The sequence below is a fragment of the Antechinus flavipes genome, chromosome 5, assembly GCF_016432865.1.
Source record: "Antechinus flavipes isolate AdamAnt ecotype Samford, QLD, Australia chromosome 5, AdamAnt_v2, whole genome shotgun sequence".
Classification (NCBI taxonomy): domain Eukaryota; kingdom Metazoa; phylum Chordata; class Mammalia; order Dasyuromorphia; family Dasyuridae; genus Antechinus; species Antechinus flavipes.
This window is the reverse complement of record NC_067402.1, coordinates 234,904,032-235,016,702: the sequence shown is the minus strand read 5'-3', so window position 1 is coordinate 235,016,702 and position 112,671 is coordinate 234,904,032. Positions and strand designations below refer to the sequence as shown.

At 34.5% G+C, this 112,671-nt stretch overlaps 1 protein-coding gene across 5 annotated transcripts; it reads left to right on the top strand.

Annotated features, from left to right (window-relative positions):
• The first annotated feature begins 39,023 nt into the window (after positions 1 to 39,023).
• On the top strand, positions 39,024 to 111,891 carry CAPRIN2 (caprin family member 2). Of its 5 annotated transcripts, none has more exons than XM_051962779.1 (19): positions 39,024 to 39,241; positions 40,495 to 40,714; positions 45,471 to 45,533; positions 49,248 to 49,334; positions 52,762 to 53,000; positions 54,496 to 54,578; positions 59,444 to 59,608; positions 68,836 to 68,879; positions 76,376 to 77,014; positions 79,449 to 79,571; positions 80,631 to 80,712; positions 83,984 to 84,039; positions 84,523 to 84,615; positions 98,449 to 98,559; positions 99,707 to 99,878; positions 101,091 to 101,273; positions 103,013 to 103,113; positions 109,759 to 109,825; positions 110,837 to 111,891. In XM_051962779.1, the coding sequence occupies exons 2-19, from the start codon at positions 40,538 to 40,540 to the stop codon at positions 111,403 to 111,405; spliced, it is 3,054 nt and encodes a 1,017-aa protein (XP_051818739.1). In that variant the 5' UTR covers positions 39,024 to 39,241; positions 40,495 to 40,537; the 3' UTR covers positions 111,406 to 111,891. The 5 variants fall into 5 exon arrangements, with proteins under 5 accessions (XP_051818739.1, XP_051818738.1, XP_051818737.1 ...); XM_051962778.1 differs by having other exon boundaries at positions 40,449 to 40,714; positions 101,091 to 101,261; XM_051962777.1 differs by having other exon boundaries at positions 40,449 to 40,714; positions 110,840 to 111,891.
• Positions 111,892 to 112,671: the final 780 nt, after the last annotated feature.

The following is a 112,671-nucleotide window of genomic DNA, read 5'->3' as shown; positions in this document are numbered from 1 at the left end:
CAAAGTGGGACTCTGTTGCTTTAGCATGCTGGATCTTATATCTATAATGGATTTGAAACACTTCTAACAATTTTAGGGCAGAAAAAAGTGCTTATGGTCAGGTTCCTAGAAGGATCTCTGAAAACAGCTGCACAAAACTAAAGTTTTGTGACAGTGCACACTCCATCCTGAAAACAGAACCCTACTTTATTTTTTTTTAATAATAGCTCTTTATTTTCAAAATATGCAGAGATAGTTTTTAACATTCACCCTTGTAAAACCAAATTTTTCTCCCTCCCTTCTCTGACCTTCTCTCCTATACAGCAAGCTACAGGATATAGGATAAGCCAATATATGTTAAATATGTGCAATTCTACATATATTTCCACATTTATCATGCTGCACAAGAAAAATCAGATCAAAAAGGAAAGAAAAAGCAAAAAACAATACAAAAAAGGTGAAAATACAATGTTGTGATTCACATTCATTCCCCAATCTAGAGCCCTACTTTAATAAAGAGGTAAAAGCCAAGTAATAGGCTAGAAAAATGATCAGATAATAAAAAAAGTTTCTGACCATAGAAAGGCACTATGGGAAGACTGAAAGATCAAAACACACACTCAGAAGAAAATAACAAAGTCAAACCACCTACATCCAAAGCCTCTAGGAAAATTAAGAATTGGTCTCAGGCTATGGAAGAGCTCAAATAAGATTTTGAAAATCAAGAGGAAGAGGGAAAAGAATTGAAGAAATAGAAAAAGCTAATGAGGAGAAGAATACTTTAAAGAGCAAAATTGGCCAAATGGGAAAGGAGGTACACAAGCTCACTGAGGAAAATAATTCCTTAAAAATTAGAAATGAAAAGGCCATCCAAACTGGAGAATCGGTTGATAAGTGGCTAAAGGTTATGAACAGATAATTATCAGATGAAGAAATTAAAACCATTTCTAGTCATGAAAAATGCTCTAAATCACTATTGATCAAAAAAAATGAAAATGTTGGAGGGGATGTGGGAACATTGGGACATTAATACATTGTTGGTAGAGTTGTGAACTGATCCAACCATTCTGGAGAGCAATTTGGAACTATGCCCAAAGGGCTATCAAACTGCATACTCTGATCCAGCGATGTCTCTATAGGTCCTGTTTCCCAAAAAGGTTATAAAAAAGAGACAAGGAATTGGAAAGTGAATAGATGTTGATCAGTTGGGGAATGGCTGAAAAAGTTATGGTATGGGAATGTTATGGAATATTATTGTTCTATAAGAAATGATCAGTAAAATGATTTCAGAAAAGCCTAGAAACACTTGCATTAGAATCAAGAGAACATTGTACATAGCAACAAAATTATGGGATGATTAATTTTGATGGGTAGGGCTCTTTTTTCTACAATGAGGTAGTTTAGACCAATTCTAAAAGATATGCAATGGAGAGAACCATCTGCACCTAGAGATAGGATTGTGGAGATTTAATGTGGATCACATGGTATTTTCACCTTTTGTTGTTTGCTTGCTTTTTGCTTTCTCATTTTTTTTCTCTCTTTGATTTGATTTTTCTTGTGCAGCATAATAATTGTGGAAATATATAGAGAAGAATTACACATGGTTAATCTATATTGGATTACTTGCTCTTCTAGAGGAGAAGGTAAAAGGAAGGGAAGGAGAAAAAATTTGAAATATAGGATTTTGAAAGGATGAATGTTGAAAACTTTGTATACATTTTGAAAATAAAAGGCTATTGCTTAAAAAACAAAAAAAAGGAATTAAGCATGTGGAAACTAATGACTTTATGAGAAATTAAGATACAATAAAGCAAAACTAAAATAGAAAAAATGTGAAACATCTCATTGGAAAAACAACTGATCTGGAAAATAGATAGAAGAGGGATAAGTTAAAAATTATTGGTCTACCTGAAAGTTATGATCAAAAAAAAAAAAAAGAGCTGAATATCATCTTTCAGGAAATTATCAAGGAAAACTGTCCTGATATTCTAGAACCAGAGAGTAAAATAGAAATTGAAGGAATTCACCAATCACATCCTGGAAGAGACCCCAAAATTTAAACTCTCAGGAATATTATAGCCAAATTCCAGAACTCCCAGGTCAAGGAGAAAATATTGCTACAATCCAGAAAGAAACAATTCAAATATAGTGGAGTCACAATAAGGATAGCATAAGATTTAGCAACTTCTACATTAAAGGACCAGAGAACTTGAAATATGGTGTTCCCTGAGAGCAATGGAATTAGGATCACAATCAAGAACCACCTTCCCAGCAAACTGAGTATAATCTTCAGGCATTCATGATGAAAAAGATCAGAAGTGAATGAAAAATTTGATTTCCAAATATAGGACTCTGGAGAAGCATAAGTAAACAATCAGGAAAGTGATATCATAAGGGACTTAATAAGGTTTATCTGTTTACATTCCTACATGAGAGGGATGTACATATAGACAGAGGGCACAGATGTCAGTTGAATAGGAAGGGATACTCTTAAGAAAAAAATGTTGAAATTAAGGAGTAACAGAGGAGTGTACTGGTAGAAAGAGAAAGGGAGAAGTGGAGTGGTTCAAATTATTTGCCATAAAAAAAGAAGCAAGAAAAACCTTTTATAGTGGCAGAGAAGAAAGGGGGAGTGAGTGAACTTTACTCTCATCAGATTTGACTCAAAAAGGAAATAACATACATATTCAGCATAAGTATAGAAATCTCTCTTAACTCTGCAGGAAAGTAGGAGGGTAATGGAATATGGAAAGGGGGAGAGAGGGCATATTGGGGGAGGAAGTAGTCATTATCAAAACTTTTAAGGAAGGACAGGGTGAAAGGAGAAAGAAAATAAATGGAGGGAAAATACAATTAGCAATAGTAATTGTAAAAAGAATTTTGAAGCAAGCTTCTCTGATAAGACTTCATTTTTCAAACATAGAGGGAACTAAAACAAATTTATATAAAATAAGAGCCGTGCCCCAAATGATGAATCATCAAAAAATATGGCTTGTGCCCAAAAGGCTATAAATTCATTCATATCCTTTGACCTAACAACATTACTACTAGGCATGAATACTAAAAGAAAAAAAATGGAAAATGATCTATACAAAAAATATTCATAGCAGCTCTCTTCTCAGGGGAAAAAAAAAAGGAAATTGAAGGGATGCACATGAATTGGGGAATGGCTCAATAAACTGGTGTGTATTTGTGATGGAATATTGTTCTATGGAAAATGATGCGCTCAATTCTCTCAGAAAAAAAAAAAAAACACCTAGAAAATCTTTAAGCAAAGTGAAATGTACTATATATAAAACAATAGCAATGTTCTGGATGACCAACTATAAAATGACTTTGCTATCCTGAGAAGTACAAATCATCCATGACTTCCCTGAAGGACTTAAGAAAAAATCCTCTCCATACCCAGAAAAGGAGCTGGTTGTGTCTGACTAGAGATTGAAGCATTCTCTCTCTCAATCTCTCTTTTTTTAAACTTAGTTTTTCCTGAGTGTTTTTATTTTCATTAGGGTGGAAGATCTATATTTTCTTTCACAACTTGATTTTTATGAAAATGTTTTGCATAACTTCACATGTGATTGCTTAATTGTGGGTGGGGATAAGGGAGAGAATCTAGAATTCAAAAATTTTGAAAACAAATGTAAAAAAATTTTGTTTTGAATATAACTGGGGAAATAAAAGGTATTTGGTTATATTTTTTAAATAAATAAATAAAAGATGGGGAAATAAAATGAGAGAGTTTAAGAAAAAATACAAGAAAAAATAAAATAATGTAAAGAAAGTCAACTAAAAACAGAGATCCAGAATCTTATGGAAAAAAATAACTCTTTGAAGACTAGAATTGGGAAAGGGGAGGCCAGCAAAGTTGTGAGGTCAAGAAATAATAAAATATAAAGGATGAAAAAATATAAAAGAATGTGAAACATCTCATAAAAAAACAACACATTTGGAGAACAGATCAAGCAGAGAAAACTATGACTACCCTAGTAGCTACCAAAAACAATTGATATGATAATATAAGAAATAATTAAAGAAAATTGTTCTGAAGAATAAGTGAAGTATTACAAGAAGGGAAAGTAGAAAGGAAAATTATAGTGATCACTGCCTAAAAGAGATTCTATGAGGAAATCCTACAGGAGCATCATACTTAAATTCTGAAAACCCCAGATCAAGGAAAAAAATATGAGCAACAAGAAAAAAAATTCAAATACAATGTAACAACAATTAGAATCATACAATACTTAGCAGCAGCTTTATTAAAAGACTGCAGGTCTTGGAACACTATCATAGAGCAAAAGAACTGGGATTTGCAACTAAAGATATCATTCTTACCAAAATTAAGCATAATGCCGAGTGAAAAACAATTTTCAATGAATTTTCAGACTTTCAGCATTTTGTTGCAAAAAGACCTGACCTTAATAAAAACTGACATAAGATCAAAGAGAAATATAAAGATTAATTTCAAGGATTTTTATAAGGATAAACTGCTTCATATGTAGCTGTGGAAATGTAAGCCAGTATCTAAAATTATCCTTAGTAATTAGGTAGTTTGAAACAAAGATTGATGTAGAAATGAGTATAATGTGATCCTATTTTTGTTTATTTTGTTAAATATTTCTCAATTACATTTTAATCTGGTTTCTGAAGCACTCAGAAGTGTTGCCACATGTTTGATACTTCTGTTTCACATCACAACAAAAATTAGGTCCATCAGTAGATGGAGTAGATGGAGGAGAGTCACTGTGTTTAAGCTTGATGATACTCCAAGTCGAACATATATAGAACAATGATAAACTAAGAGGCAAGCTTGTTTCCTCCCGTTAATGAGTTTTAATGAATCAATAAACATTTATCATTTATCTATTATTTGCCAAGTATTGACCATACAAAGGGTCATAAAACAATTCTTGCACTCAAAGAGCCCACAATGCAATAGGAAAGATAACATGAAAACATATCCACAAGACAAGCCACACATACAGGATAAACAGGAAAACCACAGAGAAAAGGCTCTGGGATTAATAGGGGTTAGAGATAAATATCCTCCCTTTGAAAGAGGAATTTCAGTTGTGACTTCATTAAACAATAATATAATTATATGATGTGATTCTAGAGAGCAAAACCTGTTAGGAAAAGGTAAAAAGCAATGTTATATTAATGAGATGCAAAAGAACTAACAGAAGAATTAGATGAGGGAGGAGGGCTGGTAAAATCTTAGCCACAACAGGAATGAGTTAAAGAAGGAACAATACATACACATACACACACACACACACACGTATCTATATGTATATAGTACCAGTATGAAAGTCCTCTAAATTTATTAAGAAAGAGAAGGGAATAGGATGGGTGAGGGAGTGTTATAGAAGAGTATGTAGGTTAATGGAAGTGGGATAAGATGTATAGATTAATGTATGTAACAAGAATAAAATAAAAAGTGCATAGCAGAGAATGAAAGACAGCCTACAAGAAAACAAAGAAAAAATGGATAGTTCTAAATATAATCTGTAATATTATGTATGCTTTCTTTAAATGAAAACTTATGGTTTCATTTTTTGAATCTTCTCATATTATGCTGTGCGTATGAAAATTTTTATTCTTTTTTCTAGTTTATATTTGTTTTAAATAAATATATACATTAAAAATAAAATTTTAAAAATTGGAAAAACAACACAATTATGTGAAAAACCAAACTATCTCAAACTACATATCTTAACTGTTGCAGAAAAAGCCTTTCACAAAGTATGATGCTCATTTATGCCAAAAACAAAAACAAAAGCTTTACAAACATAAACATAGAGTCACCTTTAATATATATATATATATATATATATATATATATATACACACATATATGTATGTATGTATGCATATATATATGTACATATATATATATATGAGACATAAAAGATCCCTACCCAAAATGACTACTCAGAGATCACTCAAAGTAGAAAGCAGAAAATATATTTATTAAATTCTCATGAAAATGGGCAGTCCCACCACGAGATAAGGGAAAGTGAAAGTGCTTGCAGTAGGAGGACTGAATAATTAGTGAATATACACAGCTTTTATAGATTTTGTTACAATACATCACAAATTGGGGAGCATTAAGAAGCATGGTGCCCCCTAATTGAATATTAGACAATGGTGCCACAATAGATTAGAATGGAATGTTTCAATTTCCCTGGTTCCGAGGGAACCATCCATCAGACCTTCAAGCTTCAGATAATCAAGCAGACAGTGTTTAAACTAATAGACTAAATATCAATAAATGTCACCAACTTAGGTTAAGTAAATATAGGCTTACACATATTGTATTTATGCAGGTTATAAGGAGACACAGAAATAATGAAAATAAAATAAAAAGAATTCACACGTTTCTGTAAGTTCTTAGTCTCTCCATTCCATACATATATAAAATCATTCTCTCTGAAGCCAAAAGCATCTGCGATAAGAACACATTAGAACATTTCCCAGTAAATATAGTAGTGATATAAGATCTCTCCATTATTATTTTATATGGTTCTATCTGTTAACAGCAATAAAATAAGAGAAAGAAATTTAAAGCATGTAGGTGTTAGAATCCTAGTGTTAACTCAATGGAATTAATACAATGCTTATTGGTTCACACATTAGAGCAAATCCTTACAAAGTGTTAAGTCACTAATATTGATAGAAACACCTTTGAGAATTCATACATTGGAGTTCACAAGTATGGCAGATACACAAAACTTTGTAACTTTGTGAATTCACACCTCCCATAATCCTACTCTCAGAGGAGGAGTCAACCTTTGGGTTCACACCTTTAAGAGATCATATATAAGAAGCTCTTAGAGCTTCAGTCAGTCAGTCAGTCAGTGGAAAAGATTGAGAGGGGAGTGTCAGTTGGAGATTGAGAAGCCACGAGTCAGAGTTGAGGCAGAGGCAGAAGCAAAGGACTAGCAGCAAGAGCTCTTGGAATCAAAGAGGGAGAGAGGCCTCTAAGAAAGCTAACTGAGCCCAAGGAAAGAGAGAAGACTTGGAAGGAGAAAATAAATGTTTGGATTTTATCAGCTGGCAGCATTTGAAGTGATTATTACTCTGAACTGTAACTAAGGCTGCCTCCAGAAAACCTTCCCGAGAAACCTGCTCTCCCAGAGAACTATTATATTTTAAAGAAGAACACCACATGTAGGTAAAGAAAAGATAAAACTCCCTATTTGCTGATAATATGATGGTTTACTTGGAAAATCCTGCAGAATATGCAAAGGCACATCTTTAGCAAAATTGCAAGCAACAAAATAAATCCCCCCAAAATCAACATTTCCACATAAGAATGAAAAAATTCAAGAATTAACACTAGAAAGGGAAATCCCATTACAAAAATTAGAAACTGCATAAAAATATTTTATATATTTTTTATATTTATATTTTATATATGTTTTATATTATTATATAGATAATCCTACTCATTTTTGGTAGATGTTCAATGACAGAGTGCTCCTTAAAAAAATAAAGAACAATTTAAATAGTTAGACCATGCCAATGTAATTAAAATGTCATTACTACCAAAGTTCTTTCTTACCCTTTTAATGCTATGCCAATCAGATTACCAAGGGAATAATAGAACTTAATAAATGAAGCAATTCATTTGGAAAAACCAAAAGATCTCAAATATCAAAGGAAATGATGAAAAGAAATAGGAATGAAGGAAGAATAGCACCTCCAGACCTAAAACTATTATAAAGCAATAATCATCAAAACCACTTGTTATTGGTTAAAAATTAAAGATAGGTCAATGAAACAGGCTAGAAAAAGGAAAATCAAAAACAATAGAATTCATTGAATCCAATGTTTATTAAAAATGAAAACACAAATTGCCTACAGAAAAAAACTTTTTTGATTTTGTAAAAATTGCTGCAAAAATGAAAATATTCTGGTAGAAATTAGGCATGGATCAATAGGTTACTTCATATTACATAATGTATTTTTAATAGATACACAATCTTATTATTATAGATCATGCTATTAAAAAAGAATTTAAAGAAAAACAGATCATATATCTCTTATGGATAGGAGCTTAAACATGTGCAATCCTTTTAAACATAACTTCCATATTTGTCATGTTATGCAAGAAAAATACCAAAAGGGGGAAAAAATGAGAAAGAGAAAGGCAAACAAAAAGGGTGAAAATACTATGCTTCAATCAACATTCACTCTCCATTGTTCTCTGAGTATGGATGGCATTTTCCATTCCAAGCCTATTTGAATGTTCTTGGATCATTGAATTGTTGAAAACAACCAAGTTCATCATAGTTGATTATCACATAATCTTGCTGTTACTGTGTACAATGTTCTCTTGGTTCTGTTCACTTCACTCAGCATCAGTTCATGTAAGTCTTTCCAGGCTTATCTGAAATCATTTCTTATCGAACAACAGTATTCCATTACATTCATGTACCATAACTTATTCAGCCATTCCCCAATTTTTGGGCATCCACTCAATTTTCCAATTCCTTGCCACTACAAAAAGGGCAGCTTTTTTGTACATGTGGGTCCTTTTCCCTCCTTTATGATCTCTTTGGGATACAGACCCAGTAGTGGTCCTGCTAGATCAAAGAGTATGCAGTTTTATAGCTCTTTGCAGATAGTTCCAAATTGCTCCAGAATGGTTGGATTAATTCATGACTCCATCAACAATGCATTAATGTCTCAGTTTTCCCACATCCCCTCCAACATTTATCACTATTTTTTCCTATTAACTTAGCCAATCTGAAAGATGTGAAATGATAACTCAGAATTGTCTTAATTTGCATTTCTCTAATCTAAAGTGATTTAGAGAATTTTTTCATATGACTATAGATAGCTTAAGTTTCTTCATCTGAAAATTGTTCACATCCTTTGACCATTTATCAACTGGGGAATTACTTATATTCTCTCATAAATTTCACTCAGTTCTCCATGTTTTAGAAATTAGGCCTTTATTAGACAAACTGGCTATAAAATTTGTTTTCCAGTTTTCTGCTTCTGTTGAGGACTGCAGATAGTGGGGTAAGATATAAGACCCTTCAGCCCAGAGGGAACCTGCTGACAATGTCTGGTTTGGCTCCTCATCTCGCTTTGGTGCCTCTCACTCTTCCTGAGAAATCAAGGAGGGTGTGTTCTAGTTGAAGCAAGGGATACTTACAGTAAGAGAAATTTACATATCAGTAGCAGGGTGCTTATAGTTAGCACTTTTGTAGTGTGCTATGGTAATGTGGTGATGTAATGGTTCTATAGTTGGCATATGCCAGAGGACTGAAAATAAAGGGATTACATCTGGACTGAAAATAAAGGGATTACATCTTTGACCAGCCTCATGGGTCTCCTGCCTTCTTCTAGAGCTAGTCCAGACAGTATATTTTGGCACCCCAGTGTGGGGGCTCTAGAAAGCACACTACATGCTTCTTTTCTAATCTTAGCTGCATTTGTTTTATTTGTACAAAAATCTTTTTAATTTAATATAATCAAAATTATCCATTTTGGATTTTTCTAGTTCTTTAGCCATAAATTCCTGGTAGAGGGTATATTCTTAACCAAACTAGAAATAGAGGCAATTATAAAAGACAAAATGAGGATAATCTTAATTACTTGAAATTGAAAAGCTTTTGCACAGATAAAAGCAACTAGAATGTGAAGGGAAGTAGTCAAATAGGAGAAATAATCTTTGTATTAAATTTTTCTTATAAGGGTTTACTAATTACCATATCCCAATAGTTGTTTTCAAAGGATGTGAACAGTTCTCTAAAGAAGAGACTATATGAAAGACATAATTATAAAAAAGAATGATCCAGATTACTAATTATATGAGAATTGCACACCAAAATAAAAATAAGGTTTCACCTCACAACTTGCAAACTGGCAAAGATGACCAAAAATGCCAATAGTCAATCTTGGGTCATATAGTAATATATTGTTAGTGAAATTGCAAAATAGTTTAGAAGGGATATTGAGGATAGTTATGATACAAAAATCTAAAGATATCAAATAAAAAACTATTCAAATACTATATGCTTTTCAGTTTTACATAGCAATAGATGGCCAAGAAGTCAACAAGAAAGTTTTGTTCCTATAGTTGTTTTGCACTAGCATTGTTGAATTCTTACAACAATAGATTTAAGCAAGAGTGGGTTTTTTCTGTAACTATGAGGACAGTGAATTTTTGGAGTGAAGGAAAAACATGTTTGAAAAATGGAAAAGGAAGGAAAAAGATTCTTTTACTTTAAATGTTGGAGAGGAAGGAAGGAGAGAATCAGCAAAGACTGAAAAGAGTTACTTCTGATTATCTTTCAGTCCTACAGTACCAAGGAACTACATCACCCCTCCCATCTGCTATTGCCAGAGGTATTTTGAGAATATATTCCAAAATAAAGGGACTCACTGTGAGTTTAGAGTTGTGGCTTAGTGGAAATCCTAACAATCTTATAAAGTAAGATAATTCTAGAGTATTCAAGCAAATAGATTGTATAGTGGAGACAAATCTTGCTGCAAGGTTGCCCCAGCAGTTGCTGGCTTTTCCTCTTTTCCTTGTCTTTTTTCAGAATTTTCTTGAGTACCAATTCTTAGTCTCAAGTTTATTATTATAGTCCAATCTCAGCCAGCAGAGGAAACTGATGGAAAAAAGTAAAAGTATTATTTTCTTCAGCTCCAAAGCAGAAACATGAAAATTTGATAGATGAGGAATAGGGCTTGAGACTTGAGTCAGGGAAGAGATGAAATGAATCAAATCTCCAACTTGACCAACATAATAAAATGAATTAGAAATCTTCACAGCTCTTTTCTGAGACTTTTTTTTTTTTTTTTTTTTTTTTTTTTTTGGTGAAGGACTATGATGCAGGACCTGGGTCAAAAGAAACAAAAATATTTTGAATGTGTGAAGCGTTTAGGACTGGATCTGAAATAGCAAATAGCCCAAACACATATTAACCAAAGCAATCACTTTTTAAGAGAGCTAAAACTCCTCACTTAGCAAAGGAAAGACACTATATGCTTATATCAGAATTGGAAATCTATACCCTAGAAGCAGTGAGAAGCCCATACAACTTTATGGGTGGGATAGAGTTGAGTGAATCAATGTCAACAATAGAAATAGGAAGAGAAAGAAATCAGAAAGATGCTGGCATGGCATCACAGAAGAGAGGACTAGAGAAGAGCCTCACTGAAAAATACTAAGGCACAGCACCCTGAGAGAGGAACAAATTCAAGTTTGACTTTTTCTGATATTGAGTCTCATGTGTTATTCAGGTCATCAGAGCTGACTCTAGAAACTGAGCAGTTCTTCATATTCAGAGATAGGTGGTCAGGGTACCTCTCATTTCCAAGATAACACTATAAATTGCCAAAACTTTTTAAGTCTCTGGATTAGATGGAGTTTAGTGAGAGGAGGGTTGTTTGACCTTCTAGCAACTTCAACTTTTTCCTGATATTGACAGCAATATTACTCCAAGGTAACGCTAAAAGCTTGAATAACTATGTAGATTTGCAGGGATTAGGGAACTCACTAAGTAGTACTGTCATTCCATTTTGCCTCTGCTGCTCTGCCTGGTTTCTACCAAATAAGATACCCTTGCCTAGGATTTACTCCTTGGGGGAGGGGAGAAAGGTATACCACTTTAGTGTGAGGAGATTTCACTACTTATACCAATGGCTGCTCAGTGAGTTGTGATAATAGTACCAATGTGGCAAATTTGATTCATAGCAGTGCTTCATGACCAGAAACAATTCTGGGATTTTTCTGTGGCTGAGGTCAGCCAGAGAGTAAGTGCAAAGGATTGTTATTATGCCAAATTTAGGGCATCTTGACATTTCTATCATATTCTTTTCTACTTTTTTCTTTTTCTTCTATCCCATTCTAAGAAGGAGGTCACTATTCAATCAACATTTATTAAATACCCACTATGTGCCAGGCTTTGTCCAAAGAAAGGCAAAAGGTAGTATCTGTTCTTAAAGATCTCACAATCTAATAGGGGAGGCAACCTGTAAACAACTATATACAACTAAAATATATATAAGATAAACTGGAAATAATTGACAGGAATTGTACTAGCATTAAGAGGAATCAGAATAGGCTTCCTGTAGAAGGTAGGATTTTAGCTGGAACTTGAAACCAGGGAAGCTAGGAAGTTGACATTAAAGAAGAAATTATTCCAGGCATGGGCAATGAAACTGTCTAAGGATATAATATTTTGTTTAAGGACATTAATGTCACTAGATCACAGAGTATGTGTATATTTGGGTAATGATATAACATACAAGAAGACTGGAAGGACCCACACTTAACACCACATACCAAGATAAGATCAAAATGGGTCCATGACCTAGGCATAAAGAACGAGATTATAAATAAATTAGAGGAACATAGGATAGTTTATCTCTCAGACTTGTGGAGGAGAAAGAAATTTGTGACCAAAGATGAACTAGAGACCATTACTGATCACAAAATAGAAAATTTTGATTACATCAAATTAAAAAGCCTTTGTACAAACAGAACGAATGCAAACAAGATTAGTAGGGAAGCAACAAACTGGGAAAACATCTTTACAATTAAAGGTTCTGATAAAGGCCTCATTTCCAAAATATATAGAGAACTGACTCAAATTTATAAAAAATCAAGCCATTCTCCCATTGATAAATGGTCAAAGGATATGAAGACAATTTTCAGATGAAGAAATTGAAACTATTACCACTCACATGAAAGAGTGTTCCAAATCACTATTGATCAGAGAAATTCAAATTAAGACAACTCTGAGATATCACTACACCCCTGTCAGATTGGCTAAGATGACAGGAAAAAATAATGATGAATGTTGGAGGGGATGCGGGAAAACGGGGACACTGATGCATTGTTGGTGGAGTTGTGAATGAATCCAGCCATTCTGGAGAGCAATCTGGAATTATGCCCAAAAAGTTATCAAACTGTGCATACCCTTTGATCCAGCAGTGTTTCTATTGGGCTTATACCCCAAAGAGATACTAAAAAAGGGAAAGGGACCTGTATGTGCCAAAATGTTTGTAGCAGCCCTGTTTGTAGTGGCTAGAAACTGGAAAATGAATGGATGCCCATCAATTGGAGAATGGCTGGGTAAATTGTGGTATATGAATGTTATGGAATATTATTGCTCTGTAAGGAATGACCAGCAGGATGAATACAGAGAGGCTTGGAGAGACCTACATGGACTGATGCTAAGTGAGATGAGCAGAACCAGGAGATCATTATACACTTCGACAACGATATTGTATGAGGATGTATTCTGATGGAAGTGGATTTCTCTGACAAAGAGACTTAACTGAGTTTCATTGGATAAATGATGGACAGAAACAGCTACACCCAAAGAAGGAATACTGGGAAATGAATGTGAACTATTTGATTTTTGATTTTCTTCCCGAGTTATTTTTACCTTCTGAATTCAATTCTCCCTGTGCAGCGGGAGAACTGTTCGGTTCTGCAAATATGTATTGTATCTAGGATATACTGCAACATATTTAACATATATAGGACTGCTTGCCATCTTGGGGGGGGGAGAGAAGGGAGGGAGGGGAAAAAACGAAACATAAGTGATTGCAAGGGATAATGTTGTGTAAAAATTATCCTGGCATGGATTCTGTCAATACAAAGTTATTATTAAATAAAATAAAATTTAAAAAAAAAAAAAAAAGAAGACTGGAAAGGTACTTGAGGGGCCAGGTTATCAAATGCTTTGATTGCCAAACAGATCTTATATTTGATTTTGGGGGTAATAGGGAGACACTGAAGTTTGTTAAATAGGTAGGGGAGTGGGATGACATAGTAAGATCTATGCTTTAAGATCACTTTGTTAGCTGATTGGAGAATATAGACTGAAGTGGATAGAGACTCGTGGAAGAAAGACCAACCAGATTACTATTGCAATAATCCATACATGAAGTGATGAAGACCTGCATGAAGAAAAGAAGGAATCTGATAAACGAGTATTTTGTCATTGGAATAGTCCATTCCTACTCCTTTGCTACTTTTCTTTTCATCAACCTCTGACCTTAATCACTATTTTAAAAACTTTTTCCCCCTTTTTAAAGTTCTCTTAGTATGCTGCCTTTTCTTCCTTCCAATCTTTCATTAAGTTCTTCTACATCTTCTCTAATGTATTCCTTTCTCTCCCTTGCCTTTCTTTTCTTTTTCTTCCCCCACTTATTTTGGTGAGGTAGTTGGTGTTAAATGATTTGCCCAGAGCCATATAGTTAGCAAGTGAGGCCAAATTTGAACTCAGGTTCTCCTGATTCCAGGGCTAGTGCTTTATCCATTGTGCTATCTAGATGTCCCTCTTCTTTTCTCAAAATCAATAAAATAGAACAATTCCATACCTGGTTCCTGTGTATGTGTTTTTTAAACTAATTTTGTGACTCTTTGTGGTGGGGATAAAATATATTAACTTAGAATGAACATCTTCATTTTGCTTTAAGCCTCCACTTTGTGACTATTTATTATGAAAACTGTTTATTCTATAATAAGTTAAGTACTTAAGGAGTATTGTTAGTTATTAACATACATGTTCCCTAAATAATTTAAACAACTTCCAATTATATATGTCCTTCAAATCTGGTAAACAACTAGGTATATTCTTTAAAAGTTATAAACACCTCATAATGACATACAGAAGTTCTAAATCTGGCAAACAACTAATAACATTTTCGAAAGATGTTAGGAAACTAAAGCTTTGATATAAAGTTTTTTTTTTTTTTTTACCATAAGCTCAGGTCAAAATTTCTTGGCCAGAATCATAAAAACCTACCAGAGAACTCAACTGTCACTCTTCTGTGTAGTGCCAGAGCTGACTGTATTCCTCAGTACTGAGATCGAAGCACCTCATGTTCACTTGAGAGAAGTATTTATTATCAAAAACTTAGCAGAATGCCATCCCAGAAAGAAACACTGTCTCCAGTTAGGCAAAGAAGAAACTTTGTTGTGAGTACCAATATGAGATATAGCTAATAAAACCTTTAAAAATTAGATTGATATGTTCAATAAATAATCACATGCTCTAAATTAATAAATTTTGATTGTTATATATATAATATATATTATATATTGTTATATAATAATATAATAAAATATAATAATAAATTGATGGTTGTTAATCTTATTAGTGTACTGGCCGCTTTTGCTTTGCTTTGGCAACGGTAAATTTGTTTTATGTGTGCCCCTGCACCAGAAATTTAAAAGGACACCAATGTTTTTCTCCATGACTAGAATATAATATTACATTGTTTGCTTGAGTTTTCTCATCTATAAAATGTGGATAATAATAGCATCTTCCTCTCAGGATTGTTGTGAGAATCAAAAAAGATAATACTTGTAAAAGCATTTAACACAATGATGATATACTCTACCTAGATATACTCTACCTAACATCTGCTGCTTTGCCTGGTTTCAACTTCATGAAACAAGATATCCTCTCCAAGTACTCTGTGGCATTGCCTCTCTCCCAAACATACTTTCCTCTCTCCTTTTCTGTTATCTGTCCACTTAGATAATAACATCCTTGAGGACAAACTGTCTTTCTTTTTATTAGTTGTATCTTCAGCACTTAGCACAGTACTTGGCACACAGTAGGTGCTTAATAAATGTTTATTGGGTTGGATTTGCTTGCCTGGCACTTAGGAATCACTATATGCATTTAGCCAATTTATTGTTATTGTTATTATTGCTTTTGTTGGACTCATAATTATTCAAGTTATAATTTCATTTTTAGGTTTCTCTTGACTCATCATTACATTTCAAATTTCCCTCTGAGCTCTAGTTTTTTCATCAGGCTTTGAGGGGCCTCTGTTTATTGAAAATCCATTTTCCTCCCATGTGTTTATATTTAATTTTGTATATAAGTTATTCTTGATTATGAACCTTCTCTCCTTTTTATATAATTTTTCAAGATTTTCTCTCTACAGTAAAATCAGTCTAGTCTTATGTGATATTTACTATGATTCCCTGGGTATTTGAATTCTTTTTTAATAGGGGAGGGAAGCAGAAGGAAACTCTTTACAATATTTTTTTCTTTGACTAGAAACTCAGGAATTTGACTATGACATTCTGGGTATCCTTTCTATTTTACTTTTTCCATTATTTCTTTTTTTTCTTTTCTGTTATTTATATATTTCCATTCTCTTTTTTCTATTATTTCTTTTATATATAGGGCTGCAGATAGTGGGGAAACTCTGGGTAAGGTATAAGACCCTTCAGCCCAGAAGGAACCTGCTGACAATGTCTGGTTCGGTTCCCCATCTCCCTTTGGTGCCTCTCACCCTTCCTGAGAAGTCAAGGAGGGTGTGACCACCTATGTTCCACTTGAAGCAAGGGATATTTACAGTAAATAGAGGCATTTACGTATCAGTAGCAGGGTGCTTATAGTTAGCACTTGCATAGTGTGCTGTGGTGATGTAATGGTTCTGTGGTTGACATGTACTTAGGGTGCTGTAATGATATAATTATACCAAGATATTTATGGGCTGAGAGGACTTGAAATAAGGACACTCCATCTTTGACCATCCTCGTGAGTCTTGCTTCCTTCATTGCTCCACTAAGATCTTGGTCCTGAGATCCTCCAGAGAGCTAGTCTGGACCATATATTTTGGCACCCCAATTTGTGGGATTTAGAAAACACACTACAGTTTGGCACCTGAACACGGACCTCCAGAAGGATACTACATTTTGGCACCCAATGTGGGGATGATGATAATTATGTAAGCCTCAATTTGTTTCAAAAATAAGTATTTTTGAAATAAATTAAGGCTTATATCATTTTAATTTCATAAATTTTCAAGTTTCATGATTTTATCTGGGTTACACATAGAAGAAACCTGGTTCTCACAGTGCTTGAAAATTCTGATTTTTGAAGAGATCGAAAGAGAAGGATTGAAGGAAATATATATGGACATAGCACATGTTTTTTGTCATTTAATATTTTATTTTCCAACTAAGTACATGTAAAAACAATAAAATTATTTTCAAATTTTGAATTCCAAATTCTCTCCCTCCCCAACATCACCATTGAGAAGGCAAGCAATTTGACATATTCAAATTAACCAACATGTCTTATACCTTACCCAGAGTTCCCCCACTATCTGTGGCTCTCTACATTTTTCTATTATTCTTTCTATTCCAATAAATCTAAGAAGGTTTCTTTGACCATTTCTATTCTAATGGCTAAAACTAGTCAGGAATAGTTTGTTTTCACCTAGGAAAGTCCAATATACTTTCATTACCCTTCCTCAGAGCTACCCAAATTCTCTTCCATTCTGCCACATTGTCATGGATAAAATACATAAAAGTAATCTCACTTCTTTGATGTACACCATTACACTGATGACATAATATTGATAAGGCCAGATTAGACCACAGTAGCAGAGGCTAATGATCAGAGAGTAGTCTATATGAAGGACAAAAAGTAAGAAATTTGATACTAAGAAAATCCACAATTTATCCGACTCAGTTAAATTTTCATGAACATAGGAATCGAGAAAACCTAGAGATTACAATAGTTCAGAATAAGCTATTGACACTTATTTCTCTACAAACTGAGAAGAAAACCCAGAGACTTTCAGTGTTATTCACATTTTCAAGAACCATATTCCCTATCTATATACTCTGATGGCTTACAAATCTCCTAAAAGTTTACTTTTTTCAAGTGGCTTCCTGGTCATGGAAGAAATGAAGCAAGTTATCCTTGCAAGCAAGTCTCTGTGAGTCGATGCAAGGTCCATATTTCTAAGAGATATCTGTCCTTAAATACCAAACTAAATAGAGTTTATCAGGCTTCAAAAGTTAAATAGGATAAGCAACCATTATACTTCTAGAATTCCAAATTCCCAAGTCATAACATGCCTTTGAGAAAACAGTTTCTTGCCTCTGTTGGGCTCTAGATACTACTGAATAGAAATCACTAGGTACTAGGTTATACAATTCCCTTTATCTATTGTTTTCTATTATAGACTGATTGTTGTAAGTTCCTTCCTCTAACAAGATCACTAGAGCATAGAAGGTTCAATAGAATTGCTAATTAAAATGGTACTTTAGAAATCATGTTCACCAGGTAACTAGTATTAGTGACTTTCATAAGTAGGTGTTGATTTTGCTAGAACTTGAAGCTTCCAATCTTGGAATACTGCTTCCTCTGCTAGTCTATTGACTCCTCACTTATTAGTACCTGGATTTCAATAATGAAGAATGCCATTTTGCTTGCTGACCAGTGATTCCATCTGCTGCAAGAGAGGCATACATGACTAGATTTTGGCTGCCACTAATCCAGAGTGACAGAGGAATGAAGGTCCTGCTAAATCTTTCATGTAGGATGAACTCTAACCTGTATGACTGATGTATGAGAGAGAGTTGAGGGATAGGACAAAGAAACTCTTCATCTCTAATAATTTCATGGAGATGACCATGAGTTTGGGCAAGTGATCTGGAGAATCGAGAGCATGGGACTAGACAATCATAGTCTTTCCTTTTTGGTGTGAAGACCTAAGGAAGAATTTCTTCTCATGCCTCCCTTTACATACAATTATTTATGGGGCATGTCAATATACATCATATCTATTATGCTAAACAACCAGGTTAGAACTATTGCAAAAACAACACAGTTAGGAAATGGGTCCAGTGTCAATTTGAGCATCAGGGTAATGATTCTGTATTGTATCATGCATGGAAGCATCTTCCTAAATAAGGACATACTGTCAATTCCTACCTAACTAGGCTACTTATGTCAGTCATATCAGTTACTTAACCCAAATGGTTCTCAACCTGACTAACAAGCAAAATTGCACTTTCCCATCACAGGGCAAGATATTTGCCAAACAATAGATTCATATGCCTAGGACATAGGCACTTGCTTGCCTAGATCAAATGACCAATCTCCTAGAAGTCATGTCTATGAAATATTAATGCCATCTTGGGAAGGGAAGAACTCTCCAGTCCAATGATTCCACAGGAAAATTGTCTGATAATAATGGACCATTTTTAGACATTAATTCTTGGCCTCAAAATCATTGCCTCTTCAAGGGGCTTCATATAATCCTGAAGAAAGAGATTAGGTCCCTTTCAATTAGTAGGTTTTCTTTCATCTGGGGTGATTTGCATAATTTCTTCCCAGAAAGGATTTAGAGGAACAATGTGTGATATTATTAGAAAGCATCTTGTACTTAGTCTCCCACAGATTTTTCCTTTTTTTTTTCTCATTATGGAGACTCCTTGAGATTCGTACCATTATTTTTTCTTTTCCCCTTTTGCGTCTTAATATTGCTCATGCTAGGAAGGCATTCTCTAAATTGAAACTCTAAAATCTTGGAAAATGGCCTCTAAAAGATTGTTAAGACCTTATGACTACAGTTGGTATATGATAGGGCCAATATATAACAAGCTACTGGCATTTTGTTTTAATAACTTATATTTTAACTTAAAATCCAATCAAATACAGCTTTATAATATAAAACTACTTTTGCTATCATATTTCAAATAATGAATTTCACTAAACAGCATAGTTTCTTTCTCTCCACTCTGGCCCTACATAGCCCTGCTGCAGTCAGGAAATGGGAAGGAAAAGAAACTTCTTCACTCTCTCTTCACAATTCTCCCCAGTTTAATTGAATTGCTTTGGAATTTTGAAATGACCAATTGCCAGACTCCCTAACCATTATTCCCAATGGACTTTCCTAAAGCTCCAACTTTGGCCAGAGTTGGAGCCTACAGGAAAGTTTCTTTCTCTCTTTTTTTTTTCCTAACAAATTCTAGCTCACAGAACAAACATGACAAAGATATTCTGCACAAAGACACATACAGACAAAAATCACCATGGAAGAGATCATCTCTTCCCCACTTTCCCATATACAACAGAAATACCCAAGTGCACTTTTTTTTCCCTTTTGTTCTGAAGATTTGAGTTGAACTGCCCTCTCTCAGAGCATCCAATCTCACCCCACTGATCTCCAACAAATGCACAGATGACCCCCCCAGGGTGCTTTGGCAGATCAGGGTCAGAAGGAGTTGCCTACCTTCCTAACCAACCATAGAATGCCCCTATCCTGTGCCGTTAACAGAACCCCTTGATCTGGCCCTCACCCCTTAATCTGGATCACACACAGCTTGATGATCTCAGAGCTCATAAGGATAGTTCAAGGGCACATTAACCAATGTTTTTGGATCACACGTGCATAAGTTACCTGGCTCTCTCTCACCCGGGCTTCATCTTCGAAGACTTGTGTGCCTTCTGTTTGTATCTATGTGTCTGGTCTCCCTAGGCCCATTCTTCACGGAAAGAAAGGCTGAGAGTCTGATCTCAAGGTCAGTCGGAAAACCCAACCTGGTATCTACTTTGAATCAGGGTCCCAGCCATCTCTCTGGGAAGCCAGATCCCGGGCCCAAGCCCCCATAAACTGTATGGGATAGATCGGGTGCAAGACCCCCTTTCCCAATCAATTAATCAGAGACATCATCAGGTCAAAGAGAAACCATTTATTTAATCCCTGCAGAGAGAGGCCCAGACACACCTGGGAGCCATCCCAACTCCCACCACATGTTCCTGGAACCTGGTTAGCTTCCAGCTCGTTGGGGACTTAAAAAGCAAAAGACTCGAGCCTTTTTTATTGGATAGATTAAAAGGACATAACCAATGCTGGCTGCCTCCCACAGGTCATGTCACTTCCTGCAACTTCCTGTATCTCAGGTTCAAAGTTCATTCCTCCAGAGAGCAAATGATCTCCCCATTGGGAGTTCCCATTCTGGGACATGTGACAACACTGAGAAATACTTCATCCAATCAGTCCTGTTCACATTTGAATAACTGAACAAAATAAACAATTGTATATGGAATATTACTGAACCTTAATAAATGATAGAGATTATTTCAGAGGATCTAAAGAAAACTTGTATGAATTGATATGGAGTGAAATGGACAAAACCAATTAAAATTTAAACAGTTACAACAACATTATAAAGATAAACTTAAGAACTCTGATCCATTGAGAGAAATTATTATTTCTTTCTTTTATTAATATCATTAATTAGGCAAAATTAAATAATATCAATATTATTATTAAATCAGGACCAAGGTATTTCCCCCTTTTCTACTTTCTTATCTAGATTAATCAGTGTGAGACTCCAATGTATTTATGAAGTTTAAATCCTCTCTTCCCAACATTTGGTGATGAAAACCTGTTGGAATCTTTACAAACTGCTAACTCATTAGAGTTGATAAATTATTGATCTGATCTAATAAGAAGATATTTTTGGGCCAGAACCTGAAATAAGGTACTAAGTAGAACTAATTAATACAATGCTTGTGTTTACACCTTTACTCATTGGAATTCACAAATATGGGAGATTCACAAAGTAAACTTTTGTAACTTTGTAAATTCACACCTCCCTTGAAGCTCTTAGGGTCAGAGAGATATGGGAGAAACCCATAATCCCTCTCTCTCACATCCCACAATTCCTCTCTCTCGAATAAATAGAGCTTCAAAGGGGCCAGTCAGAAGAGCTTTCAGAGGAAGAAGCTACGAGTCGAGAGTTCAGCTGAAGATTGAGAAGGCTCTCTCAGAGGCAAGACATTCAACTTGGTGCTGGCTCTGGAGGCTGAAGAAAGCAGAGGCAGAAGCAAAGGACAAAGCAGCAAGAGCTCTTGGAACCAAAGAAAGAGAGGGGCCTCTCAACTAACCGGGCTATATTGGAGACAATAAAAGATCTGAACTTTTATCACCTGGCTGCGTTTTGGGGTAATTATTGATCTGAACTGATACTAAGACTGCCTCCAGAAAACCTCCTCTGAGTAACCTGCTCTCTCCCCCAGAGAGAACTATTATATATTATATTTAAAAGAAAATCACCACAAAAACCTACTACTGCCATGAGGATCTTAGCATTCAATACGGCCACTGATCTCTTTTTTATTAATAAATGTGCTAGTCTTATTAATAAAATGATTGCAAAATTATATCTCTAGACATTTTTAAATGCCACAGTTATGTCAGCCCAGACAAGAGACCAGAGCTTTGCACCTAGATTATTTTTTTATGCACCCTAGATTTGTAATAAAAAACTCCCTTTGATTCCCAAGTCCTCTAGTAGGAAAGTTCTTTGTTAGAACTCTGGCTATGACCTTGTTCTCCCTTTTACCAGTAATTAAATTACTCTGGGTAAGTTTATATGTTCATTGTCTATTTAACTAATTTGGATACTACAGCTCTCCAATTTTCACTCTCACCAGCAGAGGAATCAGCAGCAGAATTTAGGAAGGTCAATTTGCAAGCCCCCCTCAAGCCAGACTTAGAGAAGTGGGATATATTGAAGTGTCTACAAGTTGTAGAAAGCCTCTAAGAGGGCTTTAAGAGAAGTCTGGAATGTTTTCTAACGGATGGGGGGAGTGAGAGTTACCATCCAGCAGAGATGTATCCACCTTGATAGAAATTCCAGAATTCATTTTGGGGTGGTGGCCTGGATACCTCAGAACTATTATAAGTACCTGACCTAGAAGCTTCTTACAGGTAGAGTTTAAATACTCTACTTCTTTGAGGGTACCAACTCTTGTAAAAGGTACTAGTCCTGGGATCATGTTTTCCAATTTAGGAACACAGCTTTTATATCTCAACTTTGATTTCTGTATATTTTTGTCTTTCTCTTTAAAATATATCCTGCATTCACTAGACCTTTGTAGTTTAAAAGGGAGTAATTCCTATTTTCAAATTCTCTTTCTGTCTTTTGATGATGAGTTTTGGAGGTGGAATCAGAGAAGAGATTTTTTTTTCTGTGAGCACTAGAAATAAGTTTTTCTTAAGCTGACCTACCAACAGGCCTGGAGATGTAACCTAGAGGGATTGATGAGAGAAAGCTACCTTAGATTTTTGGTAGGCAAGTTACCATCTAAAGTGAAATTAAATAGCTACTTAAAGTCACTTGGCAAAAGGGATTTATTTTCCTTAGTGTTAGAAGAAAGGAAGACAAAAGTAAAAGCCAGTGCGATGAAAGACAGGTGAGTAATGAATGACCTTGAATGTATTTGCATAGGAACACGTAGAGGGAACAGAACTCTTGGGAATCAAATCATTAAAAGCTTGGTAACATCTTAACTGAAAGATGAGGCTAGATAGAGATTGAAAAAAAGTAGGAAAAAAAATGTGGTGAGATAAGAGATGGGACCTTGGTTATTTTAGTAAAATGCAGGGGTCCTCAAATTATGGCCCCGGGGCCAGATGTGGCAGCTGAGGACGTTTATTCCCCTCACCTCTTTATTTAAAGGCCCACATAACAAAGTTTTTGTTTTTACTATAGTCTGGCCCTCCAACAATCTGAGGAACAGTGAACTAGCTCCCTATTTTACAAGTCTGAGGACTCCTGCCTGGGCTAGTGAGAAGTCTTTCAAATACTTACTGCCTGTACTGTTTAGATCCTTTCTTTCCTTTCACAGCCCTAAATTATGACCTGTTCGGGAAGTAAAGGGTAAAAGGGGAATTTAGAAAAATCCTTGGAGAGAGGAGAGATCTATCAGGCCCATCCCCAACCACATGGCAAAAGTTTGACTCTGGTATAAGTAGAGAAAATTAAGATGGAAAATTTTGTAACTTTATTAGAAAGTCAATACAAATAACTATCTAAAGTGGAGAAATTTTATAAGCAAGGTATGGCTAAGTGTGATAATTAAAGTCTCTTCTACAGTATCCCTTTAAAAAAATTTTGCAGAGGATTAGTTGGAGATAGTGTTCCATAGTTTGAAATGCTTGGAATACATAGCCCTTATGTACACAACATATAATATTAAACCACTAAAATTGTAAATTAAGATTCTTCATATTATTATTTGAAAAATAAATCCTAGTGTGATAGAATTTATTCTGTTTTCCTTTTAAGTGAAATTTATTATTATCTACTATTATTTAGTAAGAAGAATTATCCCAGTTATTTGGTTTGTAATATATTAAAATGCCTAATCTGAGATAGACAGGTGAAGCTTTCTCAAGATTTCTATGAGACTAGACCTACGTCATAAGATCCCTATTCCTAGCGGTCTGCAGAACAGGAAGATCAGGTCTTGGGCCCAGGTTGTAGAATCACTGCACATGATCTCTAGCCTTAGAAGTCCCTAAAGGCCAAGACCCTAGGTCAGGGACAGGAAGTGACCTGATCCACGGGAAGCAGACAACATTGGTGACCATTGGTCAATGATGGTTACTTCTTTTTAGTCTATCCTGTGAAAAGACTTGGGTCTTTTGCTATTTAACCAGCTTTATTGCTTCTGACTTATGAGGTCTAGCACATGTTGGGAACTGAGATGTCTCCCGGGTATGCTTGTGCCTCTCCCTGCAGGGACTAAATAAATGCTTTCTCTTTGTACGTAAAGATATCTCTGATTAATTAATTTGGGAAGGGGGTCTAGCAGCTGTCCCACACAGTTTATTTGATAATTCATTGTTTTAGAAAAGTTTGCTCTTTTTAAATTCCTTTGGGTTATGGATTTAATTGTTAAAAGATTGATGTAAATATGTTCCAAAAAACCAGTAGGAGATGAGTAACTGAGATAGTCTGTCAGTATTTTAAGATGTCAGGTTCTGCATTGGGAAATGAGTGTGAACTGTTTGCATTTTTGTTTTTCTTCCCAGGTTATTTTTACCTTCTTAATCCAATTCTTCCTGTACAATAAAAGAATTGTTCGGTTCTGCACACTATATTGTATCTAGAATATACTATAACATATTTAACATGTATAAGACTGCCTGCCATCTTGACAAACCCAAAGCCCCTAACTTCTGGGAAAAGAATTCATTATTTGATAAAAACTGCTGGGATAATTGGAAATTAGTATGGCAGAAATTAGGCATGGACCCACACTTAACACCATATACCAAGATAAGATCAAAATGGGTCTATGACCTAGGCATAAAGAACGAGATTATAAATAAATTAGAGGAACATAGAATAGTTTATTTCTCAGACTTGTGGAGGAGAAAGAAATTTGTGACCAAAGATGAACTAGAGACTATTACTGATCACAAAATAGAAAATTTTGATTACATCAAATTAAAAAGCCTTTGTACAAACAGAACGAATGCAAACAAGATTAGTAGGGAAGCAACAAACTGGGAAAACATCTTTACAATTAAAGGTTCTGATAAAGGCCTCATTTCCAAAATATATAGAGAACTGACTCAAATTTATAAAAAATCAAGCCATTCTCCAATTGATAAATGGTCAAAGGATATGAACAGACAATTTTCAGAGGATGAAATTGAAACTATTACCACTCATATGAAAGAGTGTTCCAAATCACTATTGATCAGAGAAATGCAAATTAAGACAACTCTGAGATACCACTACACACCTGTCAGATTGGCTAAGATGACAGGAAAAAATAATGATGAATGTTGGAGGGGATGCAGGAAAACTGGGACACTAATGCATTGTTGGTGGAGTTGTGAACGAATCCAACCATTCTGGAGAGCAATCTGGAATTATGCCCAAAAAATTATCAAATTGTGCATACCCTTTGATCCAGCAGTGTTTCTATTGGGCTTATATCCCAAAGAAATACTAAAGAAGGGAAAGGGACCTGTATGTGCCAAAATGTTTGTAGCAGCCCTGTTTGTAGTGGCTAGAAACTGGAAAATGAATGGATGCCCATCAATTGGAGAATGGCTGGGTAAATTGTGGTATATGAATGTTATGGAATATTATTGTTCTGTAAGAAATGACCAGCAGGATGAATACAGAGAGGACTGGCGAGACTTACATGAACTGATGCTAAGTGAAATGAGCAGAACCAGGAGATCATTATACACTTCGACAACGATATTGTATGAGGACATATTTTGATGGAAGTGGATTTCTTTGACAAAGAGACCTGAGTTTCAATTGATAAATGACGGACAAAAGCAGCTACACCCAAAGAAAGAACACTGGGAAACGAATGTGGACTATCTGCATTTTTGTTTTTCTTCCCGGGTTATTTATACCTTCTGAATCCAATTCTCCCTATGCAACAAGAGAACTGTTCGGTTCTGCAAACATATATTGTATCTAGGATATACTGCAACATATCCAACATATAAAGGACTGCTTGCCATCTAGGGGAGGGGGTGGAGGGAGGGAGGGAAAAAAAAATCGGAACAGAAACGAGTGTCAATATAAAGTAATTATTAAATAAAAATTAAAAAAAAAAAAAAAAGACTGCCTTCCATCTAAGGGAAGAGGTGGAGGGAGGTAAGGGAAAAGTCGGAACAGAAGTGAGTGCAAGGGATAATGTTGTAAAAAATTACCCATGCATATGTTCTGTCAAAAAAAAAAAGAAAAGATATCAGGTTCAGGCCCTATGTTTAGATGTGTTGGTTTCACTTAACACAGGATAGAAAACCCCATATTGAATATAACACTATGGAAATATTGTATATTAAAAATATTGTTTATTATGACCATTATATAATGTAGGAAATAAAATATCTTACCAAGAACTCCACTGACTCAGTAATAAATGCAGGAAAGATTTATTTTACATACTTGCAAGAATGGGTGCCTAGGTGATTAGACATACTTTTAAAACTCCAAAGGTGACATTTTATTTCCTATCTTGAAGTACAAGTCCCTCCTCTGATTCCCCATTAATTGGATATTGCAGAAATTATGTGACATGAATCTCTACTCCTCATTACATAGCAGGTCCCTAGTCCCAAGGAGTTTACAATCAAGAAAGGGAAGCTAACAGAGGAGGGCTAAGGGCAAAGAACAAAAAAATTCTTTTCAAATCTCAGATCACCACTCCTGATTTACAAAAATCAGTCCCTGCCCCCAAGAAGCTTACATTCTTTTGGGAGAAGATATTTGATTATTCCTTGATATCCTTGTGGGTTTCAGTATTCTAATTTGTTTCATTCCCCAATTTGATTTTTATAACTGTGGAAACCAAAATGCTCATCCATTTTTCACATGTAAATATTTCTTTGTACTGTTCAAATTGAAGTTATTTAATTAACTCCCTCTGTGAAAGCTCTCAAAGGTTTTTCTGCTTAGAAAAAGTGACCATATCTAGACAGCAAAATCCCTTGAGAAAAAAAATCATTCATCTAGAAACTGATTAAGAAATTCTAAAAGCAATAATTTGTAATCCTTAGTTCAGCATACTTTAAGTTAACTTAATGATAATAGATATGAATTTAAACTGTGTAAAACTATGTCTCTTTAAGAATATATCTATACTGACTGAATACATAGGCCAGCTTTTTATCTGAAAAGTCTTAAAGGTAGGTAAAGGAGGCAGGGAATTGAGAACTGATCCAAAACTTTAAAAAAGTAGAGGAAAAGATTATATGGAGTTAAGAATCATTGCTATGTGTATTTTTAAAAAATAGAAATATGGATAATCGGTGTTTTTGTTTGAAATATGAAGAGTACAGAAATCCAAATTATGTCAAGTCCCTGAGGCCCATACTCTGTGGGGCCTTGGTCAGCCTGACCTTGCTATGTCCTATCAGAAATTCCAGTTCCTAAAGTTACATTTCCCCTATAAATCTACTTATGGCATGCCATCTTTGCTGTACTCCTCTGGGTCAGTCCTACATGGCATTCTGCCACTTGATGTCTTTTCCCTCCCCACTTCCCCATATCATGTGGTGCCTCTCAAAACCCCACTATACTTTCCAACCCTACTTCTCTTCCTTATAACTAACTCTTTTAGGGTGCTAAGTCCCTTTCAGCATTTAGCCTGCCAGCTAAGGGCATGCCCCAATTTAATATTGAGTAATTGTGAGTTCCACTGGAGAAGTTGTCTTTGATATGCTTTCCCAACCCTATTTCATATTTTCCATTCCTGATGTTTAATGTACTTCTTCATTTTGTTTGTAATCTCTTCTAAATAAATCTATCTTTTGCCAAAGAGAATGGCCATTGTGGATTCTTCACATGACCATACCCCAACATTTGGTGCCTACCATCATCTGGTGTATACATCAGTCAAATCAACCTGAAACAAGTTATTTTATGTCTATGTTAGTTTATTATTCTGAAAGAGGATAATGGTAGCACCTATGAAAAATAATGCCATTGGACTTTGGAGGAATGAAGTTAAACATCTTTAATTACACAACTGCAGAGGTAGGTATCCTATAGAGTAGGAATACTTGGAATCAATAGTTGTCTTTTTTTAATACCTAAAATGTAAGTCCCTCCCTTGATGCCCCACAGAGATCACAACCTTTCAGGAGTGAGTAATCCACCTATATGGATGTGAATCTCTATCCCTGATTACATCATTACTTCTGCTTGGAAGTCACCTTATTTGGAAGTAGTTCAGTTCTTCCCCTGATTCCCTATTGGCTGAGTACTATACTATCTGAAGAGTCTGATGCTTCCACTTGAGACTGTCTTCTCCTCTGATCACAACATTACATCTTCCTTCACATACCCATCTCTAATGATATTTTATAATGTGTTTTTTATTATTCCAAATCTCTACTTCTAATTACATTTTACAATCTTTGCTAGTCAGAGTTTTGCACCCCAATTACATTTTCCTTTTATTAGTTTTGCTTCTTTACTCCATATCCTAGCTAGGTTTCAATTTTATTTTTCTATTTTAAGTTTCATTTCTCCATATTTCTCTACTTTAATTGCATAATTCTGTAGAAACTAAGCCCCCATCCAATTCTCACTCACTTTCCAGTGACCACATAATTTAAAGTATTTAACAAAGTACCTGATATTGAGCAAGTAATTGTTTTGATTATTTCTGTAATTAGGCATAATTGCTTTGTACTTGATAACTTTATATGGAATTTTAGAAACAATCAGTATATAATACCAATGATGATGAGATGAATGATTTTCCTAAGATAGGAAATGCATTCAGTTGAATTGAGGTCTTCTGATTGAAAGTAGAACTGTAATGTTTCTAAATGTTTTTATATTGTGAAATTTGGGGGGAGGGGTTATTTATGATACTTAAAGAAATCAATTTAGTTTTGATAAATTCCAATTTTAAAGACATTTTTTGCTTTTATTTTTGCTTGAATAAGAGAAAGCTATCTGTCAGATTGGAAATTTCCAACCAAATCATTTTATAAAAGTTTAGTGATTATCTTTTTAACATCAGGATAAATTTTAAGCTGTTTTTAAGAAAGGAAAATACTTTTAGGAAAAAATGCTGAAGTAAAAAAATCTTTTGTGTACCAAAAATAAAAGCATTTTCATATACAATGACAGCTCCTTGTTCCCTCTTTAAACCCATCACTAAAAAAAGAAATAAAAACTATCTAATAAGTATAGTAAAACAACAAATCCATATGTTTTCCATATCCAAAAATGTATGTCTTATTCTGTACCTTGACTCCATGACTTTTTAGTCAGGAGATAGGTAGCATGTTTCATTATTAAACTTCTATAGTTGTTTGGTCATTGAATGTGTGGTGTTTAAAAAGGGATTGTTTTTATTTTTGATATATAATAAATTTAGAATTTTTAAAATCAACTAAAAAAGTACCATATCACTTTCCAAAGATAATGTATTATACTCTTTCCCCAAATTATTGAATTCTGGACCCCGCTTATTGTCCATATATAGTGTCTATCCAAGTTATATGTACAGATGGACCAGCTGTATGGATTATTCATCAAATTCCAAAGAGATTGTGTGTGTGTGTGTGAGAAAGAAAGAGAGAGAGAGAGAGAGAGAGAGAGAGAGAGAGAGAGAGAGAGAGAGAGAGAGAGAGAGAGAATACCTTTTGGCTTTTTATTTTTATTTTATTATGATGATGATGATTATTATTTTGCTGAGGCAATTGGGGTTAAGTGACTTGCCCAGGGTCACACAGCTAGGAAGTGTTAAGTGTTTTGAGATAAGATTTGAACTCAGGTCCTTCTGACTTTAGGGCTGACTTTAGGACTTTAGATAGCTGCTTTATCTACTGTGTCACCTAGCTGCCCAAGAATACCTTTTTGGAGAAAGACAAAGACAGTTTTAAGCTTCCCTCTCCCAATTAAAATTTTTAAATAATTAAGCAATACAATGGTACAATACAATAGTTAATACAATTGTAATCTCTACACTCTTTAGTCAATTATATGATCCCCTATCATAAAATATAACTTATAAAAAGCCTGTCTGTTGGCTTCTCATATCATTATCAATGATCCCCTTGATTTATATGTAAGTTAGCTCATGCATATTTTATTGAGATTGGAAAGCAGGCATAAGTATCAACACTTACTAACATTTTCTGGCTCACTTTTTTTTTTCATTTATTTCATTTCATTTATTCATTTTTTTCATTCATTTCATTATATAAGAAAGGTCCATTCTTTCCCTCAAGAGTTTGGTATGCTCACTTCTTTCAGATATCTCAAAAATCAATCTCTTAAACACTCTCAAAAAATTGTTTTCTCTTTTATGGAATCTTTTCTGTATAGCTGTTTTCATTTTGTTCTGCATTCCTTATGAATAATATTAGGTTTGAAAGCAATGGTTTGACTGTCGTTTATAGAGAAGTTATAGAAGTCTTTATAAATTATTTTTTCTGTTTTTTGGACGGGTGGGTCCTATTCATTGACCTCCTTCTAAGTTTCAACCTTAAATGTCTTTGGGGAGAAATTAGATCTCTCATCAAGATTTCTGTAAATATGTTTTGGTTTTTTTTCCTCTATCTGTTCTTGCTATTTTATGAGGTAATACTTTTCATAATTTCTATCATCTTTGCTTTAGATCTTGAAAATGAGTTCTGTCTTTTACTTCTATCTACTTGTTTAAGATATGAAGTGTTAACTGGCTTAAGATGGTTTCTATGTGGTTTTACCTTCCTTGTAGTATTAACCAGATTTATATTGGTTATATTTTCTTAGGAAATGGTAAAAATCTGTATCCAAGACTGTCTTTTTATTTATTTTCCAATACAATAGAATATGCTCACTCTAAAATCTAAGGATGGAAATTAATTTTTCTGTCCCAAATCATCAATCTATCAGGATTTGTAATAGTTGACAATCTAGGGCACCTTCTTCTTTCTTCTTTTTTCTATTCCTGTCTCTGCTAAGCATGTGTAAATCTGAACTCATTATTAAGTTTAAATTTTCCATTCCCTAAATTTTCCTATTTCTATCAAAGACATCATCATCTTTCCAGGGCCTCAGATTCATAAGACAGCATCATTTTGTACTTTTCACTCTCCTTTACTCTATGTGCTCAATCAGTCACTGTTTCTATTCACAATATTTCTCATATACTACCCCTTCTCTCTTGCTTACTTGACTTATTTTCATTCAACTAAGGACTAGTGGAAAATTGTCTTCCAAATAAAACAATTAAATTAGTGAATGCTTATAAAAACAATCTAAATAAAAGTGTATAGCTAAATTTTTCATTTAGATAGCTAACTGTTTTTTTTTATACAGTCCTATTTGACTTTTCTTCCATGGGTTTGGTTTTTAGGCAAACGGAAGTTAAGTGACTTCCCCAGAGTCATAAAGATAGTATCTGAGGCTGCATTTAAACTTAGGTCCAGTGCTTTAATCTATTGAGCCATCTTACTGCCTCTAAATGGTCAAGTAGATTGGTTTAAAATGAGCGAGCAAAGGATAATAGTTTTTTATTACCTTGTATGCAAAGAAAAAAAGGTGTGAAGATTTAAAAATGATTTTAAATATCTTCATTATTTGTTCAGTAATCTATAGGCTATGCTGACTTGAAGTAGTTACATTAAAAGAATCATGGATAAGCAGCATGTCTTTATTATCAAGTTAGTAATTTGCAAAGCATTTGTACAAATGTTGATTGTAGGCAATAATTTAACACCTTTATTATTATCTTGGAAATTAAAAAAGGCAATGCTTAAATTTCATGAATGAGGTTGAAAATCAGTTTCTAATGTTCAATCAAATTCATAAGTTTTGCATTTCTTTTAGAGTTTTTATCATAATATGCAAAATAACTCTTACTTTTAAAATAATGAATATGGAATGTATTTTTTCTTTAGCATCACAAATAACTTATTCTTTGCCAATTCCCAAAATAATGAGTTCAAGACATCATCTCCACCCCTCATGTGTAATCTAGTAGTTCTACATCCAAGATTGTACCATTGACTAGAGTATAGCTCACAAAATAGTCATATTATTTAAGAATGACATATTAAAGTCACAATAGCTCCAAACCCATCATTATAAGGTAACTACTTTCACTTGTATAGTGTCAGATCACTACATTTTATATATTGCTTTCTTTACAACAGCTTTTTAAAAGAGGTAGTTGTTAGAACCTAGTGTTGACTCACTGGAATTGATAGAAACAATGCTTACACCTTTGAGAATTCACACATTAGCTCACACATTAGTTCACAAGTCAGGAGATATCCAAGTTTACACCTCCAATAATTCTACTCTCTCAGAGGAGGAGTCAACCTTTGGGTTCACACCTTTAAGAGATCATGTATAAGAAGCTCTCAGTCCCAGCGAGAGTCAGTTGGAGGTAGGCAGAAGTTAGAAGAGCTAAAGGACTAGCAACAAGAGCTCTCAGAACCAAGCAAAGCTTACCGGGCTATTTTGGAAGAAACAATAAAGAACTGGCTTTTAACTCCTAGATGCATTTGAGATGATTATTGATCTGAACTGAAACTAAGGCTGCCTCCATAAAACCTCCCCAAGAAACCTGCTCCCAGAGAACAGTTATATTCTACAAAAAAAAAAAGAAGGATACTACAGGTAGTGACATTATTAACTTTATTTTTATTGAAGAGAAAGCAGAGATTCCAAGAAATTAAGTGGTCATAGGCTCAAAATGAGAAGTAATCATTGGAGAGGCATATATGATATAATGAAAAGAATGCTAGTTTTGAAGTCAGGAAGAAAGACCTGGATTCAAATCTTGTCTCAAATACTTATTAGTTGGATGACACATGTATCAGAATAGGAGTACTCCAAATGTTACTGTACTCATGATTATAAATAGGAAAAAAAATAATGCTTTCTAGTCTTACTGGAAACATAAAAGTAAAGGCAAGATGGCTATTTTTCAGGAATTTTATAAGTTGTATTAATATTTTAGGTAGAAGTTAGATTAAATGCCTTGGAGGTTCTTCCCAATTTGAGATGATATTATTATTTTATAATTGGAATGTTTCAAAATTGATCTTTATCTTGAATCCAAATAGAGAGACCCTGAAGCAAGAATGTAAGAAAGACTAGATCTTTACAATTTGATCCTTGGGTATAATTTAGGGAATATCACTAAAGATACTTCCAAGACATATCCCCGATTTATTCATTATAACTTTTAATTTTTTGTCATCTTGGCTTACAGCATAAAACATACCAAATAAAAGTCATCCCATTGAGCATATTAAGAACATTAATAGAAAAAAAATGCACAGTAGCATTGAATCATATAATCATAGAATTGTAAAGCTGGAAGAGACAAAACTTATCTAGTTCAACCCTAATTTTATATTTGAGAAATTTTATATTTTGAGAAGTTATGTAACATTTTTGTATGTGTGTGTTCTTCATTAGTTACACTTGCATGAATATTGATATTGAGATAACAGACAAGCAATTCCCTGGCATAAATCAGCTAGAATTTTACATTTAGTGTCTTGTTGATGTTCTTGTAATAGATTTTCAATTAACAAGGCTAACAACCTGCCCATTTGATTTTATCCATTAAAATTTTTGACCATTGTCCTTCCAAATGAGTCCATTTATCTCTAGAATTTTGAGATATAATTAAGTACCATGAACAACAAATCTCCTAAAGAGATTTCATTATTTGAATTAGCATTATAGATTGAAGATTGAAGCCAGTTATCATATTTTACATAATTATAATTTTGAATAGTTCAAATTTGAATTCATGAGACTACCTCAAGGGATTAACACATATTAAAATCTTTATCCTAATATGACCTACTCACTCAATAGAAGGTATTAAACAAATTCTAACTACTTTAATTCAACTTTCACATCATTATGATTCAGAAGTTATGGTAGATATCTGTTCCATTTTCTACCTCATGGATTGTTCTAATGGCTCCATTGAAGTAATTGTGAAAATAGTGAAATTTGCGAGATCTGGTGAATTGTCAATAGTTACTGAATGGAACTGATTGGATGAAGTTTTCTCAAATTTATGAGATTAGGCCTAAGTCACATGATCCCCATACCCCGTTGATCCTTGGGTTTCAGGAAGTCATATTTTCCCTATTCTCAGACCTTGAACCCTAAAATGGTTCCAATGAATCTAAAGAACCTTGGATGCAGGAAGTTAGTGAAGGTACAGGAAGTGACTTGACCCATAGGAAGCAGACAAGATTGATGACTTTTATTTATCTAAGGAAGAGGTTCAGATCTTTTGCTTTTTAAACCTTGGACAAACCGGAAGCTGGCCAGGTTCAGGAGCATATGGCAGGAGTTGGGATGGCTCCCAAGTGTGTCTGGGGCTCTACCTGCAGGGATTAAATTTGTACCTGAAGATGTCTCTGATTAGTTAATTTGGGAAAAGTGGTTTAGCACTCATCCCACACAATTACTCTTTCCTTAATGGCTACTGGAAAAATTATTTCTGGGACATATGAATAAATTTAGATTCCTAACGGACTCACTTCCAAAATCAACATCCAGAAGAAGGCTGCATGGACAATATAAAATATAATGGCTAGCCATCAGAACCAACCTTGGTTGTTTACTATAGATAATTTCCTTATCTAGTCAATTTCAAAATCACAGAAAGGAGCTTTATGGGTGGTCACAAAATATTCAGGCGGGAAACAATTGAATATATTTTGTCTTTTGTCCAAAATGACATCCTGAAACCTATAATCAATCTTTTAACTTCGAAAGACAGAAAAAATTGTTCTGATTATTTTGGATGCAATTTCAAACATTTCTGGCTGATGAAAAACTTAATGAATCTGAAAAACTGTGTATCCTAATTGAATAATAAAGAAAACTAGACAGAATTGAAGATTGTTCCATGAGAGAGAATTATTATGTGAGGCTTCCTTAAATTTATTTGAAAATTATTTCTTTGCAGAGAAAGATCAATTTTTTGTATTGGAATTTCCTTCTGTGATAAGTTCACTATCAGAATTCCCTCCTCTGTGTAAATCAGGCTGTTGGGTTATTTTTTTCCCCCCCCATCTAAAAGGCAAGTAAACTGTTCCCAAGATTTAGTTGGCTCAGAGAGCTAAGGCTCAATCCACATTTTTAATGATACTGCTTTCCTGATGGCCTGTGACTACATTGTCATGGCTTTCTTATCACCTAAAGGCATAAAAAGTCAAGAATCAGGGATTTTCAGACTTGGAAGATGTTCCAAAATGCTTCATGTCACCAATGAACAACAAGTTTCCTTCTATGCATTCACAATATTTATCCTACTTCAAATTCTTGTCATTTGGTGTCTTCCTGATTGTTTTTCATGCTTCTAGTCTCCTTTTATTTATCCTCCATACCAAAGGTGTCAAACACAAAAAACTTTGGAACTAGATTAAAATTTAAGTGAAAAATATTTAACAAAATAAATAAAAACACAGTTACACACAAATACTTGTTAATTGTGAGGTTTTCTAAGTCAATATGTGGCCAGTAGGAGCCATTTCTACTTGTTTGACATCACAGTTCCATACAAAATCCAAGATAATCTTTCAAGACCCAGGTCTGACTATCTCATTACACTATTTAAAATCCTTTGGTGACAGTTTGTTATTTAAGATTCTTCACAATTTTGGACCTATCTACTTTTTCATGCTTATTTCCTGTTAACCTCCTTTACATATTCCATATTGACGTCAAATAGGCTATTATTTATTCTGCCTGAACAGTCAGAACATGCTAATTCCTGCCTTTGCCAAGCCCTGGCACACTCCTCAAATCAAATATTAACCCCTTAGGGCAGGAACTCATATATACACATTTGCTGTCATGCAAAACATATTTCCATTTTAGTTATGTTGCAAAAGAAAACGCATAACACAGACCAAAAACCCAAGAACACCAAAAATAAAGAAAAAAAATATGCTTTATTTTTCATTCACACTCATAGAGTTATCTCTGGAGGTGGATAACATTTTCCACTATATATCCTTCAGAATTGTCTTGCATCATTGTAATGCTATTTGAATGCTCTCAATTTCTGGTGGTGAAGAGGTTAGTGGCAATAAGAGAGTTGTTAAATATCCCCTCTAGATCATCCACCTGTTTAGAATGAAAGAATTCACTCATTCCCGAATTATTAGTTGTAAAATGAAAGTTTATTGTTGGATAGAAATCAGTTTCTAAAGGACAGACTTTCATAGTAGCAGAGTTCTATTTGGAAATGGAGTTTTGGCATTGAGAATGCTCAGCGAGCAGGGTTCTAACAAAGCGCATAGGCCATCTGCAAAGCCTTTAGTTGAGGGGGACTGTTATATTGGGTAGGCTCATGGTGACTGGGCCAGACCAAGCTTATCAGATCAGGATTCCTCAATTGAATGAGAATTTAGAATTTCTATGGGAGTTGATTTGCTCCTGAATAGTTTTGTTTCTCTTATCCTGAAAAGTTTGGGCTCTGTCTCAACTCCTTGGAGCCTGGGAGATCCTGATCTCTGAGATCAGAAAAGGGGACACAATCTCAGAGTGATAATCTTAAAGGGAACAGTTCTCCTCCCCCTTCAATTGCATTGCTGAGATTAGTTAAGTCATTCATAATTGTTCTCAAACAGCTCTGGGTTACTGTTTTCCTGGTGCTGCTCACTTCCCTTTTGTATAAATTCATGTCTTCTCAGGTTTTTCTGGAAGCATCCTGCTCATCATTCTTACAGCAAATACTATTCCATCATAATCATGTAACACTGTTCAACTATTTTATATGCCATAATGCTATCTCTTATTTTTCACAAATGATCCCTTATTCATAAATTAGTTAAAATATTTCATACCTTTTAAGTTTGCTTATGATATTATCTTTTATATCTAAATCATGCATCAGTTTTGACCATATTTTGGTAGATAGTGTGAGATGTTGACCTATACCTAGTTTCTGCCAAAATGCTTTCCAATTTTCTCAGCAATTTTTGTCAAAAAATGAGTTCTTATTGCAAAAACTTGAATTTGAGGGAGCTCATTTTTTTTTGTCCCCAATGACTGAGACTGTTGAATTAAATTTTGGGGTTAAAATATTGTATTTATACAAGTAGAATATGATACTTGAGAATTGGGCCGCTCTCATTTTTGTGTTTGTTATCAGCAGCATTTCACAGTGCCTTGTACATACTAGACACTTAATGAACGTTTGTTGAGTTGAACTGAATATAATTCAAGAAAAAACTATGGGCTTCTATTTATAGAAATCCTAGCAAATCCAGGCCAGCCTACTGAACAAAAGGAGTCATGTTCATTGTTTCTCTTTTTATGGCCCCTATTTATTGTGCAGTCATGGAAAACAGCACAATGTTCTTTTCTCACATTCTGCAGCATCTGTTTATCTTGTTCTGACTATAAGTGATGATGAAAATGAATAATCCAGGGTTTGACCCTCCATTAATTCATATATGCACTCAGGAATTTGCTACTAAAATTAAACACTAGTGTAACTTATTAAGGCTTCAAAACACATACACACACACACACACGCACACATAAACCTTACAAAAAGGAAAAGGAAGGTTATCAATGGCAAAATATGATATAAAGAATGTTGAATTAAATAACATTCTCTGTATTTTTTGGGAAAGATTTGAAAACTGATCATTATTCTGCTGATTATAGTCTTGAATTTTCTCTTTTTGTCTTTTATCTAAATTATTTCTGCTTAGTTCAGAACTCATAATTAAACTTATTTGTAAAGCATCTAGAAGTTCAAGAGTAACTGCTGACCACAATAACTAAAATTTGCCAGCTGGAATTATTAAATGTAGTTAGCATTTTACTTATAATCCGTTAGAAAATCTTAAAGCACTAGATTTAAGATTTTTTAAAAATGGTACATACTAAATATAATTTCACTTTTTTTGTTGTTTTATCAGGCTGATACTGCTTCCCTCTCCCCCCCCCCACTCTTGCACATTTACCATAGATTTATTTGATTACAGTAATTATCTGTAAATTAATTCACAATAGCCTGAATAAGGACTTTAATGTTGTGGGCCATTAACTTTGAATTGTCATTTTCTTTTCGAAGTTCATGGATCTGAGGACCCATGAATATGTTAATTTCCAAACTTTAAGGTGTATACACTCATGGAAATATATAGTGTTCAAGTAGTTCATACATGGCAGTACAGAGGAAGGAAAAGAGGAATAATGATCATACAGGTTCTAGCACCCACAAAATGGAGTAGGGGAACATCAGGGATCTCTGATGAAGTGAAAGGGAGAGTGTCTGTAAGCAAATTCCCTTCTCTCTCCGGTGCAGATAAACAACTATGCTGCAGTCCTAGATAACTACTTAATAAGCTGAGAAGTTAAATGATCTGGGTCACTTGAAGGTTCAAGTTTTCTTTAGTCCAAAGGGGCTTGTTTAGTATTGGATACAGCGCTTGGTAAATGTTCGATGATGGATGCCAAGGATGGATGTTAAAACTTGGAACAGTCTAAGAGTTCTTCAGGCTATCCAAACCACACCAAATCCCTGCCCTGAAGGACAGAATTTGAAGGCCCAGGCTATCTGTGTATCTTTCTTTACTGTAATGCAGTCATTCCTTGAACGTGCCCCTTTCCAGCAGGATTAACTCTAGATTTTTTTCTTTACCCTTTCCCTCTCTTTGCCAATTTTATTTCTGGGAATAGATAATTTTATCTCTGGGTATAACCCATTGCCTAATAAAAGGTCTCCTACAGGGAGAAGGGTAGGGCATAGGTTCGACGTCCTGAGACCTCCGCAGAGAAACCTGGCCAGTGAAAGGTTGCAAAGAGAGCAGGGATGGTTATCTGACCGCAGGAGAAGGGCGGGGTTTCGGCGGTTGGATCGAGGGGAGGAGCAGCTGAGGACTAGCGAGCTAGCTCTGGGTCGGGGAAATGAAAGAGGGCGGAGACGCTATAAAAGCTGTACAGCTGGGGAGGGCGGGCCTGAGCCTTCGCTTGGGCTTGAGTTGTCTGGAGTCCGTGGCGGCCCTGCCGTCGCTGCCGCGCCCTCCCGCCGCCCAGAGAAAAGAGGGTCGAGAAGGGGAGAGCTAACGCATCTGGCATCTCCCGAGCAGCCTGAGCGGTCTCGGCGTCCATCAGGGGGAAAGCCAGGGAGCCAGAGCTTCAACCTCTGGAGCTGCAGCTGGCTTGGGCAGGGGTGTGGAGGTGAGGGCATCCCTTGGTTGCGGGGGAGGCAGCGGCGTCTGCGGCTTTCACACCTGAGGTGGTGGTGGGGGGTGGTCTGGAGCACAGCGATGCAGGAGTGAGGGAAGGCTTCGTGGCGAGAGCAGGGCAAGGCCTCGTGGCGAGAGCAGGTCAAGAGCAGGATTATTATTTTTTTTAATTTTCCCCTCTCTCCTTTAATGGAAAAACCCTGTGCCACTCTGCGACGGTCTGCTAGGTAGGAACGTTTGGAGTGTTGGAAGGGGGCTGGGGCGTTGCCGGCTCATCCCCCCATCCATGTACCCAAAGCTTGTAGATTCGGGGATCGAGTTGCCTGCTGAGGTCCGAACCTGTCCCTGCCTGGCACTTGACTGGAGCGGGGAGAGGCTTTTCAAAGAATGGGATGGTTAGTGAAGGAAAAATAACTCATCTTTGACTCAACTATTAACAAGGGAAGGAAGGATGGGCAGCTGATGGCTGTTAACTAAAGATGGATCTGTGTTAGCCTGTGAGAGTGAGCTTATTAAAAAGGAAACCGTAATCAGCAACGCTCCTGAGGAGCCTAGTCCCGAGCCTGCCTGCTTAGGTAGACGAGGGCGTAGCATCCCCAGAGCTGGCTACATTCCTGTAAAGGTGCTTTTGCTTCCGTTAATTACGGGAAAATTGAGCCGAAGTGCAAACTGGTAGTCTAGGCTTGGTCCTTTTAATTTTTAAACTTGGATCTTGATTGCTTGAAAGTTGCATGGGAAGCTTTTTCTTTAGAGAATTAAAAGGGCTGACCCTAAGTTTCTGAAAGGGTTGAGTCCTGCGCATCTTGGCATGTGAGATGTTTGTCTGAAAAATATCTCGAGTTTGGCCATTTCAATGGCTGTATTTGTAGTTCTGCCTGCCTCGTTAAAGGGAAAAGCTCAATTTTCTGAAATAGTCGCCAGTGTGGATATTTGTCCTTTTTACGTGAATAATCTCTAGTGTTAGACCTGTCCTTGGCACCAAATATTATGATAAAGACTGATGGAAGGAGATTCAGCTGGGGACAATTCACTTAATTTGAATTTGGGAGAGGGGACAAAGGCAATAATAAAGAATTTGAGAGGGTGGAATTAGATATTTATTTTGTAGTATGAGTTTTTTTTTTAATTCTAAAATTTGTGCTTATCTTTTGTCTGTTTATGCTAATGCTTGTCTCTCTTCCCTCACTCCCTTATTTTAGCTACATCTGTTTCAATGGTGCTGCTTTCTTCGTTCTCTTTATGTAGCCACTTACCTTCAGGCCATTCAGAGGAGAGCAAAGTGGGGAATATGAAATCAGCCAAGCAGCAAATAAATCACAGCCAATGTGGGGAGAGCCTGACTCCCCTAAGTCCCCTGCGATCTGCTCTGAATTCAGTGGTAACTTCTTCCCAGGCCTATGAGACCTACATTGATAATGGACTCATATGTCTCAAACACAAGATTAGGAATATTGAAAAAAAGAAGGTAACTTTTTCAAGTTTGTTAAGTGGGATGTTTCACAACAAAAACATTCATGTTTAACTTGGGGATACCCTTCTAAGAATAGAATCAAGATCTAGTGTGCATGCAAAACAAAGTTGAGATTTATTTATTACCAGTTTAGCTAAAATGTTTATGCTTTATGCTATTAATTACTTTGCATGCTGTTGTCTAAATGCTTAAATATTAGAGCATTCATCTTTTTTATTTTTTACTGAGAAGGGCATTGCTTAGGAGAGAGTACTAATGACTTGAAAACCCCATCCATCCTTTTTTTGCTTGTGTTCTTTCTGCAGTAGTTATTGCAGTATAGCTGCAGCAATGATAGGAAGAATGATACTCTGGAATATTGTTCTAGCAGTACTAGTCTGTAGCTCAGATGTGACACTGATAATGAATCTTTTTTTAGAGATGCTTATCAAAAGTGAAAAAATTAATAATGTCCTGGTATGACTGCAAAGACATTATTATTTCATATATTAAATTTTATTTCTTTAATATAATTTTATTTATTAAATAATTGCTTAATTAAATTATAGAATACCCTTTTGGTATTCTAAATGGAGGTACTTACTATGTGAATTTTATGGCCCTCAGTTTCAAATATTGAAATAAAAAGGTGAAATCAAGTCCTACTGAAAACTTTAGGAGTTGTTTTATGGTAGAAGTGTGTGTATGTATATGTATATGTGTTCGTGCTATTTGAATGGTATTTCTTTGTTGGGTTACTATAGAGCTAGTTTTCTGTGGTCATAGATTTTAGGACTTAGAAAGGTCAGTTACTTGTAGCTTCCTTTTTGCCATAGACTGAACCTGATCTTACTGGTAGTCTTTAGAGAGTTTGAATGTGAATGGGTCAGCACAAATTCATCAGTTTTACTGACAAAGTTTAGGTCATTTTGGTGACAGGTGAGTAGTATGGTTTATGCAAATAATAGACAATGTCTGCTGTGTTTACATAATTTCAACTGTATTTAACTAGATTTGTATTTAATACCATGTTATAGGAATACAATCAAGTGCGTGATAGTGCGTACATAAGCTTATCAGTGAATAACACTAAAGATTTATCATTTCTTTTTGATTCAGTCTGAGTGTTGTTTTCATGTATTGCTTTTCTTGAATTTATCATCAAAGTAAATATTACTCTTGGACTTGGCACATTAAGAAAAGGGACAATTGAAGCAAACAACAAAACTCAATAAAGAACTGAGCTAATATAAGTTAATTGAACTAAAACAAGGACTGGATGCCCTCCATGCTGAAAAGTGGGCTCTTCCAAATCTTGCTTCTAAGTAGCTGACTATAAATTACTCTCAAAAAAAGACTTTTCATTTTTGAGGTAATATATGTGTGGTGGTGTGTGTGTGTGTAACACAAGTGTCCTCATTTCCCATATTTCTAGGTAACACTTTTCTCACTGTCATCCATTTCTTTTTTTCTTCCATTTGATATTAGAGCATGAAATGGAACTTTCTTGCCAAGGTTAATCTCTAGACCTATATTCCTAACATCCTTTTTTCTTTATGATCTTGTTCCATCAATCATCCATTTTTTTTCTTTTTTCTTTTAAAGATTTTTATTTAAAAAAAAAGATTTTATTTTCAAAACATATGCATAGTTTTCAACATTCACCCTTGCAAAATCTTGTGTTCCAGATTTTTTACTCCTTTCCTTCCCTATACCCCTCTCCCTTAGACAGCAAGTAATCCAATAGAAATCGTTCATTTTCTCTAATGGTTATTCAATCTCTCCATTTTCTTTGGTCCACAAACCTGCTCAGACATGCCCAGTACCCCTCCCCTGCTTCCCCCTTGCCCTTTATTATCACAAAAGATAACTCACCAAAAAAACCTTCTAGGGTAAATAGATTATAATTATTTCTTCATCTTTAATCCCATTTCAATTTTGTACATCCCTGTCATTTTATTGAAACTATTCTCTTTAAGTTTCTTGCCTCACCTTTCTTCATCCTCTTTGACCTCAACAGAACATCAGGTGGTGTGGATTCCCCTTCTTTTCTTAACCATTCCTTTTTTTTCTTCTATGGTGGTTCAATTTCCTTTTCTGCCCCACATATGGGTATCCCCCACACTTTTTTCTGGCTTGTTATTTCTTATTGTAGCTTCAGTTCCATCTCTAGATTCTTAAATGTCCAAATTTTTATCTCCAGCTATGATTTCTCTCCAAGATTATAGTTTCATATTTCTAAAAATCTGCTAGATTTCTGTAACTGGATGTCCTGCTGACATTGCAAATTCAGTATTTCCAAAAATGAAATCCTTATTTTTGCCTTCTGCCATTATACCAACTTCTGTTTCTGATGAAAGCAAGAATTTTTCCAGTCACTCCCAAAATCAGATATCTTTGACTCCTCTTTCTGTGTTATCTCTCTCATTCAGTCATTTGGTAGGTCTTGCTGATTTGATTCTGCCTCCCAACATATAGAATCTATTTCTTTATTTCCATTTTGGTGCAGTGATCCTACTTCAGGACTTCATCATTTGCTTGAACAGTTATAATAGTCTCTTAACTGGTCTTGCTTCATCCAGTTGCTTTTCCTCCCTAATTCAGCCTTCACTTAGCTGCCAAAGTAATCTTACTAATGCAGTGTTTTGATCACATCCTTGTAATTAAATCACGTCCCTTTAATTAAAAAAGATAAATAAAACTTTAGTGACTTCCCATTACCTTGCAAGTATAGAACAAGCTCCCTATGTTGCTTAAAGCACTTTGACATTTCAATATTTTTGCCTTGTAGTGAGAGAGCATAATGGATTGACCACTGTATTTAGGATCAGGAAGTTTGAATACTTCCCCAGATTCTTAATTATCTTTGACCTTGGACAAGTGTGAGTTAACTTCTCTTGAAATAATTCCACCTATCTCTGAGGGTTAATGTGAGAACCAAATTAGATCACATATGTAAAGCCCTTTGCAAGCCTTAAAACATAATTAGCCATTATTTGGTTCAAACCAAGCTGACTACTTCTCTGCTGTGTTCTGCATGACCTCTTTCTGTTGTTCTCTATGCTTGGCATGAACTCTAACTCTCCTCTTCTTTTTATCCAACTCAAACTTTGACCTTTTTTAGATACTTTTTTTTTCTGTCAAGTGCCCACTTAGGTGCCCTCCTTCTATGAAACTTTCCCTAATAATATTTCTCTGCTGACTCTTTACCTAATTGAAAATGATCTCCATTTTCTGATTGCTAATATGCTTATAGTTGAATCTCTTTCTACTTCAGCTTCATATTGTTGGTCAGAATATACATTATATTTCCTCTTCCTTGTCTTTGCCTCCAGCTCCAACACATAAAGTCTCTGTAATCAGTTTTTTTTCAGCATATATTTACTTTTCTCCCCTTCTTTCAAAGATCTTATTTTAGTAATATTAGTCCTAAATGTGTACCAATAATGGAAACAATTTATACACTAAATCATAAAGTCTTTAAGAGTAGATGTTCTATAAGGTTTGGCAGGGGTGAGTATTAAAAGCTATCTTTGCATGTCTTTTGAAAATAAAAAGGTACTAAAAATATTTTAAGAAGAGATGTTCTTTTTCATTTTATAATAGGTATTTAATTTACCTAATGTGATTAAACAATTGTGTGTTTTCTTAATAATAAAATAAATTCTTCAACTAGCAAACTTCTTAGTTTGCTTACCTTAATCAAATGTTAATTTTATAGATAAGGTGAATTAATTTTAACTTGTTTCATGGGGAATTTTTAGAAATATTTCCATGGCTAGATGTGTCTAGTTTATGTTCAAATCTATATAAACAACTAAAATCTTTTCCTCCTAAGATTAGTTCTGTTATCTTGAACTGCTTTTAGTCATTGCTGGGTGTTCTGTCAATCTTCAAAAGCAACATACCCAAAAACTGTACCTGGCTTTGACCACCACTCAATCTTAATCATCTCTGACTTTTCCCTCTCTTCTATTCCACATATTTATTTACTTTCCAAGTCCCCTCAATTCTGCCTCCACAGTATTTCTCACTTTTATCCCTTCCTTTCAACTGATTTTGTTTAGATCCTTATTTCCTCTTGGTATTGTGATAATCTATCAATATGTCTTCTCTTATTCCCTTCTACAATTCATCTAAGCAACTGCTAAAATGCTTCTAATGCTGGGTTGGGTCAAGTCATTTTCATCCCAAAAACCTTACTTGGATCCTTGTTGCTTCCAGATAAGATAGCAGTTCTTCATTCTATTATTTAAAACCAGCCATAATCTGACTCAAGCATGTCTTTCCAGCCTTATTTCACACTTTTCTGTGTTTTAACAAACTAGAATACTAGCCACTGAACCAACCTCATTCTGTTTCCATTTTTCTCCCTTTTTTTCTTCCTCTATTCCTAGCCAAAACCAAACCTAATATATACTAAGGTTTATATTTGTTTATTAATCTTTCCTTTAAGGAATGTATTAGGTAATATTGCTTCTATGATGCTTTACTTGATTTGCTCCTCTTCCTCACAGCTAAAAATGATTTTTCCCTCAAATCTTTCTCAATCTTTCTTCCATGCCTATTACATTTTTACCCTATACCCTAGTTATCATATCTCCTGGCTCTCATTTCAGTTCGATGTTTGAGCATAGACAGGGTTGTTGTCTTTCACTTGTTTTCTGAACATTTATCAAAATGTCTTATACACAGTCAGGTCAACTTTATTTAGAAAAACTTAATCTTTAGACTTTGCTTTTTGTCAAACTAAAAGTTTTTCTATTTGTAGCTCAAATTAGAAGATTATAAGGATCGCTTGAAAAATGGAGAGCCACTCAATTCAGATCAGTTGGTAAGTAAATAGTCATTTTCCAGAAAACTTGCTGCTTTAGTTTTTAAGGGGAAAAGGCTTTCTGGATTTGATAGGGCTCAAGATTTTGTAGAAAGAGGAAGAGAAATGAAGATATACTGAGTAGAATAAAAGTCTCATTGAATCTTCCTGTCTCTGAGGTTTCTTAAGTATACTTGCTATTAGTTTCTGTCGGTAACTGTCTGTTTGGGGTGCTGAATATGAGAGGTAAGTGCTTCAAGGTAATTCTTTTTCTTCCTCTCAGTTTTGGAGAATAGCCAAGTTTCCCCTGCATGTTCTTAATGTGTTGAATGAATTTTGCCTTTTAATTTGAAGCTCTACCACACAGAATCAGTTGAAATAAAGTTTGTTCTTTTCTTCAATTCTTATCAAAAAGGTAAGATCATGAGAAAACAAATTCAGCAAGCCCCAAAGAGGATTTCTTGGCAGTTTATGCTGAGTCATTTTTTTCTTTTCTCTTGACATCATCACCGGAGCAAGTGAGGGAAAAACAATGACTTAGCTCAAATGACTTTAGTTACCCTTGTACTATTCTTATAGTATTAGTACCTAATGACCTTGTTTTATGCATACTCTGCTATAGGAGGAATTTTGGAGTATGTATGATATTTGTCTTTTAACTTTTGTCTTGATAAATTCACAAAGATGCATTAGGTAAAAATAAGGCATTGCTCTCTTTATTAGGTCACTGCATATCTAAGTAGGTTTTTATTTGCCCTTCTTTCTGCCAAAGTAATTTTTCTCTGCTTTTTTGTTTAAACTTCAATGTCTTTCCACTCCCATTTATATTCTGAATTTAAACTCGTTTTACTGTTAGAAAACACTCATTATTAAGATTTTTTTCATTTATATTGAGCCCCAAATTGTTACCTTATAACATTATTGGATTTGTGCTTTTTAGGGATGGGGGCTCAGACTTGGATTTTGAGGAAGCTATATCACATTCATTCATGCTGAGATTTGTAGTCGATTTTTAGGGTATCTGTCTTGCAAGGCCCCCAACCTTTCTATAATTAGAACTTTTGTAGAATTAGAGTTAAGAAGTCAACTCTTGCCTGTGCTTTTGCTTTTCTTTTTCTTTCTTTTTTTTCTGGGCCTTAGTCTTTCTAACTGCAGAATTGGTGAGTTGGATCAACTTTAAAGCTTTTTAAACTCTAACCTCTTTGTCTCTAGTTTGTGTGACCTAAAATTTTAAATTTAGACCAAATGGCCCCTCTGTAATATGAAACATATTCCTTGGGGGGAAAAAAGTTGATAATAGCAGCTAATTTTATAGTACCTATTATGTGTCAGGCACTGTGCTCAATGCTTTCCAATGTTTCTTGTTGGATTTATCTTGTTGGCTTTAACTTAATGTGAATTCATTGTATTTAAATTTTTTTTCATTTTAATTTTCCCCAGTTACATGTAAAATAACATTTTTTAGTTATCCATGTAACTAAATATATATATAAAACTAAATTTTTACATACTTTCATATGAATCATGTTGAGAGAGAAAAATCAGAACAAAAGATAAAAACCATGAGGGAAAAAAAGAAAGAGAAGAAAAAAGGCAAAGAAAAAAATGAACATAGCATGTGTTGATTTACATTCAGTCTCCATAGTTCTCTCTCTGGATGCAGATTGCATTATCCATCCAAAGTTTGTGTGTGCCTTGGATTACTGAATTGCTAAGAAGAATTAAGTCTATCATAGTTGAGCATTACACAATCCTGATGTTATTGTGTACAATGTTTTTCTTGTTCTACATATATATTCATGTTCGGCATATATATTCATGTAAATCTTTCAAGGCTTTTCTGAAATCAGCCTGTTCATCATGTTTAATAGAACAGTAGTATTCCATTACATTCATGTACCATAACATCTTCAGCCATTTCCTAATTGATGGGCATCTACTCAATTTCCAATTCTTTGCCACCTCAAAAAGGGCTGCTACAAACATTTTTGCAGATGTGGGTCCTTTTTCCTCTTTTATGATTTCTTTGGAATGCAGATCCAGTAGTGGCACTGCTGGGTTAAAGGGTATGCACAGTTTAATAGCCCTTTGGGAAGAGTTCCAAATTGCTCTTCAGAATGGTTGGATCATTTCACAACTCCACCAACAATGTATTAGTATGTCAGTTTTCCCATATTTTAGAAATGCAGGTACTCAAATCTTATTGAATGGAATATACTATTGTAACTAATAAATCTCACCGAAGTATCTTGTATTTGGTCATTTTCTTTCCTTTGCAGAAATACTTTGAATAATTTAAAATATTTAAAGAAGCTACTATGATCACGCACCATGTAGAAACAGCATTAAATTCAGTCAGAAAATTTGCATTTTTTCTAGTGTTAACTTTGTAACATTAAGCTATGGACCTTGGAGAAATTATTTAACATCCAAATCTGCCCCAAGTTCTGCTGCATGACTTGTCTAATGGAGATTTTTTTTGTTGTGGGAAAGATACTTTATGATTTAACAGAATTGATCTCTTAAAATGAACATAATGGCTAAATTTGATCTCACTTTCATTTTGAATAATCTATTTAAGTAATATAAATTGCCTATCACTTCAGATTCCTTTTGTCCACTAATAATCTAGATTATTTCAGCAACCTCGTGATGAATCTCCATGCTTCAAATTTCTTCCCACTCTTTTCCATCCTGCACACTGTTGCCAAAGTAATTTTCCTAAAGCACATGACTCTTCCATTCAACTAATAACTATGCCTTCTTATTGCTTCTTAATATCAAATATCAAGTCGTCTTTTTAGCTTTTAAAAACCTATTGCCAAATTATCATTTCCTTCCCCCACTCTTTGATTTCTGCCAAACTGACCTCTTTGTTCTTCATACAGGATACTATATACTTTCTTTTCTCTTTGCCTTTTCACTAGACATCCCCTATCATTAGAATATAGTTCTTCATTTCTATATCTTACTTTTAAAGTGCAGCTCAAGCCCCATCTTATGCATGAAGTATATAACTAGCCTATTCAGATTCCCTTTTCCTGTCAGCTACTAGTGTCCTCTTTACCTGCCTTCTATTTAAGTACTTTGTAAATAATCACTTTATGTTTACACTGTATGTATTTGTATATGTACTTGTCATCTCCTTCATTAGAATATCTTTTCTAGTAGGAATTGTTGAATCTTTGTATTTGTATCCTCTCTGCCCTAATACAGTGACTTAATAAATACTTGTTGGCATTTAAGTTCATTAATGAACCTCATGTTTTCTCTTTAAAAGTTTGTTTACAAAATAGTTGGAATATTGAATATATATTGTCCTGATTCAGAACTAGATTATTAAGAAGAGAATATTCTGTGTTTTAAGTATTAGATATTAGAACAGTAGATAAATGGTTCCTAATGAACTTTGTTAAAAATGCTACTGTATTTTGGAATGAGACAGCTATTGAATTAATGTGTCACAATTTTAACATGTACACGTGGAAGAGAGTATGTTATGAGTCAGTTTGATCTCACGCTTAGTAGGAGTGTCAAAATCTCAGATTTCAAGACATTAGCCCATATAGAATAATAATGAATGAATAGCTCTTTGAATTTTGAATCATTGCCCTTTGTTACAAGTGTGCGCACACACACACAATTTTTCCCTCTTTCCCTTCTCTAATTGTAGAGCACTCTTACCTTAACATAGATGCTTGCATGTTAAGTGTTTGCTTTTAAATTGTTTTACAGGAAGCAGTAGAAAAGTATGAAGAAGTATTACATAACTTGGAATTTGCCAAGGAGCTTCAAAAAACTTTTTCTGGACTCAGCCACGATGTAAGTAGTTTGAGGAAAAGCAACATAATTTGAGCAGGATAACTTAAGATCAGTAGTATATGCAATATTCTATAGCCTTTAATCCTCACTTCTACAAAGACGGTGCTTTTTCTGAATTCTTCTCTGAGAGAAAGCTTGATATAATTGAATAATGTTGGGTTTAACTCTTGATTTTTCTATTTTTTATTGTTGTAGTAATTGCATAAAATTTTCTGCATCTTTTTACTTTATTCAACCTTATTTCATATAAATCTTCTCTAAATTCTTCATATTCATCTTATGAAATCATTTTCTATTACCTCCATGGATTGCAGCCATCATTTGTTGAGATATGCCTCAGTTAGTAGCATCTATTTAGTTTTCAATTCTTACAGTAAAATTTTAATTTGTTTCCTGTTAAAGTTTTGTTTTTGTTTTGAGTAATGGTGAATGGTATAACTTACTTGTAAGATAATTTCACAATAATTTTCACTTGTTATATATTTTTCTACTATCAGTATCTTTGGAGATTATTTCATTTAGGTATATTTTATATACTTTTAAAAATTAGCTGTATATAAATACCTTTGTAGTTTTGTTGGAAACATTTTTCTTAAACGTTGTATCCATACACATTTGGTTATGTGCAAACTAGAAATTGTCATGCTTGTTTCTTTCTGCAAAATGTTTGAGTTTTTCACCCTGAACAAGTAACATCACTTGTTTCATTGTCAGATTCTTCTGAACATTTTTTATTTGTTTTTTAAAACTTGACTCTTTTTTTTTTTTATTCTGCCCTGTAATGATATCTTGGCCTGATTATTGTAAATGAAGTGCATAATGGATGGCATGGTGAATAGAAAGTTGGCCTCAAAGTCAGAAAGACCTGGATTCTAATTTCTGACATATACTGGCAGCATGAGCCCCCCAGCAAGATGTTTAACTTCTCAGAGCTCTAGGCAATGTTTTAAGGTTAAATTGGATTGGTAGAGGGTGTTGATATGCTTGGAAGTTTCCTAGATGAATGAAATCACCAGTGCAGTTTTCTATCCTTGTATATATTGAGGCATATTGACTATGTCTATTGTTATCATGCACTTCCAGTGACCAAAAAGTTAGTCGGTTTAAATATGTCTGGCCAATATGCCTTTTGGTCTTCTCTATTAGATGATCATGTATTGTGAAGTAACCAATCGAAAAGTAAAGTAAAACTATTATTTAGTGTGATTTGCTTATTTAATGTGACAGTTTGAGGTGTGTGTGCAGAATTCTAGGGAATGCTGCCTTGGGGTACAAGTTCATGTAGGTCTTGGTGCAAAATAAGTCATCTGGTTATTTGGAACTGACTATTTTTGTGGCCCACCTTGATCCTTTTTCTCCTTGTACTTGCCTGTTATTCTTTTTACTCCATGGGCTGTAGAAAGCAAAATATATATTGAGATTATAATGTATACATACATTCACACATATATAAAATTTTTCTTTTAAGTTATTCTGATAAAAATTGGTCACCTTTTTGATTCTTCTTTTTCTTCTTTTTCGCTGAGGCAGTTGGGGTTAAGTGACTTGTCCAGGGTCATACAACTAGCAAATTAAGTGTATTGGTCATCTTTTTAAGGTTAAATTTTGTATTTCATTGATTTTCTTCATGGTAGTTGATAGACTAGTGTGTCTAGGAAGGAGGAAACTCTGTTCTGATTCTAAAACTAACAAGGTAACCTTTGTGTCAAAACCTAGTTTTGTCTCAGTTTTCTTCTGCATTTTAATATTTATATTTCCTATTTCCTTTCTCATTCTTAACTTTCATCTCCTAGAGTCTTTGGCTTCCTTTAAGATTTGGCTCAATTACTACTTCCTTCAGACCACCTAACCCACTAATACCTTCCTCCCTTCCATTTACTCTATATTTATCTTATATTTTCCAATTTTTCCAAGAAGATTTCCAATCTTCTCTTCTATTAGAATATAAGCCCTTTAAAGACAAGGACTGTTTCTGCTTTTTACTTTTATCTCTTCAAAAGAAGAGCACTTTGCAAAGTACCTGGTTTATAATAAATAATTAAGTGCTTATTTGTCAAACTTTAAAAGCACTTAGTTATATTGATCAGAGAAATGCAAATTAAGACAACTCTGAGGTCTACTACACATTTCTCAGATTGACTAACATGACAGGAAAAGATAATGATAAATGTTGGAGGAGATATGAGAAAACTGGGACATTTAATACATTGTTGGTGGAATTGTGAACTGAATTAACCATTCTGAGAGCAATATGGAACTATGCCCACAGGGCTATCAAACTGCGCATAACATTAGATCAAGCAGTGTTTCTGCTGGCCCTATATTCCAAAGAGATCATAAAAAAGAAAAAAGGACCTATACGTGCAAAAATGTTTGTGGCAGCCCTTTTTGTAGTGACAGGGAACTGGAAACTGAGTGGATGCCCATCCATGGGGAATAGCTAAATAAGTTACAGTGTATGAGTGTTATAGAATACTATTGTTCGATAAGAAAAATCAGCAGAATGATTTCAGAAAAGTCTAGAGAGATTTAATATGAACTGATGCTGAATAAATTGAATAGAACCAAGAGAACATTGTACACAGCAACAAGACTGTGATGATCAACTCTGACGGATGGGTCTTTTAAACAGTGAGGTTATTCAGGCCAATTTCAATAGACTTTCTGATGTGGAAAGCCATCTGCATCCAAAGAGAGGACTGTGGGAACTGAATGTGGATCACACATTCAGTGTATGTCACTTTTGGTTGTTATTTGCTTGTTTTTTTCCTTTCTTTTTGTGATCTGATTTTTCTTGTGCAGCATGATAAATGTGGAAATATGTATACAAGAATTGCAAATGTTTAACATATGTTGGATTACTTGCTGTCTAAGAGACAGGGGTGGGGAAAAGAGAGGAAAAAATTGGAACCCTAGGTTTTGCAAGGGTGAACGTTGAAAACTATGCATATATTTTGAAAATAAAAAGCTAAATATAAGCATTTAGTTATATATTGGTATAATTAGAATTGGCTACATATTCTATCTTATTAACTTTTTTAGTTGTCCTATGATATTTGAGACCTTTAGGTATTCTGAGTTAAATGTTTTGATAGTACAATTTCAGTAGCTTATAGGATAAAGGTAGCATCATGTAGGGAAAGCACTGGATTTGGAGTCAAGAATATGAAATTCTCTCAGCTATTATAACATTTTATTTCCTGTAAAATGAGGGGAGTGGACTAGCTCTCTGAAGTCTTATTTTCCTTTTTCTTTATTAATAATAATTTGTTTTTTCCAAATACATGCAAAGATAGTTTTCAGTGTTTCCAAAACTGTAATTTTTCTGATGTCCTTCTCTAAATCTTACGAGCCTAGTTGTCTGTCTAAAATTGCTGGTGGGAAATAGTCATGGCAGATTATTTTAATAAGAATTTGTTTTTAATAGCTCCTGAAAGCCCAGAAGAAGGCTCAGAGAAGAGAGCACATGATAAAACTTGAGGCTGAGAAAAAGAAGCTCCGGACTATATTTCAAGTTCAGTATGTCTTGCAGAACTTTACACAAGAACATGTACTAGAGGACTTCAAAGGTGGCTTGAATGGTGCAATGTATTTGCCTTCAAGAGAACTAGACTACCTCATTAAGTTTTCAAAGCTCACATGCCCTGAGAGAAACGAGAGTCTGAGGTACAATAATGGAAAGGTTCTTCTGACACCCATTTCGTTTTAATTTGTTGATATTTGGGAATTAATTAGGAACAGCTTTGAAGAAAAGCAGATCCTATAATTAAGAGCCATATTATTTGGAAAGAGGTAAATTTGGATTGAGAACTAGTTCTTTTCTCATTATTTATACCTTCTAGTATTGTAGCACTGATTCTTTAAAAAATTGTCCAAGAATTTAACATTAATGTGAATCTTAATGTAAGTCTAACCTTACTGTGAGACACTATATCCTCAAGTGTGCATTATAAAAACTTTTTGTTAAGGTAAAAACAAGGTCTTTTTATTATTCAGGAGTTTTTATGTCCTTATTTCTTAGTTCTTGAATAAAGAATAAGCAAAATTAAGCTTGTTCCAATATAATGGAAACTTCAGAAAGGAAAAATATTTGGTTTTCAGGCATCATCCCATAGGTAAAAACTGAATAAGTTTATCCAGTAGCAAAGCACAAAAAAATTATATTTCTGTAAATTAGAGCTTTTGGTGAATTTTATTGTTCCTTTTCCCCCCATTATACCATTCTTTTCAATTTTCTATATTTGCCATCTTGTTTTGAACAAATAATCTTTATTTACTTTTTTTTTTTAAAGAAACTTTGGTGACCTTTTTGTTTCATTCTGTTAAAATGTGTTTAAAATTCATTGTGTTGGAGCTGATTTCAAGAAATCCAAATTTCTTTTTTTCCTAGTAAATTTATTTTTAATACACATTGCTTTTTGAATCAATGTTGGGAGAGAAAAATTAGAGCAAAGTGGAAAAACCATGAGAAGGATAAAGAAAACGGAAAAAAGGAGTGAACATAGCATGTGTTGATTTACATGCAGTTTCCTTAGTTCTTTTTCTGGATGCAGATGGCATTTTCTGTCCAAAGTCTATTGGGATTGCTTTGCATCACTGAACCACTGATAAAAATAAATTTCAATTAATTCTTAACTTCTTGTAGTTAGACACATTGGCTCCTCATGCCATTATCAGTATAATTTTATTCACTTTGCTTCCTACTAAGTATGGGTTCAGGCAATGTGTAAATGTATTATCTTAGGCTAAACAAACATTTTGTCTGACAAAATATCAACTGTTATCTAATCCATGATGGAATTCATTTAATTCCTCTTATTTGACATCAGTAGTCTTGAGTTAGCTATACTAAATCAGTAAATTGTCATTTTAAGCTTGTCTGTTCCCTAATAGTTCCTTTTGGTAAGTATATGTAATGAATGTTGGCAACCAAAAGTCCCTAGCCTAAAGAGTGCTGTTGCTGCTGCTTCTTTATTTTTAAATTAGATTGTTTCAGAGATTAGGAATCTAAGTGGCTAATCTACTTTAGCAGTTCAAATTTAATTTTCCCTTTCAGTTGGAAACAAAATTACCTTGACTATATATGGACAGAAATTCATCATGTATTAATGTCACAACGTACTTCTAACATTGCTTTATTTTTGCGGCTTTTCATTGTCAGTGTTGAAGACCAGATGGAACAGTCATCACTCTACTTCTGGGACCTCTTAGAAGGTAGTGAGAAAGCAGTAGTAGGAACAACATGTGAGTCTTTTCTACTTAATGGATATCTACAGACTATCCTGTATAGTTTAGTATTGAGCTTGAATGTTAAAAATGTGGGGAGGATCAGAACTTTCATCACAGCACAGTATATGCCTTGTCCCCAGGATTTTTTTTTTTTAGGCAGTTGATTAGTAGCTTGTTCTATTTCTTTTTCTGAAATGGGACTATTTAAGCAATTTACTTCCTCCTCTGATAATCTGGGAAGCCTATATTTTTGGAGATAGTCATCCATTTCTCTTAGGTTATCAAATTTATTTATGCCTTGTCTAGTACAAATATACTTGTTATCAGTTGGGATAGCATTTTATAAAGCTTTGAAATCATAAAACAGTAAAATCTGGAAATTTTTCTAGTCTAGTTGCAGTTCTGAGACCTTAGATTTAACTTGTGCATTTCAGTTTACTGTTCTGTGAACTGGGGATGTCTGCCTTAATGTTTTGACCAAAAATGACCAATGGAAGAAAAGTCCTTTGATATCTCAAAAGTGTTTTTGCTCCAAAAATCAAATAGCTGCTCTGTACTAAGTACTAGAGATGGAGGTGGATATCTTTTTTCATTATATGTCCTTCAGAATTGTTTTCACAATTGATCATTGTATAATATTGCCATCACTATGGACAATATTTTGGTTCTTCTTATTTTGAATCAGTTTGTCAGTTTTTCCAGGTTTTTCTGAAGCCTTCCTGCTCATCATTTCTTATAACACAATAGTATTCCATCACACACACACACACATTCTTCAATTGATGGGCATCTCCTCAATTTCCAATTCTTTGCCACCACAAAAAGAGCTGCTATAACTGTTTTTGTATGTGAAGGTCCTTTTCCTTTTGTCTGTGATTTCTTTCAGCTACAGACATAGAAGTATTGTTAAGTTGATTGATATGTACTAATTTGTAGCCTTTTAGACATAGTTCCAAATTGTTATCTAAAATCAGTTCACAATTCTACTAACAATGTATTAATGCCCAAATTTGTCCACATCTTCTCCAACATTTGTGATTTCCTTTTTTTTTTTGGTTATATTAGCTGATCTGATAGGTATGTGGCGGTACCTCACAATTGTTTTAATTTGCATTTTTCTAATCAAAAGTGATAGATTTTTCATCTGACTAAATCTATATGACTAATTTATTATTTTAAAATAATAACTTTTTATTTTTCAAATACATGCAAAAAAAGTTTTGAACATTCACCCTTGCAAAACCTTGTGTTCCAGATTTTTTCTCACTCCTCCCCGATAGCAAGTAGTCAAATATATGTTAAATATGTGCAATATATGACTAATTTCTTGAATGATTTCTGTTCTTATAGATTTGACTCAGTTTTCTGTTTATTTGAAAAATGATATCTTTATCAGAGAAACTTGTTAAAAAATAATTTCCAATTTTTCTGCTTTCTTTCTAACATTAGTCGCATTGATTTTATCTCTGTAAAGTCTTTTTAATTTGGAGTTATCAAAATTCTCCATTTTACATTTCATAATATTCTCTTTTGTTTTGTCATAATTTTTTATCAATAGATTTGCCAGGAAAGATATTCCATGTTTTCTTAATTTAATTATTTCTCCCTTTATGTATTTGTTTTAAGTTTATCTTGGTATAAGATATGAGATGTTGCACTATATATAGTTTTTACCAAACTGCTTTCTAGTTTTCCCAGAGATTTTTCTCAGTGATTTCTTGTTTCAAATGTTAAGATCTTTGTATTTATCAAAAACTAGATTATTATGGTTGCTTATTAATGTATTTATTGTGTGCCTAATCTATTCTACTGGCCCACAACTCTATTTCTTAGTACCAAATTGTTTTGATGATTGTTTTTTTATTTATTTTATTTTCAATATATTTTCCCCCAAATACTTGTAAAGATAGTTTTCAACATCCATTTTTGTAAGACTTTGTATTCCCAGATTTTTCTCCCTCCTTCCTCATCTTACCTTTGATAACATATCAATAGGTTAAATAATTCTTTTAAGCATATTTTCATATTTGTCATATTGTGCAAAATAAATCAGACAAAAATGGGGGGAAATCACAAAAAGCAAACAAACCAACAAAAAAAAAGGTGAAAATACTATTCTTTGGATGATTATTGCTTTGTAATATAGTTTGAAAGCTTGTGCTGCTAGGCCCCTTTCCTTCATTTTTAAAAAAATTGATTCCCATGGCATTCTTGACTTTTTGTTCTGTCCGATGGATTTTGTTATTGTTTTCTTATATAAAAATTTTTTTGATAATTTCATTGGTAAGGTATTAAATAAGTAAATTAATATAAATAGAATTATCATTTTTATCATATTGGCTCGGCCTATCATATGAGCAATCAATATTTCTCCAGTTGTTTAGGTCTGACTTTATTTGTGTAAAAATTGTTTTGTACTTGTGTTTATGTAATTTCTGAGTTTATCTTAGATATTAGTTACAGTATCTCTTTAAGAATGATAGAAACAGCTGTGATATGTGGTTAAAACACTGGAATTGGATTCAAATAAAATTTTTAGGTTCAAGTCCTGCTTTGGGACACATTAACTTTGTGAAGTTAAATCCTTTAGCTTTTTTTTTTTTGCTTCAGGTGACTCCTTAGGACTTGATAATTTTAGAATTGTAGTTCATAAACAGACAACATTTTTTGCATATCAAGAAAGGACTTCTGGAAGGGGTCAGGAGCAATAGTCAGGAAATATAACAAAATGAAGTATTGCTTATTAGCTATAAATCACTATTTTAAAATGTGTTTTGTTTATTTAAAAGATAAATCTTTCTCAGGTAGCAAAATTATAGATTTAGCTATACTTCATGTTTTTGGTCCTTAAGTAACATAATAGGAAGTTGTTGCTTGATTTTGTTATCAGTCAACAGTATTAAATGTTTACTGTGTGTAAGGCACTATGCTAAATATTAGGAACACAAAGAAAAGGGAAAAAAAGCTTACACTCCATGGAGAGAAAATATGCAGATGCATGAACAAAGAGATATATAGGATAAATTATAGATAACCTCAGTGAGAAGGTACTAGCATTAAGGGGAGTTGATTTATAGTATACAAGGGGAATTCTTATAGTGGATGTGGTTTTAGCTGGGGCTTGAAGGAAACCAAGAGGTAGAGTTGAGGAAGAAGATAATTGTAGACTTAGTGTATAGCCAGTACTGATTTAGGTGGTGACTCAAGTGTTCTGTGTGAGGAATAGCAAGGAAGCTAATATCACTAAATTAAACCTTTAGGAATGAAAAGATATGGAAAAACTACTGTGTTGAGTGGGATTATGAGTGGTTTGGGGAGGCATGAAAGGATTGTCTTGCATAGTGAGGGCCCAGTTGAATTTATGTATCATATATTTGTAGTGGTACAAGTATGCTTTGGGAGTTTTTCTCTAGCTTTGTTGAGTAGCATGTGAACAGGAGTGAAGGCAACAGGTGACATGACATTCGACTTAGTTCAGGGGCCCTGTCTTCTTCCAGAACTTTTTTCTCCTAAATTTTCTTAGAAAACTAGATCTATATTCCCATTGCCACTATTGGTATATCTAGCATTTGGCCTCACTCTTTAATTGAAAATGCTTTCTTTCTTCAGAATTACCAATGATGTTTTAATTGCCACTTTTACTAGTGTTTTCTGAATCCTTGTGCTTCGACATCTTTTTAGCATTCATCATTGATCACTCTATTCTTTCTTCATTCTCCTTCCTTAGTCTCTTTTTGCCAAATCATCATTTTATCATGCCTGCAAACTAAACATTCTCCCAAATGTCTGTCTTGGATCCTTTTCTTTTTTCTCTATATACTGTTTCACGTGACTTCCTTTTTTCTCACGGGTTCATTTATTGTGAATAAATGACTCTCACATCAACATGTTTGCCCCCTGATCTGTCACTTGACCTTCAGTCCACCATCATCAATTACCTATTGGATATTTCCAACTGAAATCCTGTAGTTATTTCAAACTCAAAGTATCCTGAAACAAAGACAAGTTAAGAAGCTGCTAGAATTAAGGGAGAACTTCCTTTCCACCCACAAGGTCATCCTTATTCTCCGTCATCCAGTCATTTGCTAAAACTTGTCATTTTTTGGTCTCCAGCATCATTTGAACATCTTCCTCCACTCACATGGCTATCACTCTAGTTTAGATGCTATTCATCATTTTACTAAATTACTGCAGTAGCTTTCTAATTGATTCTTATTTCTTCAGATTTTTTCCTACTCCATCCCAATCTTTTACTAGCTACTATCATCTTCTGCATGAGGCCTTTCTGGATTTTCTATTTCCCTCCCCTGTTAGTTTACCCCATATGTGATAGCATATACATGTATATGTTTGTATTTAACTATATATTGGCATGTTGTCTCTATTAGAATATAAGTTCTTTGAGAGTAGAGCCTGTTGTATTTTTGTTTTTGGATTTTGATTGCCTGGCCCATTATAGATGGTTGATTGATGAGTTTGGGTAAGAGGTTAGAGGGAAAGAATTGTCATGGCTTTGCTTAGACTCCAGTTTAATAATGAACTCAGTAGAAACCCTTAAGTTGGTCCATGCTTTTATAGGATTTGCCAAACCAGTTTGCGTTCTTTTTTTGTGCATAAAACTTTGCATGGCATAAAAATATTTTGTGCATAAAACTTTGCATGACATAAAAAGTAGTTCTTAGGTAACTTAGTTGTTTTCTAATGTCTATCTTATTCTTATAGAAGAAAAAAGGGTTTCTGTGGTGCCTGAGGTTAATCTAAATTTTTTTTTAATTTTGTTGTGCATGCATATATTATGTGTGTGTGTATTTATGTGTATGTGTGTTTGCAAACTATTAAAGGTTTTAAGGGTCCTAATTCTTAATGTCTCTTTTTCTTAGATAAACATATGAAGGATCTGTTGTCTAAACTGCTGACCTCTGGCTATTTTGAAAGTATTCCAGTTCCCCGAAACATTATAAAACAAAAAAAAGAATTGAATGAAGAAATCCGAGGAAAATCAGAGAAGAAACAGTTATTACAGACAGAATCTACTAAAGAATCAGGTTTGCTATGAATAGTAGAATTTTTTATTCTCTGTTAGCAGTCATCTTCCTAAACCACTTGTATGTATTTGTTAAAATGGGGTAATCCTATCTCCTGCAAAGGAGGAGCACATCTAAAAAGTTTACCTCTCTCTCTTTTTTAAAATAGCTTTTTATTTACAAGATATATGCATGGGTAATTTTTCAGCATTGACAGTTGCAAAACTTTTGTTACAATTTTTCCCCTCCTTCCCCTCACCCCCTCCCCGAGATGGCAGGTTGACCAATACATGTTATATATGTTAAATACAATATATGTATACGTGTCCATACAGTTATTTTGCTGTACAAAAAGAATCGGATTTTGAAATAGTGTACAATTATCCTGTGAAGAAAATAAAAAATGCAGGCAGACAAAAATAGGGGGATTGGGAATTCTATGTAGTGGTTCATACTCATTTCCCAGAGTTCTTTCTCTGACGTAGCTGGTTCAATTCATTACTGCTCTATTGGAACTGATTTGGTTCACCTCATTGTTGAAGAGGGCCACATCCATCAGAATTGATCATCATATAGTATTGTTGTTGAAATTTAAGTATACCTCTCTTAACTAAAAAAAAAACCCACAAAGCAAATCTTTATTAAAAATGTAAAATAACAAAATTTGCACACTTAATTTTATCATGTGGTTTTTTAAATAAAATTTTTTTATTTATAAATTTATAAAAATAAATTCTATTATAAAAATTTTTATTTGGAAGGTCTCAAGTTGTATTCGGATTTATTTTTTTCATAAATACATTCTTAATTTTCAGATTATATGTATATAAAGACTACTCTAACTGTTTAAAACAATCTGGCAAAATTATGCAGTATAATTTCTGTTAATCATTATCTACTTCATTCCTACTCATGAGTTACAATTCATCCTATGACTTCTTTTTGACTATTCATATTTCTCATAGGAGTAGTGTAATATTATTGAGTTCTGGTTAACAAAAAGCATTTTAAATAATACTCTAAATGCTTAAAATGTAGCATTTCATTACTTTACTACTAAGGAAAATAGATTTGGGAAACATAAAATTAGTAATCTTAAAATTATCACTATTTAAATAATTTTTCTTATTATATTTTTGCTTTGTTCCCTTTTTGCTTTTTTTTTATTTGGGAACTGTATAGTTTGGACCTATATAAATTATTTTGGTACTTAAAAAAAATTTCATTGTTATTTCTTGTCTTTATGTCAGTTATTTCCCAACACCTGTTCCAAGTTGAACCTTCTCTTGTGACAAAGAAAAATAAGCAAAAGCATCCAATATAGAAATCTTGTGTGTGTGTGTGTGTATGTGTGTATACATACATACATACATACCTATATATATATGTATTTTATTCCCACAAGGAAGGTATTTAAAGAATGTTTTCCAGGATTTTTTTTTGGTGGGGGGTGGGGGTTTCCATTACTGAGTTCAACTTCTTTTTGTTTTTAAGTCTTTATGTCTGTCCTCTTGGATCTGCTTATTTCCCTCTGTATCAACTAATAAAAATCTTTTCGTATACTTTTTTCCTTTCTTTTTTTCCTGTGATGCAATTGAGCTTAAGTGACTTGCCCAGGACATACAGCTAGTAAATGTGATGTATCTGAAACTGCATTTGAACTCTGACTCCAGGGCTGTTGCTCTATCCATTGTGCAATGTAGCTACCCCTATCTTTTTGTATATTGATTACTTCTTGTCAGACAAGAATATTCTATACATTTACATAGTTTTTTTTCATCCTTTCTCCTGGGGGTTCATAGACATTTGTTTGTTTCCAGTATTTGGCTACCACAAAAATAAGTTGCTATGAACATTTTGTTGTACATGTATATATATTCCATTACTTCTGTCCTATATGACTTTTCATGACCACATTTGGAGTTTTCTTGGTAAAGATAGTTTCCTTCTTCAGCTCATTTTAAAGATAAGGAACTGAAATGGAGTTAAATTACTTTCTCAGGGTCATACAACCAGTTTGGTATCTGAGCTGTATTTGAACTGAGGAAGATGAGTTTTCCTTGATTCCAACACAGTTCTCTCTTACTGTGCCACTTAGCTGCTATAATACATGTGTGTGTTATGTTTTAATTCTTTGGGCTATATAGGATTGCTGAGACAAAGAGGATAGATAATTTAGTCACATTTATTGTGTAGTTTCTAATTGAAATCTAAGAAGAGCTGTATTAGTTCACTACGGATACAGCTTCATCTGTATATATATCTGCTTCCACATATCTATTTCATTAAAAGCTTAAGTTCTTACTGGACTATGTAAGAATAAAGAAATTCAATGAAAGATTGTAGCAAATGCCTTATTCTACCCAAGAACGTCTAAAAAGTCACAAGATCATAGGCAACAGGAAAAGGGGGACCTTCCAGCAAAGTGAGTGCAAAAATGACCAGAGACAGGACACTTTTGTAGCCTTTAAGATTCTTGTGTTCAGTGGCAACGTATAAATGTAGTCCAAAAAGCAGCCCCTGGGTGAAAATGTAGCAGAAAAGCATGTATAAATGCTTTGTTGTTTTAATATTTAAGTTCAGAATTAATTTTTAAAAATATGTTCCATGTTAATTTGGATATACTATTGAATCTGTATTATAGTAAGTATCGGCAATTATTGTGTTGATATAGCTGAACTGTGAGCAGTGAAATCTCTCCAGTTGTTTATCTCCTTCATTTTTGTGAAGCATGTTATAGTTATTTTCATATAAATGTTATATATCTTAATTTTGTTAACTCCCAGATATCCATGGTATTTTGTAGTTGTTTCTGTGGAAGTTTTCTTAATTTCTTCCTGATTTTTATTAGTACTATATAGAAGTGTTAATGATTCTTGTAGAGTTATGCTTTATCTTAAAATCTTATACTCTTTAATCATCTCAGTTTTCTTGATGATTCCCTAATCCAACCTTCTTTCCTTTTTTTTTCTCCTTTATTTCTTCCTTTCTCATTCCTTTTTTTCTTTTAAATTTTAAGTTCTAAATTCTCTCTTTCCCATTCAATACTCATTACACATATGAAGTCATACAAAACATATTTCCATTTTATTCAATGTTTCCAAAAAAATTAGAAAAAAAAGTGCTTCATTTTGTATTCTGAGCCTATCAGTTTTCTATTTGGAGATAGATGGATTTTTTGGTAATTAATCATTGTATTGCAGTTATTCTTTCACAGATCATTTACAATATTGCTGTTACTATATAAATTATTCTGCTTCTGTTCACTTTGTATAAGTTCATATGAGTCTTCCAGGTTTTTCTAAAAACCATCCCCTTTATAATTTTTAATAGCATAAATAATATTCCATCAATTTATATAGCCATAAGTTGTTAAGCCATTCCCCAACTGATGGTATACCCTTCAGTTTTCAGTGTTTTGTTATCACAAAATATTTTTCTGGTCCATTTCTTTTTTCCTTCATTTTTTTGGGAGTGGAGTATTGATATTGCTGGGTCAGATGGTCTGCATAGTTTTATAGTCATAATTCCAAATTTCTCTCTACAATAATTAACTTGTTCACAGCTCCACCAACCATGCACTAGTATATCAATTTTTTTTTTCATATCCCTTCTAGCATTTATCATTTTTCTTTTCTGTTATCTTAGCCAATCTGACGATTTGTAAGGTGGTACCTCAGAGGTTTTTTAAAATTTCATTTATTTAATCAATAGTGATTTTTTTCATGAGTATTGTTAACTTTGGTTTCTCCCTCAGAAAACTGTTCTTTCCCAGTGGAGAATGGCTTTTATTAGAAACTTGGCTCCATCCCCTGTTCATTTATGTAATGAGACCTTTATCTGAGAAACTGGGTTTTTGTAAGGGCTCACTCTGTGACAATTGCTTTCAATGCATCTCTGTCCTCCACTATTTTCCAAACTTTGCCCAAATTCATGGTTGTTGCTTCCATGATACTATATGTCCATCTCATCTTCTGCTTGTCTTCATCTTCTTTTGCTTCAATCTTTCCCAACATCAGGGTCTTTGAGTTGATTCTCTGACAGCTTTCCTTATAATCCCACTCTCAACGCATATAGACCTCTGTTAGTTCTTCTGCTTTTTAGTATGTCCATATTTGTCATGATTTTTTTTTTTAAGAAGCCAAGGATCTTTTAATTTTATGACTGTAGTAACCATTTGTGGTAATCTTTAAGCCTACGAATATAAAATCTAATACTTCTTCCATTTCTTCTCCCTCTGTTTCACGGGAATTAATGGCCAGTTGCCATGATGTTATTTTTTTTTTAATGTTAAGCTTCAAGACAACTTTTATACTTTATTCTTTCACCCTCATCACCCTTTCTGTTATCAGAGTTGTATCATCTTTATATCTGAAATTATTGATATGTTTCCCAGCAACCTTAATTTCAGCTTTTGTTTCATCCAGTTTGGCATTTCCCATGATGTATTCTGCATATATGTTAAATAAAGTAACAATTCAGCCTTGTCATACTCCTTCTGCAATCTCCTTCACGAGTTACTTGGTCCATGTTCAGTTCTAACTGTTGCTTCTTGACTTGTGCAAAGATTTCTCAGGAGACAAGGAGACAACCTAACACCTTTTGTGAATATGGTTTTGTATCAATAAAACAGTTCTTCCATCCATTCATATTCTCAGTCATAGAGCAAATTAAACATCTGAATAGGAGATTTTGAGGGATTGAGTAAGAAGGGAGGAACAACTTTTATTAGCTTTTATTTAGGGAAAAATATTTAGGGATGATTTTGAGAAGATGGGGTATAATTTTTTGTTTTGTTTCAAATAGTATGTGGTCTTACTATTACTTAACCTCCCCCCATTCAGAGATCCCTCCCTTGTCTTCTTCCTTCACCCTTTGCTTCCCCATCCACCTATCTTCCCCCCCTTATTTCTTTATAGATTTTGAAGGATGCTATACCCTTTATGGTATATATGTAGTAATTTGCTTATTGAACTCATTGCCAATATTGAGTAGGTTTTCAGAATTATCAGCTCTCCTCTCCCCTCTAATGCCTCTGTGTCTATTCTTCCTCTGCCCCTCATTTGTATAACATGATTACTATTTTTTACCTTTATTCTGCTAATCTTTCTTTTGAGCTTCTCCTATTGTTGATGTGAATCTTAAACATAAAGTTACATTTCCCATGTAGAAAAAAAAACATAAATAACTTGTTCAAGTTTGAACAGTTTGTCCTTGTTGAGTTCCTTAAAATTGCTCTTTGATATTGGCTCTTATATGTTAATTTTTCTTTCACATTCTGTTCTGTTTTTTTCATTCTTTACAATCTCTTGGTCTCTCATACCTTCATTGGCTTCCCTTTGCTTGATTCTAATTTTCAAAGAGTTATATTCATCTTTGAGACAACGTACCTCTTTTTCTAATTGATTAACTTTTTTTTTTCATAAGCTTGTTTTTCTTGGATGGTTTTTAATTTTTTTTCTTTAGTTTTTCTTCAATGCCTTTCATTTGATTTTTGAATTCTTTTTTGAGTTCTATAAATTCTCTCTGGGCAGGGAACCATTTTACATTACTGTTTAGGGTAAAAACTTTTTTTTTTTTTGGATACTAAAGTATCCTCCTCTGAAGATCTTCCCTGTTCAAAGTACAATTTAAGGGTGGGATATTTTCTTTGCCAGTTCATGTTTTTTTTTACATAATATTAAAGTAATAGTAATCTCAGTTGTGGAGCAGAATTTAATGAGAGTCAGCAGGGATAGTAAGACATATGTATGTGGTCTGTGTATGTATGTGTGTATGTATATCTACATATGTATATATTAATATATCATTACTTAACTGTAGTCTAATTGGGAGTGGAGGGAATAAAAAAGAGGGAAAAGAATAAGTTGCGCATCAGTAAACAAAAGAAAAATTCAAGGAAAAAGAAAAGATGGATACTTGTGAATATAATTTCTTCTACTAAATATATTCTTAAATTGGTATTTGTTGTTATATATTTTGATTATTCCTTGATGTTCTGCTGGGCACATAATAACGTTCTCTTTTATTTCATTTTGTTTTGTGCTTTTCTGTTTTCATTTTGCTTATTCTGTTTCTTCTAATAAAATAAAATTGGAAAAAAACAAAACAAAAGTAGATAGTCCACAGTTTTATGTAAAATTATCACCAATACTTGTAGATTTATTCTGCATAATTTGTATTGCAATGTTGGTATTCCAAATCTATTTCCCATAACAGACACCCTCTTTATTCATGTATTTCATTTTTTCTTGAGTCTAGGCACCACATTTGGGTACCTTATTCAGGCCAATGGAATTTGTATCATCATAGCCAATAGGAATTATATCTGTTTCAAAAAATGGAGCCTTCAAAAATCTCCCATCTCTTTGAGGACTTGCCACATTTTGTTGTCATCCACATAATCAAAGGCTTTAGTGTAGCCAATGAAGCAAAGATAGATTTTTTTTTTTACTTCTGCCACTCTATTACTTTCTCCATAATCCAGTGAATATTGACAGTTTAGGCTCTTTAAAAACCAAAAACTCTAGTAATTCTTTGTTCATGTGTTGCTGAGGCCTTATTTGCAGAATCTTTTGCTGATATGTGAAGTGAGCACAATTGTTCAGTAATTTGAAAATTCTTTGGCCTTGCCCTTCTTTTTTATTATTGTTATTTTTAAATTAAATTTAAAACATTTATCTTTAATACATATTGTTTTATGAATCATGTTAGGAGAAAAAAAATTAGACCAAAAGGAAAAAACCATGGGAGAGGAAAAAAAACCCAACACAGAAAAAAGAGGTGAACATACCATGCTGATTTACATTCAATCTCCAATGTGGCTAGCATTGTCAGAATCTTTGTCAAATAATTTCAAGTGAAGGGATGCCAAATGCTTTATCTCACATTAAGAAAATGTCTAGTGTTTCTCGGCTATGAATAGCACTAGCTCTTGGTTTTAAATATATGCTTTTGATCATATTGATATGAAGTCCTTGCATGCCTGTGCTTTTTCAGATTTTTAATACAAATTAATACTATATTTTAATACAAATTAATACTATATAGGTTTTTTAATGCATCTGTGGAAGTCATTTTCCTCTAACTTAAAGTACAATTCTTATTTGACGCAGATAATGAGCTTTTTTATTGAAAAGGCTAATTCTCTGTTAATTCAGACAGTGTTGTATTCTTTTCCTTTTTTATCATTAACATCCAAACTCAGTGCCATACTTTTTTATTTAATTTTTCTCCAATTACATATAAAGACAACTTTTTTTGTTTTATACATGTACATTCGTTTTGTTTGTTTGTTTGTTTCCACATATTTCCTTATGAATTATGTTGGGAGAGAAAAATTAGAGCAAAAGGGAAAAAAATCAGAAAGAAAAGAAAAAAAAAGTGAGTATAGCATATATTGACTTACATTCAGTCTCCATAGAGAACTCTCTGGATGTGGATGGGTTTTTTATCCATCCAGAGTTTATTGGGATTGCCTTGGATCGCTGAACTGTTGAGTCTGTCAGACTCAGACAAGTCTGTCAGAGTTGATCCTCACAGAATCTTGCTTGTTTTTACTGTGTATAGTGTATTCCTGGTTCTGCTTCTTTCACTCAGTATTTATTCATATAAATCTTTCCAGATCTTTCTAAAATCAGATTGTTCATTATTTTTTACAGAACAATATTTTATTACATTCATATACTAAAACCTTTTCAGCTATTCTCCAATTGATGGGCGTCCATTCAATTTCTAGTTTCTTTCCACTACAAAAAAGGCTGCTGTAAACATTTTTGCATATGTGAGTCTTTTTCCATCTTTTATGATCTCTTTGTGATGAAGACCTAGTAAGACACTGTTAGATCAGAGTATGCACAATTTGATAGTCCTTTGGGCATAGTTCCAAATTGCTCTCCAGAGTGGTTGGATCAGTTCACAACTCTATCAACAATGCATTAATGTCTTAGTTTTCCTATATCTCCTCCAATATTTATCATTATCTTTTCCTGTAATCTTATCCAATCTGATAGCTATAAGATGGTATTTCAGAGTTGTTTTAATTGCATTTCTCTAATCTATAGTGATTTAGAGTGTTTTTTCCTCTGATTATAGATGGTTTTATTTTCTTCATCTGAAAATTGTCTGTTCATATCCTTTGACCATTTATCAATTGGGTAATGATTTGTATTCTTACAAATTTGACACAGTTCTTTTTAAAAAATTATTATTATTATAGCTTTTTATTTACAAAACATATACATGAGTAATTTTTCAACATTGGCCCTTGCAAGACCATCTGTTCCAAATTTTCCCCTCATTTCCCGTATCCTCCCCTCTCCCTTAGATGGCAGGTAGTCCAATACATGTTATATATGTTAAAATATATGTTAAATCCAGTATATGTATACATATTTATACAGTTATTTTGCTGCACAAGAAAAATCAGATCTAGAAAGAAAGAAAAAAAACCTGAGGAGGAAAGCAAAAAAATGCAAGCAAACAATAACAGAATGCTATGTTGTGGTCCACACTCAGTTCCCATAGTTCTCTCTCTGGGTGTAGATGACTCTCTTCATTACTGAACAATTGGAACTGGCTTGAATCATCTCATTGTTGAAGAGAGCCATGACACAGCTCTTCATATAGTTTAGAAATCAAGCCTTTATCAGAGATACTAGCTTAAAATATTTTTTCCCAGCTTTGTACTTTCCTTCTTATCTTGAGTACCATACTTTTCTTTGGTCCCAGTTAGGTTTGGGAGATGCTACTGGTACTTCTATCTGTGCTTACATCTTAAATTTTATTAACTTGGATTAACCCAGGAATATGCTGGTAAATGTTTAATAACTGACTTCCCACAGTGCAATTTTAAGTTTAATCTGCATTACTAGTATTTTCTTTACCACTTTATTAAGTGTAGAGTAGCCACTAAATGAAGTCCTGACTTGCAGTGTTTGCTGATTTTCAAGGTAAAAATGATTGTGCTGAAAATTTAGCACTTGGTTCTTGCAAACCAATGTGAGCTGATTCCAGAATATCCTTGCAAGTACCCTTTCTTGTGGGACCAGTTCTGTGATTGTCCACATAGTGGGTATTTGAAGGTATGAGGGTTTAGTGAGAAGACTTAACTTTTAATTGAGAGAATATGACTTGGCTCATGTTTTAAACTTTGTTATATTTAGGTATACTTTTGATGCAAGAAATATTTGTTAGCAATACATTTTAGAATGAAAAATCTCACCTAATTTACTCTCCTTTCTCCCTAGAACCTCTTATGGAACATACACAGCCTGAGATACAGCCACAAGAGGTAAGAGATATTGAAAAGAACTTTGGCAATTTGGTGGTTAATAGATATCTTTCTCACTACAATGTTAATGATTAGCATTTAAAGGTGGGAAAGAGTTCTAAAAAGTGAAACCTTTATTTTTTTTTTTAATTCATATGTTTTCAGATTCTAGTTGCCTTTCTGTAAAAGCTTTTTAGTTAATGTCTTTCCAGAGAACCAAATGATAAAGCATGCTACCCATCCCTTGACAGAGAGTGATAGATTCGTATCCTAGAATGAGACCTATATTTTTTTGGACATGACTAGTGTATGGACTTGTTTGCTTAAATTGTACATTTTTGTACAAAAGGTCCCCCCCCCCCCGCTCCCATCCCCCTCACTGTGGAAGGGAGGTGGGAGGGAAAAGATATTATATATTTTTATTATTTGGGAAAAAATAAAATTTTTAATATTTATATAGTTGGGATTCTGTCTATATAATCCCTTCTTAACTATGTCTGATTATAATATTTCCTATCATTTAGCTCTTTGAGGGAATAATTTAGTGGCACAGTAGATAAAGCTCCTGGCCTGGAATCAGACTCATTTTCCTGAGTTCAAATTCAGACTAATACATATACTACTATGTGGACCTGGGCAAGTTACTTAACCTAGTTTGCCTCATTTTCTTCATACATAAAATAAACTGGAAAGAAAATGGTAAATCACTTCAGTATTTTTCTACCAAAGAAATGTCAATAGGATCACAGAAAGTAAGACACAAGTGAAAAATGATAGAATAACTAAAAGCACTTTAAGGTTTGCAAAGTGTTTTTTCCATATATTATCTCATTTCAGCCTCACTGCAGCCTTGTGAACTTATATAAGTGCTATTATCATCCTCATTTTATGGATGAGTAAGTTTGTTGGCTTGGCCTAGGGCAGAATATGAATCTTTAGGTCTTCTTGACACTAACATTTTATTTACTATGCTTTATAATTTTCTTTTATTTTCTTACTGTTTAAAAATTGTGGGACAACTAGGTGGCACAGTGGATAGAGCACCAGCCCTGAAGTCAGGAGGACCTGAGTTCAAATGTGATCTCAGACACTTAATACTCCTACCTATGTGACTCTGGGCAAGTCACTTAACCCCAATTGCCTCAGCAATAAATAAATAAATAAATAAAGAGTGTGTGCTTTTTCTTGTATAGATTGTTTATTACCAGTCACTTAGGATTTATTGTCACATATGTTATAAAATGCTGGCTTAAAACTTTCAATCAGACTGCTTTCCATCTTTTCTAACAGCTCTTATGCAATAAAAACTTTTTTCAGAATAATTTGTGTTCTTAAGTTTGTTGAAAAAACTAAATCTGAGTGTACTTTTTTTTTAGGTCTTCCTTTTTTATTTTATTTAGTAATTTTTTTTTAATAATTTGTGATATAATAACATTAAACTTGGTATGGCACTAAATCTTTTTTCCCCTCTTGTATTTCTTTAATTTTTGTAAAAAATAATAACTTTTTATTTTTCAAAATACATGCAAAGATAGTTTTAAACATTTACCCTTTGCAAAGCCTTGTGTTTCAAAATTTTCTTCTTCCCTGCCTCCCCTCTCCCTTAGATAGCAAGTAATCCAATATAGGTTGAATATGTGCAATTCTTCTAAATATATTTCCACAATTATGCTGTGCAAGAAAAATCAGATCAAAGGGATAAAAGATGAGGAAAAAAAACAAGCAAGCAAGCAACAATCACAAAAAGGTGAAAATACTATGCTTTGATCCACTTTTAGTCTCCCTAGTCCTCTCTCTGGATATGGATAGCTCTGTCCATCACAAGTCTATTAGAATTGTATGACACTAAGTTTTGAGTAATTTGGTATAATCATTTTTACTGTGTTTGTGAATTAAAATAGAATTTCCATCTTAAATCCATCATATTTCTATAAGTTATCCTGTAGTTGTATGTTTGTACATTTTGGTTAATTGCTAGGTATTTTCATCCATTTTTTTCTTTAATAGAAACTTCCCCCCACAGTTTTTGTTGGTTCTCTAAATAAATATTCTATCTCCAAATTAAGATAATTTTGCTTCCTTTTAGCTCTGTGCTTATTGCCTAATGTCTCATCTTCTTATTACTATTAACATTTTTCCATATAACCATAAGTCATTTAGCATTCCTGGATCAAATTCACTGTTCATAGTAAATGGTTTTAAAAACACATTTCTTTAGTTTCTTTGTTTTACATCAGTCAATATTCATTAGTCAATTAGTTTTCTTTCTCTGATTTTTTCCTCCCAGTTTACCTATCAGAACCATGTTTGTTTCAGAGAAATTTGGTAAGGTGTCATTAATATCCCTTCTTCCTCCCATTTCAACCAGTTTACGTAGTAGTTGAAATTTTTGCCTTTTAAGTGTTTTCTAAAATCCACTTGTAATCCTTCTATATTATTATTTTTCTTTTGTCCTACCCTTGAGAGTCGATTTTTGGCCATCTTATTTTCCTTTCTTTTACCTAGTGACTTCTTTTATTAACTTTTTCAAAACCAATTTTATTTTTATCAATAGTCTTTTGTTCTTAATTATATTTTTTTACTTCCTTCAAATTTCAACTTGTGTTCTTGTTCTAGGGTTTTTTTGTTATTGGAGGCTCAAATCAATAATTTTCTGTCAGTTTTTCTTAGTTCTCTTTTCTTTTTTTTTTCTCAAGTGGAAAATAATTACATCTATAACTTCATCTCACAAATTTTTATGTGTTTCATCATTATTTTCTTTAATTTTTATGAGTTCTTGTTGGATGTAGTATTTAGGATTCCATTAGTAGTTTTAGTATCTCTGCCATGATTTATTTATGAAATCTTTGTTCTAGCTCACAGACTATTTTTATTCTTACCTTTTAAAAAATGGATGGCTTTTTATTTTTAAATTGTATTTTATTTCTGAATTATACATGTAACAAAGATGCCAAAATGGGGGAGAGGGAAGAGAATCAATCAACACATCACAATTTACAGGTAATTCTCTTCCTACCTCCTCAGTGAAGCACATAAATTGTCTCAATTCTTCTGTTTAGGGCTGAATTCTATGAAATTTCATTATTTTCTTTGCATTTATGTTGTAAATATATATATATTTTCTAAGTTCTGCTTGCTGTCAGTTTTAATGAATCTTTGCATGTCTCCCAAAATTTTTCATTTATTTTTTCTTGTGGCAGAACTCAAAAGGACCAAATGGCTATTTAGTTCAAATCCCTCATTTTATTTTTAATAGTATTTTATTTTTCCAAATATATGCAAAGATAGTTTTCAACATTCATCCCTGCAAAACCCTATGCTCCAACATGACTTTTTTTGGAAATGTTTTGTATAATTTCACATGTGGTTTCTTACTAGGAGCTGAGGGTGAAGATAAGAAATTTTAAAAACAAATGTAAAAAAAAATTATGTTAAATATAACTGGGCGAATAGTAAATTATTCATTTAAAAAACAAAACCCCCACAAAACCACAATTAATTTTTTAAAAATCCTGTGTTCCAAATTTTCTCTCTCTTCCCCTTTTCCCCTTTCCCAAGACTGTAAGCAGTCTGATCTAGGCTTAAACATGTATACTTATTCTAAACATATTTCCAAATTCATCATGTTACATAAGAAATATAATCAGAAGGGAAAAAAAAAACAAAACAAAACAAAAACATGAGAAGAACAAAAAACAAGCAGCAAAAAACAACATTCAACAAAAAGGTGAAAATACTATCCTTTGATTCACATTGTCTCCAAAGCTCGCTCTCTGGATGCAGATGGCACTTTCTATCACATATCTATTGAAATTGCCTTGAATCAGCTTATTGTTATTGTGTAAAATGTTCTTTTGGTTCTGCTCCCTCAGCATCAGTTTACATAAGATTTTCCAGGCTTGGGGCAGCTAGGTGGTGAGTGCTCTATCTATTTAGCCCTGAAGTCAGGAGGACCTGAGTTCAAATTTGATCTCAGACACTTAACACTTCCTAGCTGTGTGACCCTGGGCAAGTCACTTAATCCCAACTGCCTCAGCAAAAAAAAAAAAAAAAAAATAGCTATGTCTAGGTAAACCTCTTTTACTTGAAATGGCGCCTTCTCCAAATCTACCTTAAGATTAAAATTTGCTACCTCTCTTTCTATAACCTAACTTAGTCTCAAAATGAATCATTTTTTGGTAATTTTGCTACTAACTTTTGCTAACAACTTTTAGTTGTTTGCTGATTTAAGAACTATTTTAGTATTCTTCTGTAGTACTGTTTTATGATCAGCCATGTCTATAGGTGACTCTGGATATGTTCCCTTAATGACCTTATTGACTAAACAGGACTTCCTTCTCCTAGACCTTGGAGCCAATCAATAAAAAAGATATTTCATCATGTTTGCTTTGTTTTCTTTGCATATTCTGAATTTCAGAGATTCTTTTATAGTCATTGTTAATAAAAGGAATACTTAGATATGCCTCTGTTACTAATCTTTTAAAAGAAAACTGCTTTTCTTTAAATATCCCATTTTTCCACAGAAGGAATATGCTTTGCTTTACAAGCAGTTCCCTTTGCTTTTTTCTTTTGGTGTCATATGCTATTTTTTTCTTTATTTTTCATTGAGTGCTTTTGGGAGAGTAAAGATAGACATAACTTTGTGCATGAGTTGTGTCTTTCTAGCCACTTGTAATTTCCAAGTGCCAAAGGCACTTGAAAGTCTTACAACTGGATGATTCGAACTTGGGTTTTCCCTGTCATGTTCTATATCTACCATCTATACTTTGCCTTCTCTTTCCAATAACTGGCCAAGTTTTTTGTAACACTTGTATTCAGGCTTTTACTTAAATGTCTTTTTTTTGAAAGATCAATGATTGGCTTTCTAAGCTCTGCTTTTCAGGTTACTTGTCCTTGGCTTTTAAAGATTTCTTGTTATGTCAATTTTATAGTCACTGCTGTGTTATTTTCTATTTTTGGTTGTAAGTCTTTTTATTTATTTATTTATAACCTTTTTTTTTTTTAAATAAAGGCCTTTGCTTTATTTTCTGACATTCCCTTCCCCTCCTTCCCCTCCCCCCCCCAATCATTTTTTCTTTTTTGAATTTTCCTTTTAAGAGCTCTAATTCTTAGTTCCTTTTTTCCTCTTGGGGTTTTTAAAATAAAATTATTGCCTTCTAATTCTTCTCTTTACCTTATATTATTTCTTCAGTTGTTATTATTTTACTTGTCAGTTCATTTGTTTCCCCTGTAGATTTTTTTTTAATTTAGTGATTTTTGTCCTCTTATTTTATTTGTTGCATTTCTTGCCTTTTTAAGGTAAAAGGAAAAAAAGATCTACAAGATCTAATTTGCTTATTCAAATGAACTGCTATAATAAAAAAAACTAAAAATTTATCTTCATACTTTATAGAAAATGTAATAAATGAGTCCAGTAAAAACATATAGGTATCATACAGTTTTTTGTAGGATAGATGCCTTAAGATTGATTTATTTCAATTTTCTTCCACTGTGTATATAAAGAATATTAGGAAAGAATCAGATCCCTCTTCCAAAGTGAAAAAAGGAAGGTTATCTATTTTTAGTATGAATTCTGATACTTAAAACTTATTTTGAAGGAAAACGATGTCAAGATTTCTTTGTTTACTACATTTGTGGTTGGCTGTCTTGTAAGGCTTGAGGGGACCTTGACCAAGGCTTATCATAAAAATGCAGCTCTTTAAGAATGTTAAACACACACACACACACACGTACCCGGTTTACCCACTGATTTGGTACTGGTAAAGTATAGAGTAAAGAATAGAGTACTAATTTTGAAAGGCCTAGATCTAAGGGTGATATATTTTTTCATAAGGACATTCATGGATAAAAAAATGAGAGAACTGCAGAATATTTAGACCTATTTTGACTTTTACTGCATCATTTCCATTTGTGAAAGTAAACACTTTATTGTCATAGTATATATTTTTGTCATCTTATATAAGTTTTGTTGCTATTTAAACGCTACTTAAATGTTGTGTATGTCTTTGTTTGCTTTGATTTATGAATGCATTGGTTACCATCAATTCATTTAAGTCTTCCTTACATTTTCAATTCTTCATATTTTCTTCTTAAGAAATAGAGATAAAGCATTACATAACTCAACTTATTCATACCGTTAGACCATAGACTATGGGAGATTGACTCATGTTAAACTTGTGTTGATTCCCTGTATATGGTGTATGTCATGTTTATCAGATGCTTTGTGCAGAGATATGAGTTGGAGAAGATATTTTTCCTAGATATATTTTACTTTAAAAGTTGTGTAATTTTTATACAGTCAAAGTAATCTTTTTCCATGGATGGTTACAAATTCATTTTCTTGCGTGAATAGGTTGGTGCTTTATATTTAGTTTATTTACTCATTTGGAATTTTTTGTCAAATATGGTTTTTAAAATTCTGGTCTAGACCTATTTTTTAACCACATAAATATCTAGTTTTCCTTGTACTTAGTCCTGAGCAAAGAATTCTTGCTTTCATTTTGGGGGGGCTTGTCAAAGACTAGACTGATATTGTCAGTCTGTTTTTTTTAATCTAGGAAATAATTCCAGTAATTACTGCTATATGATACAACTTAAGAACTAATAATAACAAATTCCTTTCATTCCTATATTTCCCCGTTATTTGCATAGATTGTGATTGCTTTTTTAAAAATCTGTTTAATTATTTTTAACTCTTTTCCCTACACTGACTCTCTGAATTTCTTATTTCTTTTGATCACATTTCTAATTTTTCATAAAAAAAATATTGGTGACAGTGGACAGCATTAATTAACTTCCTGCTAGGAAAGCTTTCAGTATTTTTCCAATATAAATCATGTTGGTACTCGGTTGGTAAATCAAAAGATATCATATAATATCAATATAATTTAATAATATTAAAGAAAAGATAATGAATAATTAAAGAAAGATCCTTTTGTTTGTATGCTTTTTAAAAAACTCAAATAATTGTTTTTCAAAAGCCTTTTATCTTTTGTTGGCATCTTTGGTTTTTGTTCTTGTTGATAAAATGCTAGGCCATTGTTTAATTTTGGGCATCAGATTTGGTCATAATATGCAAAATTCTAATCTAATAAGTCATAAATTACAATGTTCTCCCATTGTAATATATTGAGTCTCCTATGTTCTACTTATAATCTAGGCAGCTCAATAGAGTTCATCAAAGAGGTATAGAATTTTTTTTGGTCTTTTGCTTTTTCCTTAAGGAATTAAAAGTAACAACATACTAAATAAGGCCCATGATCCTCGAATAGATAATAGTTTTGTCGTTGTGGATGATAGGATTCTCTGAAGCCTTTCTTCACTTTCTCTATCAGTATCTTCTACCTCAAATGTTCTATTATGTTTCTTTTTATTTTTCTGATCTTCTGCTTTGTTTTTGTTTCTGGCATAGTGAAAGATCTTGGCAAAAACAAACACATTTTTTCAGCCAAATAAATAACTTTCCCCATTTTATAACTTCAGCATAAATAAAGCATAAATCAACTTCTCTGGTTTAGTTTCTCAACAGACATTATCTGTCTGAAGTTGAGTATTCAAGCAAGAAACCAGAAGGTCAGCTGTCTTGGGAAGAAGATTATACCAGGAAGCCAAATCTTACAAAATGTTGGGAAGGCCAGAAGAAGCTAGAGTCTCTGATGTCTTGGGATTCTGTTAAGCAACAGGAGACTGCAAAACCTATTTTAACTCCAGAAGATAATCAAAAGAGTCCAAAATCTACTACTATTGATCTTGAACAGAAGAAGAAAGAAATTTCTAAATCCAACATAGTTCATGGGACATGGGAGCAAGACATACCCAAATCTAATTCAGTCTGTGGTCAAGAGGAACAGAAGAAACAAGAGTCCTTAAAGCCTTGGGTTGCTGCTGTGCAAAAAGAATTGGAGCCAAAGAAACAGACTCCCAAATCTTGGACTCCTTCTACTCAGGAGATTAGGTCTTGGCCAACTTCAACTCATGAAGAACAAGATAAAAAGTCATCTGAAATTCCAGAGCCCTGGGAAGCCAATGTTGAGAGCCAGAAACAGGCTTTGCTGCAAAAGTTACACTCTCCTTCCAAGTCCTGGGGATCTCCAGCAACAAATACTGTAGTGAATGGGCAGTTGATGACCAGGAAGTATGATTCAGAATCCAAAGATGTAAGTTGATGGGCATTATTCTACTATTAGCAATATAACAAACTTGTTAACTAATTAGATTGAGATCCTCTTTTACAGCCCTTCGCAAAATAGTTTAAAAGGGATTTAATTTTGTTCTTTACTTACTAAATCTAGTTATCTTTGAGATATTTATATCATTTGTCTTTAACTATTTAAGCTTGAGGTAAAATTTGCTCATCTGAAAACTAGCTAGTTAACTTGGTGCTGAGATCATAGGCCCTGAAAGTAAGTACTGAAAGGCTGAAAGATATTGATCTTTTGGTGGGGTTGATTCTCCTGCTTCACTTTCATGATAAGTTTGCTTTTGTGGCTTCCTAACACCAATTTGTACCTATTTGTTAAGATAAGACATTTTGGTAGCCAAATCATGATCCAAATTTGGATTTTTCCCCAGATATTGTGGGATTAGAAATGCTTCCTTTAAGGTAAAATAATGAATATAAAGATAATTCGTTGAATAGTTAGCTTTGTTGAATGAGAAAACATTGTATAGGCTGGGGGGAAAAAGAGAAGCTATAACCAAGGAAACATTTGTGAGCCAACAGTTTTGACTATTTGTTGTTATATATTGAGAATCTTCACTTTTATTCAAGTTTTGGCTTTAGAATAGTTTTTTTTAATTTTATTTTTTATTTTAATAGCCTTTTATTTACAGGTTATATGTATGGGTAACTTTACAGCATTGACAATGCCAAGCCTCTTGTTCCAATTTTTTCCCTCCTCCCCCCCCCCCAGATGGTAGGATGACCAGTAGATGTTAAATATATTAAAATATGAATTAGATACACAATAAGTATATGTGTCCAAACCGTTATTTTGCTGTACAAAAAGAATCGGACTCTGAAATATTGTACAATTAGCCTCTGAAGGAAATCCAAAATGCAGGCAGGCAAAAATATAGGGATTGGGAAGTCAAAGTAATGGTTCTTAATCATCTCCCAGAGTTCTTTTGCTGGGCGAAGCTGGTTCAGTTCATTACTGCTCCATTGGAACTGATTTGGTTCATCTCATTGCTGAGGTGGCCAGGTCCATCAGAATTGGTCATCATATAGTATTGTTGTTGAAGTATATAATGATCTCCCTGCTCGTTTCACTCAGCATCTGTTCATGTAAGTCTCTCCAGGCCTTTCTGAAATCATCCTATTGGTCATTTATACTGAACAATAATTAGAATAGTTTTTAAAAGGTTTTAAATCTTTTGTAATCCCCATGGGTTCCTGTGTCTGTAATCCTTTTGTTTTAAATTATTTGAGTTGCCCACAGTGCAAAATTTATTTATTTTAAGGAATATAAAATTGTTTTGTATTAGCCAGTGTTTCGCACCTCCAGAGAGATTTGCTGGGAGTTGAACACAAACCAAGATTTTTCTCTGCAACCTTGAATATTATGATTCTTGGGTACATTCAAGCACAGAACAAAATGAATAAATGATCCCCATGTCAACATCTGTTGGATGGAGGGAGTATCTTGATGACATAATTATTGCCACAGCTCTAATTTATTTGTCTTACATTTCCTTTTAAAAAATGTTCTTGTCATTAACCTTAGTTTTTCTAAGCCTGCCTCTGCAGAAGATTTCTATTTTGTGGATGAAATCTGGCTGTTGAGTAAAGTTACATATGATTTTATTCCAGTTTTTATAAGACTAGAACTTAATGACAGTCCTCAAATATATCTTTGTCCAAACCTTCCCCCACTCCCCTTTTTTCTTTATAAAATCAGAATCTTTATGTGGCTCTTTTTTACCACTGTTTACTCTTGAATGGAATTAAGTAGAAGAATGATTTTTTGTATTGGGACCTATTTTTGTTTGGTAAGCTTATTTCACAGACAGCCTGATATCCAAAACACTTGAAAGTAACAGCTCAAACTGTAATTAATGATAGAACTTGAAGATGAAGTGAGGCAAGGTTTTGATGAACTGGAGAGGTTACTTTATACAGCAGCCATAACTTCCTAGAACATGAAAGGAACCAAAAAGACTATTAAGGAAGTAAAAAATCTATATACTTCCTTAAAATAAGGAAGTACTATTGTACATGATAGTTACATGGAGTCATATCTTATTACAGTTAATTGATTAGTCACTTCTACGTGATAGAGCAAGCATATAAGTGACCTTGAGTGACATAATTGTATTATGCAGTATGGCAATGATGACACTGAGTCATGAATAAGATTAAATTATGGTACTTATGTTTAAGATTATAGAAAATAGTATAATTTGATTTCATCTAAAAGGGCTGAAAAACTTTAAAGGTAGGAGAAAATTTGCTTGTGAAACCCCCTTTCCCTAGTGATTCTGAATATGAAATGCTTCTGTAAATGATGTCTTAGTAACTGAAGGGCAAAGATTTTCTTTAGTAGAAAATTTTAATTTTATTTTCTTGTGTGATATGGACTTCTCTCTCAGGTACCTAAGCTTTTGAATCCGTCCAAAGATACCCCTTTTGTCCCTCCAAATGATTCAATTCTAAGGAAAGAAAAGCTTCAGGATCTGATGACTCAGATTCAGGGAACTTATAATTTTATGCAGGTAAGAGTCTGAGTGGCTTTTCAGGAAGCTATTTAATATATAGGGCCATTAAAACAATTGCTTGTCAGCATTTTATTTCAAATGAACAAATGCGGGATACTCATTATATGTTCAATAATATTTAGGATTTTAAAATATAAGATTGTTTATATTCTCAGATATCTTACAGTTCACATGAGGAAATAATAATAGCAATATCTAGCATTTTTGTAGTGCTTTAAGGTTTCAGAGTACTCTACAAATAATATTTATTTTTATTCTTCCAATAACCTTGAAATCTGAATGCTATTTTTTCTGCTATTTTATGGGGCTGGCAGAAGTTAGGTGACCCATCCAGGGTTAGTCAGTGAGTAAGTATCTGAGAAAGTATTTGCACTTAGGTTCTCCTGACTGTAGATTCAGCACTCTATTCACTGTACCATCTATCTGCCTTGCCCAAGACAAATTCTGTTTTGGATCAACAATGTAAAAGTCCAGAAAAACTAATTTACCTAATATCACCTAAGTTCAAAGGTTTAGATCATTGAATGTAAAATCATGGCATGAGAATGACATATAGGGAGGAAAGATTCAATTTTAATTTTTTAAATTTAATTTAAATTAATTTAATTTAACAATTCAAATTTAAGAGTATCATTAACTCAACATGAACCATTATGTGTCTGCAACAAAATAAATTTGGTTTTCTCTTAGTTTATTTGAATGAAGGCTTACCATTCAAAAATGAAGGCTAAGATATTTTCATGTAAAGATAATGTTTTGGAAATTGGTTCTCCAAGTAAGAATTATTCCATATACTTATAGAAAGTGGTTCATTTATTTTGGCAGCTGCTTTAGGCTAGAATTTTTTTAAAAGCTGGTTAAGGTATTTTACAGAAAGTAGGAAAATCTAAGTTAAGATGCTACTACAGCTTCCAAGTAAAAATACTATAGATTTTATGAGCAAGTTTGAGCTTATGCCTTGCTTATTGGTAACAGAACTTTTAAATGAATTAATGATATTTGATTCTACTACATAATCTTTAATTTTGTTGTGATTTTTTTAATGGTAAACGTAAGGAATCAGTTTTGGATTTTGACAAGCCTTCAAGTGCACTTCCTTCACCACAACTGCCTTCAGTTATTCCAGATAGTCCTGAAGGTATGTGATCAGTCTCAAACCTTTAGTTATAATCACCCTTTTTCTCTAAAGAATGGTTCTGTTAGAAAATACTGCTCCAAAACTAACTGGTTATCTGTGCCTGCCTTGAAATCTGGTAGGAACAGACATTTAGGTAATAGATTAAAACAATTTTTTGCTGGAAATATAGCAACCTGTTATATAATTCGAAGGTACAGCAAAGCAATATTTGAAGCATCGCTTTATTGCTTCTCTTGGAATACTTACTTCCATATTCTGTCAAATTGGCTTTCTATTAGCAGTAATTTTAATCTTAAGATATTTGTGAAACTTTTATTAGAATGTAGGCTTCTTGAAAGCAGAAATTGTTTCATTGTGTGTTTGCATCCCTACAATCTTAAAAAATTATTATGGATGAATTGAAACTGTTTTATATATCTAAACTTAGTAGGAAGATCAAATTGCTTAGCCAAAAATTGGATGTATTTAATATTATAATTTGTAAAATTGAATGCCATTAAATTTTGGTTTTCAAAGTGAGTCAGACTCTACTTTTTATGACAATGAAACAAATACATTACTGTCTGTTATGTACAAGGAACTGTGTTAAGTTCACTGGGGTTACAAAGATAACTATAACCAAGAATGTGCTGGTTATTCATTCTTTGTTCTTGAAGAGGACCAATGACATCATGAAGGTGATGGCTTCACTTGTGAATGAATTGGATTATGAGAGGGGCTGCGCTATGCAGTGTTGTCAGTCTCATTCTATTCTCCAGAGTCATCTGAGTCTTGTGGCATTGCTGGTAAAAAAAAAAAAAAAAAAAAAAAAACTTGCTAAAGGTAGCAGGGCAGAATACACACAATACACTTTAAGTCAGTCAATAAATATTATTAAGCAACTACTTTGTATCAGGCACTGCACTAAATGCTGGGGATACAAAGAAAGGTAAAAAAAAAAAAAAAAAAAAAAGACAGTCCCTGTCCTTGAGGAGCTCAAAATCTAATGGGAGAGATAACAAGCAAACAAATATACACAAATAAATTATGTCCAGATTAAATAGGCAGTAATGAATGTATGGAAAGCACTCTAAGAGATTGAGAAAGCTTCCTATAGAAGGGGGATTTTAGCTGGGACCTGAAGAAAGTCAGGGAAGTCAGGAAAGAGAGGAGGAAGGAGAATATTCCAAGTATAGAAGAAAGTCAGAGAAAATGGCCAGAGATGAGAGATGAAGTGCCTTGTCAATCAGCAAACAGGCCAGTGTTATTGGACCAAGTACATGGGAGACATAAGATGTTAAATGATTTGAAAGGTAGACCTTTACTTAGGTTATAAAAGGTCTGAATGTCCAACAGAATTTTGTGTTTGATCATGGAGGTGTATGGGGATGACACAGCCAGAATGGTTCTTTACAAAAGTCAATTTGGTTGATTGAAGGAGTGGACTGGAGAGAGGAGTGACTTGTGGCAGGCAAACTAAATGAACAGAGTATTATAATAATCCAGCAGTGAGGAGATGAAGGCCTGCATCAGAAGAGACAAGGGGATATATTTGAGAGATATTAACAAAAGAAATAGGTCTTGACAAGTGAAACCTAAGACTCAGGGATTTCACCAAGGTTGTGGAGACTGGGAGGATGGTAGTGTCTTTGGCAATAAAGAGTAAATTTTCAGAGATGGGGTTCAGTGGAAAAGATAAGGAGCTCAGTTTTTGACTTGTTTATTTTAAAATCAACTGAACTACTCAACAACTGTACTGGACATCCAATTGAAAATATATGAAAGGCTGATGGAAACTGAGATTGGAAATCTGAAGAGAGGTTAGGTAGAGCTGGTTAGGTAGATTTGTATGTAAACTGCATTATTAACATTCTCTCCATCACTTTTAGGTCTGGATTATCAATGAAACAGTAAATTAAGGCCTGATTTATAGTGTGCTGTTGACTCCCACAAACTGGTTTGAGCTGTTTTCTGCATGCTCCTGGGTATAACATATGCTCTACTTTTGAAGGAATTAAAATATAATGAGGATGGTGAAAGGGAAAGACAAATTCTCTGTAATGATACAAGAGAAAGGGCCAGGCAGAGTGATCTGAGAAATTGAAACAGCACTTTCCTCTGGGAAAAGAGATCAGAGAACAGTCAAGGAAGGTTTCATGGAGGAGGTGGCATCTGAGTGTAGATCCTGAAGGAATGTGAATGTGATTTCCATCCTAAGAATGTGAAGAGATGAGACCACCAAAAGAGAAACTATGTAGGAAAATGGGAAGAGGATGTAGGACATAACTTTGGAGTATATCTATCTTTAAAGGTCAAGAAGATATGTCATCAGCACAAAAGCAGAAGGGATGAAAAGAGTAGTATCTTTGAAGCTAGAGACAGTACCAAGAAGTTCATGGGAAAAAAGGAGGAAGGGGATGGGATTTGAAGATGGCCAGAGATGAAGGAAATCCATTTTTTTTTTAAATGATAGAGGTCAAGGAACCATGGAGTAGTATTTCAGAGTAGTAGATTATTAAGGGTCTGAAGAATGAATGAAGAACATTAGGTATTTGCTATGAATAAAGAACTGTGTATGCTACATTGAGTGACATATACAAATACCAAGACAGTTTCTTGCCCTCAAGAAATAGTTTACATTCTTTATTTTTCCATTTTTTTGTTATTATGAACCTCAGAAGCATAAACATTGCTGTATTTAGAGGAACAGAAAAAGGATTATATTTGAGACTGAATCTTTTAATGTGCAGGTTGGAATTTTTGCTTTGTTTTTTAAGGCTAGAATAAACATAATTTTATTGATATAACCTTTTCACTAGCAGTGATAATATTGATTTGATTATAGTTCCAGAATTGTTTTCCTCCTTTTTTTTCTCTATGCACATTTGGTAGTCGAAAGAAAATAGGACAATAGTTTGCGGGGTTTAACAACAGGTTTAAGGAAAAGTTTTTGGAATAGGGGAAATGGGGTTTATACACCATAGTTAACTACTTTGCTCTTTTTATGAAAGTTCAAAATACTACTTCCAATTTTTTTTTAACTCCTTGTAATATCAATGTGTAACCTAGTGGGAGCAGGTATCTTTCCCCTCCTTTTGTTAAAGCTTTCTCCAACCTCCTTGTTTTAAAGATAAATGATCAAACCCTTAATGAACTAAACATTAGATGCTATATCTCGCCTGCAGCTAGGACTTTCTGCAATATCCCTTCTTGACTTGCTACTTAATTTATAAAGATGGAAGAAATAAAGTCTTAATTTCTTCTAACAGTAGCTTACTTACATGTTTTGCAGCTTCTGTAGAACAGAAACTATCCAACCAAAATGACTTTCTTCAAGAGCCATTACAAGTAAGTCTCCAGAGTTATTTGTCTTTTTAACCTTGACCTCCTAAGAACAGAACTTAAATAATTCCTAAACTTAAATACCACCTAATTGAGTGATGTCCTACATAGCACTCAAAAGTATGGCAATGTAGAATTTGATTACTACTAGAACTGATAATAAATAATCTTGGAATAAGTGATTCTGGGATACAATAGAATAAATATTAAGAGTGAAAGAAATAAGTATGAGCTGTGCTCTAAACAATTGACTCCTGAACTCTTTAATATTCCATGCATAACTTGACTGGTACTATAACATTTTAGAACTGGGAGATATTTTAAAATATAGTTGGTGAATTATTTGTGCTATACAGATTTTCCTGGGTACCATAATTTTACTGCTTTATTTAGTCATACTCATGACAAAAAAAATTCCTATTATGTGATAAAAATGTGCCTTTAGGTAAATTGAATTTAAATTTGACCATTTTGTGCTTCTCTATCTAGGCTGCTACTTCTTTTGTTAAGAATAATACCAGTTCTTTAGTGATTACTGATCAAGCTTCTTCTGGATCTGAAATGGAGCTAGAGACTCATCAGGTAAAAGATATATTGACTCTGATCATAAACCAATATTATCTTTACTTTTGTTACTGAGTAGAGAAAGCAATCACAGGGCTGATCTTTACTTATAAACTGTTATGACCAGATACATGATTCCATAGTTAATGCTAGATAAATGTGTTGAGTAGTACCTGGCTTTGGTTTCTGTCAAAATAGCTTCCACTCTGCCTTGATAGAATAATGAATAAAAGCTAATAACTAATCAAATGAAATAGTAATTTGATTTGGAATTAGAAACAACCTGTAATAAAGTAATTATATTAGGAGGTATGAATTCAAATATATATAGTGTAAGGGGGTAGAGCTATATAATCAATTGTATGGTGGCATGCTCTTTGAGTGAATACTAAGATATCAAAGAAAGAGGAGCTTATATCTCTTTGGTTATTAATAAGTTTTATTAGGATTATTAGGTTAACTGAGGAAGTATACTCACAAGAAGTTAATTGTCCTGGGTGGACAAAGTACTGTGCTATTGCACTAATCCCAGAGCAGGCCAAATATTACCTAGAAACAGAGCCATGAAGGCAGGAATGGTCCAGGGTCATGTGCAAGTTTCCCCATTGCATGGATCTTCTTGTGCTATTTAGATTTACTTAAAATTGTTTATATTCTCTAAGAGACTTGAGGTCATGTTCCTAGGCTCTGGCTACCATTGTATGTCCAGGAACTACAGATTTACAAGGTTATTAGCTGACTGTAGTACTGTTGAGATGTGAGAATAGGGGGAGAAATCCCCTCTGCTCAGAGACGCAGATCTAAAGCGAAAAGAATTCATGAACCCTGAAATCTGTGGCAAAAAAAAGGATTTTTATTGTTCACTAAGAAGGAGGCTTTCTTAGTGGGCAAAACTCCCCATTAGAAGTTTGGTAAAGATGCGTTTAACAGACCTCTGGTTATATGGGCAAGTGTTGACCTGGGGCTGGGAGCTGTCTGGGCTAATTAATAAAGGACCATCAGACAGAGATCTCCAATTGAATCGAAGGCTTTTCCCAGAGTCTGGGAACTCACTGAAGGGGATCTGGGCCACTCCCAAAATATCAATGGAGGGTGATTTGACCAAAATCTCCAATTGAACGAAGCCACTTCACTTATCTGGGAAGGTATGCTTTCCTAGGGGAAAGCCTGAGACCCCAAATCTCCCTTCTTTTACAGATTAAAGGGGACATAGTTTCAGGGTTCACCCCCATCATTTTCCCCCCTCAAGCAGTCCCCTCAGAAGAAGACTGGTGGGGGGCTGAGGGGAATAAGGAGTTTCTCATGAATGTTTTGCATCCAGTTTCTCTAAGATTCTCTCAATATAAAGCTCAACCTCCCTTGAGTTGTTAGTATACGTACAGCAAGGGCAAGGAGATAATCCAAAGCAATTCAGTTATCTAAAACAATGTTAGCAAGAGAGTCCAAAGATTCTTGGATCTCCCAGAGAGAGTGTGAAGTTTTGTTGGCCAGCTGGTTGATTGTGGTAGTAAGGTTGGAAAGATATTCTCATGTTCTAAGTATCCCACCCGGGGGACAAGCATTGCTGTACCTTTCTTTAAGTGCCAAAGAACATTTTCCCCAAATCCCCACTTTTGTCTCCTTGAAGGGGTGGAGGCTGTGTCTGAGATGCTGGCATTGTATACAGTGAAAGAAACACTTAAGTAGCCTAGAGTGCAAGACCCCATAATACTTGAAAGGAGTTAAGTATCAATTGGAGAGAATTACAGGTGGGGGAAAGTCCCAATCAGAGGTATTCCTCTTAACAGGTTCCTTAGAAACATTGAAGTAGAATGGAGAAATTTATAGAGAAAAGCATATCCTTTAGGCACACAGATGGTACCTGAGATTTGTTCTGTAGTAGTCTCCTGGTTGCTTGTCCCCAAGTATGATTGTAGTTACATAACATTCTATCAATCAGAACATTAGTTTTCAGGCGGTTATAAAGAAGTTTCAAAGAAGGTGCTGTAGAAGCATTGTGAGTGAGTTTGCCAGGATAATCCCTGAATGGATACCCTATAGTTATTCTTTGGGGAGGTCCATAGTCATAGATTCATTTAGCCTGTGACTCACCTATGCTGCTAGTATAAGTTGCCAAGGTGAAATTGCAGCAGGCTTGAGAGAGGTCACACTTGCCTCACCAACGGTATTGGTGGTACAGGTCAGTGTCCCAACATCAGGGATGTAAACATGGCTATTATGGGCCACAGTGACAACCACTGTCTCCATGGTAAGGTGATGTGTAAATATGAGATCTTTCCCAGCTAGAAAACAGGGGAAAATTGGGTCAGAGTAGTTCCCCTAGGAGTTGGCTAGTACAAATGAGGTGGCATCTAGGGAGCAGATGGTGACATGTAGGAATGGGAATCTTTGCAAAAAATGCATAAAGCCCAATCTGTGGGCCACCTTGGCGGTGATTATGGCACACTCAACAATCCTGGACCCCTCCCATTATCTGGAGAGTTCCTTAGTCTGGCCAGAAAGTTGTCTCCTCACTGGCAAGGGCTCACAGAGTAAGACCAGGAAAGTTAGAGAGAGAATATCAGGAGTAGAGTCCTCATGATGAGGAGATTAGAATGAGAGCCTTCTTTCTCCAGAGTTTTTTCAGGGTTCTTGTGGAAGAGAAACTTCAGACCCTCTATGAGCTCATAGGAATATTCTGAAGTATCTGAAGGAGAGATAACAAGCAGCATTTTTAATCCTAGAAATATGACTCCAGCTGGGGAACCCTTCCAGTTTGACTAATGTTAGAGTTATCAGAATGACCTTATATGGGCCTTTCCACTTTCCACCTAAAGGGTCAGACTCTTGAGGCTTCCGGGATTATAAGTATACCATGTCCCTGGTAAGGAGAGGCAACCTGAGCATGAGCATCTATCTGTAGGTTTAAGGAGATGCTCATTTGCATATTCAAAAAGTTCCTTCTGAACTGCACCAAGCTGTGTGGCAAACTGAGTGACCAGGTGCTGTTCTACAAGAATATCAGTGATAAAGAAGGGCCTTCCATACAGAAGTTCAAAGGGGCTCAGCTTAATGTTCTCCTGAGGTGCAGTTTAGATTCTAAGAAGTCCTAATGGAAGGCTCCTTATCCAATCCTCTCAAGTCTCTAAGCACAGTTTAGTGAGGACTCGCTTGAAGGTGTGGTTCATTTTCTCCACTTTCCCAGAAACCTGAGGATACCAAGCAGAGTGGAGGTAATAAGTGATTTTAAGTGCTTTGGCTACAGCTTAGGTTACCTGAAAAGTAAAAGCTGGCTCATTATTACTCCGTAAGGAGCTAGGTAGACCAAAATGGGGTATGATTTCTTTTAGGAAGCTTTTTGATACCTTCTGAACCTTCTCAGTCCTGCAGGAAAAAGCTTCCACCCAGTTAATAAAGATGTCAACAAAGACCAGAAGCAATTTGAAACCTCTACAAGGGGGCAAGTCTATTTGCCAATATTCCCCTGAGTATGTTCCCCTTCTCTGAACTGGGGGAGATTTAACATTTCCCTCAGGATTCACTTGGGCACAAATTTGGCTGGCTTAGCAGACCTGTCTAATAGTTTCTCTCAGCTTGTGACCAGTGGGAATGCGTTTCATCAGGGACTGAAGAGCATTTCTCCCCAGGTTATGTAAGATCAGTTTCCACTGACTTGCCTCTGGGATTAAGAGTTGGTCTGAGGGTGTTTAAAACCAGCCAGAAGGAGAAAGGATGTACCTCCTTTCTTATGTAAGGGTTTTTTCCTGTGAACTATAGGAAGGAGTATAAGAATCAGAGAGTGAGGTATTAAAGGTGCCATGGTCAGGGATGAATGGGTAGCAGCTTTAGCAGCTGAATCTGCAAACTTATTTCCCTTGGCCTGAAGTGAATCTCCCTTCTGGTGTCCTTTACAAAATATGATTGAAATCTCCCTAGGTTCGTGGACAACTTGGAATAGATGTAGAATTTCTCCTGCGTATTTAATAGGAGAATTCTTTGCTGTCAAAAGTCTTCTTTCTTTCTTTCCGTATAGCCCCAAGAGCATGCAAAATATGAAAAGCATATTTGGAGTTGGTATAAATGCTCACTCTCATTCCCTTCCCCAGTTCTAAAGCTCTGGTTAGCGCTAGGAGCTCAGCCTTCTGAGCAGAAGTCCTAGGAGGTAGTGGCTCAGCCTCCAGGATGCTATGAAGTCACCACAGAATAACTTGTCCTTGTCTCCTCATTTTCAAGAAAGCTAGACCCATCTGTAAACCACTCCCCATTTTGGTTCTCAAGGCGGGAATTTCCCTTAAGTCAGATCTGCTGTAGTGGACAGAATCTAGAGCTTCTTCATAATTATGGATAATTTCTCCCAATTGGGTAGAGTCAGGGAGCAAGGTGGCAGGGGGTCACTTGTAGAGTCAGGTCGGGGGTATCTAGCAGGACCGCCTGATATCTAGTAAGCCTTGCACTTGCAAGCCATTGATGTCCTTTGGCTTCTAAAATGCTCTGAGCCAGGTGGGGTGTAAAAACCTCTAATGGCTGCCCCAAAGTAAGTTTTGAGGCCTCTTTAATTGAAAGGGTTGTGGCAGCCACTGCTCTAAGGCACGATGCCCATCCCAGAGAAATTGAGTCCAGTTTCTTTGAGAAATAAGCAATAGGTCTCGGGTCAGGTCCCAGAGTCTGAGTTAAGACCTCCAAAGCCTGAGTGAAAGGTTTTTCTAAGGTAGGGCTAGGGCAGGGGTGGAGGTCAATTTAGCCTTCAGGTCAGTTAAAAGCTTTGACCTGATCAGGTCCCCATTCAAAAGGAAGATAATCAGGGTCTTGATAGAATCATAGAGAGTCTTGGCAATAATCCCAAAATTGGAAATCCAGATCCTGCAGAAACCAGCCATCCCCAGGGAAATATGCAGCTGCTTCTTTGAGGCAGGGTTTGGAAGGCCAAAAATGGTCTGTTTCCTCTCCTCAGAGAGCGAGAAGTCGGGATAAGATTGTGGCCCAAATATTTGACAGACTGGCAGGCAATGTGGGCTTTGGGTATGAAGACCCTGTAGCCCCTCGAGGCTAGAAAATTTAGCGTTTTCATGGCTGCGTTTAGAGACTCCTTTCTGATGGGACTGCAAAGTAAAATGTCATCAACATAGTGGATAACATTGCTGCCAAGCAACTCCAATTCCCTTACTTTTTTAGCCAGTGCCTGTCCAAATATGTGGGGGCTATCTCAGAAGCCCTGAGGCAGTACCATCCAAATTAGTTGGTGGGGAGGTTCCCGTGGCCCATTCAAAAGCAAAGAAAAACTGTAAGTCTTTATATAAAGGTACACAAAAAAGAAAGCATCTTTAAGATCTAGGGTGGAGAAGCACTTTGAACCTCCTGAGATCTGAGTAAAGATTGTATAAGGGTTAGGTAAGATGGGATGGATCAGAATGAGGCTTCATTAATTGCCCTGAGATCCTGCATGCAAAAATCTCCATTAGATTTTCTAACAGAAAGAATTGGAGTATTGCAGGGAGACTCACGGGGAATTAAAAGATTAAACTTAAGAAATTTCTCAATCAGAGGTTGCAGCCTTCCCTAAAGCCTCAGGGTTTACTGGGTATTGATGTCTATGAAGAAATACAGTAGGGTCTTGCAGCTTGATTAAGGCTGGGGTGGTGTGCTTCACCCTCCCAGGAATCCTCTGATCCCAGATAGAAGAATCTATTTCTTCCCAGATTTCATAGGGAATATGTGAAGGAATTGAAAGTACAAAAAGTTCACTTGGAGGTCTGAGAAGAGAGAATTGGGTGCTCAATTTCACCATTAAATCACACCCCAATAAGGGAGCAGAACAGGAGGGAATTATAAGAAAGGAGCGTGTAAACAATAGGTCACCAAGCTGGCAAGGTAGAGGGAAAGTCTCAAAGCAGTTCTTAAGTTTCCCTTCAATTTCCATTAGCTTATGGGTGGAGGAGGTCAAGTGGGACCAGAGTGCCGGAGCAAAACCCCTGTATCAAAAAGTAACCCTGGGTGCAGCAGTGATAATGGAGTAAGGGAGGGTCTGGCCGACCCCCGGGCCCCATCACTCCTGGTCCTGAGGAGAACAGAAGGGCGAGGCTTGAGGCAGCAGCTCTACACTTCTCCAGGCAGTCTTTCTTCCAGTACCTTTCCTTGTTGCATTCAGGGCAAGGGCCAGGAGCGGGGCAGGGTTTCCATTGTGTCCCTGCCCATTATACCTATAGCACGAACTCCTGTTTTTCTGAAAATAACAGCAATAAAGAGATGGGTCTGCTCTTTGTTTCTTGCAATGGCCCTGCAGTCTTCTTCCTCTGCTGCAGCTCAGCCCTTGTTAAAAACTCCAAAAACCACTTCTAATAACTGGGTCATGAGAGTTTAGGACCTCAAGACTAACTTCTGCAGTTTCCTCTGTGTATCTGGGGCAGATTGATTAATAAAATGCATGCTGAGGACTGTGGTCTCCTCTGGAGAAGTGGGGTCCAGATTAGTTTATTTCCTTTGATCCTCTACAAGGCGGCCCTGAAAGAGGATAGGATTTCCTCAGTTGCTCCGGTGATCTCCCTAAATTTGTCATAATTAATCTGCTGCTTAATTCTTCATGTCTTCAGTAAGGCACATTAAGAGGGTGGTCCCTTCTGTCTCTATCTTTACTCCCCTCCTGGTAGTTCCACCCAGGGTCTGAGACAGGCACAGCTATTACTCCGGGGGGGGGGGGGGGGGGGGAGATGGGGAGGGAGAGTTTCTACCAGAAGAGGAGGAGGCAGCCATATCATCCCCAAACTTTTGGGCCAGATCCCAGATTCTCTTTTTCTCCTCTATGATACAACAGGAGGAGATAATGATATTAACATCTCCCCAGGAAAGATCAAATTGGAGGGCAATGGCTTTAAACCCCTCAATATATTTGGTGGGATCCTCAGAGTATGGGCCCAATTTCTCCTTAATTTGGGAAAGATTTGACATTGAAAAGGGCACCTGTATTCTAAGTGTCCCTCCCCAGGAGTCTGCTACTTCCTTCAGGAGACAGAATTTAAAAGGGGTAGCTACATCAGGGTCCTGAATTAAAGATGTGGCTGAATCATCTCTAGAGAAGAGAAAGAGGAGTTCCACTCCCAGTATGAGGACTGTGGCATGGGGGCTGGGTGGCCTCAGAATCTGGTTCAGGAGGTGAGTGGGATTGGATATTGTGGGACCCAAGGTCCTCTCTTTGATAATGAGTGGTTTTGGAAGGGATTTGCAGGCCTCCTGATAAGGACTGCAATGGGGAGCAGGAGCATTTTGTGCCCCTAAAGGAGTGAAAAGGAGGGGGTCATCTAAAATGTTGGTTTCTACCTCCAGTTACCTTGCAGTAAATTTTACCAGCAGCATTCTGCAGTGTTGTCTTAATTTAGGATCTTGAGATAAAGCCATAAAAGCTTGGACATAAGGAACTTAAATCCATTTGCCTTGCCTCTGGCAAAACAAATCAAGCTGCTGGATGGTGTTGTAATTAACTGAGCCATTAATAGGCCATTTTCCTGGTTTTCCAAGATACATTGAAGCCAGGCAGCATTGCAAAAGTAGAGATTTTTGGTCTTGAGATCTTTCAAGCCGAATTTGTCTCTGTTTTTTAAGAGACAGCCTAAAGGAGAATCTTTAGGAATAGAGGAAATGAGCTGTCCCATTTTGCCACAAGCTCCAGATTTTTCAGTTCTATAGTTCTTTATTCTCTTTAGGTGTCCCTAGAGAGAAAGAGAAAGATATGACAAAAAACTTTCCCTGATTAAGGGAACTTTTTGTCAAATCAAGTCATGCCACAGCCTAGGCATCCCTGGACAGAGAATTCTGCTGGGTTTGACAACCCAAAATTTTCCTGGGAGTTTGGGCTATCCTCACTATAGAATGGAGCATCAGAAAAGAGGGGCTTACCTCAGCCAAGCTCTTGGGAATCCCCATACGGGCCACTAAATGTTAAGGTGTGGGAATAGGGGGAGAGATCCCCTCTGCTCAGAGATGTAGGTACAATGCGAAAGAATTTGCAAACCCCAAAATCCATGGCAAAAAAAAGGATCTTTATTGTTCACTAAGAAAAAAGCTTAGAAGTTTGGCAAAGACCCTTGGTTAAGCAGGATGAATACAGAGAGGACTGGCGAGACTTACATGAACTGATGCTAAGTGAAATGAGCAGAACCAGGAGATCATTATATACCTCAACAACGATGATGTTTGAGAATGTATTCTGATGGAAGTGGATCTCTTCAATAAAGAGAGCTAATTCAGTTTCAATTGATCAAGGATGGACAGAAGCAGCTACACCCAAAGAAAGGACACTGGGAAATGAATATAATCTGCTTGCATTTTTGTTTTTCTTCCTGGGTTATTTATACCTTCTGAATCCAGTTCTCCCTGTGCAACAAGAAAACTGTTCGGTTCTGCACACATATATTGTATCTAGGATATACTGTAACCTATTTAACATGTAAAGGACTGCTTGCCATCTGGGAGAGGGGGTGGAAGGAGGGAGGGGAAAAATGGGAACAGAAGTGAGTGCAAGGGATAACGCTGTAAAAAATTACCCTGGCAATAAAAACAAAAAGTTATTTAAAAAAACAAACAAACAAACAACAGCCAAAAAAAAAAAAAAAAAAAAGACCCCTGGTTATGTGGGCAAATGTTGACCGGGGGCTGGGAACTGTCTGGACTAATCAATAAAGGATCATCAGACAGAGATCTCCAATTGAATCAAAGGCTTTTCCCAGAGTCTGGGGACCCCTTTAAGGGGATCCAAGCCACCCTCAAAAGATCAATGGAGGGTGATTTGACCAAGATCTCCAATTGAATGAAGCCACTTAACTTGTCTGGGAAGGTATACTTTCCCAAGGAAAGCCTGAGACCCCAGATCTCCCTTTTTTTACAGATTAAAGGGGACACAGTTTCAGGGTTCACCTCTATCAGTACTGTAGCTCTTTTGATATCTTTGTTTATATATCTTGTTTATAAGTTTATAAGAACTAATACTTTTTAGTGTTAATAAGTTCATAATAGAAAAACATGCCATACTCTTTAATTATCATCTAATTGGTGTATTAGAATAGAGTTCTGTCACTTACCTTAACTTGCTGAAGCTACCTAGAGTAACAGTTAATAATTTATTAAGTATCTACGATGTACTGGGATCTATTTTAACTGCTGGCAATTAAAAAAGGCAAAATATAGTTCCTGTTCTCAAGAAGTTCACAGTGAGGGAAACAACAGGTAAATAATTATGCATAAACAAAATATATGCAAGATAGATTAGTTATGGTTAATAGAGGAAAGACAATGTCAGCACGTAGGATTTTTTTTTTTTTTTTTGGTCAGAAATGAGTTGTGTGTGGGATAGTGCTAGAACCCCTTTCCCAAATTAACTAATCAGAGACATCTTCAGGTACAAAGAGAAAGCATTTATTTAATCCCTGCAGGGAAAAGCCCAGATGCACCTGAGAGCCATCACAACTCCTGCCATGTGCTCCTGAAACTGACCAGCAGGAAGTAGAACACCTGGTTAAATAGGAAAAGACTCAAGCCTTTTCATTGGATAGACTAAAAGGAAGTAACCATCCTTGACCAATGTTGTCTACTTCCTGTGAGTCATGCAGCTTCCTGCGGGTGTGACTTCTTGAGAATTTGACCCAGGGAAAACTGGGAATAGGGATCATGTGATTTCCTGAAATCTGAGCCCCAAGACCTCATCTTTCTGCTCTGGGTATAGGAATCATGTGACTTGTCTCAATACTGAGAAAACTTCATCCAATCAGTCCCATTCAGTTGTTTCAATAGAAATTTGTGTCCAATGCATTTTGTAGGAAGAGGATCTGAAATAGAGAGAAAATTGATTGGAACATTTAGGGGTCTACAGTTTTATGCTTAGTATCACTTTAGAATTGTACTTCAACATTTTAGGGATAGAAAGACCTGGAAGGGGATACAAGTAGACCTAAGGAGGAGCCTGAGGCCCTTGATGAGATTGATTACTTAAAATCCCTAGGACCTTAGAACTTGTTTTGCTTAATCTAACATAAGATTTCTAAAAATTCCACCAGAGTTGTAATGAATGCATATACTTCATTTACTTTTTATCCTTTATAATTCTTAAGTACTAGGATAGATTTAAGTGATTTCTAAGAGAGGGAATCTTTCTTTGATTGGACAGAATGGAGCTATTTAAGTATTCTTAGCCTAATCCTTTTCTTCTTGTGCTGAGCACTTATGTTGGTGAATGTCTGAAAATTTAATTGGTAAATATGTATGAAGCACTTATTGTGTGTCCAGCATTGTGCTAAACTGAGGATAGAAAAATAGACAAAAGACTACTCTTGCCCTCAAATAGCTCACAGTCTAATGGGAAGACAACAATTATATACAAAACAAGCTAAGTACAGAATAAATAAGTAATTAATGGGATACATTGGAATTAGAAAAGTTTGGGAAAGGCTTCCTGTAGGATGTGGAATTTTAGTTAGAACCTAAAAGAAGTCAAGGAGGTCAGTAGTCAGCAAAGGACGGAGAACTTTCTAGTCAGAGAAAATGTCAAGAGCTGATGGAATGTCTTGTTCCTGAAACAACCAGTTGGCCATTGTCAATGGATTAGAGAATATTTGTTGGGGACTAAAGTATAAGAAGACTGGTGGGGGTGAAGGTGGGATCAGGGAGTATGGTAGGGGATGAGCAGGCATAGCTAGGTTATAAAGTGCTTTGAATACCAGAGAACTTTGTGTTTGCTCCTGGAGGTAAATAGGAAGGCACTGGAATTTATTGAGTAAGGAAACTTGTGTTTTAGAAAAATAAGTTTAAACAGAGGATTTGCAGAAGAGGTGTCTTGGAAACAAATTTTATGTGGAGGTTTGGAGAGAGTGAGAAATCCAAGATGATTCCTAGATTGAGAGAGTAAAGGACTGGGTGGCAAAGCCCTGAATATATAGAATAATATATATTAGGGATCTGGAATTATTGCTTCTTCCCTCAAAGATTTTCTTCTGTATTACTTGAATATTATCTTTAGGCATTTAGATGGAATGGGTAAAAGCAGTGACTTACATGCTTATTTTATTTTTATTTATTTATTTATTCAATCAACTTTTTAATTTTTTTTTAATTTTCATTTTAATAGTCTTTTATTTACAGATTATATGTATAGGTAACTTTACAGCATTGACAATTGCCAAACCTCTTGTTCCAGTTTTTCCCCTCCTTCCCTCCACCCCCTCCCCCAGATGGCAGGATGACCAGTAGATGTTAAATATATTAAAATATAAATTAGACACAATACGTATACATGACCAAATTTTTATTAAATGTTTATTTTTAAAAATAAATTGTGAAGAGTAGCCCTTAAAAACTTACATGCTTTTTGCCTTGCTCTTCAATTAATTTTGATTTGTATATAAGAATGAAAGGCTTTTTGTCTTTACTAGGTTTAAGCTTCTAAATAGTAGGCAAAAGAATCAAAAGATCATAAGAAATTGACTTGTTTCCTTAATATATGAATTACTTAGAGAAAATATTTTGTTACTTTGAATTGAAATAGAGGGTTTATTGTGGCTGTTTTTCTCTTTGTGACTGAATTACTAATACAGTAATGCTGGAGAAACTGAGCAAGATAGAGATTAGAAAACAATTTAATAATTTATTAAATAGAGAGATATACTGGGACCAAATGAATCCATGGCTTGGTCCCAGGGCTGAATGAGACTATCATCTCAAAGAATCCAGCAGTGAATGTCAGATACAAGATTCTTTTATAGGATAATAAGAACAATGACATAATGGGGGAAGTACCTGGATGGGAATGACCTAATGGGGGGCGGCACCTAGGATGACATAAGGAGGTACTGAAGAGGTTACTGATACTCTAATGATGTCTAAAATGGATAAAGACCTTTATCCCATCAAACATTAAGAGGGAATGATTATAGCCTAAGGTCTAAGATATAAGACCTTTATCCTAACATTAAGAGGGAATGGTTAATTCTCCAATTGATAAATGGTCAAAAAATATGAACAGACAATTCTCAGACAAAGAAATTGAAACTATTTCTAACCATATGAAAAGATGCTCCAAGTCATTATTAATCAGAGAAATGCAAATTAAGACAACTCTGAGATACCACTTCACACCTGTCAGATTGACTAGAATGACAGGGAAAGATAATGTGGGATGTTGGAGGAGATGTGGGAAAACTGGGACACTGATACATTGTTGGTGGAATTGTGAATATATCCAGCCATTCTGGAGAGCAATTTGGAACTATGCTCAAAAAGCTATCAAACTGTGCATATCCTTTGACCCAAAAATGTCACTAACTGGGCTTATATCCCAAAGAAATTTTAAAGAAGGGAAAGGGACCTGTATGTGCAAGAATGTTTGTGGCAGCCCTTTTTGTAGTGGCCAGAAACTGGAAACTGAGTGCATGCCCATCAATTGGAGAATGGCTCAATAAATTGTGGTATATGAATACTATGGAATATTATTGTTCTGTAAGAAATGACCAGCAGGATGATTTCAGAAAGGCCTGGAGAGACTTACATGAACTGATGCTGAGTGAAATGAGCAGGAACAGGAGGTCATATATACTTCAACAACAATACTATATGATGATCAATTCTGATGGATGTGGCCCTCTTCAGCAATGAGGTGAACCAAATCAGTTCCAATACAGGGAATGGTTATCACCTGAGGCAGAGCAACTGAATAGGACAATTAGGGAAACTGGGTCAGGACATTAAGAAAACTGTGACACAACAATACAGTAGTAATAAACATTAATACTAAATGATTTGCAAAACCCTTTATATAAAATTCACTTTAACCTTCCCTGAAACACTCTAAATACCTATAACTATTATATTTTTTTAACAGATGAGGAAACTGATAAAAAGAGAAGTATTAGAGACAGGATTTAAATCCAGATCTTCACCATGTTAGCTGCTACCTTGTTGTTTATCTTTGTCAGAGTGCTAACAAAATTTTAGATAAAAGTTTTTTTTAACAAAATTTCAACATTTTAACAAAATTGTAGAAATGGTTTTAGTTCCTGCTGACTGCTTTTTTGCATAGTATAAGTACCTGTTGATTACAGTTTGTGTTAGAACAAGTCTATGGAAAACACACAAAATTATATTCAAAATAAATTTAGAATAATATTTGTTTTTGATGACAAATTGAAACTTGTCCTTCATTTAAGGTTCTCAGGTACCTCTTAGTATGATGTCCTAGTAGGCATTGGATGGTCTGTTAAATATGGATGTGAAGCTTGTTACCATATTTAGTTAAGAGATAATTAAACTTACTTGCAGCTGACTCTATGATTTCCTTTTAGCCCTATGTTTTCTTCACTTAAATAGACTGATAAAATGTTTTGGCTTATTAGGAATTGATGATTAAAATATACTTATTTGACTTTATTTAACTTTCTGGCTCTTTTAGTGTTGACTAGCAATGCACCCCCTTTCTACAATGCTCCTCCCCCTGCTTTGTAACATAAATTGTTGAACACAAACATTTGAAGATAATGCTTTGGCCCAAATCTTTAGTATTTCCTAAAACTACAGTTTTATCAAACTTTTACAGATTTTGAATTAGTTTTAATTGGAAAATTGTAAACTTTAAACTGCTAATCTTTTAAATTAATGGAAGGCTTGCACTCAGTAAGACACTTTCACTTTGTCAGCATGCTGCTGCGAATCAAACACTGGTGTGCATCCTCAGCATTCAAGATTTGAATTGTAAGCACAAGCTATTCTTTTGTTTGGCTATGCCCAAATATCATCCTGTCCAATCTGCTGACTTGTGACAATCTGGGGTTTAGTAAAAGTTAACTACTTGTGATATATAATGAATCACAGGCTGAAATTTATAACATTTTTCTTCCTTAGGCAGCAATTCCTCTAAGTAAGCAGCGAACTTCACTATCTTCTGCAGATCCTCCTATGTCACAAGGTTCCCAGGATCAGGTCTTCCAGTCACCTCCAGCAAGCAGCAGTATGGTAACCATGAATATAGCACCCTTTTAAGCCATGCAGACAAGAGGATGGAATTTGTTCATGTTTCAGGATTCATGTTACTATGATGTTTATTTTATTTTCTTCATACTTAAAGCTATATGTTATACCTAGCAGGATGAAAAAACATCTCTTTTTTCTGGAGTTGTAGTATTTATGAAAACAGTTAAAAATCTTCATGTTAAATATATATTAAAAGAGTATATGTCAGAGTTCAAACCTAATATCAGTAGAGAACTATTTTCTTTCTTGCTGATTTTTTAAAAATCAAGGTGCACAGGCAGCAAATATGAGAGTTTATCACGTGATTTCTTGTTATTGTTCAGTAGTTTTAATTGAGTCCAATTCTTTGTCCTTGTTTGGAATTTTCTTGCTCCTGGAATGCCATTTCCTTCTCTGGCTCATTCCATTCTCTAGCTCTAGCTCATAGCATTCCTCATTCTAGATGAGGAAACTGAGGCAAACAGGGTTAAGTGACCTCCCACACAACTAATACATGTCTGAGGCTGGATTTGAATTCAGAAAGATAAGTCTACCTGAATCCAGGCCTGGCATTCTATCTAGGGTACTATGTAGCTGTCCACCACCAGCTCCAACCTTTTGTCATATCACTAGCAGAACTCTTCACAATTTTTTACCTTTTTTTATTACTTAAAAATCAAAAACCCCTAATCCATATGAATATAGATTGTCTGTTTTCTATTTCTTGCCATGTCTTAAGCATAGTAGACATCTAAAAGATCTTAATTATTTCTGTATATATTAATTACTTGAAGGAAAAGAATAAGGAAATAAATGCAGATAAAAACAGATTATTAGAACACAAACATTGATGGGAATGAGAATGAGTAAATCGGTAAAGGATTGCTCAGTGTGAGAAATATATGTGCCATTCTCCATATATGGAATAAATCACTAAAGTAAGTGGAAATCTTATTTGGTCTACAGTTCTTTTATTCAAAGTTCATTACTTTGGTTATTTTGTCGTTGCTATAGGTTTTATAGATCTTGTAAGGTATCTTAAACTAGCCTCAAGCTTTGAACATTATGGAATTTTGTTAGATAGCTCTCAGTGAAATTCTCTCTCAAGAAAAATTGCAAACTACTCAAAATATATGATTGCCTCCCTAAGGTATTCAATGTGAATGCACCTTTGCCTCCACGGAAAGAACAAGAGATAAAAGACTCACCTTATTCAAGTAGATATAATCAGAGTTATACTACAGCAAGTACACAGACAGCACCCCAGTGCCAATTGTCATCTACACATGTGGAACAAACTACTCTCTCTCAAGATCAGACTGGTAAGAAAGGCTTGGAATGTGAATGGATGATAACAGCAATTGTTAAGGACCTTTATATATTCCAGGTACTTTACTAAGCTCTGGAAACACAAATAACAAGTAAGATAGTGTCTTCCTTGAGGGATATTATAGTACATTGAAAATGCCACTATTTTTTCTCATTTAGTTAGGCATAGTGCTGTTTTATATTTTTTTATTTTATTTTATGTTTTATCCAGACCAAAACAGACTTGCATTTTTATCAGGTGGAGAATTTCTGGCATGGAAACTCCTTTCTATTGATAGAGTTTGGCAATGTATTTATAACTTAAAATTTAAGAATTGCTTTGAGCGGGAAAGAGGTTAAGGAATTTGCCTGTAGTCACATTGTATGAAAGGGTTAATCCAAATTTTCCTGACTGAGGCTGGCTCTCTATTTACTGTTATGTAGGCTGTTGTTTATGACATATAACATTGCTCTTGCTAGTCTTATTGGAGCACTTGGAGATTGCAAATTTATGCTAGTGTTTATGAACTAATCATTTTGCTTACAATAGGTAATTTGATTTCAAGTATGGCTGAAAGTTTTATCCTGGATGAGTCATTTAGCTTCTATCTGTGTTAATTTCCTCATCCATGAAAAGAGGTTAATAAAAATAGCTCCTACTTGGGGATGTAGGAATCAAACATTTGTTAAGTTCTTTATGAATGAATGAAAGCAGTCATTGAAAATCTATTATCATATAACTAGCCTGTTTTCATATTATGTTTCATGATTTTCTTAAATCAGATACCCACAGACACGAGTGGGGAAAGCTATTTTGAAAGCTATCCTGTCTTGCTCTATTAGAAAAGTTAAGAAAAATTTAAACTTAAAGTATATTTATAAAAGGCATCACATTTATTAGCATTGGCCTTTTGCTACCTTAGAAAGCTTTTTTTTTTTTTTAATCTGAAATAGTTATAGTGAATAGAGTATTGGACTTGAAGTCAGATCCAAAGTCCATCCTATTGTGATGGTGTTACAGCATGTTATATACCATAATTTTGTCAGATACACACACACACACACACACACACACACACACACACACACACACACAGAGTTAACAGTTTTTGTTTTGTTTTCTCCCTCTTGGTAATTTTAGTAACAATAGTTCAGCAATTCGCAACAATATTCATATTTTTGGATTCTTAACTCTTGGTATTCTCGTGAATCTTCTCCTTATATAGCAAACAATCAACCTGATGGATCAATTCAAGTAAGCAGTGGTAGCCTTGCCTTTTATCCTGCACAGACTAATGTGTTCCCCAGATCTACCCAACCATATCTTAGTAATCGAAGTTCCATTAAAGGATGTGTTCGTAGTGGGAGATCACTGATAAATTCCTTTCGCTCCCCTGGTGGGTATAAAGGTATGGTTTTTAAATAATGTTTTTGTTATGCTTCATTTTTTTTGTCTTTGGGTTTTTTTAATATTTAAAAAAATTGTTGTCATTTTTTTTCTTTAAATCTTATAAATATATATAATAATATAATAAATATATATAATACATAATAAATATAACAATATAACAATATATTATATATAAATAATGTGATATAATTATAATTATAAAATATATAAAAATATATGATGAATATATAAAATAGAAATAATAGAAATATAATTTATAAATTATATATAAATATAAAATCTTATAAAATACCTTTGAACAGAATAAACTCAGACTTTTACTGGCTCCTTCAATCTATTGAGAGGCAAAATATTTGTTTCTTCATCAATCCTTTGGAATCAAGAAGAATGCATTGATCTGAGTTCTGACGTTCCATATTATTTTCTTTTGCATTATTTTAATGATTGTGTATGTTCTCATGATTCTGTTTCCTTCCCTCATAAAACTTGTCCCAAAAGTTTCTCTGAATTCTTCATAATTAAGTATTATGGTGTAATTACATTCATATACTCTTGATTTTTTTTTCAGTCATTCCTAATGATCATGTACTTGGTTGCCTAGTTTTTTTTTTTTTTTTTTACTTTCCTGCCTTAAAGAGTCCTGTATAGATTTTATCAGATTCATATTGTCTTGAATTTTTTTATTTATCTTTATAGATCTTGTAAAATCAGGATATTTAAAGAATTTATAATTTATCATATATGGATATTTAAAGAATTTATAATTTCTCATATATTTATCATATATGAGAAATTATAAATTCTTTAAATATCCTGATTTTAAAGGAGTATTTATAATGTTTCTAAAGATATGTGACAAGTCTTAAATTTTTTTTTAGAATAAAAAAGTTGATTATATTATTTGATACAGGAAAGATTGCCCATATTTTTCTGGGACAGGTATTTGTCTCTGTTCTATGAGAATTTAAATATTTTGCTAATTCTTGCTTCTTGAAAACCCTTTGTTTTGTATAATAAGTAAATTTAGTGACCTTAGTGATGAAAATATTAACCATGTAAAGCAATCTGAGGATCTTCTAGACATTTTTGGTGACTTTTTCAGGAGTGGGCAAACTGTAGTTATATGGGTCAAATACTAATTGACCAGGAGCTAAGAATGATTTTTGTGTTTTTAAATAAAATTATATTGTATTTTAAACTGTAAAAGCCATTCTCAGCTCACAGACTGTAGAAAAGTGGGCTGGCTTTGATGCTCAGGCCATAGTTCAATGACCCATAATTTAGATTAATGAACCTATTCCTTAATAACTCATTCATTTACCTATTAATAAACCTATTTTATTTTATTCCTAGATAAAAAATAGTAAAACATATAACTTGTTTTCTTTTGTCAATTTATGAAGATAGATCTAAATTTTTTTTAATAATAATAACTTTTTTTGTTCCAAATATATGCAAAGACAGTTTTCAACATTCACTCTTGTAAAACCTTGTGTTCCAAATTTTTCTCTACTACTTTCTTAACTACCTCTCTTTCCCCTAGACAATTAGCAACCCAAAATAGATTAAACATGTGCAGTTCTTCTAAACATATTTTCATATTTATTATGCTGCATGAGAAAAACAGATCCAAATTTGTAATAACAACAAAAAAAATTTAAAAGCTAAGGTAAATCTTTTCAGCAAAGGAAAGAATAATTTAAGAATTGTTAATAATGCTAATATTTAACTTTTTAGGTTTTGATACTTACAGAGGATCCCCTATTATTGCCAATGGCAGTTATAGTCAGCTGCAGTTCCAAGCTAGAGAATATCCTGGCACACCATATTCCCAAAAGGTAAGGAAAGATACATAATGGCTCACAGTGGTAACCACACTAGAATATTTTTATCTTATTTCTTTTTTTCCTTTTTCTTTTTTTCTTTCTTTCTTTCTTTCTTTCTTTTTTTTTTTTTTTGGTGGGAGGTGGGCAATGAATTTGGAGTTAAGTGATTTGCCCAAGGTCAAATGATTTCAGAGTCACTATTCACTCTGTCCACTATCCACTGTGGCATCTAGTTGCCCTCCACACTAGAATATTTTTTTTTAAAGCCATTTCTCAAGAATGGAATGTTTCTAAAACATTGTGTGATATTTGGGTGACTGCTTGACAAAAAGTTCTTCAGATATGTCAGACTATAAATCCTATACAACAAAATATTATTTTTAGCTTATGCCAAAGTACATTTATCAAGAGTCTGCTATATGCTATATCAAACTACATGCTGAAGAAGACAAAATACTTACGTAATGTTTTATTAAAACTTATTAAATACTTTTTGCAACATTTCTAGAATCACTTCTGCACAAATATAAATCATATTTTTTATGTAAAGAATTTGTAACCAGAAGTTAATTTTTTAAGCCTTACTGTTACGGAGCTTAGTAAACATTTTAAACAGCTAAATATAACAGTGTTGTAAAATGTTGGAATAACATTTAAGAAATTTTAGGTTCAAATTCTGCTTTTGACTCTTTACATGACTAGCAAGTCAATTGCATGTGCTTTAGGAAACTCCCTAGAACCTCTCATGAGTCTTAGGTTATGATGTGCATTAGTGTGAAGGAGGAGAAGGGAAGCATTTTCTGCTCTGATCACATTTCTTTCTTTATTATATAGCTAAGTTCATAAGAGTAGTATACAAGACATTTATATAGAGATAGAGATCTATTATCTATCTATCCACACTTTCCCTTCCCTCTTTCCTCTCTTCCCTCCCCTCCCCCCCAACCTGCCATATATATATAGGAGGTGAAACTACTGAGTTTTGTGGAGATAAGGTCATTAGTGCTGGACTTTGGGAGTCAGGCCAAAGGGGTTTACATTAGAATTGGGTTTTGAAGGATAGGTTAGAATTCAACAGACCTTCTAGATTTTGTGAATCTAGTAAACAAAGGCATTGAAGCAGTTGAAATATGTATGGGAGATGGCAAGTGATCCAATTTGATATGAGTATGGGGAAATGAGAAATAAAAGTATCTGGAAAGGCAGAATGGTGCCTGATTATGGAGGACTTTTTTTTTTTTTTAAATAATAGCTTTTTATTTTCAAAATACATTTAGAGAGAATTTTCAACTTTCACCCTTGCAAAACCTTGTGTTCCAAATTTTTCTCCCTCTGTTCCCCCCATTCCCTTCCCCTAGATGGCAAGCAATCAAATATAGGTCAAATATATGCAATTCTTCTAAACATTTCCACATTTATCATGCTGCACAAGAAAAATAAGATCAAAAAGGAAAAAAATGAGAAAGAAAAAAAGAAGCAAACAACAACAAAAAAGGTGAAAATACTATGTTATGATCCATATTTGTTCCCTTATAGAGGATTTTGAATGCCATATAAGGAGTTTGAACTTGGTAGTGAACAACTTAAGTAAGAACCATTGAAAAGTTTTGTGCAGGTTAATATCAAGTTACTTGTATAAAGGAGGTGAGATTGCAGTATTAAGAAATTAAAAAATGGTTTTATGTGGGAAGCCAGATCAGTAATCCTGGTAGATGGTAACAAGGGCTTGGTACAGTCAGCAGAATTGTTTCTTTCCTTTCATTCTTCCTTCTTTCACCTTCCGCATCCAAAGATAACACTCTGGTTTTTTAATATGGAAGATTAGATGATTAGTGATGCCAGGAATAGAAATGATGTAGGCAGATATGAACTGGATTTAGGGAACAATATAAGTTTAGCTTTAGGAATATTGATTTTTGTGGTGCTGGTGGGATATAAGTTGTTACTCATTTTTTTCTGTCATGTCCAAGTCTTCATGACCTTATTTTGGGAATTTTCTTGGCAGAGATACAGAAGCGACTTGTTTTTTCATTCTCCAGCTCATTTTACAGATGAGGAAATTAAGACAGATATTGTTAAGTGACTTTTTTGTGGATCACACAGCTAGTAAATGTCTGAGACTGGATTTCAATTCAGAACAATAAGTCTTCCTGACTCCAGACTTGGCACTCTCTCCACTGTGCCACCTATCTGTCCTCTGAGACTTAGGTAGAACTGGTCTAGAGGCATTTGAAGATATGTGGGTCTGAAGTTTGAAAGAGATATATTAGAACTGGTGACAAATTTAGAATCATCTGGGCAGTGATGATCATTTGAGGCCATAGTAGTTAATGAGTTCACAGTTGTTACTTTACCCTAATTCTTAAAACCCTCCCTCTCCTTTTGGAAAAGACAGAGTTTTGTGAAACAATTCATTGGAGTGAAAATAATTTGCAGTAAATTTCTCTCTCTATCTCTTTTTTTTTTTTTTTTTCTGAGGCAATTGGGGTTAAGCCCAGGATCGTATAGCTAGGGAGTGTTAAGTGCCTGAGATCAGATTTGAACTCAGGTCCTTCTGACTCCAGGGCCAGTGCTCTATCCACTGTGCCACCTAGCTACCACAAGTTTTTCTGATATAGGTTTAGTATCCAAGTTTTATAAGGAACTAATACAGATTTACTAACATAAGAACCTTTTTCAAATTGACATATCAAAGGATATGAACAGGCAGTTTTCAAAGGAAAAAATGCAAGCTTTCACCTGTCATATTAAAGAAAATATTCCAAATCACTAATTGCATTGATAATTTTAAACTAAATTAAAATTGCATTTTAATTTGCATTGATAAAATGCAAAATAAAACAACTCTGAAGTTCTATTTCATACCCATTATATTAGCAAAAATGAGAAAAATGAAAAATGCTGTATTGGACTAAAGAGGAAATGGGCACATTATTCACTGCTGGTAGAATTGTGAAGCAGATCAGCTATTTTGGAAAACAGTTTAAAATTATGTCCAAGTGATTCTTAAATTTGTATACTTTCCAACCAAGAAATACTACTACTAGATCTATATCCCAAAGAGATTAAAGAGAAATGATGAGGCAAACCTCTCTCTGCAGTGCAGAGAGTTGTGGGAACCCCTTCTGGTCAGTGCAAGTCCAACGTGAAAGAATTCACAAACCCAAAAAGTTAGACTGGCAAAAAGAAGTTTATTGGCACTGAGAAGTCAGCCTTTGCTAGGAAGACTGACTTCCCAGTGACAAAGACTGGCAGAGAGATAAACAGGCATGTAGAGAAATCCTGGCAGAGAGATAAAGAGGCTAACACTATGTGGTTCAGAAATGGTGAGGGGTCACCATTTAATAAAAAAAGTGGAAAGATCTCTAGAAGCAAAGCATCCATCCCAATGAGCAGACCATCGAACATGGGGGGCAGGGTCAACACTTTTAATCTCTAACTCAAATACCTCATCCCACCACTGACCCTCATACTCATTGGCTGAGAATCTTGCATTCTAAACACAGCAACTACCCAAGAAATTGAACTTGACCAATAAGTACATAGTTGCTCATGATGTCATGGGAGAATAGCAGGAAGGGGGACTTAAGTATACCCTTGACTCAATCTTCAAAGTCCTTCAGACCTACTCAAACTTTGAAATAGATGAAGCCTTACTCGATTTTCACAACTGTCTTGAAAGATCTCATCTCATCTTGTTCAACACTGAGAAGAGGGAGTCTCTTCACAGCAAGCAGGGTCCTGGCAGGCAGCTGTGCCAAGGAGAGAGAAGTTCCTTGACAAGGCATGGTCCTGCTTTTGGGTCTCTGCAAAGAAATGAGCCCCAGATTGCATGTTTTTTAAGGAAATCTGAGACTGAAGTTTCAACCAAACAAGATTCCCTCAATGCTGTCACTGCCCCCAGGCCTAGATTTCCCTTTGAATGAGACCACTTACTGGGACTTGGTCCTGAGCCAATTTTCAGCTAAATGAGACCACTTAAGTTTGGGCTAAGTAGGAGTGGTCCTGGACTCAAATCAATAGAGGGTGTAACTAGTCCCAGGAAGATAACAGAATAAAACCACTTTATCCTGATTCCCTGAAGTTAGGGCCTGTCCCTAACTTGAGGAGAGTTTCTCAAAAGTTGCCCCCAAAGTCAGAGGACAACTTCAGGGTTCTCCCCATCACAGCTACTAAGCATGATTTGAGATACTTGATGATAAAACATGCTACCCATTGCCTGTCAGGTTGTAATGCCAGAGAAACTGAGCAAGACAAAGATTAGAGACCAATTCACTAGTTTATTAAATGAAGAGATATACTGAGACCAATGGATCCATTGCTGGTCCCAGAGCTGGACGAGACTATCATCTTAAAGAGTCCAGCACTTAAGTATCAGAGGGCAAGCTTTTTTTTATAGGATAACAAGAACAATGACATGATAGGGGAGGTATCTGGATGGGGATAACCTAATTGGGGGGGAGGCCCCTGGGATGACACAATAGAGGGAGGTACTGGAGAGGTTACTGATATTGACATCTAAAATGGATAAACCTTTATCCTGTCAAACATTAAGAAGGAATGTCTATAACCTAAAGATATAAAACCTTTATCTCATCAACCATTTAAGAGGGAATGATTATAGCCTGAGGTTTTGGGACAGAGCAACTGAGGTAGACTTTTATCTCATCAAATATTAAGAGGGAAAGGTTGTAACCTAAGGCAGAGTAACTAAATAGGACTATAGGGAAACTAGGCAGGACATCAAAAGGGTGTGGCACAACAAGGTGGTGGACTCCACATCAGATGAAACAAATTTTTTGAATAAAGCTCCCTGTGTAATTTTTCAGCTCATGTTTGTCTCAATGATTTTGGTTTTTTTTTTTTTTTTTCCCCTTTTCTAATGGTGGGGGTGAGAAGGAAGAGAGAAAATAAATGCTTCTTAATTTAAAGATAAAAATTTTTCAGTGTTCTGGTTTTGTTTTATTTTAAGTAACTTAAGTTCTAAGGGATTAGAGCAAAAGTCTGAGAAGGAGAATTATAAAGAGGAGAAATGAGATTTTCATTTCTGAAATCAAGGAGATAAGAGCTTTCCCCAGAACCAAATAGCCTGTAATTAGCCAAAGAAAGGGAAAAGAGGCAATTGAATAATGCCTTTTACTTACTTATAAGGTCAGTAGTGAGCTCTTCAGTGTAGAACTTTAGTGATAGAAAAAGAAGCTATATTGTTAGAGGCCAGAGGAATAGTGAAAAAATGGAGCATACTTTTTCATTGCAAAATAACTTTTTTAACGAAGTTTAATAGTGAAGGATGAAAGTTGGATTTTGTAACTAAATGGTGTTGGAGGTTGAAGGGAAAGATTTTTAAGGTAGAGTAACAAAGTATATTTTTGTATGAAGATAGGAGTTAGTTGAGAGAGTTAGGATAACTTTAACGGGTAGCTAGGTAGCACAGTGGATAGAGCACTAGCCCTGAAGTCAGGAGGACCTAAGTTCAAATCTGGCCTCAGACACTTAACACTTACTAGCTGTGTGACCCTGGGCAAGTCACTTAACCCCAATTGCCTCAGGAAAAAAGATAACTTCAGCATCTTCCTCTCGTTCATGTAAAAACCTGGAGAATACAGAATGGGTTTAGGAATATAGTAGAACTATTAGTAATGTCTCACCTAGAAAAGTTATGTGATTTGCCTGAGTTCGTAGAGTTAGCTAGCTGCAGAAATGGGATCCTATTTCTCTCATTCTAAAATCTAGCAATCTACCAACATTATTTCTCTTGACCATTGATCATTTTACTGAAGCATGGCCCTTAGTTTTCATCTATATATATCACTAGACTACTCTCTTCCTAATTTGTCTGGGGCCTTTTACCTGGGTGATTTTGAACAAACCTTTTAATCTGTTTGGGCCTCTAATCCCTTATTTATAAAATTAAATGATCTGTAAGGTTGCTGCAACTTAGATCCTAGTTCTAGATCTATTACTTTTAATAGATAATATTTTGTATATTAAAAAATAAATCAGATTTCATACCTCTCATAAGTAGAAGACATAATTATGTCTTTGGATTCTTTTAAAACTTCCTTAAAGAATCCACATTTTCATCACTTTGGCTTTTATTTGAAATGCCATCTTATCACTAGATTTGTGCCTGAGGCTTGTTCACTTTTTGCTCTGCCTTCAAGAAATTTTAATTCTTCTGCCCTCACATGGTGAAGAATGTGACATATAATTAAATTGTTAAGAGTATTATGTTGTTTTGATTTTTAATAGAGTAAGAGTACCTAACTACTCAGTGTATAACTACAAATACCAAACTACTCAGTTGAAAAAGACAGTAGACTGCTTCTGAAATACCCGTTTTAAATATGTACATATATATATGCTATTCTTTGTATATTAGTTTAGATATCCATGTGTTGGAGGATGTGTAGGTGTATGTGTATGGTATATACAGATAGAAAATCTTGACTTCTTGAGAGATAGTTTTCCCCAAGCTATAGAAAGGTAAAAATTATTATTCAGGGTAATCTATAAGGGACTGTTGTAACCATTTCGATGGGACAAAAACTTGAGCTAGTTACTAGACTTGTGAAACAAGTTTCTTTATTATATTGTATTTAGGGGGACAACTAATACAAGTATTGAGGTCAATATTGTGATGTTTTCCTTTTTTAGGATACTAATTTTCAGCCATGTTATAAACGAGGAGGACTTTCTGGTGGTTCTTGTACAAGTTTGAGAGGTGAGTTGTCCTGGCACTAAAATATTAAAAAGTCTGAAAGTTTCTGGGTAATTAATAATCACTTTATTCATTAGGCTAGCAAATAATAAATTTAAGTCAATAGTTTCTCCCAGTAAACAAAGACCCCATGTGAAGGTTGCCAAATGTTTAAATACTTTGGAAAATGGGGTGTCACATGATTTGAAAAGTCAACTCTTGATTGATTAAGAATTTATGAGAATGAATATTATGATGAAAGTGGACTTTTTCTAATGATGGACTGGGGGATATGAGTTTTATCTTGTCAGCTTCCTAAATTATTCTGCCTCTGGCAATCTGTATAAAAGTATTTGTTCTCTACCTCTTCCTATTTAAGTTGAATCCTTGCAAGACTGGGCTTTGAATGAGAAAGCAAGAAGTAGTTTCCCTGGGTTTCATGTATTAAAACTGGTTATTAACATAATAAGAAAATGAGAAAATAGTGCTTAGCACTAGGTACGAAATAGTTATTTACCCTATATTCCAAATTTGTAGATCTTGTTTTCCTTTCAATTAACAATTGTAGGATCATGAATTTAGAAGTGGAAGGGAACATAGTCACTATTAGCTAACCTTATGACCATGATTAAAGAACTTAACTCTCTTTAATCTTCATTTTTTTATTAGTAAATTGAAAAGTTAAAGTTTTCTTTCAGCTCTTGTTCTAAAATTGCGTATTGGTAGATCAAATCTTCCATTCAAAGAATGCTTAAATAATGAGTTAAATAATTGTGGCACACCAGAATATATATAAATGTAACAGTATAAAAATATTGCCAACTAGAATAATGTTTGTTATAAGGAAATAATTGTCCTTCAAAGTCTAGCCATATATATCATAGGTGTATTTGCATGTTTCATTTATAGAGATGCACAATTCAGCTCAAAATATATGTGCAACAGTAGCCAACTGAGATCTAAACAAACAAATAAATAAAAGGTTAAAGCTAATTGCCTCATTACAAAACATTCAATATTCCTAATACTATATAGCAGGGTGGAGTGATTCTTCTCAGGTGAACAGTCCAGAACGAGAAAATGAAACCTTCAACAGTGTTGACTCTGGACAAGGAGACTCTCGGAGCATGACCCCTGTGGATGTGCCAGTGACAAGTCCAGCAGCCACCATATTGCCAATACACATATATCCTCTCCCCCAGCAGATGAGAGTTGCCTTTTCAGCAGCCAGAACCTCTAACTTGGCTCCTGGAACTTTGGACCAGCCTATTGTGTTTGATCTTCTTCTGAACAACTTGGGAGAAACTTTTGACCTTCAGCTTGGTAGATTTAATTGTCCAGTGAATGGTACTTACGTTTTCATCTTTCACATGTTAAAGCTGGCAGTGAATGTTCCATTATATGTCAATCTGATGAAGAATGAAGAAGTTTTAGTATCAGCTTATGCTAACGATGGTGCTCCAGATCATGAAACTGCTAGTAATCATGCAATTCTTCAGCTATTTCAGGGAGACCAGATATGGTTACGTTTGCATAGGGGAGCAATTTATGGAAGCAGTTGGAAGTATTCTACTTTTTCAGGATATCTCCTTTATCAGGACTGAAAACCTACTATAAATTTTTATTAGATAAAGCTCCTTATGATTGGGGATCAAAGGAGAAACTGATTATTCACTTATGATTGATTTAATAGAAAAATATTATTTCTGGAGGAATTAGGTATACTATTTCTTTTTTCTTTTCATCTTCCACTTCTTCCCTGCCTTCCCAGAAAAATCCTAAAGTTGAATTACTAACTCAGCATTGTTCTAGCAATTCATAAATTGTGATGCAGCCTTGCTAGTAAAACTGTAAATGTATGTTATTTGCCTTGAATCTTTAAAACTGTATCAATGTCCAAGCTTACTACACTCATTGCCTCAATTTCAGTAGTTACAATGCCTTGTTGTGCCTCAATAAAACAGTAATCTGCACTGTAGTTTTGCTGCTTAATTGAAAATAGATTTTTGGTTTTGATTTTATAAGCTATTTGCAACTATTAAATAACCACAGGGAACATGTATTGGAGTAAAATGTGATATTGTGATTGACTTCTCATTTTCTAAGTGAGTCTGTATTGAGCTAAAATCATTTCCAACTTTTATATTAACCACATGGATGGACCCACTAACCTAGGCTTAAGACAATAACTAGCTGTATGACCAAGGCTAAGTCACTTAACCTTGCAGAACTTGTTTTCTCATTTTGCAGTATTTGTACTACCTACCTCATAATATTGTTGATTTTACAAACCTTAAAGTTCTACATATTAGTAGTCAAATATTACTAATTCTCCCGGCAGTGATTTCTATGGTTGGTTGTAGTCTTTGTGTAATAAATTTTTCTAAAGCATAGGTCTGACAATATCACCCCCTTATTCACTAAAGTGATTCCCTACTTATGTTGGGCTTTTAAAGTTCATTATAACCTGGCTTCCCATCTATCTTTAGCTTTTTTTTTTTTTTAATATACCTTAATCCCTTCCACATGCTCTGCTATTCAGTAACATTGTTTCTTTGTTGTTTCTCAGATAAGGTAGTCCCAACTCTAGATTGCATTTTTATTGGCTGTTCTCCATGCCTTGAAATCTCTCTCTTCTTCCTCATTTCTTTATAATAGATAATATGATCACGTGCTAAACCACTGGCTCAGTTTTATAGGAAATACTTTTACAATCTTATTCTATAAGCCCCAAATCAGTACCTCTGATAACTTATTTGGGAATGGACCAAAAATGTATAAATACAACTTTTACCTATCAATTCCGATATAGTCTTACTTTTTTTTTTTTTTAAAGCACTCTAAGTTTGATTTGTATTGTAGAGCCCCTC

What these genes read in the sequence shown, in the direction of transcription:
- CAPRIN2 (XM_051962776.1), top strand. Translation starts at nt 40,463, where the DNA reads ATGGTGCTGCTTTCTTCGTTCTCTTTATGTAGCCACTTACCTTCAGGC. An exon ending in TCTCTCTCAAGATCAGACTG is followed by an intron (nt 99,879 to 101,090) that starts GTAAGAAAGGCT and finishes CTCCTTATATAG; the next exon opens with CAAACAATCAACCTGATGGA. An exon ending in TTCTTGTACAAGTTTGAGAG is followed by an intron (nt 109,826 to 110,836) that starts GTGAGTTGTCCT and finishes AATACTATATAG; the next exon opens with CAGGGTGGAGTGATTCTTCT.